Here is a 141,883-nt window from a genome sequence, read left to right as displayed (position 1 = left end):
CCATTCCAGTGGAGTAGATTCAGTTAGCTTTGATTCATCGGAGGTTTTGGTTGCTGCTGGAGCAGCTAGTGGTACCGTTAAGCTTTGGGATTTGCTGGAGGCTAAGAGTAAGCTTTCGAATAGACTACTGTCCAATTTATTAACATAGTTAAACAACCATGGGAAACCATTGACTTTCCTCTATTAATCTGTTTGACTTTTTCATATCTCCTATAGTCATACGCACCCTCACTGGTCACCGCTCCAATTGCATATCCTTGGACTTTCATCCTTTTGGAGAGTTCTTTGCATCTGGTTCCCTGGACACAAATCTCAAAATATGGGATATCAGAAGGAAGGGGTGTATACACACTTACAAGGGTCATACTCGCGGAGTTAACGCGATTAGGTTTACTCCCGACGGGCGGTGGGTTGTTTCTGGTGGAGAGGACAACACTGTGAAGGTCAATATCTTTCATTTCATTTTAAACCCTTAATACTTCCACCCTTCTCTTTGTAGTTGATCTAGCATAGAACTCAAACATCTTGTTTCTTCTTTTATCATGTTAATATTTAAATAATACTATCATGTTATTGCTGTCTTGTTTTGCTTTCTGTTTTTGAAACTGAAGTTATCAACACATGCATCAATTAAATGGTTTCTATGTGTGAAGACGATCATTATCTATTTTCAAATTAATTACTTTTACTAAATTTTATTTCCATTTTTGATCTTTTTTTGTGACATTCTAATATTAAAGCCTTAAGAGTTTTTGTGCTGCAATACTGCACTTTGTACAAAATTTAGCTCATTCACTCTAATTATTTTCTGGTTCTACAATGCAGCTATGGGATTTAACTGCTGGAAAGCTTTTGCATGATTTTAAATGTCATGAAGGCCAAGTTCAATCCATCGATTTCCATCCGCATGAGTTTTTGCTGGCAACAGGTGTCTTTGCATTGTTACATTTGCTAAACTTTTGTGGTCATAACTCATAAGATTTCTTCAATGTCTTGATATTCTCATATGCTATAATGGATGGAACAAGTGCAAAGACTGCCCCTTTAAGCCCTCTAGAATCTAGACTCCAGAGAATGAAAAACCCGATTACTAAGAATGTAGCAATATTGATAGTCCAACCTGCAACTGATTCTATGATTCTATCAAGTTTATGTATCATTTTCTTGTTTCTGTTGTGAGCTTTATGTGCAATATTTCAGGTGAACCATCATTAGCATTTTGTTTAGGATAAGCAAAATTAATGGAGTGAAAACTAATATAAGTATCTCATAGAAAGTTACTCCCTCCGTCACACTCAAGATGTCAATATTTTTGAGTGGCGCGGGATTTTAGAATGTTAAACGTTATATGTAAATAGTCATTGATATACTCGTCTATAGTTTTTGCAAGTCATTGTGGTTTCATAATGTTTCTTGCTGTGATTCTTCAGAATGTTATGGTAATGCATTATGCATGTTTGGGTAGTGGTAGTGGATCTCCTGTATACTTTCATCTACCCCCAGTGTCCTCCGAGAGAATGATCATATTTGATTAATTTTTATTGTCAGTATCTAACTGAAGAAAGAAACAAATGATATAGAACTGAGAATCTAGAAATAAAAAGAGGACACATGTATTCAGATGGCATTAGGATTTGCATATTGCAAAATGTTTTATTTGCTGTACACAATGCTGGGATAGCTCCTAAGCACAATCCAATTGTTTAGTTAGCTGGTTTGTGCATCCTTTTTCTTTGAGAAACATAAAATTTTATTTAAATTAAAGTAAAAAGTGGATATCCATTTGTAATACATTGCTGTCAAGCAACTAATCTAAGAAAACAACCATGAGAAGACTCAGTCCTTGTAACTTTGAAGTACTGAAACCTTCCAAGTGGATGTAAACAAAGGTATAGGAAGGGTAGGAATGTTCAGGGAATTTTTTTTAGGAAGAAATGATGAGTAAAGACACCGGATGAATCTCATATACACTTCTTGCATTGTAAAGAAAAAAGAACATCCCAAGAAATGGTAGGATTACAAGAGGAAATAACAAGGGGAGATGCTAAAGAGGCAATAGCTTTGTGATGCCTAGAAGAGGTGTGGTAAAATGATGGAACCAAGTAGCAATTACATTATTATAGACACATACATCTTCCCAAAAGACTGCACTTGAAGTCCACTTCTTGGTTTGACCTTAATCCTTGATGGAATCATGGATGAACTCTGGGTACACATTTCCACAGGTTTATTAAGGTGATTATAAGGCAAGATTACTGTCACTCTTATAAATTACGTTTCACGCCACTACATTGAAACTTTAAAGTATTTATAGTGGTTTGCATTAGGGTTCGATTTGTGGTTCTGGCCTTCTGCATTCCTAACCAGAATGTACTCTAATATTTATTGAATGAAAAAAGTTGGAATTTGTTTTATTGCTTTACTTTTTAGTTGTATTATGCTATGGCAGTCTGTGCACTTAGAGTGGTCGAGCTTTTCTTAGTTTTGATCAACATCTGCATTTTCTTATCTATATTTCGCCATACATGCTGCAATCGTACATGGTTAACTAAACTTTTTACTCTTGAGTTTTTCCATTGAATATCTTTATGGTTACTAAACTCTGGCAGGCTCAGCTGACAAAACTGTAAAATTCTGGGACCTTGAAACTTTTGAGCTGATTGGATCAACTGCACCTGAGGTTTTTGAATTTACAATCACCGTTTCATCTCTCAATTTTTCTTTGCAGCTTATCTACTGACTACTTATCTTCCCTATCTTTTGCTCTGTAACTTAGACCAGACATTATTATTCTTGATTGAGCTTTGAGTTATTATTGTTTAATTGTTCAAATCTAGACCTCCGGAGTACGCTGTATGACCTTCAATCCTGATGGGAGAACACTGCTTTGCGGCTTGCATGAGAATTTGAAAGTAAGATCTTGATGTTTTACTTATTTCCAAGGTGTATTATGCTTCTGTCTGGCGCATCTAATATTTTTTTGTTCATTTTCTTTTCTTTCTTGGTTGTAGGTTTTCTCATGGGAACCAATAAGAAGTCATGATACTGTAGATGTGGGGTGGTCTAAATTATCAGACATGAATGTCCATGAAGGAAAGCTTCTAGGATGTTCTTATAACCAGAGTTGTGTTGGAGTTTGGGTTGTAGACATTTCGGTATGAGTAACAAAGTCATAGTTTATATTATTCATTAAACCTTATCTTGTTTGATGGCCAAACTCCTGAGTGTTACTCTCTCTTGTGATGATGCCAGCGGACTGAATCATATGCAATTGGCAAAACTGCTCGAATAACTGGTGATACTGATGCAAAATCGAATTCTAGTGGTTCATCAGAGGATAATGTGAAGGCCAATTTGGGCAGGCTTTCTATTCCAAATAATGCTGATCCTGTGAAGGAAACCAGATCTCTCACGAGGCTCTCTGTCCCGCAGAATTCAGATAAGGATTCTAAATCAAGTGCATGTAAGCCATATATTGTGATCTGTAAACCCCCCCCCCCAAAAAAAAATAAAAATAAAAAAATAAAAAAATTTGTTTTGAGTTAACTAGATTTTTTTACCGACTGATTGAAGCTACTCTGAGCACTCCTCAAAAGTCAAATATCAGTGTTGTTCCAAAGACAATGCAGATCAATGCACCAGCAGTTTCCAGTGCAACAAATCCAAGGCGGCAAGCTGCAAAGCCCCAATCAGTAGCGAATATCTTATTCAACAGATCTGATGTAATGCCTGTGATTGTGCCAAGAAATAATCCTAGAGCTGAGCAAGTTACAGAATTTAGAAAAGAAGATGATCCAGTTAAGGCTGTACCTTTACATTTACAGTCCAAAACTTCTGATGTTCGTAAAATTATGAACACCAGAGATGTTTTGGAGAGAACAAATGTTCCTACTCAGTCTGATAATGAGCCCTCAAAGTCTATGGATTCGAATGCCACGGATAAAACTTTTAGTACATCAGTTAAGAACTCAATAAGTGGACTTGTTGCAGACAGAAAAGCCAGAGATGATAAACCTATGATTTCAAGAAGAGTTGATACAAATGCTGCTATTGATACCTTCGCGAGATATGAACACGAAAGTTGTATGTGTTTCTTTCTCATTTTGTTTCTTATCATTTTGATTGTTTTCTACATTCTTGTCTTATTGTACCTTTTCTGGAGTAGCATGTCCTCCTGTAGCTAGGATTTTAGTGAACTCTATGTGGAAGTTTAGTGAGATGAGAATAAGTTTTAAGACTAGATTTACGTAGAAGCAAGTCAGCAACACTGGTAGAGTGGTTCACATATTATAAGAATTATATTGATTCCTTGGATAAAATGAATTATGGTGAAGGAGGCCTATTTTGGTGGGTTTATAGATGTTCCACATGCAGTAGCTAAATTATGTATTTCTGAAACTGTTGGATAAGAATCTGCTATCATTTGCAAAATCTAAAACCTCTTAAGCATTTTGCGTAATCTGACACACAGCTCTAGTTTGAGAGGCTATGTTTTTAACTGCAGTAATGTCTCAAATTGAAGCTGATCTATAATTGTAGCTGAAGAAAAACCATTTTAATCAGTCCAGTGCTTTTATGTCAACTTTTAGCGCAGTAATTAAGATTCAGTGGTTGAAAATAAGAAATGGATCTGATTTGCCTTTATGGTATACGTTGAAGAAACTTCTTCAAGGAGTCTGTGCCTTCCTAATGTTCTTGGCTACAAATGATATAGCTTTTTGATTACAGATGAATTTCGAGGAAATAATACGAATGCGGAGGCATCTCATGTAGAAGGTCAAAGAGGAGGTATAACTACGTTACTACAGTATGTAGTGTGTGCTTTACTAACAGCTTGATAATACTTATATATCAAGGTTCTGCAGCATTATGAACACTAACTCATTACCCTATGTAAAACTAGGTAGAACACATCTGATTCTCTCTAACTGGGAACAGAAAGGAAGAAATTCTTACCGCCCTGGTCCTGCTTCTGGAAATATCTCTGGGAGATTAAATGCTGTAAGTACACTCACTTTTCCTGTGGATCTTTGGCACCCATATGGTTTTTTTTTTCAAAAATTTGTTTATAACCAAGAACACTTATTCTCTTTATATGATCTGGATCTTGATAGGAGGCAGAAGCTGTGTTTTGCTTTGTTGCTTTCTTTATAAGAATTGGGAGCTAATTGACATTCAGACATTTTTGCTGATCAGTTTCCCAATTACCTAAATATATTGATATTCTGCTAATTTAAACTGGTTTTGGTCCCACACGTTAATATTACCATGTTGTCAATGTTTAATTTCACAGCTTGTAATCTCGGTCTCCTGAAACTGTGATCACCATCTATTTTATGGTACCTTAGTTTTTGCAGAAGCACTGAGTCACTGACCTGAAGTCTCACTTTTCATGCTTGACATGTACAATCTGGGGCTATGCGTAACATTTTTAACCATAAAAACTCTTGAAAGAACTTCCTTAGTCTATCTAGGTTCAGCTCTTGATGGCTTTGTACAGACTTCTGTAGTTCACTCTCTTAATATACTCCCTCCGTCCTTAAAAAATAGACAAACTTGTAAATGACACGAGTTTTTATGTCCAATTGGTAAAGTAAGAGAGAGATGAGAAAAAGTAAGAGAGAGAGAGGGAAAAGGTAGTGGAAGTAGTGTTAGTGGATTGGGGGGTCCACATTATTACTGGTGTGTAATTGGTTTAAAACTTACCATATTTAGACTTGATCTAATTTTGGGGGACGGCCCAAAATGGTAAAGCTAGTCTGTTTTTTGAGGACGGAGGGAGTATTACATAAGCAGCTTGAGATGCTTACTTATCAAGAGTTTCTGTAATAGACTGTGACATTTACATCTTCCATGACAGAGAAGTTATCCTTCACCTGATGAAAACGAGTCGGTCTCTGCCAGCGATGAAGATACTATTGCTGATTTAATAGAACGACATGATCAGTTTGTTGGCTCAATGAGGTCTCGATTAGGAAAACTGCAGGTATTTTGTTGCATTATTATCTTACTGTTAATTTTAGGCCTCATAATACTGCTGCATTTCCTAATTGTTTCAAGTAGAGAGTTCCCATATTTTTTTATTAGTGTTATATGACTATGGAATATAATATGCTTGTTCATAATATATGATCAGACGCAATCTGTGAGGCTGTTAAGCTGTCACATTATACTAAACCTCATAGAACCATATATAAAGAAATGGTAATTTTTAGTCCTCTAGAAGCACACGTGATATCTCAGTGGTTAGCACATTGATTACTTCCTGATTTTTCTGCAAAAGAGTACCTTGCATGGCTTCTAGCAACTTAGGTCACTCATTATGCACTATTTCAGCTCAAGGCTTAAACTTTTTTGAATCATCTGCTTGAGATAACCTCCCATAGACTGTGCCACTGTTTATAGTAATGCATATATACTACCTTGTCTTGTTGAGATTATTGTAGATTAGCAGTGCAAGTTCTATATAATTGTTAATTATGCTTGGTTTTCTTCATCCCAGGTTGTCCTTAACTACTGGCAGAGACATGATATTAGAGGGGCTCTTAGTGCAATAAGCAAAATGGGTGACCAAAGTGTGAGTATACTTCCATCTATGATTGTGGGATGAATAATGCGACTTTTTGGCTGTTATGCAATTGGCAGATTACTCATATTTTTTCTCTTTCTAATCCCTCTCCTTGTGTTGCAGGTGCTTGCTGATGTCATGAGCCTTTTGGCAGAAAAAACTGATGCTGTTACATTAGATATTTGTTCATGTCTTTTGCCACTCCTGACGGCACTCGTGGAAAGTGATATGGACAGGTGAGCAAATCCACATTAACTTTTAGCACTCTGACATCATCTTAATCTTCTTCTTCTCTAATGCTCTGACTTTGAAGTAATATACCTCAAAGAGTATCAGTAACTGAGTTCTGTTGTTTGTTGAAATGACAGAAAATAATTAAATAAAGTAATACTCTTTCCATCCCATAAAAATAGCACATCTTGAAACAGCAAGGGTTCTTATACACAATTGGTAAAGTAAAAGAGAGGAGAAAAAGGTAGCGGAAGTAGTGTTAGTGGATTGTGGGTCGACATTAGTAATAGAGTTTAGTTGTTTAAAACTTTTGAAACTCAAGATTAATTATTTGAGCAATTAGAAGATCATAATATTTCTCTTTATTTATATTATGATTTTATTGATTTAATTTTGGAGTGATTTCTTCTTTCTCATTTACCACCTCTACCTTACCTCACGGCTTATACTAATCGAAGCTCACTTTTATGTGAAATTCAGAAGTGTAGTGTGCTTAATGTATTTTATCCTTAGCCAAACCACATTATGTCATTTTGTTCTTCTGTCCCTTCATTTATTTGTATAAATAAGAAAATTATTTATTTATTTATTATGATATGTCCATCTGACTAGCAGAAAAAATACTAACCTATGGCTTAAAAACTTTATTCCGTACTGTTAATAAGAGATAAATTTCTAGGCTCTGTTACACTTGGGCTACAAGGTTATGATGACATTTCTTGAAAATTTTATCTTGATACAGTTGTTCTTGTGAATAAGAACATAGACTCCTGCGAGTGGTCTTGTTAAAACTGACAACTTTTAATCCTGTAGGCATCAAGATATTGCGTTGGATATGCTCATAAAATTGGTGAGAGCATTTGGTTCCGTGATTTACTCTTCACTGTCGGCGCATGCATCTGTTGGTGTAGACATCGAGGCAGAGCAAAGGTCTGGGTGTTTCTTCTTCACAACTCCCTTTAACTTATTCTTGCAAATTACTGTTCCATTGCTACTATTATTTGCATAAATAATTGTGATTATTATCTTAAAACTATCTTACGGTTGCTTTATTTGGCTTAAGGATTGAGCGCTGCAATCTCTGCTATGTGGAACTTGAGAAATTAAAATGTTCCCTTCCTGCTCTTTCAAGGTATTTTTACTTAAAATACGGCTTCCAGTTGGTGCAATATCCCAATTTCTATGTTTTGTTTTGCAGAAGAGGAGGCAATATCGCCAAGTCAGCACAGGAACTGAATCTGGCGCTGCAGGAAATTTCTTGAGTGTCTAATGTTCGCAACATATGAGCACTATACTGACAGGTGCAGACGGTATTGCTTCATGAGGACTGCAGATTCTGGATCCGTGGAAGTGCCGTCATTTGGTATGCTTGAAAGATGAAAATGCTGGCAACTCGTGTAAATTCGTGCTCAGTGGGATTACTGACCCGATTCTTTATCTTAACTTAAAGTTAGGCAATGGACAACCCTTGTGGCTGCCACTCAAAACAATTAGTGGCTGAAGCCGCCTCAGCAGTGGAAGCAGATGCGTTCTTACTGCTTTGCTTTGTTGTCTTAACCCAAATGTCAACTTGGTATTCTCAAGTGAAGTTGATGAATTGATTGTAGTTTAGAGAGATTTGTACAAACGTGATTCCTTCCTAAGGTAGTATGGTTCTTTGTTATGGAATGAGGTATGCTCCAGTTGAAGGGCACATACCAAGTTTTCTTTTTATGATGTAAGAGTGTTTTGTGACATCTAGTTTGGCGGTTACCACTGAGAAAGATCTGCTGTTTCCCCGAGCAATAACCTTTACCAATCTTCTATATATATAGTGCTTTATTGGCCTATATTTTGTTTTGTTTTGTTCTGTTCTGTTTTGCCTCAGCAGCTCAGGTGTGTAACATTGCTGTGTATCCCTTAAATATACGAAGAGATGTTATATGAATTTCATGGGTTGTTTTTCTCATCTGCTGTGTTTTTTTAACAAAGCAGAGGATCGGATCCCTTCCCGTGACCTTGGTTCAGAAAATAAATGTAGTTCAACATTCATACTAATTAAGTTCACATTTTCTTGTACGATGTTGTGTGTTTGAGTTAGGATTTGTTGTTTTCTTATATCCTAAGATTAATAAACTAGGTGAACAAAGTAAATATAGTGATCCAACATGCCAAATGAATTACTGGTTTCAACAAATGTTTCTGGAAAGCCCTTATTCAAAGCGCCTCACACACAAATGGCATACGTTATTTAAGATATCCATCCCTCAAGATATGGGCTTGAGTATGAACATCTTGCATGCATGAGAATCCACTGTTGCTGTCAACACATCCACAAATCTTTGCTTCAATGTCTTGTGCTGCCACAGGTCTCTTGCCATCACAGTGGTGCCTGGAGGGATACCGATGTCGTCCCAACGAGCAATCATCTCCCTATGCTGCTGTGGCCCCCGGTTCAGCAGCACCACCGCCACTCTGTACCCCGAAAGAGGCCCTGCCCACACCTATCAAACAAACAAATTTTACGAGCTTCCAAACACGCGTCTCGTTGCTGTATGTAAACAAGAATGTACCTCTAGATCTCCCTCCATTCTGACCTTCTTCCCTTGAACACCTAGCTTATCTGCAAACAATGGTACCATTCACATAAACTTGCCCAACAGAGAGTTGAGAACTAAGGTTAATGAATTATATTTACCTTGGTTTACGCCTATCACTTCCTTGTTTGCTATAATTTCCATTGTTTCTTTCGTCACGTTTCTCACATCACAACCAACAAGAAGCGGTGCCTAGGAATGATAGAGCAAGCATGAGACATCGGTATGGATAATATGGCCACGGAGAAAAAACTTATCTCTGGTTGAGAAAAAATACCTTGGAAATAGCCCATAGACTGAAATGGATTATGTACTCATCTTTGGTCATTCCTCCATTGCCAACCTCAAGCATGTCAGGATCTGTAGACAAGAAAGCCATTTCCATGTAAACATAATCTGTTGGTTGTGTATAGTGTATGTATGTACTAACCGTTCCAGCCACCCGGTCTGGCATATTCTGCATAGACCTCGTTCTGGTCTGCTCGAGAGATCATGCTGTAGGAGAATCAGAATATGTAAAGAACAGGCTAAGAAATGCAAAATATCAGAGAATCAAACAGACAATCATACCTATCCCAGTTATCAGCAATGTCGTTTGTGGTTCTCCAACTGTTTCCCATGCTTGCACCCCACAAGGCCGGGTGCATATCTCCCCTAGTTCAATAATAGGAGACTCTTAAGCTTTGCAAGGAAGCAGAACTGATATGATAGAAGAGATATAAGAAATGTACCATTCACACAGCGAGAAAAAGATAGGGCGGCCAGCGTTCATGAGAGCTCTTGTCATGACTGGATATCTACACAAGGACAACCAACAACATTCAGCAAGGAAGCAAAAGCACGCAAAAGATGACATATGCTATGTATGAAGTGCTTTTGTTACCTGACTGTTGGCTTTGATCCGTCATTGTTACAGTTATCATACTTTAGATAATCTATTCCCTGCAGGATATAGGAAATATAATCACATACATTTCTGTATACACAAGAAAGCTCAAAGAGCTCAACGTTCCACAGAAACCGCCTTAACAAACAACCAAATCGTGTTGTTTACCCATGAAGCAAAGGTTTTGGCATCATGCTCCTCATGCCCAAGTGAACCAGGCATTTTCTTGCTACAGGTGAAATAACTGCAGGAAATTGCATTTGCATCAGATCCACTTATATAACAACACACACACACACACACACAAATCATATTAACAAAATTGAAATTACCCAGCATCAGAGTATATCCCCAACTTAAGTCCCTTGCTATGGACGTAGTCGGCCAAAGCCTTAATACCCGAAGGAAATGTGGAATTTTTAGGCACTAGGCTACCCTGAAACACAATTCCCATTAAGTAACCAAGATAGCCACAGATCAGTAGAAAACACTGTATAAGTTGTGCACCTTTTCGTCTCGAGAGATTTCAGCCCAGCAATCATCTGAAGACACAGGTGTTACACAAAGTTTCTGAATCAGATAATTGAGCAGCAAAGAAAATGAGCCGTGAGAATATGAAACTCTGAACCTTAAAACCTACCGATGTTAACGAATTTATATCCGAGCTTTGCTAGGCCAGTCGAGACAAGAGCATCAGCTAATAGATAAACATAGAAGGTTACATTCCCTTAGTGTTAGAACAACGAAAAACAGCATGGAAGAACTATAAATCAAGAATCGCATACCGGTTTCTCTAATCATTTTCTCATCAATAAAACAGCCAAAATGGTTCCAACTATTCCATCTGACAAAGATAAACAAATTTATAGGCTAGTGCATGCAATGCTATTGCTATAACAGTTGAACATAATGCTTAACATTGTAGCTAGCTTACCCCATAGGGGGAGTAGCAGCGAGTCCATTAGCGAGGAGATTGCGTCTATCAGCACGAACGGTAAGAGTGATGGTTAGCAGAAGCAGCAAGCTTATCCACCATGCCTTAAGTGGAAGTGATGCCTCCATAGCTGAATCTTCCTACTGTTGTTTAACACACACTACACACACTCACACTAACACTAACACTGCAAGCTGTATAGATGCTGTGCTGACTATATAACTGAAACAATGCCATATGATACAAAACAACCTTTGACAATACCAAGAGAAATACAATACCATTTTCAAAAATTAAACAATAATTTATTCGTCTCTATCTCTTTGAGTTAGGCCCACCTTCTTCTTCATCACTCCTTTTTTGGAAAATTTGCTTTCATTAATTAAGTCAGTGTTCAAAACTTAAGTATTGTGATGATATTTTCAAAATTATTTAGCATATTAGTCAATTCATACAAGGTTACTAATCAAGGGAATTGAATTATTACTTTATTTTGGTATAATTTGGCTATCAATTAAACAGTAGTAATTCACAAAGATATCAAAAGTAAAGCCATGTCATTTATTGCATACTATTATTCTCTGTACATAGAATATTATACAATTCTTTTAAAGCTCCAAAATAAAATTTGATACACTTTTAAAAGCTAAATCTGTTGAATCACTAGATTAATTTCCTTTGCATAATAAAGTACTACCTTTTTTTTATAATGATACTTTTTCTTATAGTATTATTAAACTATGGGCACGAGGAAACCTCGTTTACTCTATACTTATTTAATTTTTTCAAAGTCGCTATATTCTTCGATATTGACAATAAACACAGTGCATTGATTTTTCAAAAAGACGAAAGAAGAAAAGTGATATTAAAATTGTCCAATGGAAAATATTTGTCTTCATTTTGAATTGTTGTTGGCAAAACATCTTTGATTGTTTGTCCCCATTTATTTGTATGGTCCATTTCACTTTAAACTAATGCTAACATCGACAAATTATTTGCCTTTTCTTTTGTCCACTCTATATATTCCATCACCGCCATATGGCTCTAGGAATCATTATCCAAATAATTTTATTTTTGAGTATTAATTTATCATAGTAATTATATACTATCTTCTTTTTTTTAATTGTTGAGAAGTAATTATGTTGTTAATTATATGCTGGGCTAATATTTCTTATCGACCAACACACATCTCACATTGCATTATTTTTAGATATTTTGTCGTAGGGAGGTGATCAATTGCTAATTAAGGTGTAACTACATTTATGGTACTTTTTAACTATTCATCACAATTTTACACCCAAAATGCCCCCATGGCATGAAGGACATTTTGGGACTTTCATATCTAAGTACTGGATTTGATATTTTGTTTGAGTACCTAAAATGATATTATTCACTTCACTTTTTCAATCACTTTTAGGATGTAAAATATTAAAATAAAAAATAATATGAAATTCTTAAAATATATTAATTATAAAAATTAATATATTTATAATTAGACATTAAATTATAATATAATTAGACGTTAAATATAATTATAATATATTAATTATAATATTTTTTACATATATTTATAATTAGGCGTCCAATATTAACGTCGCATATCATTAAATTATAAATGGTATGGTAGGGCTATTTATAAAAATTAAATTAAATTTTTATAGTCAATATATTTAAGAATTTCATACTATTTTTTGTTTTAATTTTTTATTTTCTAAAAGTGTTTGAAAAAGTGAATAATATCATTTTAGGTACTCAAACTATAAGAAAATATCATATTCAGAAAAAGAGATAAAGAAAATATCAAATCTAGTCCATAAATATGAAAGTCCAAAAATGTTTTTCATGCCTTGGGGGCATTTTGGGCGTAAAATTATGATGAATAGTAAAAAAATATCATAAATGTGGTTACACCTTAGTTCAGGGACTACCCATGGTATTTTTAAAGTTTATGTATCATTTGCGTACAAAACGCATAGTTCAACTCTTATTATTATATTATTATCTTGTAATGTTGTGCATGTGTCATACTATTATTTTTTAACGTTTTCTTACAGTTTGATGCAGCTAAGTAGCTCTCTGTTGAATATTTTTGTCTAAAGTTTGAAAGTTCAAAATCACTAATATTTTAAGGACAAAAAAAATGACGGAATCAAATACAAATAATTATAAGAGTAGTGATAAATGTACATAAATTCTACGTACATAATTGGATTTTTTTGGTATTTCACAATTAAAACCGGTTCTTAGTTTTAATTATTTTTAAATTAATTAGTATAATACATATTTATCCTTTAAGAATAGATATACTAGAATATATTTGGTATAGCAGTATGATGATTTTTCTCTAATTATACGCTCTCTCTCTCCCTCTCCCTCTCCATTTCTTCCGGATTTGAACTTGTGGTAGTTCATCTCTCATCTCTCTCTTCCACATTTTTTCATGTTTGCATATTATCAACTCCTTTTCAGTCACCCACTCTATTCAATTTGTTCATTGCCAATCTCTCTCTTCTCATATCCTTTATCTTCTTCTTTTCTTTAGTTATAAAATTATCCCTTGCAATATATACACCATAAACTGAATTTAGTATTCATAGACTACATATTTTTATTGAATAACATTAAAGTATATCAATGAGATGAATGAATAGTAACTAATGGCTTTTATGAGATATTATAAACTGTCTTGTGATTTTTGCCTTTCAAATTGCATCTAATTAGGATAGTAGTTGTTTCATTATTATTTATTAATTACTAAGAAATATTTATTTTTTGTGTTTAACATGATTGTGTATAATTATTATTGAAAATGTGGCATCAAAATTGATACGTACAAACTAAGAATTTGCAGGAAATTTATTTGATTATATAATTCCATTTATTTAGAATTATTATTTTAAAATTTTCATTATCTTTAAATTTCAAATTTGGATATTCTACAATTTTTGAAAAAATCTATTGCCAAAAGTGAAAATTAGAAAATCTCAAAATATATAAAAAATTCTAATAGTTTTAAATATATTTATATTATATTTATACATATAATCAGGCACTAACTCAAGTAATTTCTATTGGTCGTAACAGCTAAAATTTACATACACTATAGATAACACTAAAAGTCAAATACATTTATTAAAATAAAATAATAAATATGAACATTCATATATATTGATAATACTTTAGTTACATAAAATCAAGTACGTTTTTCCTAAGTAAAATAAGAAATTTTAACACAAGAAAATAAGACTTTTTAATTAACGAAAACTATTATTCATGCGCTATTAAAAATAAATTTTTTATTTTAAATAGAATATTTACATCTAATCAAATTCTATAAATTAAGTCTTATTGTCCTATTTTATCTTTAAAAAAATTTATTTAATTTTTAAAATATAAAGTTTTTTATGAATCGTGAAAAATGACGGTGGCGATTCATCGAACACTTTGATGCAGACTAAAGATTTACATATTGCCTTAAAATTATAATCAAATCTCGAAATTAAATCTTTTCTTTACAAAAAAATAAAGATAAACATTACATCAAACACATGAAATTTGAAAAAAAATGTCTATGCTTTGGCAGGTTTTGAACCCACATCTCTCCTTTGATGATATAGGTAGAGATACACCAGACTAATCATTTGATCTGGTTGGAGCTTGATCTGCATATATTATGACGTTAATTTCAGCAGTATTAATTGGTCGGAGGTATATCTGCATATATTATGACTTTATATTTAGGATACAATTGTACAATCTAGCTCACAACAAACAATAGATTAAAATTGATAAAAAAAATATCACATGACAAATTGGAATCCACTAGAATTTAATACTCCATTTAAGTAGCTTTGAATCATGTTTAATATATTCACTTTTATTTTTCAATTAATAATTTAATAATATTTAAGTAAATAAGAAATATATAAATATGATTGAGATGAAAAAAATAAGAATTTCATACATTTTGTTTGATACGACTTTGCATAACAATTGTCATAAATATCAATTAATCTATATCTTGTAGTTAATATAATTAATTAATAAACTATATATTAGCACAACAATGAACCAAACCTCTACAAAAGCCTTCCAATCACATGGGAAATACTTGGATTATCCATCATTATCAAATACAATTAAATTTACGTTGCCACATGTAAATTGTAATGATATCCTGCATCCAAAAATCCATTTCCAAAGCATAATATCGATCTTAGTTATGAAATCGGGAACACAAATAACTAACATCTTCTTTTTTTGAAATTTGGGATTAATGATCTTTCAAAATTTGAGATTTAATTTGTTGACATTTCGAAATATGGAATCAAGGCATGCGAATTTTTCAGGATAAGGAATTTTCAAGTTTTCCTCTTCTTTTTTTTTCTTCTTTTTTCTTATTATTTTTCTCAGAACATTTATAAATTGACCAAACTATCCCCATAATATTATGGGAAATATACTATATACCTTTTCTTTTATGAGATCTAAATGTTTTCTTTTTTGGGTTATATACTATATACCTTTTGTAATTTTATTTATATTTTATATGTTCTATTTATTTCAAAAAATTTAATCATAACAAGAAAATAGATTAAATCATTATCATTGAAATTTTTATATATAATTTTAGATGAATGATATTTATCTACAACTGAATTCATGTTTATATACAGACTAGATTTGTAGTTCACTTTATACTTAAACATATATTTAATCAATTATATGTTTAAATATCTTATTCTTATTGTTTGATATTTTTAATATATTTGACTGTCAATGTTATTTATATTATAATTAAATTCTAGTTGTCACAACCAATAGACACTAATGCTAGTTGAATATTAATATATTATTTCATAAAAATATATTAAATTTATAAATATTTAATTTGTCACAACCAATAGACACTAATGCTAGTTGAATATTAATATATTATTTCATAAAAATATATTAAATTTATAAATATTTAATTTCGCCCCTTAGAAGAATCAACTAATATTAGTAGATATACATATTAGTAACGTTGACGTCGACACACCTTAATGAAATTCAATGTAAATGTAAAGAAATGAATCAAACAATCAATTTATAAAATAAAGAGTACAATTTTACAGATTTTTTTTAATTTTTTGACACATTTACCTATATTAATGTCCACGAATATTATTTGATAAATTATTATATTTTTTTTATCAAGATAACAAAAAGTTGTAAACTATAATGATTAAAATTAAAAATAAGTTAATTAGTGGTGTACGAGCAAAACAATCAATTTATATGAATATAAAAGTAACCATTAATATATGCATATAAGAGCATCCCCATCCGTGATATTGCCAACGAGCACGGATGTTGGCCCGGACCCACTTTTACTCCCTGCTTTTAGGCAAGAGCACAACACTCACATCCGTGCTCTTCCGCAAGGACAAACTCAAGGGTTCCACCATTCTATTATTCAATTTAAATAAAAACATTTCCACAAAATTAAAATGCATTAAAAATATCCGGAATACTATTACAAATTACAAAAAAATTAAAAATTACATAATTAAAATCATAAAAATTAAAAAGTACATAATTAAAATTCTAAAAATTAAAAATTACATAATTAAATTCATAAAATTAAAAAACCACTACTCGTGGCCGAATTTCGCCCAAATGTGTTTGATTAGGTCTTCTTGTAGCTCAATGTGGGCTCGGGTATCGCGCATTGTGTTCCTTGTTTCGATCCTCTCGCCACCGTCGTATGCACACCTCAGCGTGGGGGAGACCTCGCGGTTGAGCTTTCGGCTTCATCCTCGTCGTAAAAGCTACCCGCCATCGGTCCTTCGTCAGCTATAATCATGTTGTGCAAGATAATACACTTGTACATGATGTCGGCGATATTTTTCACGTACCACAGCCGAGACAGGGCCTTCACAATGTTGAATCTGGCTTGAAGGACCCCAAAAGCTCTTTCGACGTCTTTCCGAGCAGACTCTTGACACTGCGCAAAAAGAACCCGTCTCGGGTCTTGCGGGTTGCTGAGCGTCTTCACAAAAGTCAACCACCTTGGATAGATACCATCGGCGAGATAGTAACTCATGTGGTATGCATTTCCGTTGACGGTGAAGTCGATCGCCGGTGCTATACCATTCAAAACATCATAGAAGAGTGGTGAAGAATAGAGTATGTTCAAGTCGTTGTTGGATCCGGCAATGCCAAAATATGCATGTCAAATCCATAGGCGGTAGTCGGCGACCGCTTCAAGGATAAGTGTTGGGCCGCCGCCTTTGTGGCCGCTTAAGTGTTGCCCCCTACAAGCATTCGGGCAATTCTTCCACCTCCAATGCATGTAGTCAATGCTGCCAAGCATACCGGGAAAACCATGGACTATTTCGTAAAGACGAAGCAACCGTTGGCAATCATCGGTGGTGGGTGCCCGAAGGAATTCCTCATCGAAAGCTGAACGAACGCTGTCACAAAATTTTTTAAGGCAAAGGATTCCAGTTGACTCACCGACATGCAAATACTCGTCGAAGAGGTCAGCCGTTTGCCCAGTAGCAAGTTGTCGGATGATACATGTACACTTCTGCAATGCCGGGAGACTTTGCTGACCGGTTGCGTCTGTACTTGTTTCAAAGTATTCAACACTGGCGGATAATGTGTTGACATGCTAAAACGACGCTGAAAACGAGCGTTTTGACATGCGAAAACGACGCCGAAAGTAATCTTTCGGAAACCGCGGCTAGTCGAAAAAATAGTCGGCAGCGAGCCTTTCTATGGCTCCCTCCCGGTCACGATGGATATAGCGGCGAGTTGATCTAGTTGGTCGAGGAGGAGGGGCGGGAGTATTAGCGGCGACATAGGCTTCATAGGCGGCACGATGTTGTTCATAGTATTCTTGTTCTTCGCGCGCCGCTTCCGCAATGAGATTGGTGAAATCTATTTGAGAGGGTTTGAGTGAGAGAGGAAGATATAGATAAGTTGTATGAAAAAATATGAATGAGAGATGAATGGGAGATTATTTGATGTGAAAAATGGATGATGAATGCGTGTATTTATAGATGGTTTTGGGAATTAAAAAATTTAAAAATAAATAAAAAAAATTCCAGAAAAACGGTAAAAAAACGGCCATATTTTTGGGAATCTGAAAATATTTTTTAAAATTTTTGATATTATTTTTCTATTTTTAAAAAACAAAAAAAATGAATTTTCAACGGAAATGCCGTTGGCCAATCAGAACGCGTCAGATCAGCTGCTCGCTGGCACGGAAGTGCTCTTAGCAAAGAGCAGCGCCGCGCCAGCGGCAAGTGTGCAGCTGCGAGCAGGCGGTGCCGCGCCGCTGGCACGGACGGACGGACGGACGAGCCGCTGCTCACCGCTGCGGATGCTCTAAAACATCAATTGTGCATAAAAAGGAATTATGAATAATAATTTTCTACAATATCAAAAAAGTTTATATACATCCAATTTTCGATATATATTTGCATATCTTAAGATAGGGAGATGATCAAAGTACAACTAATATTAAGTGTATAATTAAAGAAAAAATCTCAACAATTAGATCAAAATGATCTAGTTCACTATATGAGCGATTTAGTTCACTATAAGAGTGATTTAGTTCACTACAGGAAGGAGTGAACCAAAACACCATTATAGGGAAGTATTTACTTCGTGAATGATTTAGTTCACTGTAAAGTCGTTTTGGTTCACTCCTTTCTATAGTGAACTAAATTACTCTTATAGTGAACTAAATCGCTCTTATAGTGAACTAAATTCGTGTTCTCTAGTTATGCATTTAAGTAGTGGTTTCTTTGGATCACTACTCTCTTAAGATAATATTCAAATTGTACATATAATTTGTTAATTATTATATTTGTATATGAATACGTAGCAATAGGAATACTATTTTATAATTTTGAATATCATATCTACTGAAATTTGAAATTTGTGGCAAAAGAGAACAAATATTGCGCCAATGTATGTACTATTAGTAGAAGTATTTAGATATGGGAGTTTAATCGATGAAGTAGAACTGTAGACTGTAGGAGTAGTAGATTGGAAATATAATTTGATGAGATGGATGGAATAGGAGTAGAAGATTTGGTGAATTAATTTGAGAGATTGATTTAATCGATGGAGTGGGAGTATTAGATTTGGAGATTTAATTTGGAATATCAAGATTAATGTTTTTTTAGAATTTAAAATATAATAATTAAGGAGTAATTTTGTAAGTAAATAATATAGTTAATAATAAAACCGATTTAAATAAAATCGGTCCGGTCTAATTAAAAAGTCAAGGGCATTATGTATGTAGAATTTATGTAAGTTTATCTTTTCCCTAATTATAAAATGTTGTTTGTGAAAGAAAAGAAGTTTGGAACTGATTTGTTGATTTAACCAAGCGAAGATAGGTTAAGACAAACTGGGCTTGCTTTGTGGGCTGGGCTCATCATCTCTGAATCAAGCCACTGGTCATGGTTTGGGCTGTTGGTGGGGGTTCATAGCACCAATCGATTTTCCTATGTTCAACATTTTGTAATTTATTTTTTACTTTTATAAAAAATGAATATAAATTTGAAGAGAAATTATATTTCCAGATGACACGTGGAATTATAATTTGTGTGGTGTGCCTTTCTTATCTTAATAAAATTAAATAAGATTGTGGTCACCGACAAGGTTCCTTAATAGAAATATTTTCGTTAAACATAATTATGATTACGAAATTTTAATATCTTTATCCACTATATATGATTGATTTTTCTTCTACATTCTTTTCTTCTATTTTAAATTCAGTTTGCACTGCCCTTAATAAACGAATAAAATTAATGATCCTAACAGGCGGCCAATGTTCAACTATATAAAAATGTAATGCACAAATTGAATGAACTATTGAAGAAAATCAAGAAACACGACCGAAATAGGTCTATTAATTAGAAAATTAAATGAGTGAAGTCAGTGAACTACAAAAAAAAGGTCACGAGCCTTGATGGGGCTTGGACATTTTTTGTATCTCTTTAATATAAAATTCATTAGAGATTTAATTTCTGGATAAAGATATAATCATATTGGATCGGAGACACTTTTTCATTATTTTTTACAATTTTTTTAACCTTTTATTAAGAATTGTTGTAGTACATTTATATTATTTACTTTTATCTCATCTCACAGCTTTATTTATGATTCTCACCTCTTTTTCATTTTTTAAAATCGTCTCTCTCATCATTTTTATTACATCCATTTATTTCTTTTGTCGTAGTTTACAAAATTTTATGTACGTGGATAAACATGTATAATTGATAAGACAAAAGAAACCCAAATAAAATAATGGATACATTGGATAAATGATGAAAGAGAGATGATATTGAAAAATGCTGAAGAGAGAATAAACATAAATAAAGCGTGATGAGAGGGAAATAAATAATGTAAATGTATTAAAATATACAGCCCATAAGTTAAGAGAGGCAAAAAAGTCCAAAAATAGTGAAAAAAATACTTCAAGTATGATTATGTATTTATCCAAAGATCTTTGATAGTACTGTAATATTTATGAGATATAAAACATATGTAAACTTCATTGTCTATGAAACTTTATAGTAACTCACTAAAATTAAGTTAAAGGAAGTACGAAAGGACAAGTTGATATAAAACTCGTTTACAATCTCATAAATCCAATCAACGAGATGACTACATTATCTAAATCTTAAAAGCTTTCGAGAAAAACTAAAGGTACTCACTTGATCTGTATATTAGAATAAAGACCTTTGCATAATAATATTATTAATCATTACCGGTATGTATAGTTACTAATTAAAATGGAGGGAAACAAGTCACACCTTTAGAGCATCCACGGTGTAACGGGCAAAAACCCCATAGAGGTATGGGTGCTACTCAGTGGCGGACGCAGAATTTTGACGTTGGGGGGTCCAACACTAAGATATTTTTTAAAATGTCGGTGTTGCCAAAAGCTTCGACATTATAAAGATGCGAAAAAGGTGAATAATGAGATAAAAATAATTAATGATATGGAAACTAGAAAATTTTATGCAATTATTATTATTATTATTATTATTATTATTAATTATGAATAATTTTTTAAATAAGTTAGTCATAAAGGACTAGTACAGAACATAAACTTTTTTGTGCCTAATAGCTGTAAGAAATATAAAAAGCAATACAAAAAATAGCAACAAAACAAATAAAAATATAAAAAGTGCTCAAAGGGAATCAAACTCAGGTATGGAAACTGCTAAGCCTGGTGATTTGCCACTTGAGCTAATGAGTGAATTTTAGTTAAGTGACTATATGTAGTATAAATAGTGAAATTGTTGGGGGTTCCATGGGACCCCCAAGTCCCTTAGTAGGTCCGCCTCTGGTGCTACTCACCATACACCTAGGTGGGGATTGGGGTGGTTAAGTAATTTTTTTTATTCAACTTCAAAACTCAATAAATACAAGTATAGTTAATATCATTCTTTAATGATTTCTCAAAAAATTTATCTCACTAGAAAAATGGATCCAATCCCGGACGAAAATGCACCAATATTGTTTTGCAGCATTGACGAACTTCTTCAATTTTTAATTTTTTAGAATTTCTAATAATTAATTTTTTAGAATTTGTAAATTTTCAATTTCTAGAATTTGAAATTTTTTGGGGGGTTTTAATGAATTAATTCACGTTCGATATTATTCCTTCACAATTTTGCAACTAAAACAATGAATAGTGTAAATTAATGTGAGAAGCATGGGGAAATGCATGAAAATATAGCATTTCTTTGATAAAATTGTGGTCTGGCGTAGAAAAGATGAGAATAAAGACGTGGCAAGGGGTAGAGGTGTGGCGGGAGGCCGCCCGTTGTGGATACTCTTAGAGCACCGGTAGCAATGCCACTGCTTGGCATTTGCCGCAGCTAGGGAGAGTGTCGCCGGCTCTTCAGTCGAAAAAACACCGCAACTCTTGCCAGTGTTGCACTTGAATTCCTCGGCCAATTAGAGCCTAGGTGCGACACACACGCTAGACGTGCGACATATTGAGATTTTTCCTAATTTTCAATTTCTTTTATTTCAAATACGAAATCACAAATAATCAAGCACCTGCAATAGCCGATACATAGGCACGTGGCTTGCTAAGTTTGAATCTGCTCTATGTAGCAGGCTAAGTTTGAATCTGTTCCTAAATTTAAGAGTCTTCGTTGATGGTAGGTTGTCATTTTAGTATAACCCTTTATTTATATGGTATTATATTTTTAAATATACTTGTTGTTGGCTAGTAGTATAAAAAATTATTTATGTATTAAATTAAAATAATAGTAGTTCAAACGACTCTTTCTTTTTTATTAGTTTTCTTATCATATAGGAGTAAATTATTTGAATTTTAAAGAATACAACAATGCGTTTCAGTAATATACTTATAATTTTTAATTATGAATTTTAGTTTAATTTAAATACAAGTTGACATCCGTATGAGAGAGTATATGATGTGTAGAGTCTCATTATAGACCTAAGTTATACACCAAATTAAACCAGCCTTTTAGCAAAAAAACATAACCTTGCTACCTCATTCATATAACTAATTTCAATCGAAATGTGCGTTTAAACTTCTGCATTTTTTAAATATCTATTTCGTTTGTCTCATAAAAAAATGTTGATTCAAAAGAACAAAAATAGTCAAACTACAAAAATAAAAATAACAAGTTTCAGATACGTTCCTTCTTCTAGTTCACCTAACATAACTATAGAAGAAAAAAAAAACCTTTTCTTTTTCTTTTTGATTTGGATCCATATACACACATGCTAGGGACTAGCCATCTTCTTCAATCAATCCGCTGGATCTCCTGCATTCACATCCAAAGTTAGCATTACTTTTCAACTAAAAAACAAGGAGTAGAAGAATGAGGTTTTACATAAAGACTTCTTTTTATTTTATAGAAGAGTTAAAGAATTTTTATAACTTTTAAGTTTATGTAATGCTTGCCCATATAACTACTCCATTCGTCGACCAATAAATTTCCCATTTTGTTATTTTCATTCATCCACCAATAAACTTTTCATCTACTTTTTATAATGGATCTCACATTTTACTAATTTTAATTCACTCACATTTTATTATAAAACTAATGTAAATAAAAGTAGTACTCACCTTCCACTAACATTTTCAACCAACTTTCTACTACAAAACTCCCCATGTATTGGTGGACGGAGAGAGTATTAAATTCATTAAAAACGCAATGCATTCTATAGTACTACCTTCGTCTCCCAATATGTTTCCCATTTTGACCCGACACGAGTTTTTAAAAATGCAATGAGCAGTGGTTCGAAAAAGTTAGTGGAATATAGATCCTACTTTTATGCATTAATATTATAAAATGTGAGTAATTGACTTAGTAAGATGTAAGGTCCACTAAAAAATAGTAACAATAAATTGAGACAATTAATCAGGAATGGACTAAAATGAAAAATTGACTCTCGCAACGAGGGAGTATGAAGTTTAAAAAAATACCCTACAAGCTCTTCAACAATAGCATCACCATAAAATATGTAAAACTAACAATTTCATAATTCCTAATCTCTACAAATTAGGGGAGGCACATTTTGATGTAATAAAATAGGAGATGAAATGTGACTGTATAATTATTTGACCAAAAATATATAGAAAGCAAAAGTACCTGTAAAACGATGAATGGATTATTCAGTGAAAACTCCCCTCTCCAAAAGGTTGTGTTTGTTTTCGGTGATGATCCATCCCACTTTGTTGCTGTTCTCTCACACTTCTCACAATCTCTCCAACTCCAAGAAAATCCCTGGTGAGCCTCCCCGCTTGCTCCAAGCTGCTCAATCCATTGCTGTTCCCTCCATGGAACCCTCTGTACTCCGCCCCCGGGCCCACTCCCGCCGCCGCGATGGAGTTCATCAACTCCTGCATATGGTTTCCTCCTCCATTGTAGATGCTTCCATCCCCGAAGCTCTTCAGCAGCGACGAAGACGCGCCAGCGTTGTTGCTGGTGTTGGAGCCCATCTGGGCCGCCTTCTGGAGGAGTGCCGTCGCCGACATCTGAGCTCCTCCGCTGGGGCTTTGCATGCCGTGCGAGGTGCTGTACAGCGATGGGATCGCAATGCTCATGAGGTTACCTGCTCAGTCGACATTTAAGAAATTGATGCTTAATTAGACAGAATAAATTAGACTAGTGAAAAGATGATAAAGTACGAGATGGTAATTGCTTATTATACTCCCTCATCTCATAAATTTTGTAATATTTTGAACGGGCACGAGTTTTAAGAAATGAAAAATGGGTTGAAAAAGTTAGTAGAATATGAGTCATCCTTTTAAAGTACTCTAGTTTTATAATAAAACGTGAGTAGAATGAGTAAGTTGAATGTGAGGTCCATTATCAAAATGGTAAAAAGTGAAATGTAACAAATTTTGTGGGATAGACGGAAATGAAAATATGTGACAAAATTTTCAAGGACTGAGCGAGTACTATTTTGCTTAAAAAAGGAAATGATCCAATTTAGATGGGACGTCCTAAAAAAGAATACGAGTTTTCGTCATATAGGGTTCAATTAACTCTTGTTTATACCTGATGAGAAGAGGGTTGAGTCTTCTCCGGAAGTGGAGTGGTGGGGGCCACCGTCCATGTTGGAGGCGGCGTTGTTGTTGGTGTTCCCGGGGAAGAAGCTGAGGTTGAAGAGGCCGGTGGAGGAGTTGGGGGAGGTGTTGTTCATGTGGAGCTGAGGAAGGAGCATGAGGCCTTGCATTGATGATTTGTTGGGAAACATGGAAGGTTGATTTTGATGATCGGGTTCGTGATTTGGGTGCACGAATGAGGGCCGGGGCGAAGGGCGGAACCCTCCCGGACTGACTAGGGTTTCGTATCGGGGGCTGGGCCTGCCTAGTCTGAGTATGTCATGACTTGAGAGGGCTCCTTGGCTCATCTGATCTTGTTGGGAGAGCCCTAGGAGGTGGCTCCCGATGCTGGGCGGGTTCAGGTTCCGTGCACTCTCCTGAGCCAGCGCGTCGCAGAAGGCTCGGTGAGTGATGAAACTGTCGCGCCTGCAACATGTATATAAATAAGTTATGGTTTATTTTATACTTCTCAATATCAATTGTGTTATAACGATCAAGTCGTATTTGTATAGGATATAGTAATGAATGTTGTGTTATTTGTATAAAATTGCAATACATGTAGAAATTGGAAGAGAATTAGGTGGTTATGGAAATGGGGTTAGGCAAAACAATAAAAATATGGATTATTTTGTTGTGTAATCGTGAGCAAAGGAATCTTGCCGAACAAAAATAATAATAGTTGGTAGATATATTTGAAGGAGGGAATGCACTAGCTAATTTGGAGAAAAAAGACAAGGGCATATGTATAGATAATTGAAAATATTTTTTTTTTGTTTAAAATTAACTCATATATAAGGGAGGAAATTACAAATAAACTCCTATACTGTAGATAGGAGCAAATTATAACTAATTTCAAGAGGGCTCGAACTCGGCACCTCATGCAATAATGTCTAAGCTCCTTGCCGCTAGGACAAAGGCTCTGGACAATTGAAAATGTTAGGTGGAAGAATTCCTGCAATTTTAGAATCATCATCATTGCATCAAATCACAAAAATGAACAATTTTGCAAACACTTGATCAACTGCATTCATCAAGAATATGGCAAAACCCCTTTTTCACATGTCAACTAATACAATGAACCTATAATTATGTAAGAGTTAGATATAAATAAAGCAATCACATAGCTTACCACCATGAATAAGAAAAATTTAATTGGTAAAGTTTTGAAATGAAAACAGTCCCCCAACATGGAGAACATGGATAGGCAGTGTTGTTCAAATAATTGAGAGGTAATAGGTGGGAAAGGGTGTTGGACACTCAAAAAACATTATCATGAAAATGGATACCTGCAACAAGTACAGAGGTAATAACATCTATCCAACCCACAAGAGAACAAACCTGGTATCTTAAAAACATTTTCAAGGCTTCCACGTGAACTCCAAGTGGTAAAATTACCAAATCATCTTGGGTAAATTCACTAATTCTTTCCGTGTTAAGAAATGCGGTCGCTCAAGTTAGGATCATCAATTTGTCGATGTGGGACAAGAAAGAGTCTCATTACCACAAGCAATGTGTGGGCCGGAATAATCATCAGACTCTTACACTTAAAACAAAGAAACTCATTACTGACTCAGGCCCACTCTAATACCATGTTAAAATTGGACCCCTCATTCCTAAAAAAGGCCTTATAAGGGGCATTTTTAGAGGAGGTCATATCACCAATTTGTCGGATAAGAAGGGTTTCAGCAATAGTTTTAGGACGGATGTTCCAAACATAGAGAGAGAAAGAGGTGAGAGGGTTTTGAAAAAAAAACCTCTTAGGTCATGGCGTTTTCCAGAGAGAATTCACGTGGAGCCATTTTTTCGACAGGCAAAGCTCCAAAGAGTAAAACGAAATATTAGAGAAAAACAAAGCAAAATTCCAAAACTAATAAAAAAAGGAATCCGAGTGCTTGTATCTCTGTGTTTGTGTTCAATAGAGAGAGAGAGAGAGAGAAAGAGAAGCATTTTTAGTAACTGTGCATCAAAAAAAAAAAAAATCTAAGAACTAAATCTGAAATAAATAGAAAAGGAACCTTGAGAAAAGGGTGCCGCAGTCGCATCGATACTCTCTTGTGCCGCAGGTTTTGGAATGAGCTTTCCAATCGGAATTCACAGCGTATTTCTTCGAGCATTTCTCGCACTTATACCTTTTCTCACCGTGCTTCCTTAAGTAGTGCTTTTTGATTCCGGTGAAGTCCCCGAGCGCGCGGGACGGGTCGTGGTGCACGCAGCTCGGCTCGGGGCAGAGATACACCTTCCGCTTCACCTCCTTGGTGCTCTTCTGCCGCAGCTTCCACGGCAGATTGTGGCCGCGCCGATGCAGCTGTAGATTCTGCTCCCTCTGGAAGCCCTTGTTGCACACTTCGCACACGAACCGGTTCGTCGCCATCAGCGTCTTCGGCGACAGCGCGATTACTTCCGCATCCGGATCTGTCGTCGCGGATTATAAATACAATTATTTTCAATTTTTTTAATTCATGCAGATTTAGAAAGGGGGTTTGGTACTTGCTTGGATTTCCGGCCTGATTCCGCCGCCTCTTGTTTGCCGGCGGCTGCGCAGAAGGAGGAAGCTGCTGCTCGCTTTCGTCTCTTAATGAAAGGAAAGCTGATGATGAAGAAGAAGCTGCCATGCTTTCGATTTTCAGGGTTTAATTTGTTTCCAATCTCGGAATCCGAGATTTATCAGAGATGAATTGAAGAGATAATAGCTACAAAAATCAAGAAATCAACATATAAAATTGAAGCTAAGAGAGTTGTGAAATGGTTTTTCCCCTAAATTTGTCATTTGAGAGGAATTCCCTTGCTTTCAGTGAAAATATGAGGATTTCGAAAAAGATGCTACTCAGAGTCTTCTATCATATCCACACCTCTCTCTCCTAGGGCAGCTGTGAAATGGAAAAACAATTGAATTCAAAATATAATACTTAATAATAATAATAATAATAATAATTATAAAATATGCATGCAGAATTATATACACATGTAAAAAAACATCTAAATACATGTATGTGTACACATACATAGAGAGAGAAGGTGAGCCCACGTCCCATATAGTGTGTTCGTATATTTTAGTCATCACTTGAAGACAAACATACCTTCGTCAGCTAGTCTTTGGCAGTCATAGTAAAAAATATTTATAAATAATTAAATAAAACATGAAGTTAGTCAAGGTTGTCCATATCCAGATAAAATTCGTCCAAACACTATAAATTTTCTTGCAACATTTTTAACAGTAAACATGGAGCCCTGTTGGCTAAAGATGAGGCAGCTTCTGTTTATTTAATTTTCTTTTAACTGCAAATATAGACCAATAAAACGAAATATATACATGTATTTGTGAATATATTGTAGATGGGGGGTGGTCACATCAGGGAATGAAAGATGTAAATTGTATATATCCACTTGATTATTAGAAGTAAACATCATTCCCTTAAATCAATTGCATCGATCCCCTAATAATTCATGTACAATATACTTTATTGTACACTATATGAGATTTAGCTAGTGTGTACTTAAATATATTGATAATCAAATATAAATACCTAATGTTGCAAAGACTGAAGGAATATTTTATTTCTGCATTTCGTCGGAGGAATTCTACAGTAATTAAGTTTGTTTATAATATAAATGGCGAGTCATTATATATACTAGAGTGGTTGAGATATGATAAAGTGATGTGTCCTTTTTTTCTTATGTTATCCAAAATTTTATTATAAAATTATTTTGTTATACATCATAATATAACTATCATCCCAATAACAGAATCATTAATTAATTATAGTGTCCCATATAATAAGATTTCAAATAGGGCAGAATTTGAATGTAGAAGTCTCTAAAAATATGGGTTTTGAAAATTTCCATCCAAAGTAGTTAATTGATTTATAGATCCATATTTCATTCTCTTTTGATTGGAATTTATAAAAACTCTTGAATGAGCAAACGTCAAATAAAATTTATTGCACCTTACTTGAATAGAAAAGCAGAAGAAAAAAGTAAAATGTTGGTATATTAAAGTGGTGATATATAGTTGGTAGAGAAAGAAAAAAAAGGTTGGATCGGTTACGGCTAGTTTTGTCGGAAAGAGCAACCAACTTTTGAAGAGAGGTGCATTTAGTGGCAAAGAAACATGACATCGTCCCTTAAAGACTTCCTTTTTCTTCTTATACTAAACGAAATCGACCATCTCCATTTTCAACTCTTCAACTAATTCATAACACTACTAGAAAATTGACTTTTTATGGCACTTCAAAATGCCACCAGAATTATATTAACATTACACTTTATCTATAATGGCACTTGAAACAAGTGTCAGCCCCAACACATGTAGTAATAGTTCATGTGTAAGTAAAGATCAATCATTGCTACACTTAAAAAATGTAATGAAGAATCACATCTAATGGCACTAGAAATTGCCACAACATGTTCTATTAGACTACACCACTATACTTGACGTAAATTTAAGGAATAACCCCCATAAATATATATTATTACAATTTCATCCTGCATTTTAAATAATTTACAATCTAGTCTACAAATTTCTATAATTTATCTTTACATCCTTAAAATATTAATAAATTATATTTTAATCCTTCAAATACTTGAAATTATACTTGACGTATATATCTAGTATATATATAATATTCTAGTTTCACTTCCATCATATATTCATATTAAACTATAATTATTCATCCAACAAAATTTCATAAACAACAAATTCCAATAAAACGCCATATTTAAATAACATAAGGTCAAAGTATCTAGTGCCAAAATGTAATGTATTTTCAATCTACATGCTAAACAATATTAAAAGTGTTGTTCATCTTCTACAAAAAATACACAAAAGATACTAGAACTAGTAAAATCCTATCTATCCAGAAGTGCATTGCTTGTTTCTTCAGATATGTTAGGCTCTTAAATCTGTCGAAAGAGCAAAAGTTCTCTGCGACACCACCTGAAACATTTGATTTTAAAAATCTGGAGTTATACATAAACAACAATTATATATATGTAATATGTACCAGAAGAATTAAAAAAAAACTGTAAGAAACAAACTGTCAAAGAATGAAATATAACCAAATGGGAAAAAAACACACATGTTAGAAAATAGAGGCACAAAACTTTGTAACTGTAATTGTGGTCCCAATTCTAGAATATCCTGTTTTTTAGATAATGTCAAAGTATGTAAGGCTCTAAGCAAGATACATCAATGTTATAGGAAGATAAAACTTAGCACAATCAACATCCCTCTAAACTATATGGTGTATAAAAATGCGTATTAGAGATATATGATAAGAAACTATATCTACTAGGGAATCTAAAATGATTTACATCCACAAAGCCATATATATAACATGAGAAGAAAAGTAAAGGTCAAAATAATCCCTAATACAAGTAGCATAATAAAATGCATATACCAAATTAATCATACAAATACTATAATTTATTTAAACTTTCCAAGTACCTGTGGTCCAAGAAGAGAATGTATCAATATTCAATGGTTCACTAAAAGAAATATGCATTCCTGTTGATCAAAATAAGTGCAAGTATAAGAGATAATACTATACTTATATTTCAAGGCCGCAGAGGACTGATTCAGCATGGGGATTATTACAGTCTATAGCAAAGCCTCAAAATAGGAAGAAAGGAGAAAAAAGACAGACAAAAGATGATGTAAATACTAATGAAAGAGAATCCGTTCAAGTCTACACACAAAAATAATTCAGCAGGTAAGAAATAAAAATTGTTCAAAAACGTTTTGCAGTGATTATTAGAATTCAATTAGTGATTAGATGAATTTGATTAAAAAGAAAATAGATTAGTATTACATATCTGTTAATACTGAATTCAAGAGTAGATTAAACCGACCATATATTTCACCCAAAATAAACCTAAACCACTATCAATGAAGTTCCCATGATGCACCCACAATTGTCAAAAATTGTATTCCAAACATAAATAAGCATTATTCTTCCCAGAACAGGGGCTACATATATTAACCAATTTCAATTAATTTCAAGCATTATTTCACCTTCTCAAAGTAATTTCAACGAGAAACCCTACAATCCAACAATGAAAACAGATATTACTCTTGCAAGAATGTCTCCATCAAGATTCAGCAAAGAACACTTACCTTATAATCGAATTAGAAATTTCCAATGTTAGAGAAATGACCTTCAGCTGTTGGTTTTAGTTTCGAATTATCTTTGGTCACCGGAGAATGAGTTATTCTTTTCGCTTGGGAATTGTAGAAGAAATCGTAAATGGGAGTTGTGGAAAGAGTGGACGGTTTTGATATTTGAGATTTAGCGCTATGATTTGGAAGGATTTGGCGCTTGATTTTCAGAGAATGAAGAACGGGGAGGATCCCCTATGTGCTTCAACTAATACTCCGTAATATTTAATACGAGTGATAAATATATACTCTAATTAAATATAAGTGAAATCATCAATCATATAAATAATTAACTACGAAAGAAAAAATTTAAGGATGACATATTTTTGAGTTAATTCTTTATTCCAAGAATGATAGTTTTAATTAGAGTATTATTTCAAACTCAATGATCCCCAACTTAATGTTAATGAATTGAAATCATCAATTGTATAAAATAATTAAGTACAAAGGTATACAGTAAATGATATATTGTTGAAAATTATTAATGCACTAGTTAATTAAAAATATAAAAACAAGAATGATATATTGAAAAAAGGAAAAGGAAATATGTGCGTTTTGTATCACATCATTTTGTGCTATGTTTTGAAGCACGGTAGGGGATCCTTCCCCGAATGAAGAATGATAAATACAAGCGCTTATTTTCAGAGAATGAAGAATGATAAATACACGTATATTAGTATATAATATCAATAAAATATGTATATGTAGTACAATAAAATAGAACTAATATCAACATCCATCTAAATTGTTAACAATGAGTATCATTTATTTGCATATTATTTTAAGACATTGATGATTATCAAGTTTTAAAAATAGTTATTTTTATGACTTTCTTAATTAATTTTTCGTAAGAATATTTATGAAAATTATAGGTAATTGCTTAAAATAGAGCTATAAGTAAAAAATAATTATTGTAATTTAAGTCAAATTCAACATGAGTTTGAGCTTTGAAAGTTAGATAATTAATTTTTGGAACTTTCCAAAATATTAATTTCTTTAATTGAAAGTGTAAGTAAACAAACATTATTATGGCATTTATTTGAAAACGTAGCATTAGTATTTGATAGCAGTGCAGCAACATACTAGTCTAATGACAAGTGATTTATATTGGCATCTTTAAGAAAGTGCCACTAATTTAATGTAGTGAAAGGCCATATTTTTAGTAGTGTAATCACTACACTAGACTAGACGTACACAATATATATATATATAGAGGGATGTATTCATTTCCTTTTCCTATATTTCCTCCTTTTTTCCTTCTTAATATCAGCCATTAGATTAGAGAAATGGACGGTCAAGATCAACATAGGGTAATTAATCCCGTGTTGCATTATTTGTCCTATTTTGTGCATTATGAGGGTACAATAGTAATCTAATAATGGCTGGAAACCGCTACGAATAATGCACCACATGGTCACGAGTAATGCATATAATTGCCTATATAATGCACAATATGTGAACTGCAATGCATACGAACAAGATGTGCTGTGTTATGATGTTTGACACACGTTTCTTGTTTCCCCTAAGGGTTTAATAAGCTTAGGGGCTAGGGTATAGTACGTAGACATGTATGTAATCTTCACATGGTAACGAGTAATGGATATAATTGACTATATAATGCACAATTTGTGAACTGCAATGCATACGAACAAGATGTGCTGTGTTATGATGTTTGACACACGTTTCTTGTTTCCCCTAAGGCTTTAATAAGCTTAGGGGCTAGGGTATAGTACGTACTCATTAATAACAAATTATAAAACGATACGAATAATTCACCAAATTGTCACGAGTAATGGATGTTATTAACTATATAATGCACAATATGTGAACTGCAATGCATACGAATAAGATGTATCATGTTATGATATTTGACACACGTTTCTTGTTTCCCCTAAGGGTTTAATAAGCTTAGGGGCTAAGGTATAGTATGTAGACATTACTAAATGCACGTATGTAATCTTCAATCCGTTGATTAACCCATATACACAATACCTCTAATAATGCATAATATACTGAAATAATGACAATTAACAGCTACATAATGCACTACCTAAACCAAATAATGCACATACGTATATTCCAATAACAACAATTTGTTAGTAATGTCTACGTACTATACCCTAGCCCCTAAGCTTATTAAACCCTTAGGGGAAACAAGAAACGTGTGTCAAACATCATAACATGGTACATCTTATTCGTATGCATTGCAGTTCACATATTGTGCATTATATAGTTAATAACATCCATTACTCGTGACAATTTGGTGAATTATTCGTATCGTTTTATAATTTGTTATTAATGCGTACGTACTATACCCTAGCCCCTAAGCTTATTAAACCCTTAGGGGAAACAAGAAACGTGTGTCAAACATCATAACACAGCACATCTTGTTCGTATGCATTGCAGTTCACAAATTGTGCATTATATAGTCAATTATATCCATTACTCGTTACCATGTGAAGATTACATACATGTCTACGTACTATACCCTAGCCCCTAAGCTTATTAAACCCTTAGGGGAAACAAGAAACGTGTGTCCAAACATCATAACATGGTACATCTTATTCGTATGCATTGCAGTTCACATATTGTGCATTATATAGTCAATTATATGCATTACTCGTGACCATGTGGTGCATTATTCGCAGATACCAAAATGTGGCAGTTACTTTTCCGTCAAATGTCAATAATAACCCTGTAATGCATACAACCACCTTCTATAATGCAATACGGAACCAGTTTTATAGAATCAATCTGATCCGTTGATGCCTTAGATCTAACGCGTAATATTAAGAAGGAAAAATGATCTAAGATGTGAAAAGGAGAATAACGCTCCCATATATATATATATATATATATATATATATATATTAGTATATGCGTCATGTGTGTGACAAGATATTTTCATATACAAGAAAATTAATGTACTACTAATCTAATTACTATTGTTTAAACTATATATATGGACATGGGAATTTTAATTTAATTAATATAATAATAACAATAATAATGATATTAAGAATAAGTCTCGAATGGTATTTAATTGTATAAGATAAGATAAGATAAATTTGAGTAATTAAGAACTACAGTTGCATTCAACTAATTAATTAAAATTGTGTGTTCCGGGTCACTAAAATTTTATTCTGTTTTTATAAAATTTGTATAATATTATAATTGAGTATAGTTATGGATATTCATTTAAATAAAAGTACCTATATAAAAGCAGAATCCAAGGACTATATACTCATATTAGTTCAGTTAAATTAATATTTTGGGGACTGGTGCGAAAACCTATGACGTTGGAGCAGTTCTAATTCTCTATTGCTTTATACTGTGACGTCTTATATTTCATTTATAGAAAATTGACGTAACATCTATTTGTAATTTTAATTCGAATACTATTCGTTGAAATATATGTGGGAATTGGGTTTTCATAGATAATTTCTACCTCTGTACAACAAAATTCACTAGGAGAATGAAAATAAATTGACATTTCATGAAAATGATCACTATTCACTACACATATTTGTCTCCAAAGCAATAGCATAATTCAAATTTATATGCTATTATAAGCACATATAATTATGTGGAAAAAAAATTGCGGCAGTCAATCAATTCCTTTATGTATTGCTAGGATTATGTTAATTAAATAATTACTTGTATCATTTTAGCATCTTTGTATATCTGATAAGAACTAGTTTAGCTCCCATTTATCATTGTTACCAATAAAAATATATGGGTCTACATGGACCGGAAAATGTATCATATACAAAAGTTGATTTGTTTCTTTATCTACTCCAAATTAAATACAACAATCAACTACTATTTCTTTTTAGAAAAATCACTAATTGCAAGATCATTTATATGAATGGCTATTCACAAATTTTTAATCAAAAAATAAAAAAGGTAGATGATAAAACTCATCTTTAGATCAATTTCACTATAAATTAAATTCCAGTTACTGAGATATGTGATTATTGAAATAACCCTGATTTATGTTCTTTTTAAGGTCGGGTTTTTCATATTCCCGCAAACCCTAATTTATGTTTCTTAGAATTTTTTGTAAGGTCAATTTTATACTCCAAATTTGTTATAAATCTTGAAACAAACTAAATTTGTTATAGACTGAATTCAAACTCTTGGCATGGATAACAACAATGAAGTTGAATTTGCTGATTGGTGGAATTAATATCCAGGTAAATTTGAACTCGAAAGAAAGGCCAGCGCAATACATTACTGTCATATTGAATGGCCAAAGTAATACTTTACTGTCACATTTATTTGAGTTTGCAATATATCTCAATGAGGAAATGAAAAGAAAAAGACCATACTGTCTGTAATTGGAAGACTTTTTTTCTCTTTTATTTTGTGGTAGCTAGTTTCTAATTAAGGACGATTGATTTATAGTACTCCAAATGACAAAATGAAAGGTCAGAAGTTTTATATTGCGAAAATTATTACAGGAAGCTTGGGAATGTCTCATCAAAGGGACATTTTTTACCAAGAAAAAAGTGAGCAATTATTTATGTAAGTTCCTGACATTAGTGTTTAACGTTTTTTTGTCTTATTTTATATACAAAATTAAAAAAATGTTAATGCAATTTTTTAATACAAAATTTATAAAAATCCAAGTTCAATTTGTTATTTTATTCATTTATTTGAAGTTATAGAGAAAAAGAGCAAATTCTAGATTTTTATGAACTTTGTGAGATTAAAATTTTTAATAATATTTTTAATGTATTAGAATCAAACTAACTACATAAAACAATATAAACAACATTAAACATGCATTGAACGAGGACGATGCTCACATAAGATTTATAGCATATCATTTCTCATGACATGATATGTTCATATGAATCTATCTATACAAATATGCAAGAAAATAAATTCAACATGTTTTAATATGTTTGCAGTTTGACAAGATAGATAGCTCAAAACTCATTTATTTTTTAGTTATATGAACAAGAGAGCTGATATTTAGTCGAGCCGCACTGCAGACTTGAACGTGTTCAAACAAACCGATCCATCCATTTTATCATGAATTTCTTTTTTTCAATTTTTATTAAAACCAATAAATAGTTAGTTTGAGAAGTGTCATTTTTCATTCAGAATACACCGTTGCTTTTATTTTAAATTTATAAAAGTCATTTTTTTAATAAAATAATTTTTCATAAAGTAAATTTTATACTCCCTCCATCCCCAAAGAATATGCACTTTGAGTTCGGCACGGGTTTTAATGCAAAATTGGAAAAGTAAGAGAAAGGTAGAGAGAAAAAGTAATTAAAGTATTGTTAGTAGAGAATGAATCTCGCCTCATTAGAGTGAAAAGAGTTTTCAAAATTGGAAAGTGCATTTTATTGTGGGACGGACTAAAAAGAAAATATTGTATATTCTTGTGGGACGGAGAGAGTAATATATATGAACAATAACTATTTTTGGAGCTAATGGTGAGGAAATAACCTATGCTAAGTTTTTGTCACTTTAGCTAGATATTGTGAGTGCGTTGGAAAATACAATTTTAGTCATTGACGACAATAATGTTGTATGAGGAATTAAGTGAAATTATGTACGGGTTTATTTGGTGATAATGAAAATAATCATAATAGCATATTGGATCACTAAAATAAAGGACCCACTGTGGTTGGTGGCAGGGCCTCAATTTCATGCATTCTTTACATATCATATTCAATTAATTCATTAAGAATAATGCTATGCAACCAGCCATGATATGGCAGCCACACAATGACATTTTTGTAAATAATTATAAAAGTTAATGCAATAAATTAATAGTAATAGTTAATACTAAGATAATTTTACTTAATTACCCTTTTCTCAATTTTTTACTCCAAATTTCAATATCAACTGAGACTCGTACATAACACAACTTATGCTATGAATATAAATTATTATACTAAATGATCATTATATTTTTGTGTACAATTGAACTATAAAATATAATTTTTCACATTATGTCATATTGTAATTTTGCCTTCTTATTTCACCGACCCTTTAACAGAATTTGAATCCGAAAAATATATTGGAGATTCAATTTTAAAAATAGATATTCGGTTGATATCATATTGTAGTTTTAAATTTCTTTTGTTTACATTACAATAAAGATTCATTGCTTTGAAGGAGTCTATAGTATCATACTTTATACTACTAATATTTATAAATGTAATACCCCGTACATAGTAACCACTTATTTGGTATAGTTTATTTATTTTTAATAATATTTTTTAAACAAAAATTTATATATTTGTTTTGGTTTTTGTGTTTAAGAATTTGATTTCCAAATGTCTTAAAAGTTGTCCAGCATAGAGTGAGAGTGCGCACTAGCAAAAAGGTACTTATATAAGGTACAATTGCTTATGTTTTGGCCTATTTATCTCCACCATAAACTTTATATTTTAATTAAGAATAATACTATGTTTTTCTATATATACTTTTAATATTGAAAATATCTACCTAAAAATAATTGTACAGTTTAATGTTTACACTATTTTATTTATAAGTTATTTAAATGTTAATGTTAAGTATAGTAGTATACTTTAAATATTTATAGAATATCATGAAGATATTTATATTCTGATTTCAAAAGTAATTTATACATATTAAACAATTAAAATAATAATATATACTAGAAAACAAATAACTGTAAAAAAAGAAAACATAAAAGAAACGTATTTATATACTGACTTGAAAAGTAACTATACATACTAAGCAATTAAAATAATAAATAGAAGTATAAAAAAAATAGAAGAAGAAAGCAAACATAAAAGAAACGAAAAGGATTTACATGTAGTATTCAAAGTTCAAATTTTCCAAGATATTAAATGACTTAGTCTGTTATTTGTGCACAAGGGTATACTAGTCTCAGAAATATTGATACTTTTAAGATGAACTAATTTCAAGTAAATTAGCATTTTATGTACTATTTTTTACTATTTTTTTAGTTTTATGGCCAGCCACAGTATGGTCATTTAGCATCACTCATTAATTAATTATTCAAAATTAAATTGTCCCCTTCCAAAATTAAATAAGCAAAAAAACCAGCTACCTCACTCACCAAATTATAGTTTTATGACTTTATCCGGCATGTGCAAAATTGGAATTAAAAAAATAATTTAATCTTTTATCATAGATAATTCACTACCAGTACAACTATTTGCACCTTTGATTTACTATTTCGAGATAATTTATCATCTTTTTTACAACAACGTTTATTATTTTGGCTGTTGGTTTTATGGGATTACAAGATAAACACTAGCAGGGTGTAATACAACCCAAAAGAAGGAACAATGAAAAATAAACTGAAATGAAATTAGAAAGAAGAAATCGAAACAATAAACCATAAAATAGTGTAAGCCGAGTCGAGGAGTCCTCTTTCCGCAAGACGAGATACGCTCCAGTAGTGTTCTCGGATTGGCGTGTCATCCCCAAAGATAAAACGACTTCGTCTCTGATGAAGCAACACCGCTATCAGCAGAGCTCTGGCAAACTGGATGAAGGAGATGGCATAGCTTCGACAGAAGAACAATGCAAGAGAGGGAGAGAGCTTATGCTTTGTATGCTTGTGAATTGTTGCGTAGAATGCAAGAGTATGCATGCCTATTTATAGGCCAAGTCCAATGCATGTGGAGGAGTCAAATCACCCATTAAGGCTAACTGTAACGGTCGGCGGTTACAAACGTTACAAGCTCAATCATGGAGCATGAACCTGGACGGATGTACCTGGACATCTCTCACGTAGTTGTTCATTCCAGAGATGTATCTGGACAACCCGATCAATGTGCACGCATTCTACGAAGCTTTCTCCGTATGCTAAATTGACACCTTGTTTTATCTATGTGCCTAAAATTAATTAATTAATTTCATATCTCCATATATCGTGACATACTTTAATATATTATTTCTCACTCACCGAGAATCGGTTTAGAGAAAGTGAATATACCACAATCATCTACTCGGAGCGTAGATCGATTATAAATTATTTAATTTATTCAAAATTAAATATTCCGTCACTTGAACAATCCGTCAAATTGCATTGACCGGACCACGATTCCAACATTGGCTTTGTATATTCTACCTTAGATTTGATTTTATTACTAGTACTTTTTTTATTAAGATTATCATAAATGATTTTATTCTTATAAGAATATCCCAAATGGGCAGGGGGAACTAGGGGAAATTTTGACATTAGATAGTGCTATTCTTTCTTAAACTAATATCTCTATATTTTTTGGTATAGCAAGTTGAAATGGTGTGGAGCCCCACTGCCTCCAAACTAGAAACCAAGAAAATGTGCCGTAACATGTTGAAGCACACCTGATATTGTGTATGCTGCAGAGAGAGTGACTGTGTGTTGGGCAATTAGTGGGATAAAATCTTAAGCAAGAAAATTTAATATTTTCACATTCAAAAAGTTGAATTAAGAAGCAGATGGAGCAATTATTTTGTGTCTATTATTGAAATTCGGAGAAGATTTATAATTGCATGTGACAAGTTTTGATTTGTGATTTGTGAATTATTGCCGAAAAGAAATTCCAGAGAATTAACATTGGATTCCACAATGCATCCAATAATCTTCCAAGTGCCTTGCCTCCTAAAGTGTACGTACTTTTTCGATATATTCTTAGTATCAAGCAATTAACTAGCTAAGCTAGGATATACTTACTCAATCCACAAAAATAGTTTAAAGAGTACTTACTACCATTTGATTTTTAGTTTTAGCTTCTTGCACGTTTTATACGACGTTGTATAAAATTGAGTGAAAAAAAATGAAGTAAAAAATATTAAAATTGTGGTGAATATTAGGATAATTTGGTCAATTCGTAAATATTGTTAAAGAAATAATAAGAAAACAAAGAGTAAATAGATAAAAATTCGAAAATCCCTTATTCTAAAAAATTCGCATGTCACGATCTCATATTTCAAAATATCATCGTATTTAACCTGAAATTCTGAAACGCTACGAATTTAATCATTTTTTCTGAAATCTCTCCACTGAGCATGCTATTAGAGACAAATTAATTAGTACTTCCTTCGTCCCACTCAAGATATCCACATTCCTTTTTAAGTTTATCCCACTTAAGATATCCATTTTCTATATTTAGAAATAAATCCCTTTTTCATCTCTCCTCATTAAAATATTCAACTATTTTTTTTTCTTTAGTTATTTCACCTAACAACTCCTCCTAAAATCCCGTATCACTCAAGAATGTGGACATCTTGAGTGAGACTGTGGGAGTAATATAATAAACAAATTAAGAGCATAAAAGCATGTTGATTAATGTAATAATTTTGATAACTCGTCAACTAGTGTATAAAAAATGTCATCACAGTGATATGAGTATGTCAACTTATGTCTTTGTGTTATGTTGATATTGGGGTGCACTATGGTGAAAATGACAACCTAAGCAAGCAATCTGCAATACATAGACAAGCAACTTGACATATGGTTCAAGCAATCTGGGATACGAAATCAGAGCACCATGCTGACACCACAGTTAAAATGACAACTTAGGCAAACAATCTGTAAGCAAGCATCTTGGCACATGGTTCAAACAATCTGTGATACTCCCTCTGTCCCCAAAGAATATGCACTTTGTGTTCGGTACGGTTTTAATGCAAAATTGGGAAAGTAAGAGAGAGGTAGAGAAAAAAAGTAATTAAAGTATTGTTAGTGGAAAATGTGCCCTATCTTATTAGAGTGAAAAGAGTTTCGAAAATTGGAAAGTGCATATTCTTGTGGTACGGATTAAAAAGGAAAGAGTGCATATTCTTGTGGGACGGAAGGAGTACGCAATCAGAGATAATCAAGCAATCTGCTATACATAGGCAAGCAAACATGCCACTGAAGGGGTTAGCAGCGGAAGCATACATAAATCAATTACTTAATAATTCTGATCTATTTAGCAGATTATTTAGACAAATTCTATTCGCACAATTATCTCATGTATCATGCTCATAACTTGAATTAAATCATGCTTTAGCGTAATTGAAACATAAAACATGCTTTCTACGGATTAACCATTTTACATTGGGGATTCTCCAAAGAATCGAAGATAGCTAGCGCCTTCTCCACGTGATGATGTTAAGTACTAGACCACAGATCTTCTGACTGGTTCCCAGATTGTATGCTAATATTAGTGTGGGCTGATCTCACCAGAATACTGGGACTTAAATAAAGAAGACATAAATCATTTCTCACGGAGGAGAGAAAATCGACCCCTATGTGTATAGGGAGGGGGACGAAAATTTTGGAGAAAAATAAGTCTACTTTTTGTCTCATTTATTCTCCTATTTATATTAAGTCACATATTGGGCCCAGTCAGGGATCTAAGGAAGGTTTTGGACTTTCTGTCTCATTTATTCTCCTATTTATATTAAGTCACATATTGAGCCCAGTCAGGGATCTAAGGAAGGTTTTGGATATGGTCTCCCCCAATTAGCTCTTTACTAATTAAACTGAACCAACAATTTAATACAAGCTTATATTGGAATATTACGAGCAGTCACTACAGAAGTAATATTGCACTGCCCATCCAAATCCGAAATTATAAGTAATCCGGGTTTCCATTTGTTTGTCGTTCATTTCCCGCGCTTAAGATAGAAATGTTCATTAATTAATTAGTGTCTGCTATGAAATTAATAAATTAACACATTATTACTTTCAAGAGTGGACTTAGCAAGAAACGCTTATTTATTATTCATAGAGTAATCAAACTCCAACTAGCTAGGTTCCGAATAATAAAGCCTTATTTCGAGCTCCTCTTGAGGACGTTATCAAATGAGACTCACCTCGCGCACGATTCAATATAATAGCAATCCTAGCACCGCTAGATATTAATCACCACTACCCAATATACTAGGATTATTGGGTTGCGAAAAACCCGCACTATTTGGTAAGTCAAGGTAGTCTATAATCAATACCATGCTCAATGCTAACGTACATTGATTAAGAAATAAATAATTTATCAAGACATCGTCTTTCAGTAGATAGCATAAAGACTTGTCTTGCTGTTAGATTAAATTCAGTGCTCTACCACACCAATGTCATCTTATTTCAGCAAGGCTTAAAAATATACGGACTGACATTGCAACCTTTCACGATAGGTAGTCTAGGCCTATCTGGGTTGTGAAATTCTTATTTTTCTTTGTTCAGAACTGACTGTGTTGCCTTAAAGTGGATGACGCTCACAACCGGTCTACTAAAACAAAGACTTAGACTTTGTTAAGTTACTTGTACATTTAAACATGCAATAAACATCCATTAAATGTAAAACATAACAACACTTTGGTTAGGTTGTTGTCATCTAGACACTTTGGCTCCGCGGATTTTAGACACCATATGGCTTTGATCCGGAGCATGACAGCTCAGCGGCATGTTCGATTCTCACACATCTATAGAGAAGGAAACCGGGCTGCTGATTTTCTGGCAGGTAGGGGGGTCCAGACTCCTACCCTTACATATTTTGATCCAATCTCTGCGCCTCGGTACCTGAAGGCGTTAGTTCGGATGGACCAGCTGAGATATCCTAACTTCCGCTTCCGACGTAGAGATGTGGGTTGATCTAGCTCTTCTGGTGGTTGGCTTTGGTCTTTTTTCGTTTCCCCCTTTAGTGTTTTTAGTCCTTTTTTCCCACTTGATAGAATGGAGGATCCCGGCTTGTGGGACCTCTACTCTGCTTCTTCATGTTCTTGTTTAGATCTTAGTCACTTTTGGGCTAAGATCATGTTTTTGGAACATTACATTTTGATTTTATTTACGGGTTGGGGGTCTGCCTAAACCCCCCGTCCACAAAGGGCGGTTTTATTATAAAAAAAAATGTAAAACATAACAACATTATGACAAAAAAATAATCTATTTCATCCATTGGAAAATAAATAAAAAGTTTTACAATATTCAATCACTCGAAAGGTGATTTCTAGTATACAAACTTTAACAGCCACATGGCTGACTAAGGTTGAATCTGCTCCTAAATCTATGGGTCCTCATTGGTGGTAGGTTGTCATTTTAATTTGAGTTGTCATTTTAGTATAACTCTAGTTGTATATTTATATAATTATATACAAATGACTCATATCATTGTCAATGGCGAAGCCAGAAGTTTTACGATGGGGTGCCCAAATTAATGTTAATAGTTATAATATTTTTTCGATGTTCATGGCGTCAAAAGCTCGATTATTTGATATTTTAAATTTTTACGTAAGTATAATGGATGGAAACTAATTTTTTATAATGTTTAAATATCTCCATAAAAAATATTAACGAAACTTAAATTATAACAAATAGAATAAAATAATTATATCTTTAAATTTTTCTGATTATGAGTATAATGATGGAAGAAAGCAATTACGAAACAAAGAATTAAAATGAATATAAGTATTGGTGTAAATGAGAACAAATAGAAATTATGTTCCAAAATATAGAAAGCAAAGAAATATAAAGTATCCATATTATACTGCATAAATAGAAAAAAAAGTTGTATGGATAGAAAGAAGAGAAAAAAAAAGTTATAAACCGCCATTAGAGGGAATCAAACTCTAGAAATTTACGTAGGAGACTGAGTTTCGTACCAACCGCGCCATTGAATTCACATATGCTCTTTAGTTTACGTATGATATATATAGGTAATTGTAAAACTGATAGGGGGACCAGGGCCCCCCGTCCCAACGTGGCTTCGTCACTGATTATTGTGTTGACATTTTTTATACTGCATTAACTAGTTATCAAAATTATCATAGTATTAAACTAGTTAAAATATTGTTAAAAGGATATGATAAGGTTGTTACTAGTTAATTGGTTTTTTTTTTATTTTTCTTTAAAATAGTGTTAAATGGATATGATAAGGTTGTTACTAGTTAATTGGGTTTTTTTTTTTTTAAGAAAAAAATAAAAACCTAATTTGCAATTAGTTAAAATTTTGCATTCTATTTTGATGGTAAATTTTTCAGTCAATTAAAATTTTGTAATCCCTCGTCTCTGGGTATGGAGCAACCTTTGGGTCAGCTGTCCTACTCATCGAGGTGCCTATAAATTAGTGCAAGGAATAGTCACTGGTCTGCCGGTGGACATCCTTGGTCATTACCAAAAAAAAAATTTGTACTCCCTCCGACCCACTTTAGCAATCCCGGTTTATCATTTTTGAGTGTGCCACTTTAGGAGTCCCGGTTGGAATATTCCATAAATGGTAATTGGCCTCACATTCCATTAACATTTTTCCAATCATATTTTGTCACGACCGCATTTTCTAAGGATAGAAAACACGGTTGATCGCGACTAGGGGAGGATTAAAGAAGCGGGGAAAGAAATAAGGGGAAAATAAAATCAAGCATTGGTTGCGATACATGACTAACCAAGTGCTGATACATAGAAGAAAAGATACTCGATCGTGAAAACTCGAGTAATTGTTTGTAAAGAAATTTTAAAATATCAGAGTTTTGAACAACATAGACTTGAGTCTTTTAAGATGCACAACGGAAGCAAATGAACACGGTTCCATGTATGAAGACATGAACCTCCGAGAGTCAAAATCTGACTGAATTAAATGTCTTGTCTCAATAGCACTTCCTCCACCACTACGCTGCTCAACCTGCACATTTAGAAATATATGCAGGGCTGAGTACAAAAGTACTCAGTGAACACATTGCCGAAAATTACACATATACATTTGAAAATATTGTCAAGCCATCATCACAGTAACACTCGGGGATTTATTGAAAAGGCCCGAGCTTACTAAAAATATTCACATTGGACTGCAGTCCCTTTTTCCTGTACTTAGCCATATCTGATCACATTGTGCCGTCGAGATGGTGTTCTCGCACGGTCACCTTCTCTGCCCAACATGTCAGAGGTATTCTTGTGCCGGGAAGGTGGCCACCTTCCTCGGTCACCTGCTCTGCCCAACATGCAGAGGGAGCTTGTGTACACTAGTCCGAGCGGGGACACCACCCTCACTGGGACCCGAATTCGATTCACATATATCATCATTCATAATTCACTTGGCCGTAGCCAACAGATAGGCATCATACACAAAACATTTATGGCATGACAACATCATTAAAATCACGAACATGTGTTCTTGTTTTCATAAAATACGATTTGTATTTTAGTATAAGAAAGCTCACCTTGTTCGCTTAAAACTCTTTAACTTGAATTTTCCTGACTCCACCCTTGACTCACGGAGATAGACTTTTGAAAACAAACAACGTACTAATAAGACTCGATAAATTCACATACTTATAGGAATGCATGCCCTACTTTATTTCTTTTATTATTTGTTCACCGTTAGAAAATTTTAGAAACTTGCATATTAATTACGTCGGGAAATTTAATTAATAGCACTTATTTATTATTATTATTATTGTAGTTATTATTATTATTATTATTATTATTATTATTAGGCTCATACTAATTGAAATTTAAATTTGGGCTCTTCTCAAATTATTTTAGCCTACTATAATTTCCATAACAAAGCCCACTCTCCCTTTACCAAAATAAATACAAGAACCAAAACCTAGTTAAATTAAAGGCCCAACATCTAAAAAGGGATCAGCCCATTTCATTAATTAATTTAGTCCATATACTCCCCTTCCATCACACGTATCATTACTCTCTCTCACCTAATCACTATTCACCTTCTTCTCCCCTAATTGTACACAAAATTTTCCCTCAAATGATATCATTTTCGCAATTGAGCCAATAGTCCCTTTCAATTTCAGCCCACAAGATGAGTAAATTTCAGAATCGGGCCTCCATTCATTTATTTACTGCAGCCTCAAACTTATTTGAGGAAGGCTTTGGGCTCGGATTTTATCCTTTGACTGCCTAAGCCCAACCAACTAAAGATGCAGTCCAATAGCAAATAATAATAAAACAATAAAATATATGTACATACTTCCAAATCATTTTCCTCCTCATTTCTCCGTAACCTAAAATGAGAGAAACTCCCCCCTCTCACTTGCCCCACCGCCGCCGCCGCCATCCTCAGCGCCGCCGTCCGGGTCGCCGCCTACGTCAGCGACCTCCCCCCCTCCATCCGTCTCTCCTCTCTCTCTTTCTCTCTTCCTCTTCTCACGTTCAAATCAGCCCGCAGCGGATCCGCCTCTGTCGCACAGAGCCGCAGCCGCTGCTGCTGGACGCCGACGCCGCCGCTGCTCTCCGCACGCTGCTGTACCGTTGAGAAGCGCCGCTGCTCCGTCGCCCGTCACCACTACCGTCACCTCGCCATTCTCCGATAGGTAAAGCTTAGATTTTTAACTCCCCCCCTTATTCTAATTCTATAAAGATTTAACCTTTGATTTGTTTTTTTTAAAGCTTTGTTGTTTCAAACTTGTAGATTTGTAAAGGGGTGAAATCCGTGATGGATTTGGGGTGTGGGGCTGCCACGACGGTGTGCCGAAACTCAGTATCCGGAATTCCGGCAGATTCGTGTTCTTGAGATAAGTTGTTATCTTGGGCTTACTATAGTTGTAGAACTTGAGTTCTCTATTTTATGAATTCTATGAATTCTATGAATTTGAACAATTGTCCTGCTACTAAAAGACTTGATAGACTTGATGGTGAAACATGATATTAAACTTGTTGTGTATTCTTGATTTCTGATTTGGGCAGATTTTAATTTCTCTTTAGATATGCATATGCTTGTACGTATGTGCAAGAAAAGAAAGGTTTGGGATTTACCTTGGAATAAAGGTGTGGTTGGATTGTAGTGTTTGAGTGTGCAATCTCCCCCCCTCGGAACTCCTCTACCCTTTGTGGGTTGGGGTGTGCAAAATTAAGATTTATGAGGGTGATGTGTGTGAGTGATGATTTGCAGATATACATGTACATATACATAAAAAGATGCAAGTGGAGCTTATCTTAAAAAAAATTATGCAAGTGGCGTGTCTTGCATTCTTATGTGGCATTCTTTCTTGCTAAGATTCATTAATACAACATTCATTATTCTGACATCTCATTTAATGCACCAAAATCCTTTCATGATCGAAACTTATCTACTCCTTTTCTTTATGTTTAATTTGCTTTATTATATATATATATTTTATTTATTGTTTAATTTGGTGTAGGAAATAACCCGGTTCAAGCTCGTGGCTGCCCGCGCTAAAGTACCCGATTTGCTTAGAATGTAGGATGTAATAAATGTTGCTGGATGTATCGGACATTAAAATTGGATTTTGGGATCTTATTTAAATTTATTATATTCATAAAGCTGTAATATTTTTATGTGTTCTATTTATTTGCCTAACGTCAAAACAAACAACATCGCCAATCTATCGTAGTTCGGATATAATCACATAAAAGTTACTTATATAGATAATTGAGCTAATAATATAGTTTTTTTAATAATATAGTCTTAGCGGGTCGTTACATTCTACCCCTCTTAAAAGAAATTTTGTCCCGAAATTTAGGAAGTATTTAGACAAAAAGCTCGGGACATTTCTCCTTCATTTTCTCTTCTAGCTCCCATGTTGCTTCTTCTTGTCCGTGGTTTTTCCACAAAACCTTCACTGTAGCAATCGACTTGTTTCGAAGCTGCTGCACCTTTCGATCTAGTATTTCTACCGGCTTTTCTTTGTAACTCAGGTTAGGCTCTAGAGCGATTTCTTCGTGACGAATCACATGTTTTGGGTCGAACACGTACCTTCGAAGTTGGGAGACGTGGAATACGTTGTGTACGTTCCCAAAGTTAGGTGGTAATGCCAAGCGATATGCTACTGGGCCCACTTCCTTCAGAATTTCATAGGGTCCAATGAATCGTGGTTTTAGCTTACCCTTGAGTCCGAATCTGGTTATTCCTTTGGAAGGGGATACTTTCGAAAAGACCTTCTCTCCGATGTTAAATTTCAATTCTATTCGACGTTCGTCGGCGTAGGAGCGTTTTCTGCAGTGGTCAATGTCTTGCCTCTCATGAGGGTCTCACGCGAGGAAATATAGAGTTGATCTAACCGTTTTTAACTTTGATAGGAACTGAATTTGAGATTCCAAGAGAAATATTCGAATCGTTCTTGCTTTGTGTAGGCTCCAAGGTAGCCAAGAAAATAAAATGATTATAATTATTTCAATTACGTGAGTGTTTGGTTCACCACAAACTTTCACCAGTAGCTTGCAACCAAGGTTTTTATGAAATGCAAAAACTAGGCTCAATTAGGCTCATTATGCTCCCCCCAGAAAAGAAAAGATACAACTTCAAAGGGCTTGAGCTATACCCATAGACCTTGGAAATTTTATTGTGGGAAGAGCTTGCCAGATGGAATAAATTGCAATAGTGAGGGTATGATGGATAGAATGTAGATGTCAATAATAGGTTGCCAATAATGTAATCAAAATGAACAGTGAAGTAGAAAAGTTTCAAGTATCCCCAGACCTGAGATGGTTGGTTACAAATGGATTTGAAAAGAATAGGAAAAACAAACAATTGCAATTTGCTCAACAACACTGTGATAGAAGATCATATCAACGGAATTTTTTTTTTTTTTAGAGTTTATAAGTAGTTTAGGGAAACTTAACTAATAAAGAGGGTAACAAGAGGAAACTAACCAAGGGAGAAACAATGTGCCATCTTTAACATGGAGCTTGCAGAAAAGCTCAAATCAAGAGACAACAGTCATATTTGAATTCAAAAGATGAGAGTACTCGTGTAAAACAAAGAGTTTGGCAATAAGTATGTCTGAAAACACAAATTGTCAAATTAAAAGGTTTAAGGTCTCACCAAATGACTGCTCCAATATAGTAAGACTGAAAATGATTAGGCTCAAGTGGATTTGAGAGAAAGAAGAATAACAAGGAACTACCCTTTTGGGTCAACTACATCGTGATACTATATCACGTTAATGAATTCACAAAGTTTATAATCAAATCACGGAAATTAATTAGTAGAGAAGACAATCAGAGCAAACTAGTTCAGGAAGAGAGCAAATTACTTTAGACTTTGAGTTGCTAAAGAGCTCAAAGCATGATGAAATAAATTTAGTGGAATTAAGAAGAGGTGACTATTCTTTATAAATTAATGAGTGTCGGCAAGCACATTTGAAAACACTAAAGGTCTACTAATGATCCTTGAAGAATATATTATCATTGAAGAGACAATAGTTTAGGGAAACATGTTCATTCTGAATGCTATAAATAAAGCAGCTCCTAGTATAAGAGTTTGATGGCAAGAATTCAGAGAGTCAAAATATTGCTTTTATACATAATGAGTAAAGAAGGATCGTAGTCACTGGAGGTTATCAGAAAACATAGTGAACAAGCTCAAAACTGAAAGTGATTCACAACCTTGACATGGAAGAGGGAAAGTAATGGCACATTACCTTGCAAAAGGGGTCATTTAAGTTCTTAATTCAACAAAAGTATTTTGATCAAGGGAAATGCGAGAAAATGAAATTCATGGGAATCCAAGTAAGCGTTGCTGATGAATCTTCCTGGTTAACTACGATGGTGATACTCCGCTGTTTAACTCTTTATAGAGGATGGTAAACGAGTTATGAGAAACTTTGATCACAAGCTATTTTCACTTTACGATCACGTCAGATGACCATATGTGGGGATTACGACTCTTTGGTACTCTTGGTTCGTCATAACGCTCATCCTCGTAACACTTCGTTTCTGCTTACCTATATTGTAGAGCTAGGTTCTTTGTTTACATTATAATCATATTCTCTTGTTATGTATGTGTACATCGCTTAGTTGGATCAAATGTATGATCCTTTGGAGTGATTGGATTGTCAAGAAAGACAATGGCTAACCCAGATTATTCATGTCATTGGGACGTAGAAAATGGCATCCAACTTCTATCATCTTTCCAGAAACATCGTTTTGTTCTATGTTAGATTGCTTTTATCGAAGTTTCTTTCTTATCGCGCTCTTTTCTTTTCGTCGCTCAGGAAAGCGAGAAATGTTCATACTGTACTTCTAAGTTTGAGTTCATATTGTGTTCTAGAAGGAACGCATAACTAAGTATTCTAAGTTCTTGGAAATTTCGATTTCCCCATACTAGCAACATGATTTAATGACTAACTCAAAAAGATATATCATTTCACCAACTCAAAAAAAACATCATTTCAACAATTGGTACCAGACTCATATACTTTATACTTTCATATTTCAGTACCTTTTTTCCATTCAGGAAAGTCACTTCTTTTATTTATACATTCACAGTCTTTAGCCAAGAAAAGACATACTAACTCTTTCTTTAAGCACGCTACCAAATCAAGAAACATCAACTCTTTCTTTAAACTTGGTATTTTCATCTGTTCACTCAAATTAACTGCATGAGTTATTTCTCCATTTCAAACTTTCAAACATCTTGACTTTCTTTTGAAAAAGAACAAGTTACCTTTTTCCTCGTTGAGTGCGATTGGTGGGAGTGCTAAGAGCATTTTCATCGATTAGACAGTCTAGTGGAACAAGACTAGACCAAAGATTTTCAAAGAAGACTCTCGGGTTCAGAGCGAGAAAGAATGCTCTGATACCACTCTGTCACGACCGCATTTTCTAAGGATAGAAAACACGGTTGATCGCGACTAGGGGAGGATTAAAGAAGCGGGGAAAGAAATAAGGGGAAAATAAAATCAAGCATTGGTTGCGATACATGACTAACCAAGTGCTGATACATAGAAGAAAAGATACTCGATCGTGAAAACTCGAGTAATTGTTTGTAAAGAAATTTTAAAATATCAAAGTTTTGAACAACATAGACTTGAGTCTTTTAAGATGCACAACGGAAGCAAATGAACGCGGTTCCATGTATGAAGACATGAACCTCCGAGAGTCAAAATCTGACTGAATTAAATGTCTTGTCTCAATAGCACTTCCTCCACCACTACGCTGCTCAACCTGCACATTTAGAAATATATGCAGGGCTGAGTACAAAAGTACTCAGTGAACACATTGCCGAAAATTACACATATACATTTGAAAATATTGTCAAGCCATCATCACAGTAACACTCGGGGATTTATTGAAAAGGCCCGAGCTTACTAAAAATATTCACATTGGACTGCAGTCCCTTTTTCCTGTACTTAGCCATATCTGATCACATTGTGCCGTCGAGATGGTGTTCTCGCACGGTCACCTTCTCTGCCCAACATGTCAGAGGTATTCTTGTGCCGGGAAGGTGGCCACCTTCCTCGGTCACCTGCTCTGCCCAACATGCAGAGGGAGCTTGTGTACACTAGTCCGAGCGGGGACACCACCCTCACTGGGACCCGAATTCGATTCACATATATCATCATTCATAATTCACTTGGCCGTAGCCAACAGATAGGCATCATACACAAAACATTTATGGCATAACAACATCATTAAAATCACGAACATGTGTTCTTGTTTTCATAAAATACGATTTGTATTTTAGTATAAGATAGCTCACCTTGTTCGCTTAAAACTCTTTAACTTGAATTTTCCTGACTCCACCCTTGACTCACGGAGATAGACTTTTGAAAACAAACAACGTACTAATAAGACTCGATAAATTCACATACTTATAGGAATGCATGCCCTACTTTATTTCTTTTATTATTTGTTCACCGTTAGAAAATTTTAGAAACTTGCATATTAATTACGTCGGGAAATTTAATTAATAGCACTTATTTATTATTATTATTATTATTGTAGTTATTATTATTATTATTATTATTATTATTATTAGGCTCATACTAATTGAAATTTAAATTTGGGCTCTTCTCAAATTATTTTAGCCTACTATAATTTCCATAACAAAGCCCACTCTCCCTTTACCAAAATAAATACAAGAACCAAAACCTAGTTAAATTAAAGGCCCAACATCTAAAAAGGGATCAGCCCATTTCATTAATTAATTTAGTCCATATACTCCCATTCCATCACACGTATCATTACTCTCTCTCACCTAATCACTATTCACCTTCTTCTCCCCTAATTGTACACAAAATTTTCCCTCAAATGATATCATTTTCGCAATTGGGCCAATAGTCCCTTTCAATTTCAGCCCACAAGATGAGTAAATTTCAGAATCGGGCCTCCATTCATTTATTTACTGCAGCCTCAAACTTATTTGAGGAAGGCTTTGGGCTCGGATTTTATCCTTTGACTGCCTAAGCCCAACCAACTAAAGATGCAGTCCAATAGCAAATAATAATAAAACAATAAAATATATGTACATACTTCCAAATCATTTTCCTCCTCATTTCTCCGTAACCTAAAATGAGAGAAACTCCCCCCTCTCACTTGCCCCACCGCCGCCGCCGCCATCCTCAGCGCCGCCGTCCGGGTCGCCGCCTACGTCAGCGACCTCCCCCCCTCCATCCGTCTCTCCTCTCTCTCTTTCTCTCTTCCTCTTCTCACGTTCAAATCAGCCGCCGCAGCGGATCCGCCTCTGTCGCACAGAGCCGCAGCCGCTGCTGCTGGACGCCGACGCCGCCGCTGCTCTCCGCACGCTGCTGTACCGTTGAGAAGCGCCGCTGCTCCGTCGCCCGTCACCACTACCGTCACCTCGCCATTCTCCGATAGGTAAAGCTTAGATTTTTAACTCCCCCCTTATTCTAATTCTATAAAGATTTAACCTTTGATTTGTTTTTTTTAAAGCTTTGTTGTTTCAAACTTGTAGATTTGTAAAGGGGTGAAATCCGTGATGGATTTGGGGTGTGGGGCTGCCACGACGGTGTGCCGAAACTCAGTATCCGGAATTCCGGCAGATTCGTGTTCTTGAGATAAGTTGTTATCTTGGGCTTACTATAGTTGTAGAACTTGAGTTCTCTATTTTATGAATTCTATGAATTCTATGAATTTGAACAATTGTCCTGCTACTAAAAGACTTGATAGACTTGATGGTGAAACATGATATTAAACTTGCTGTGTATTCTTGATTTCTGATTTGGGCAGATTTTAATTTCTCTTTAGATATGCATATGCTTGTACGTATGTGCAAGAAAAGAAAGGTTTGGGATTTACCTTGGAATAAAGGTGTGGTTGGATTGTAGTGTTTGAGTGTGCAATCTCCCCCCCTCGGAACTCCTCTACCCTTTGTGGGTTGGGGTGTGCAAAATTAAGATTTATGAGGGTGATGTGTGTGAGTGATGATTTGCAGATATACATGTACATATACATAAAAAGATGCAAGTGGAGCTTATCTTAAAAAAAATTATGCAAGTGGCGTGTCTTGCATTCTTATGTGGCATTCTTTCTTGCTAAGATTCATTAATACAACATTCATTATTCTGACATCTCATTTAATGCACCAAAATCCTTTCATGATCGAAACTTATCTACTCCTTTTCTTTATGTTTAATTTGCTTTATTATATATATATATTTTATTTATTGTTTAATTTGGTGTAGGAAATAACCCGGTTCAAGCTCGTGGCTGCCCGCGCTAAAGTACCCGATTTGCTTAGAATGTAGGATGTAATAAATGTTGCTGGATGTATCGGACATTAAAATTGGATTTTGGGATCTTATTTAAATTTATTATATTCATAAAGCTGTAATATTTTTATGTGTTCTATTTATTTGCCTAACGTCAAAACAAACAACATCGCCAATCTATCGTAGTTCGGATATAATCACATAAAAGTTACTTATATAGATAATTGAGCTAATAATATAGTTTTTTTAATAATATAGTCTTAGCGGGTCGTTACATTCTACCCCTCTTAAAAGAAATTTTGTCCCGAAATTTAGGAAGTATTTAGACAAAAAGCTCGGGACATTTCTCCTTCATTTTCTCTTCTAGCTCCCATGTTGCTTCTTCTTGTCCGTGGTTTTTCCACAAAACCTTCACTGTAGCAATCGACTTGTTTCGAAGCTGCTGCACCTTTCGATCTAGTATTTCTACCGGCTTTTCTTTGTAACTCAGGTTAGGCTCTAGAGCGATTTCTTCGTGACGAATCACATGTTTTGGGTCGAACACGTACCTTCGAAGTTGGGAGACGTGGAATACGTTGTGTACGTTCCCAAAGTTGGGTGGTAATGCCAAGCGATATGCTACTGGGCCCACTTCCTTCAGAATTTCATAGGGTCCAATGAATCGTGGTTTTAGCTTACCCTTGAGTCCGAATCTGGTTATTCCTTTGGAAGGGGATACTTTCGAAAAGACCTTCTCTCCGATGTTAAATTTCAATTCTATTCGACGTTCGTCGGCGTAGGAGCGTTTTCTGCAGTGGTCAATGTCTTGCCTCTCATGAGGGTCTCACGCGAGGAAATATAGAGTTGATCTAACCGTTTTTAACTTTGATAGGAACTGAATTTGAGATTCCAAGAGAAATATTCGAATCGTTCTTGCTTTGTGTAGGCTCCAAGGTAGCCAAGAAAATAAAATGATTATCATTATTTCAATTACGTGAGTGTTTGGTTCACCACAAACTTTCACCAGTAGCTTGCAACCAAGGTTTTTATGAAATGCAAAAACTAGGCTCAATTAGGCTCATTATGCTCCCCCAGAAAAGAAAAGATACAACTTCAAAGGGCTTGAGCTATACCCATAGACCTTGGAAATTTTATTGTGGGAAGAGCTTGCCAGATGGAATAAATTGCAATAGTGAGGGTATGATGGATAGAATGTAGATGTCAATAATAGGTTGCCAATAATGTAATCAAAATGAACAGTGAAGTAGAAAAGTTTCAAGTATCCCCAGACCTGAGATGGTTGGTTACAAATGGATTTGAAAAGAATAGGAAAAACAAACAATTGCAATTTGCTCAACAACACTGTGATAGAAGATCATATCAACGGAATTTTTTTTTTTTTAGAGTTTATAAGTAGTTTAGGGAAACTTAACTAATAAAGAGGGTAACAAGAGGAAACTAACCAAGGGAGAAACAATGTGCCATCTTTAACATGGAGCTTGCAGAAAAGCTCAAATCAAGAGACAACAGTCATATTTGAATTCAAAAGATGAGAGTACTCGTGTAAAACAAAGAGTTTGGCAATAAGTATGTCTGAAAACACAAATTGTCAAATTAAAAGGTTTAAGGTCTCACCAAATGACTGCTCCAATATAGTAAGACTGAAAATGATTGGGCTCAAGTGGATTTGAGAGAAAGAAGAATAACAAGGAACTACCCTTTTGGGTCAACTACATCGTGATACTATATCACGTTAATGAATTCACAAAGTTTATAATCAAATCACGGAAATTAATTAGTAGAGAAGACAATCAGAGCAAACTAGTTCAGGAAGAGAGCAAATTACTTTAGACTTTGAGTTGCTAAAGAGCTCAAAGCATGATGAAATAAATTTAGTGGAATTAAGAAGAGGTGACTATTCTTTATAAATTAATGAGTGTCGGCAAGCACATTTGAAAACACTAAAGGTCTACTAATGATCTTTGAAGAATATATTATCATTGAAGAGACAATAGTTTAGGGAAACATGTTCATTCTGAATGCTATAAATAAAGCAGCTCCTAGTATAAGAGTTTGATGGCAAGAATTCAGAGAGTCAAAATATTGCTTTTATACATAATGAGTAAAGAAGGATCGTAGTCACTGGAGGTTATCAGAAAACATAGTGAACAAGCTCAAAACTGAAAGTGATTCACAACCTTGACATGGAAGAGGGAAAGTAATGGCACATTACCTTGCAAAAGGGGTCATTTAAGTTCTTAATTCAACAAAAGTATTTTGATCAAGGGAAATGCGAGAAAATGAAATTCATGGGAATCCAAGTAAGCGTTGCTGATGAATCTTCCTGGTTAACTACGATGGTGATACTCCGCTGTTTAACTCTTTATAGAGGATGGTAAACGAGTTATGAGAAACTTTGATCACAAGCTATTTTCACTTTACGATCACGTCAGATGACCATATGTGGGGATTACGACTCTTTGGTACTCTTGGTTCGTCATAACGCTCATCCTCGTAACACTTCGTTTCTGCTTACCTATATTGTAGAGCTAGGTTCTTTGTTTACATTATAATCATATTCTCTTGTTATGTATGTGTACATCGCTTAGTTGGATCAAATGTATGATCCTTTGGAGTGATTGGATTGTCAAGAAAGACAATGGCTAACCCAGATTATTCATGTCATTGGGACGTAGAAAATGGCATCCAACTTCTATCATCTTTCCAGAAACATCGTTTTGTTCTATGTTAGATTGCTTTTATCGAAGTTTCTTTCTTATCGCGCTCTTTTCTTTTCGTCGCTCAGGAAAGCGAGAAATGTTCATACTGTACTTCTAAGTTTGAGTTCATATTGTGTTCTAGAAGGAACGCATAACTAAGTATTCTAAGTTCTTGGAAATTTCGATTTCCCCATACTAGCAACATGATTTAATGACTAACTCAAAAAGATATATCATTTCACCAACTCAAAAAAAACATCATTTCAACAATTGGTACCAGACTCATATACTTTATACTTTCATATTTCAGTACCTTTTTTCCATTCAGGAAAGTCACTTCTTTTATTTATACATTCACAGTCTTTAGCCAAGAAAAGACATACTAACTCTTTCTTTAAGCACGCTACCAAATCAAGAAACATCAACTCTTTCTTTAAACTTGGTATTTTCATCTGTTCACTCAAATTAACTGCATGAGTTATTTCTCCATTTCAAACTTTCAAACATCTTGACTTTCTTTTGAAAAAGAACAAGTTACCTTTTTCCTCGTTGAGTGCGATTGGTGGGAGTGCTAAGAGCATTTTCATCGATTAGACAGTCTAGTGGAATAAGACTAGACCAAAGATTTTCAAAGAAGACTCTCGGGTTCAGAGCGAGAAAGAATGCTCTGATACCACTCTGTCACGACCGCATTTTCTAAGGATAGAAAACACGGTTGATCGCGACTAGGGGAGGATTAAAGAAGCGGGGAAAGAAATAAGGGGAAAATAAAATCAAGCATTGGTTGCGATACATGACTAACCAAGTGCTGATACATAGAAGAAAATATACTCGATCGTGAAAACTCGAGTAATTGTTTGTAAAGAAATTTTAAAATATCAAAGTTTTGAACAACATAGACTTGAGTCTTTTAAGATGCACAACGGAAGCAAATGAACGCGGTTCCATGTATGAAGACATGAACCTCCGAGAGTCAAAATCTGACTGAATTAAATGTCTTGTCTCAATAGCACTTCCTCCACCACTACGCTGCTCAACCTGCACATTTAGAAATATATGCAGGGCTGAGTACAAAAGTACTCAGTGAACACATTGCCGAAAATTACACATATACATTTGAAAATATTGTCAAGCCATCATCACAGTAACACTCGGGGATTTATTGAAAAGGCCCGAGCTTACTAAAAATATTCACATTGGACTGCAGTCCCTTTTTCCTGTACTTAGCCATATCTGATCACATTGTGCCGTCGAGATGGTGTTCTCGCACGGTCACCTTCTCTGCCCAACATGTCAGAGGTATTCTTGTGCCGGGAAGGTGGCCACCTTCCTCGGTCACCTGCACTGCCCAACATGCAGAGGGAGCTTGTGTACACTAGTCCGAGCGGGGACACCACCCTCACTGGGACCCGAATTCGATTCACATATATCATCATTCATAATTCACTTGGCCGTAGCCAACAGATAGGCATCATACACAAAACATTTATGGCATGACAACATCATTAAAATCACGAACATGTGTTCTTGTTTTCATAAAATACGATTTGTATTTTAGTATAAGAAAGCTCACCTTGTTCGCTTAAAACTCTTTAACTTGAATTTTCCTGACTCCACCCTTGACTCACGGAGATAGACTTTTGAAAACAAACAACGTACTAATAAGACTCGATAAATTCACATACTTATAGGAATGCATGCCCTACTTTATTTCTTTTATTATTTGTTCACCGTTAGAAAATTTTAGAAACTTGCATATTAATTACGTCGGGAAATTTAATTAATAGCACTTATTTATTATTATTATTATTTTAATTATTATTATTATTATTATTATTATTAGGCTCATACTAATTGAAATTTAAATTTGGGCTCTTCTCAAATTATTTTAGCCTACTATAATTTCCATAACAAAGCCCACTCTCCCTTTACCAAAATAAATACAAGAACCAAAACCTAGTTAAATTAAAGGCCCAACATCTAAAAAGGGATCAGCCCATTTCATTAATTAATTTAGTCCATATACTCCCCTTCCATCACACGTATCATTACTCTCTCTCACCTAATCACTATTCACCTTCTTCTCCCCCAATTGTACACAAAATTTTCCCTCAAATGATATCATTTTCGCAATTGGGCCAATAGTCCCTTTCAATTTCAGCCCACAAGATGAGTAAATTTCAGAATCGCTCCATTCATTTATTTACTGCAGCCTCAAACTTATTTGAGGAAGGCTTTGGGCTCGGATTTTATCCTTTGACTGCCTAAGCCCAACCAACTAAAGATGCAGTCCAATAGCAAATAATAATAAAACAATAAAATATATGTACATACTTCCAAATCATTTTCCTCCTCATTTCTCCGTAACCTAAAATGAGAGAAACTTCCCCCTCTCACTTGCCCCACCGCCGCCGCCGCCGTCCGGGTCGCCGCCTACGTCAGCGACCTCCCCCCTCCATCCGTCTCTCCTCTCTCTCTTTCTCTCTTCCTCTTCTCACGTTCAAATCAGCCGCCGCAGCGGATCCGCCTCTGTCGCACAGAGCCGCAGCCGCTGCTGCTGGACGCCGACGCCGCCGACGCCGCCGCTGCTCTCCGCACGCTGCTGTACCGTTGAGAAGCGCCGCTGCTCCGTCGCCCGTCACCACTACCGTCACCTCGCCATTCTCCGATAGGTAAAGCTTAGATTTTTAACTCCCCCCCCTTATTCTAATTCTATAAAGATTTAACCTTTGATTTGTTTTTTTTAAAGCTTTGTTGTTTCAAACTTGTAGATTTGTAAAGGGGTGAAATCCGTGATGGATTTGGGGTGTGGGGCTGCCACGACGGTGTGCCGAAACTCAGTATCCGGAATTCCGGCAGATTCGTGTTCTTGAGATAAGTTGTTATCTTGGGCTTACTATAGTTGTAGAACTTGAGTTCTCTATTTTATGAATTCTATGAATTCTATGAATTTGAACAATTGTCCTGCTACTAAAAGACTTGATAGACTTGATGGTGAAACATGATATTAAACTTGCTGTGTATTCTTGATTTCTGATTTGGGCAGATTTTAATTTCTCTTTAGATATGCATATGCTTGTACGTATGTGCAAGAAAAGAAAGGTTTGGGATTTACCTTGGAATAAAGGTGTGGTTGGATTGTAGTGTTTGAGTGTGCAATCTCCCCCCCTCGGAACTCCTCTACCCTTTGTGGGTTGGGGTGTGCAAAATTAAGATTTATGAGGGTGATGTGTGTGAGTGATGATTTGCAGATATACATGTACATATACATAAAAAGATGCAAGTGGAGCTTATCTTAAAAAAAATTATGCAAGTGGCGTGTCTTGCATTCTTATGTGGCATTTTTTCTTGCTAAGATTCATTAATACAACATTCATTATTCTGACATCTCATTTAATGCACCAAAATCCTTTCATGATCGAAACTTATCTACTCCTTTTCTTTATGTTTAATTTGCTTTTATTATATATATATTTTTTATTTATTGTTTAATTTGGTGTAGGAAATAACCCGGTTCAAGCTCGTGGCTGCCCGCGCTAAAGTACCCGATTTGCTTAGAATGTAGGATGTAATAAATGTTGCTGGATGTATCGGACATTAAAATTGGATTTTGGGATCTTATTTAAATTTATTATATTCATAAAGCTGTAATATTTTTATGTGTTCTATTTATTTGCCTAACGTCAAAACAAACAACATCGCCAATCTATCGTAGTTCGGATATAATCACATAAAAGTTACTTATATAGATAATTGAGCTAATAATATAGTTTTTTTAATAATATAGTCTTAGCGGGTCGTTACACATTTGATTATAAAACTATATAAAAGTAGGATCAACATTCCATTATCTTTTTTTACCAAATTTTCTTTAGATTTCTTAAAACACGTGCCTAACTCACATGAGACTCATAAAATTGGACGGAGGGAGTAAATCTTATCTTGATGACATGTCATAACTAATTACTCCATCCGTCCACGAAAAATAGGACACATTGTGAATGACACCGGTTTTAATGTGAAATTGGTAAAGTAAGAGAGAAGAGAAAAAAATAAGAGAGAAATAGTGTTAGTGGAATGTGGGGTCCATATTATTAGTAAGAAAGAAGGGAAAAAAGTAAGAGAGAATGAGAAAATGTAAGAGAGAAGTAGTGTTAGTGGAATATGAGGTTCATATTATTAGTAAGAGAGAGAGAGAAAAAAAAAGTAAGAGAGAAGTTGTTAAAAACTTTCATTTTTTAAATGTGTTCTATTTTTTGTGGACATCCAAAAATGGCAAATGTGCTCTATTTTTCAAGGACGGATGGAGTATGTTATTATATACTCCATCCGTCCCAACTCACATGATTGATTTCTTTTTAGCCGTTGTTTTGAGAAAATGATAATAAATAGTTAGAGTGGAGAAAAAGTAAAGTAAGAGAGAGAATAATACTCCCTCCGTCCCCAAAGAGTATGCACTTTGAGTTCGGCACGGGTTTTAATGCAAAATTGGTAAAGTGAAAGAGAGGTAGAGAGAAAAAGTAATTAAAGTATTGTTAGTGAAGAATGAATATCACCTCATTAGAGGGAAAAGAGTTTCCAAAATTGAAAAAATGCATATTCCTGTGGGACGGACTAAAAAGAAAGAGTGTATATTCTTGTGGGACGGAGGGAGTATAGAAAAGAGTCGTATCTACATTATTCTCTAACTTAATTTACTTTCTCTCTACTTTAACGACTCCCTACGTACCCAAAGAGTATGCACTATTTCCTTTTTCATCCGTCCCCAAAGAGTATACACTTTCAATTTTAGAAACGTTTTTTTCTCTAATGAGGTGAGACTCATTCTCCACTAACAATACTTAAAAAACTTTCTCTATCTATCTCTCTCTTACTTTACCAATAATGCATTAAAACCCGTGCCGAACCCAAAATGCATATTCTTTGGGGACGGAGAGAGTATTTATTATCATTTTCCCCTAACACGTGCCGAAAAGCAGTCAGTATATAAACTTACTAATATTAATATAAATATTTATATTTATACCTTCATTTACAAGATCAAATTTGAAAATAAAAGGATATCTTTAATAAAAAAAATCAAATTGCTAAATACCGTCAACAATAAGCTCCTAAAAAACTGTGACGAGTCGATCACCCAACGTTATTTATTGTATAATTTAAAAATTATTTTCATTTATTCAATCATGAAAATCTAATTGTTCGATTAAATTGAAAATCAATTAAAATCTCCATTTGTCCAATTTTTATCGAAAATCAGTTGAATTCTCAATTAAATTAAGGAACAATCGATACCCAGTTGTATTATACATAATGATAGTATTATGGGACAGAATAAAATGACTTTTAAGATATATGAAAATAATTTGTAATTTCAATTAATCATAGGTAATACAGATATTGCTGAAAAGATAAATGCACGAATTTTCACAACATTAAAACAGAAAACGGAAGTTGTGCAATCAATATAGAGAAATGTATGGAGCTGAAGCTGATGAAACCTACACATTACCATCTGCAGAAAACCAGTTTGCATATTTTTACACAGGTTTTGCGAAGTGGCAGAATACAGAGATCGAATTTCATGATGCATTCTTTGATTTGTACATTTTCGCACAGAACACATAAGACCACCAGATTGAAGAAGCTGAGAGCTGCTAGAAGCCAAAAGAAGTAGTCGAGATGGCAGATATTCAAGTTGTCCGGTATCCACCCGGGCTGCCCTCCTTGCGTCGTCAGAGACGTGACAACAGTGAGGATGAAGGAGCTCAAATAGTTTCCCAGCGCAGTCGTGAGGAGCGACAGGGCCGTGCACAGGCTGCGCATGGCATCTGGTGATTGGTCGTAGAAGAACTCCGGCTGCCCGATGAACGTGAAAACTTCAGCAGCCCCGAGCAGGAATACTGCGGTATCTGCCAGAAGATGCTCATTGGGGCAGCAGCTGCTGTGTCTACCACATATGACAGACGAAAGATCTCTACGATAGCAGCAGCTGACATGCATAGAATCGAGAGGAATAGGCCGACTCCCATCCTTTGCAGCTCCGTGAACCCTCTGTCTTTGCCGGTGAACATTTTGGCAACTGGGACAAGGACCCTGTCGTACATTGGGACCCAGAAGATAACACTGATGACATCAAATGTCGACAGGGAAGCTGCTGGGATCGTGAAGGAACCGATGGCTGTGTCCATCACCATGCCTTGCTCCACAAACATTGTCGACATTTGAGCATAGACAGCAGCAAAGACTATTCCGGTGGCCCAGATGGGAAACATGCATATCAAGATCTTCAGTTCTTCGACTTGTGTTACTGTGCAGAGACTCCAAGCATTGGAATAATCTCCACGTTCGTTTTCAGCTTCCGAAATTACAGCAGCTTTGTCAAGGCACCTTCAGAAGAAAGGTGCATTATCAGATATACCAAAAGCAATGTTTCACAGTTTTATTTATTAGAAGAGAATGTAGTCATCATATGTTGGAGAAACAAAACCATTGAAGCTTCAAGCAAAGTAAATAGTGACAATGGTCTAACTACAGTTTTGGGCAACAACTGGCATGCTATGGATATGCTTCAATGTGTGTATAGTGTATACAGAAAGGCATATAGGAGAAAGATCATCAAAGCCAAACAATGGTAAAGTAAATTTGGCTATTTCATTTGCTTCATAATTTCGAATGAATACTGTATGCAAAATAGGGGAATATTATAGTAAAGAATTAGCAGTAAGGCAGAAAACTGTAAGCAGAATTATAAGTTCTAATCATCAAAACAAAGTTAATTAATTATGTAAAGAGAAGAGAATTTACTTTAGTTCATCAGTATGCAGCAATTTCCGGCTTCCTTGAATTGCAGAGCTTTTATCAGGTAACTCATATAGAAGGTTACTATCATCAGGACCTGACACATTCTTGTAATAGGGCTTCCTCCTGGTCTCTGGAACCTATAGAGACTGGTGCCCGAGAAGAAACTTGCTAGAGCAAATCTCATAAACAAAGCAGGGATGCCAAAACCAAGGGGCCCCACCCAGCATTATCTTGAATCCAGACAATCAAACTACTTGATACCAAGGCACCAATGTTGATGGAAAAATAGAACCAACTGAAAACAGAACCCTTTTTAACACTCTCTACAGGATCTGTATCATCAAAGTGGTCTGCCCCAAAAGATGAAACACAAGGTTTGATTCCTCCTGTTCCAACTGACGCAGAACAAGCCGGGACTCCAGATTCTTAATAGATATCGTTTTATTATTAGTTATTTTTGCTATCTTATTTCCATAGTTATTTTGCTATCTTATTTCCATAGTTATCTTTTGTTAGTATTTATTTTATTTGTTTCCTTTTGCTGTTAGGAATAGTCATTTTATTTGTTTCCTTTTGATGTTAGGAATAGTTATTTGTTTCCTTTAGTTGTTAGGGTTCTTATATGTCTATATAAGGACGTCTATTGCTGTAAAGGGACAGATCAGATTTTATAAAGTTTATTCTTGGATCCTTCGATCCCTTGCCCTGCGCTACTCTGTGTCACGAGCGCTACAAGATATAGCCAAAAGAAAAATACTGCATATTGAGCAGTGGAGGCAGAAGGGCATACGGAGTCAACACATTCAGGAGGCTTGAAATATGGTATAGTTGCAGATGCTGTCAACGTGCACATTCCCTTCATAAGAGAAGTTCAGAACAGATTAATAAGAACAACTAAGAAGCAAGAGTTGTATGCAGAGAAAATAGAAGTTGCAAAAAACTTCAATATAAAGTTAATATAAGGGCTGGCATATCGATACACTGATGCTGGATAATGAAAACATCTAAGCTCATTAAAAATGTAGCACATGGTTAATGCAAGAAACAAAAAAGAATATCATAGTTTACCACTCCAAAAACAGCTAAAACTGCTTTAATCTGCCTATTTGCAGCAGATTCAGGAAATAACACACATTTTTTTATGCTTCGAATTAAATCCTTGGTAGGCAACCAGATCAGCACCTCTATTTGCTCCAGAGGATGACACAATACTTAAAAGTTGAATGCTGATCAACTATACAGACAGCTAAAACAAGCCTATATAGTTAAAACATAATGAAACGGGCAATTCTTCACCACTCAAAACATTCTAAATTCCATTATATAGCTGCATCATAATAATTTACAGGAAAAAAAAATCTGGAAATCACTTGATTGCTTGCCCACAGTTGCTAGACAAAAAATTTACAGTGCTAGAAACCTTGTTATTACTTACATTTACCAGTTCAACAAAAGGTCAGACTAATTTGAAATTGCAAAAGATTTGAAATACAAGTTTGCTTGAACTAGCGGGAGATCAAGTGTTGCCAAACAGCTAAATGTTCTAAGGGACAAAAAGTGGTCAAAGGCACCAAAATATTTTTAAAAATGAGGATACTGTGATGTCTTTCATGTTTTTGACTGGTTGGGATAAATCAATTTCAAGATGCTGCAAGAATAATTCAACTTTCTATCTTTGTTTAGTAAGAGAGTACAGAGAGATTAGAGAACTATTTGCAAAAGCAGGGGCATAGTTCCAATTTTATAGGAGAAAGATGAACGAAAAAACTCTCCTGGTTATTGGTTACAACATTCAAACTTAGATACTGACGAAAAAGAGTGCAGCCGAAACAGGTCAACGATGATTAGCACATTAAGCCAATAAATGCAGTAGTAGAAAAAAATAATGTAGATAATGGTTAATAGAAGTTAGGAGATCACAATGAAGTAAAGAGTGGAAAAGGCAGCAATTGTCCAATATCTTCCCCAGTAAGCATCGGCCAAGACTACCCGACTAAGGGGAGTTAGATAGCAGGTGCCTTGCCATGTTGTAGCTGCTGACACATTCCCTTGGTGTAAATTTTTTGTGAGATAACTAACAAGATTAGTGGCAATCCCATAGTATGCTAAACGCTCACAGCATTCAGTCCCTGCCATACATTACAAATTTACATATAAAAGATTTGAACTGAGTAGAAAACTAACAACTATCTAATTAATACAGCACTTAAAATACCTAGAATGAAAGGACATGCCCTCCAATTTCCAGTTTTGCTCTTCAGAACAGGGTTCCCCTTGAAGTCAACTGAACCATTGCCAGTATATAGCCCATCACTTCCGCTCTACATAAACACAGAAAAATTACAGTTTCCAGTCAATTAGACAACTTCAAGTTATATATGAGAATTCACTTTTCAGGAGTTAGAACTTAGAATTCAGTATGCTCTCTTTAAACGAAAGGCATTCACAAAATTTTACATCAGCCTAGCATCAGGATTAAGTCTCATGATTCCAATCTTGATAACAATTAACAAGTCAAACAAGTAAGATCAATATTTCAAATCAATTGAGGGATGATCATATCACAGTTTTGGGGTTAAACCGGAAAAGAAGTAACTAAAGAGTACCTATCAATTCATGGAGAAAGATATGACAAAACCATCAGAAGCAGTTGCCAAGCCAACTACCCAAACATATTAAGAATTTAAGATTGATCACTTGATTATACAAAGTTTAAATAAATAGTAACAGTAAATCGACAAAACCCACTTCCCAGAACAAAAATACACACCACCTCACTTGATTGCCCCAAAACAGGAGGAAACTTAGAAATAAAAAAGAAATAATTTTTTTTTCTTTTTCCTTGTGAAGACTGGTGCTAGAATGGATCCTTGGGTCTGTTCTGCTAAGCCGGAGTAAGTATGCCGATATTCGGAGTATTCCCATGAGTTTGTGTGTTCTGAGTGTGAGATCAGTGAGTTTGGTGAGGATCTGTGCGTTGAGTTGGTCGTGGTGTGCGGTAGTCGGTGAAACATAGGGTTTCTGGCTCTGGGTATTTGGCGGTGCTCATCTTGTGACGATTGGTTGAGATTGGGGAGGTCATTGGCCCGGTGTAGTTGTTCTTGTGACCTGAGCCACATTCCTATCTATGTTTTCCTTTAGTCTCTCGTTTAGTTTTAGATCCTTCGGGATTTGTCTTGTTTCACTAACGTTAAGGGCTCGTTTGATATATTAGTAGGGCTGGCAATTTTCGACACGACACGATAATCTGATACGAATCCGCACGAAATTATTGGGTTGGGGTCAAGTCTTATTAGATCCATGTCCTTATCGGGTTGACCCATTAAGAACCCGATAATTTCGGGTTGGGTTCGGGTCGGATACGGGTAACCCATTAAGAAATAATATTATTATTTTTATTATTATTTAAAAATATATATATTACTTTAATGTTTTAATTTCTTATAAATTAGGTTTAAATAGTATAAAACGAATTTTAATTATGTAAATTAGGTTAAAAATTAAGGTTTAATCGTGTAATATTAGATTTTAATCGTGTAATATCAGATTCGGGTTGTTATCGTGTCGTGTCAACCCATATTATATCGTGTCGATAACGGGTTCGTGTCGGGTGCGGGTCGTGTTCGGATTTGAAGGTAGCAGGTCGGGTTCGTGTTCGGATTTACAGTTTCCTTAACAGGTCGGGTTCAGGTTAGGCCTTATTGGGTTGGGTCATTATCAGGTTGACCCGATAACGACCCAATCCGCACGACTTGCCAGCCCTATATATTAGTGATGGCAAGATAGGGCCCAAATATTGATATGTATCTACAAATTTCAGGTGTTTGATAACAAAGATTATAATTATAGTGGGCCTTGTTTTTTTGCAAAAGCCCAACTAGGCCAACAAATTTTGAAAGCAAAATACACTGATATACACTACAGCATTTTGTTAAATAGCACTGTAGCTTCGAGAAGCGTACATAGTTTCAAAAAAATATCCCTTTCATACCTATCTTGCTCTCTCATTTTGTGATACATTCCTGACGAAATCCATCAAAATTACTTCATGGAATGGTAAGAATTCAGGGTGAGACCGACGAAGTTGGAGCAAACCATTCTGGGCATCGTTTTTTGTTTCCTAGAGTGACGGAGTGTATGAGGTTTTTGTGGGGATGTTAATTGGAACAGATTTTTGCCTTGTAGGTGTTTGAAGAATTGCTTCTTAGTGGTTTAATCTTGCAAACGAAGGGTTTGATTACACTCCTCATCAAGTATTAGGAAGAAGTTTGGCTCATTGTTGATAGGTATGATTATCATCTTAACAACACCTAAACCCTTAAATTTCTGTGCTTAGATTCCCACAAAAATTAATTTACTTCCGTAAAGAACATGTTTTTCTATTGAAAATTTGAGAGGGAAAAAACGTGTGGGAAATGAAATTAGAGAAGGGAAAATTTCTCCTGCAAACATGAGTTAGAGAGGGGAAATTGTGTATCAAACATGAGTTAATGAAATATCTTGGGCCTTCATGCTAGGCCCAATAACTTGAAGATATATATCTAACCTATGCATAACCCAACCAACATATCAAACAAGCCCTCCGTCCCACCTCAAGTGATCAACTTTTACTCCCTCCGTCCCACCTCAAGTGATCAACAAAACTATTACTCCCTCCGTCCCACCTCAAGTGATCAACTTTTCATTTTGGGTTGTCCCATCTCTAGTGATTGATTTCTTTTTTTAGCTAAAAACAAAACTTCAACAATCTCTTACTTTATTCTCTCTTCTTATTTTATTCTTTCTTTATCTCTCTTACTTTTTCCTCTATCATACTTTACTCTCTCCACTTTAACTCAATACATATCATTTTCTTAATTCTCGTGCCGAAAAGAAATCCATCACATGAGATGGGACGGAGGGAGTATGTTTTTTGAGTGACAGTAACTAACACCTACAACAATAAGCGCCTGAGAGGAATGCCCCCACACAGCAAAGATGTTGTTGGGATAACTGCAGCGGAAGACACGGAAAACAAAAAGGTCCTTACGGATCTATTTAGGTGATTACGTATTCGATTTCAATTTCATGCAATTTCATCGAGCATGCCTTTAAGTGGAGTCGACCTTCTAAAGGCGGCATCTATGATGGTCTTCCAACAAGACATCGAGCAGGCCTTTAAGTATGACAATACTTTACCGAAGGTTCGGAATATCGGTAGGTGGGCGGGTGGCATCGAGTCTAGCATGGACTCCAATTCGAAACAGATGAAGAATATGGCAAATGGCCTATACACTTCAAGTGGTGCGGTGGCCTATCTGAGCCTGGCTACGAGTAGGTCACTAGCTAGTTCGCGGGAGTCGATTCAGGGGGCTCGATATCCGGTGGGTGACGTCATTCGGTTGGTGAGAAGGCGGCTAGAGCTAGAGGAAGGGGAGGAGGTAAACCAAGCCAGTTGATCCCCTTTAGAGCGGCATATGACTAATAGGACTGTGGTTCGCCGCCACAACGGTCGACGCTTCCCGTATAACGATATTCCAATTTCGAGCATATTACCAAGGAATTGAGCATCTGAGAGTTCAATTGGGACTTCCTCTGATGCTGCCTCGCCGTTTGCGCAACAACAACAAACTTCCATAGTCGCCGAAGGAGTAATTGCTTTAGGATTTTTATTATGTATTTTTTAATTTTTAGGATTTAAATTATGTATTTATTAATTATACAATTATTTTAGAGTGGCTACAACTAATTATCACAAAATTATTCATCTAGGATCAAGTTATGAGATTCAATCTCATTAACTAAACAAAATACATTTAGAGTGATGCTAAATGGTCATAATATGGATGACCATAAAATTAAAAAAAATAGTAAAAAATAGTACAATGAATGCTAGTTTACTTGAAATTAGTCCATCTTAAAAGTATCAATATTTCTGAGACTGATATACCCTTGTGCACAAATAACAAACTAAGTCATTAAATATCTTGGAAAAATTGAACTTTGAATACTCCATGTAAATCCTTTTCGTTTCTTTTATGTTTGCTTTCTTTTTCTATTTTTTTTACTTTTATTTATTATTTTATATGTTATTATTTTAATTGCTTAGTATGTATACTTACTTTTCAAATCAGAGTAAAATACGTTTCTTTTATGTTTGCTTTATTATTATAATTGTTTAATATATATAAATTACTTTAATTTGAAATCAGAATATAAATATCTTCGTGATATTAAAATTCTATAAATGTTTGAACTATAATATATTTAACATTAACATTTAAATAACCTATAATAAAATAGATGTAAACATTAAACTATACAATTATTTTTAGGAAGATATTTTCAATATTAAAAGTATATGTAGAAAAACATAATATCAGTCTTAATGAAAATATAAAATTGATGGTGGAGATAGATAGGCCAAAACATAAGTAATTGGACTTTATATACTCCCTTCGTCCCATTAGAAATGAAACATTTGCTTTTCGGCACGAGATTTTATGTAGTGTTGTTTGTTAGTTAATGAGGAAAGAATAAAGTAAAAGAGATTAAAAAGTAGAGATGATTTTGTTTTCATTTAAAGAATGTTTCATTTTTAATTGATAACTCAAAAAGGAAAACGTTTCAATTTTAATAGGACATAAGGAGTACTTTTTTGCTAGTGCACACTCTCGCTCTATGCTGGACAACTTTTAATTAAGACATTTGGAAATCAAATTCTTAAACACAAAAACCAAAACAAATACTATAAATTTTTATTTAAAAAGATATTTTTAAAATTAAGTAAACTATACCAAATAAATTGTTATTTAAATGTACGAGGTATTACATTTATAAATATTAGTATAAAGTATGATACTATAGACCCCTTCAAAGCAATGAATCTTTATTGTAGTATAAACAAAATTAATTAAAACTACAATATCATATCAATCGAATTTTTATTTTTTAAATTGAATCTCTAATATATTTTTCGGATTCAAATTCATTTAAAGGGTTGGTGAAAAAAAAATCAACCGATAGCTGGAATCGGCCAAATAAGAAGGCATAATTACAATAGTATGACATAATGTAAAAAAGAATATATTTTACAAACATATCTACGTGGAGTACAACCTATTGAGACACAATATGATATTTTAGAGTTCAATTGTACATAAAAATATAATGATCATTTATAATAATTTATAGCATTTGTGTTATGTACGAGTCTTGATGTTGATTCAATTGGGGATTTTCAATATTTTTTTTTCAATTGTTCTTGAATTTAATAGTAGCAAATTTGATTAATATCAAATTTGTTTAAATAAATAAAAATTTATAAATGCTAAATTATTAAATAATAATATTATCAATTTGCATACTGATTAGTATATACACCACTATATCATATAATATAGTATAAGTAACCCTTAGTATATTAATCCATGAAAAATATTATAGTATATACTCCATCCGTCCCACTAGAAATGAAACGTTTTCCTTTTTGGGTTTTCCTATTAAAAATGAAACATTTCCTAAAATGGAAACAACATCATCTCAACTTTTTATTCTCTCTTACTGTACTCTCTCCTCATTAACTCACAAAACAACCCTACATAAAATTTTGTGCCAAAAAGCAAACGTTTCATTGCAGCAAGATCTGCCCCTCCGTTGCCAACTGCGCTACGCCCCTGCGGGCGAAAAAAAAAAGCAAACGTTTCATATTTATTGGGATAGGGGAATATATATATATACACATATAACAATAGATAATATTAAAATATGATATTGTATTAATATTAAAAACTAAGTATAATATAGTGTTATAACTTAATTCATACATTATCTTATAATTCAATAAAAATATTAAAAAAGAAATAAGTTAAGGCTAAACTAGAGATGAAACCAAATTTAAATTGTACACCAATCTCCAACTCCACCCATCACCAGACGCTTTTCCCCATAAATCATACTCCATTTAAGGATTTAATATTAATTTTATTGGTGAATGGTTATTTTGTAAAAATGCACATTAAATAGAGTTATTGGATTTCTCTTATATATATGGACCAAAGTACCCAACCATAATATGACTGCATAAACTTACCCATACATTTAATTCTAAGATATAATTTTATAAATCAAATAAACCCAAAAAATATAAATAATTGACTAATAACTATAAGAGCCAAGGTTGCTAATAACCTTACTAACTTAAAACTTAAAAATATGATTACATCAACATGAATATCAAAAGTAAAAATCAAACTAACTAGAACTTCTTTCTAGTTTACCTAAATAGTAAAATACTTCCTCCATCCTATAAAATAGGGATATTTGAAGAAATATTAGAATTAATGAATAATTTATTAAAATTTAATATTGAGCCTTAATAATATAAGTTGTAAATAAATTGCTATATATAGATAATAAGTTAAGAAAACTTTTTATAAATGAAATGAGTTATTATTATGGGACATATACAAAATAATTTGATGGAAGGAGAGACTAAATAAATTTACAAAAATAAGGAAACAAACAGATGTCCCTCGTGAGTCGTGACCCACCGGTTTGAAAGGTAGGTAGGGTTTCAACGGCAACAGGCTCGGAGTGAGCTTCGGAACCCACGCACAATCTCAGAGACAAGATTTTGTCTGGATAGCCGTTAACTTTTCCCTCCTTTTTCAACTGATCTGTGTAGTTAGGGTTTTAAGCTGCTGCTGGCGATGGGGGGCAGAGTTCCCGTCGAGCACTACGATTTGTCATCCGCCGCCGCCGCCGCCGCCGCCGCGAACTCCTACATCGGCACCTCATTGCACGACCCCAGCTCAGGCGATGATGTCGCCGACCACGCCGCCGATGATGTCACCGACGATAACGACGACCGTTCCTCCACTGTCGTGAGTGTTAGTACCAAGCTAGAGTTTTTCTTCTTCTTTATAATTTAGGTCGTGGTGTTGTGATTGTGAATGCCATACTTGATTTCGTGGAAAGCGATAGATGATTTGATTCCGGATGCAATTTCAACTGTTTTCCTTTCAGATGATTTAATTTTTGAATTTCATCTGGGAGTAATTAATGTACGTTGTGAAAATTTGAGTTTGGTGCTGCGTTATTGTTGTAGGGGACATGTTAATTAAGATATTGAAAGGATTATGTCTCTCCTTCTGCCTGAAAATGTAATAGATCATGTTTCATATTTGTATCTTCTTTAAGTTATAATCTCATTACTGTTGTCCCTTTATTGATTGTGATACCCGTATCCGACAACTAAGTTGTATTGTATGAATAAGGGGTCGTGCTCTTTTGCTACTAGGCCCACTACCAAGACAATTCCCTGTTTCTTCCTGGTCCTTTCTCTGTCGATTTTTATTTGCAAACGTTGGAGCTTCTTCAACAGCTAAAAACACATGTGCTTCTTTGCATGAACAATTTTGTTGCAACTGTGTTCATATATGTATATCAAATTACCGGCTTTCTTTTCCTCAAGTGGCACCAAAAAGTTTTTCTGCTCATTTTGTTGATCACAATAACAAATTGACCATGATGTCTCTGCTTGAATTTGTCTCCATGTGAAGGTTTGCCACTTCAGGCTGTCATATGACCCTACAATTTTACCATTTTTTGTTGTTTGAATGTAGGACTGCATGCGCGAGCCTTACCAAAGCTCTTTGCCTCTTCACAACATGGGTGTGGAGGACGAAAGGAGTAGTCTAGAAAATGGGTCTTCATGCGGCCCCTACTCAAATTTGACAATTGATGGTGACATTTTTGTTCCATATAATAGCTGAGCATTTGAAGCAGTTTCGGATTATTAAATGTCAATCTAACACTGGTATCCTTTTACCAGACGTGTCACCAATTGAAACAGCTAGGGCAAGGTTTATGGACATTGTTGTGAATTATTTTATTGATCCACATGTTATTGAGATGTCAGATTATGACACTGATTACATGATGCAACAATCCTCACAAGAAAGCAAGAGGAAGTCCAAAGAGATTCGATATGAAGGCGATGCGAACTATGCCTTGCCATTAATGTATATTGCTAATCTGTATGAAACGCTAGTCAATGAAGTTAACACAAGATTATCTTCAATGAGTGGCATCCAAGAGAAGACCATTGGTGTAGCCCTTGAAGCTGCTGGTGGATTGTATAGAAAGCTTGCAAAGAAATTTCCTAGAAAAGGTTTGTTTTATTTTACCCCATGCGTTAGAATAAACAGAACACTGAAGTTGCCTTCTGGAAATTTCAAAAGGTGCTAGTTAATGTCACAAAATTCACTTCCATGTTGCATAGTGTCTTGGCTTCTCTAAAACCCTTATTTGTTGCACACATGTACTGGTATATAGATGTTTCTTTTTCAGATTTCAATTTGAATAGGTTTTTTCCTTCTGGAAAGATGATTTTTTTAATATGTGAATTAGGAGAACTCTATACAGCATCTGTGTTTGAGACGGAGTAATTGATCTATCGTGCCTGTCGCTCTTTCTACACGGTGTATTTATATTTTCTCAAAGATTATCCTTTGTCTCTTTGGAGATGGAGAACTATATAGTTACTAGTCTTGGAAACTGTCTCATGTTGATATTCTACTTGTAGGTACTTGTATATTTAAGAGAAGGGAGCTAGCAACTTCATTTGAAACAAGATCGAAGTTTCCTGAATTGGTGATACAGGAGGAAAAGCGTGTTCGTTTTGTGGTGGTCAATGGTTTAGCTATCGTTGAAAAACCAACCAAAATTGGTATTGATGATGCTGAGTGGTATGTTATGAGTTCCTAGTCCTGCCCTTCGTAAACTAGTTCTTGTAAATTTTGAAGGCCCATATATGCTTTTAGATCTTGATGAATGTGGTTTATTTCATTTGCCCCTATGCTATTCTCTATCCATAGAAATGAGGTGTATTCAATCCATATAGCTCTCTCACACTTGACTAGGTAATATTCTTTCAAAGATCAAGTTGATTAGTCAGTACTCTGAACACGTAGGCATTTTTGGGATCTTGGGTAATTAACATTTGTCACCTCTGCAGGAGTTAACCCATAGAATGGGGGAACAATACGAAGACTATTGGCATAAATTATGAGTATCAGATTTGAAAATTTTGTCCTTGTTAAGCTAATTTATCTCTGTACTTATGTGCATGCCAATATCTGACACCCTTGTTAGGATAAGGGGCTTGCAATAAAATCATCAGGAAATCGGTATATAACTATCAGTCTTGTTGGGGTTTTCATTCCTTAGGGGCTAGATATTAATCTTCTTGGGCTTTTTTAACCTGCTCTTATTCATCTTCTTGGGTTTTTTTAACCTCCTCTTATTCATCTTCTTGGCATCAGTTTGCATGAATTTTTTCCAGGAATATTCAGAATGTTTCAAATTGATTTATTCTGCAGCTCATCCTGTTATCTCAATTGTAAATGTTGTACCTAATATTCTGTATGCTTTGAGTATGGCGACAATCGCTCTTGACCATCTACTACACAATATCTCAAATAGGTTTAAGAGGCTGACTGGACGGAATGACGTTGCTGTTTTTGCCAGAGACTACAAATTTTATGCTCCAAGGCACAAGTATAGGCGTGGTGTGTCAAATTCTAACTCCAATCTGCCTTGTTTGCCAGTAAGCTATAGGGAATACTTTGAGTCGAAATGTTGGTTCTTGACCCCACCATTTTAATGATTTTATCATATTAAAACTCCAAACATACTTTTCAGGCATTCCATAGTCCTGAAAATTCTTCTTCAATGGCGACTTCTCATGGCTATCGAGCAAACGAAGTGAGATATTCTTTCTATTGTAAATTGTGGTACATTAATTTTTCATGTGACTAGAGTTTGATTTATGTTATAGTTGTCTTGTTAGTGCTTCATATGATACTTCTTCTAGCTAGAGGGTGATTAGAAAGCTTGAGAGTAAAAGTAACGTGTTGAAATCAATTATCATGGAATGAATATGTATTGTTTATTTCCATACACATCTACGGTCTAATTAAAGCTTTAGAAGAGGTTGAACCAGCCTATTCCAATAAAGCCTTTGATTGTAAAATCACACGAGGAACAGAAAAGTCTCTATCTGATAACCAATGATGAATTATATGTTAACGATCTTTGATTTGAAATTTTTTTGTAGTGTATGGCATGCCATACAGAGGATTTTCTGTTAGTCTCTTAAAATCACAGGAGGAACTGAAAAGCATCTATTGAGTATTGACTAATACTATCATTCAAAGGATCTAACTGTTTTATCCTAAAATTATGCTTTCACAAAATGAAATGTGCAAATAAGAAATTTTCTTTGTGGTTGTACAATTTATATGTCTTGTATTCTCATGTTGTTCAGAAACAACTTGGCTTGATTTTGTTTGTTTGTTTGTTTGTTTGTTTTATTTTCTTCCCTGTTTTCTGTTCCTTGTTTTCTTGCTGCAATATGCGCTTACCATTAAAGTGCAGAAGCTTGTCAAAGGTATAATGGCTCACAGGAGTAAATTCTCTTGTGTTTATTTGGAAAGAGAAACACATACTCCCTCAATCCGCAAAAAATAGTCCCATTTGTGGAAGACACATGTTTAAATGCCTAATTGGTAAATTAGGAGAGAGAAAAAAGTTAGTAAAATAGGGGAAAGAGAGAGAAAAAAAAGTGGTGAGTAAGTTTCCACAAATAGAAATGAGATTAATTTTTGGTGGACGAACCAAAATTAAAAAAAATGGAGAATTTTTTGTGGACAAATGAGTACTATTAGATTGTTGATTCTAATTCAAATTGGCATTACTGTGCATTCCCCACGTTCATAGGTGTGTCCATTAACCAAGATACCCATTAACCTATTTTAAAGTAGAATTGTTATCTTCTGGGTTGAATATGAGCAGACTATATCTGTCTTTTGGTTGGATTTTAATGTCAATTAGCAGAAGACTTTGTCAATGTTTTTATCTTCATAGATGATATAATTTCATTTTGTTCATTAAGGCAAGGATTACTTTTGGCTGACAAAATATGCAAATACTTGAACATCAGGCTCAGTTTCATCCTATACACCAGGGCCATAACAATTCCATCAATCACAGTTCACATTCGACTCACTATATGCTCGGCCAGCAGTGTATTCCCCAACCTCAGTTGCCTGAAATGATTCACAACCAGCAGCCCTCGTCAACCCTCAACCATATAGCGTCTCTACAGTCTCTTGGTCATGTTGGAGGGCGTCTGCATGTTTTGGTGGGTTTGGTTCTTACTTCAACTTTTTCTCCACTTTCCACCTAATATTGAAGTTTATAGTGACTACGTAGCTACGTGTCACTATGGTTTATCAGTATTTAACAGAGTATGTATTTGTCTAATGTGTTCTCTTGTTGCTACTAATTAAGTTCTTATACAATTCTCTTAAACTGAACTGAACCATAGATCCTAAATTCTTGCCTATTCTCAGCACTGACAAAATTGTGATTGTGAGAAAGGTTTATGCTGATATAAGATGAATGTTACTTGATGTTGCAACTGATTCTTTTTTTTCGTTGTGGTTTCAGCCAACAAGCCCGGCAAAGTTCTGTGACGAATGTGGAGTTCCTTATCTTCGGGAGACCTCGAAGTTCTGCTCAGAATGTGGTACCAAGAGGTTAGGGACTTGAAATACCCAGTCAAAGTGTGTAAATTCATTTATTCATTCCCGCCTTCTTCTGATTCCAACTCCAAATTGTTGTGTAATCTATCTTCAAGCAAGAAAATTTTAAAAAATTGGGGGTTACCCTTAACATTGGAATTTGGATCCCATTAGCATTTATAAGAAGAATAATATTTGCTCAAGTGACTTTCTTATATATAATCATACTGGACTTTTGGATCCGTGTCTTTTAAATTCCAGAGAATTGATGAGAAGAAATAGCCTGACTAAAATCTAATATAGCAAGACCATACAAAATATTAGTACTATTCAAACATTAAAACTGGATCGGACAGGCTTCATCTTTAATCAGGAACATGACTTATAATCTAAACTAAATATAAAGAAAATCATGGATGTTGAATCCCACAAAGTTAGACTACTGTACATAATTTTCCTTATAATTTAATTAACATACATTGTTATCATTTTATTTAATAAAATCTGCACTCCAATTATCACTAAGTGGACAGATCAATTGTAGTATAGATAAAAAGCAGGGGCGGATCTAAATACTTGAGGAGGGGGCAAAAATATAGTATATAAACAAAATTTTAAGATATTGAGAAGGGCATTTAAAGAAGAAATTCAAATAAATTTATAAATTAGAAGAAAAATAGCACGGATAAAAATATTAGAGGGGCATTTGCCCCACCGTTCCTCCATGTAGCTCCGTCCATGATAAAAGGTAAGGACGACTGGACGAGTATCGTGTCCACCAAGGATTATGCTTGTCTCTAAGTTCTGCAACTTGGAGACGCCGTTTGATGTGTTTTGACAACCTTTTACATCTTGATTCTATGCATAACTTTGGCACTTCGAAATTGAAATCAAGTGCTTACCAACTCGGATTGCAGGGTTTTACGCCATATCTCATGTGAATATAGGAGTATTTTATTTTTCTTAGGAGGGGTAGTATTTTGAATTTGTTAATAGAGCCATACTCCACAACAATTTTGTTCAAAAGTCAAATCGGGTCATAAACTGTGTTGTCCCTGAACATGAGAAGATATCAATGTATGTCCTAGACTTTGAATATATAAGAGTACTAACTATGCAATATGCCATTCATTTGGACGATCTAAACACAAAACTCTTACAAATTCAGTGCAATTGCTTTATAAATTGATTCAATGCGAAAATTCTCACAATAAAATTTTTTTGAACATTGATTAAATAAAAAATTAAGATTAGAGAAGTAGTAAATCATTTCGAAGTAAGAAACAAATCCCCAAACATTATGCATCACCATCATCGAAAAATAAGTAAACATGGAACACAAGCGGGTGCGCGGTTTATTACAAATTGATGTACCATGAGTAAACCAAAGTTATAAATTGTACAACAGGGAAGAGTTCTGATAAAACTCACACCACATTCTGGCACTGTCAATACTTCCAGCTTCTTCCTGTATGACATGTAAGAGTTGATGAGTATGTGTATATAAATAAGCAAGTGAAACACAGTTAACGCGAAGATGCTAGAATTATAGCTTGTGTTAATTTTGGAGTCCATAAGTATGCAAGAAATATATGAAAACATGTGAATCGTTGTAGCAATATGTGGGAAGAAGATAACATAAAACAAGCAAGCATTCTTGCCAACACGAGAAGCTTAGACTCCAAACAAGCTTTTTATAATAAATATGGACATGTAAAAATCTCAAAATTCTTAAGAATATGGAAATTGGTAGAGGGAATGTACTTGCAGACAAAATACCAGAAAGAAATGCTCCTAACTTGCTTCATGACCAGAATTTTATCGCTGTGGTTTTGACCTTTATTAAACTTTGGTTATTGATGGGGAAGAGAACAATGAATCCATGACATGGAAATGCTTGTTTCCCTTTAGGAGAAAGGACACTTTCAAATGGTTGTTTGTGTTTCACCTAATGAGAGGAAAGTAAGTTCAAGTAATTGTTCGGCTCAGTTATTGCAACACTATTTCCCTACAGACTTTTGTACACTGCTCTATAATCTATGCTTTACAATAACTTGGCCAGGTCAACATGGATAGCCAATGGGTCTGAGGATTCGAGGAGGTAAAATTCAGTTGTACTGGAGTCTAGGTAATGTTGTTCCTTCAAGCTCATGTATATTTGGAGAAAAAACATGTAAATATTCATCAAGAGACAGACAAAACATGTTCCTTCTAGCATACGTAAGTATCTAGTACTACCCTATATGAAATTCAAAAACATCACCCACAATGGATGCTAGTTTTGTGTTAAAACTGCAAAAGGCGTTACTGGCAACAGGTACATAGCCCTAAAACAAATTACAGGCTGCACATATACATCACTATGTGGGAATGAACTCATGCAATGATCCAGGGCATTTCATACTGAAGAGGTTTTTACTATCTAAGTATCTATATATCTTACAGGTTTAAGCATAATTGCAGGTTTTCATGTGGCTAGGGCACTAGGCTCTTCAAGGGCATGTTAACAAGAAAATGGATAGGGAGATTGTAACCTACTTGACAATGAAGGCTGAGAAATGCTCTGGATTAGGTTTGGAAAACTGCTCAATAATGAAACCAGTGAATTTATGGGTAATTTACAAGATATTTAGGGACTTGAAACCTTTTACTTTATACTCCTAGCAATTTTTAGCATGAAACAGAAGAAGGGTTAGCGTTTGGTCTAATTGTGTTTGTGACTAGGGAGAGACCTCAATAAAAATATACTCAAGACACTCCATTTTGCAAAATATCTTTCATGTGTCTCCTGCTCTAATGTGGATTTGTCGATAACCACTACCAAATGTATCTTACTGAACATTTTTCCCTAGGAAATTATTTGGCATAAACCCCTTTTGAGGAATTTGAATAGGTGGTCACTCAAGAATCATGGTTTGGCGCTCTCAGCTCATTTTATTCAACAGATAGACACGTACAACATTGTTCTTTCACCTCAATTCCCTCACCATTAGTAACCCGCAATACTATAAGAGCATCTCCAATAACCGGCGTCACCACCGCGACGCCGATTTTTCGCCGACGCCGGTTTGACGCCGAACCATTGGAATCGGCGTCGGCGAAATCGGCGTCAAAATCGGCGTCGCCATGCCGATTCCCGCGCTGACGCCGGTTCCGACGCCGATCCTCACGGGCGCCATTGTGCGTCCCGGATCGGCGCCAAACCGGCGTCGGATTTAATTTTTTTTTTTTTTTCGAAAACACTATATATACGCGCGTTGAACCTCATTTTCATTCGCACCACTTGTTTTAACGAGTATTCTCTCTACCTTACTTTCTGTTCAAGATCAATTTAAGAAATGAGTAATGCCGGTGGTAGTGGTGGGGATGCGGATGAGTACGAGCGTATGATGAACGAAAAGCTAGATGCCTATACGAGCCGTGAGGTTGATCGATGGATGCAGAGTTATATGCAGCCGGCGGCACCTCGCCCACGACCAGTTGTCCACCGTCGACAAGTGGTGCATCGTGATCATGAAGCTGCACATCAGCGCCTGTTCACAGATTACTTCGCAGAGGAGCCGCGTTTTGACGCCAACCATTTCAGGCGTCGTTTTAGGATGAGGCGGGACTTATTTATGCGTATTGTTAACGCATTGGAGCAGCGATATCTGTATTTCCGCTTCAGGCACGATGCGGCTGGCAGACCCGGCCACACCCCTATTCAAAAGTGCACTGCGGCAATCAGGCAGTTGGCCTACGGCACCGCGGCAGACATGTGGGACGAATACCTCCACATCGGTGAGATGACTGCCATCGAATGTATGAAGTATTTCTGCCAGGGCGTGATCGAAGTATTCGGTGATCAGTATCTCCGAAAGCCTACCCCCGAAGATTGCCGGAATCTGCTGCGGATGCACGGGGATCAGCACGGGTTCCCGGGAATGCTAGGCAGCATAGATTGTATGCATTGGGAATGGAAGAACTGTCCCGCTGGCTGGAAGGGGTTTTACACGACCGGCTACAAGGGAAAAAATCCCACGATGATCCTCGAGGCCGTGGCTGATTACCGGTTGTGGATTTGGCATGCGTATTTTGGGATAGCCGGTTCGAACAACGACCTAAACGTCCTCAACTCGTCGCCCCTTTTCAACGAGCAGTGCCAGGGCGTCGGTCCGGCCATCAGTTTTGTCGCCAACGGCAACCAGCATGATATGGGCTACTACTTGGCGGATGGGATATACCCTAGGTGGCCCGTCTTTGTGAAGACGATCCGGTGCGCATCAGATCCGAAGAAGGCCTACTTTGCGACGCGGCAGGAGTCGGCGCGAAAGGACGTGGAGCGCGCATTTGGTGTGCTTCAAGCTCGATGGGCTGCAGTTAAGGGACCAACGCGTTTGTGGCATGTCGACTGCATTGCTGATATAATGTACGCCTGTATTATCATGCACAACATGATCGTCGAAGATGAAGGTGTACAACTGACTGATTGGGCCACCGACGATAATGAAGCAGGTCCAAGCCACGGCGTCACCACCGCCAACGTACGAGGTGGGGTACCGCACGATGAAGAAGCCCTCCTCCAAGCACATGCCGACATGCGTCAGACGGAGGCTCATATTCAACTGCAAAAGGATTTAGTTGAAGAGTTGTGGGCGCGGAGGATTGCAAGGCGTTAGTTTTTATGCAAATTTATGTAATTTTTTAAATGTAATTTTTTTAATTATTGTACTTTTTTTTTTAAATTAATGTACTTTTTAAATTTTAATATTATTATTCGAATTTTCCGTATTTGTCTCGTAAATTAAATTCCGTATGTTGATACGAGTGTAAATTAAATTATATAATTGTTATTAGTGATGTGGATAGGTAGTGTGAAGGCTATGTGAGGGCTATTTGATGTCCAGTTGATGTGGCAAGCTGATGTGGCAGGAGAATTGTAGTGCTGATGATGTGGCAGTGTGAAGGCTATTTGAGGGCTATTTGACGTCCTAACCTATTGGAGATGCTCTAAGGTTCATTAGTTTTTCCACAGGCGACTTCAATGTAAATTCAAAAGCTAGTTCTTTTTAAGTCTTCTCTCCCCTAAACAGAGCATAGTACATGGGTATAAATATTGAGAGATGTATGTTACGTTAGATTTTCTTCGAATAAAGGATCGATGCAGAGAACAACAGAAAATGCATATGCTTCAGAGTTTCCGATTGAGTTAAAGAACGCATAAAAAGGAAGAGGCCACAAAAATCACGAAATCAAAGAAGGAACAAACAAGTAACCAGCTAAGATCATTGACCATCAGCCTGATTCCGAATTAATTGCAATAAAAATCTCAATTAAAAGAAGAGCATCATTCAGAAATTCAAACGCATTCCGACCGCCATTTCTATCATTCTACCGAGAGAACACAAAAAGTTACCCATACATAAAGTTAGCGCGAGAAAACTGACCTCAAAATGATTATTGATCATGGTCAAAATGTCGAATCAAGCATTGGCGGTTTTGGGGAGGAGCGGAATGGGCTGCGACTTCAGCTGGGCCTCGCGCTCGCGGATCTTCTGCATCTGGAGCATCCGCTCCATGACGAGCTCGTACTCACACTTCTCGTAGGTGTGGCGCTCTGAGCTGCACTTCCATGGCAGGTAGAGCTCTGCCTGGCGGCACTTGTTGAGGGGGATGAGCAGATGGGCGCACTGGTCTCTGTAAGCCAGCGGGACTTTCGCCTCCACCATCTCTTCCTGCGTCGCTATCATCTTCTTCGATGAGCCCGGAGCCTCCATTGAAGGAATCGGATGGTGAATTCGTAGTTTGGGGTATGGGGTTCGTTTAATTTTGGGGAAAAAATCGATTTTGATCAAGTTAGGGTTAGTGTTGGGGAAGTAGAAGTTAATTATTTTTTCTGTCTTTTTTCTTTCTTTTTCCTCCGGTTGTTATTTTGCAATTCATGTTATCATGTCAACAAGTCAACAACCAATTCAATAAGATCAACTTGATAATAACCAATTCAATAAAGTCTAATTCTAATTCAATATACACCCAACAAAAATTCGTTAATAATATAATATAATACGAGTTGATATGACATGATAACAAGATATTATACAACTAAAACACGATTATACACAATCAAAGTTGATTTTAACCTAATTTACACATCAAACCTTGATTTACATGACTTAAATCTTATTTACATGGAGAATAAAATTAAAATACTAATTTTTATTAAAAAAAAGTTACTTTGCCCATAAATTTGAATAATGAGTCTTACTTCATTAGAAAGGAAAAAAACTTTCATAAAATAAAAGGTTTCTAATTTAAGGATGAACCAAAATGAAAATAGTTCTTATTTTTAAATAACAGATCTTATTTATAACTTGATATGGGCATTGAGGACTGCAAGAGTATTCAATTCTGGAATCATCGATGGGTCCCAATATTAAGTGGCTCGTTGTCTGAATCCGTTATTCAGCTTATCCAAGAGCATTTGCATTACAAGTAGTAGACTTTTTTGTTGAAAACTCGGCTTGGAATTGATCTAAATTTGAACATTTAGTGCCTAAAGAGGTTGTTGAGATCATAGGTGCTATTATGCCACCAAAGAAGTCACATGGAGATGATGTTTCGTTCGGGGTCCATCGGCATGTGGAGTATTTTCTATTCAATCAACATATGATGGCTGAGGAAAGACCAAAGCCTAATGGTTTTCCTGCCTTGAAGAACAGCTTGGAGCTGGTATGGTCCTCAATGAATAAAAATATTTTTTTGAATATTTTTTTGGTTGTTACTTAATAATGTTGCGATGGTTAATGAGGAGAGAGCTCGACGTCAATTATCTACATCAGCGTCATGTAGTATGTGTGGTCATGACTCAGAGAGTGGACTACATATGCTACGTGATTGTCTTGTTGCGAAACAGACATGGGAAGGCTTGCTAAGATATGGTGAGATTGATGATCTTTTATACCAATCTAAATCTGGCAGAATGGATTGTTTAAAATTTAAGCTTTAAGCAATTGTTGGGTAGTGGTATTAGGTGGTGCACATTGTTTGGCGATGGATGTTGGCAAATCTGGAAGAACAAATGCGACTTCATTTTTAAAAGAGACAAGTTGAGTCCAACAAGTGTTATGGCACGGATTACGACTATGGTATGGATTGTGGAAGAAGCTAAATCATTAGAAGGTATAGGAGTTGGAGTGAATAGAATGCCAATCATGGTACATTAGTGCCCCCTTCACTTGATACTATTAAATTAAGGGTCTGTTTGGTTTTTCTGATAGGTCAAGTTAAGGGTTTTAATCTTTACAATACAGGTGTTTGGTCTGTCGTTTACCGATTATGACAAGCCCGTTAACGGGCTCAAGCCCAAGTAAGAAATGTTGTTATTCGCGTTTAGTGTATTTTGATGGGCGCACCCCGATAGTGTCTGTTCCACATCCAACAATTAAATAATATTTTCAGTAATTACCTATTTTCCCTCATATCGGCATTCCAAAATTTCACATTCATTCCACAAGTTTCAAATTTAGGAAATCCTCTCTCTACGTTCATCCTTCAAAATACTCATCTATGTCTACATTCTTCCGACAGCGGCGGTGAGACGGTCGAAATCTAGCACCCATTTGTCGACGGTAATTTCCTATCACAACCACGAATACACGCCGCCTGGTATTTGTCTGTGTGTGTCTGTCTTAATTTAGGTTTCTTGCATAGGGTTTCCTGATTTTGGATCTAGTTGATGGTTTTTCATGTGTTCTTCCCTTCAACTTCATCGGTATTGTTCTTCTGCTTGATTGATTTTGGTTCTAGTTGATGGTATTAATTTAAGTCGTCCTTTGTTTTTTCCAATTGTATTGTTCCTTTTGATTTTTTCTTGAAAAATAAATGCTTTTACTTTCTGGATCACTCATGAATACAGACCAAACGAGGATTACTGGGGTTCAAATAAATTATAAATTAACAAATCGTTGAGGTTTAGGATGTAACTCCAAAATCAAGTCGTAGCTAATTAATTGTTTCATTTGCTTGTTTGGCCAGTCATGATGTGTTTAACCTTCTGTATAACAGCAACAATTCATGTTGTATTGCTGATGTTAGGTCAATTTCTATTATATAATAACTGAGTTCAAGTTTGAGCTTATCATTGTAGTTACAATTACTTATTCAGATTCATGTTTGTAGATGCCTGCAATACAGTTCACAGAGCAATCGGTAGTGAGCTTGTTAGAAGACATACTCCGGACATACTTTATATCGAGGGTATGTATATTGTACCTCATAGTCAGCCGTTTAGCCAAATCCAAGAAAAAGAAAATGTCTCAATTTGTGCTTCCATATAGCATACTTAAGAGGTTACCAATACAGCTAAATCGTATGGATCGTTTAGTAGGTTTAACTGATACTGATTACCTTGTGAACCTACGGATGGACCGAAATGCCTTTGGGAAACTGTGTGTGATGTTTCGGGAGCTAGGCTACTTGCGAGATAAACGATTTTTTTGCATCGAAGAACAAGTTGCAATCTTTTTGGGAGTTTTAGCACATCATAAGAAAAAACAGACTTTGTGGATTTGATTTCTTGAGATCTGGCCATACGGAGTCTGGTTATGTCCACAAAGTTCTCAGAGCTGTAATCAAGATGCATTCATGATTCTTGGCGAAGCCGGAGCCTATTACTGATAATTGTGTCGACTACAGATGGAAATGGTTCAAGGTACGTTTTAATCGTTTTTATGAAGCAACTTTCCACCAATATATTCAAAATTTTTTCCCTAAAGGACTAGATAACTATCTACAGGGTTGTTTGGGAGCCATCGATGGTACATACATTAATGTCCTGGTGTCAAATGCGGACAAACCACGTTACCGGACACGCAAGGGTCAAATCTCGACAAACACACTAGCAGCCTGTGATCGACACATGCGTTTCACATATGTTCTGCCTGGTTGGGAGAGGTCTGCTGCCAATGCCCGCGTTCTACGTGATGCTGTTAATCGTCTACACAGATTGAGAGTACCGCTTGGTATGGCTGTCTGTATGGCAGTTCGTATTTTATTTCATTACATCCCAATTTTTGTTTTGCTTACATACTTAACCGAATGATGCCCACAAGAAACTACTACCTCTGCGATAACGGCTATGCAAACAGTCCCCCGGATTCCTAACCCCATACAGAGGTGTTCGTTACCACTTGAAGGAGTGGGGGTTGGATGCACAGAAACCTCAAAATCCTATAGAGCTATTCAATATGCGGCACACAAAGGCTCGCAATGTTATAGAACACGCATTCGCAGTCCTTAAAATGCGTTGGGGCATACTGCATAGTGCATCCTATTACCCTATCAAGATCCGAATAAGGTTGATAATGGCTTGTTTCATATTATATAACTATATCCGTTCTCTGATGACGGTGGACCATTGGATGACCTTCTCAATGGATGGGATGATAGTAATGACATTGGTGAGGACTCTCATGCCACTGAATTTGTTGACATGGTTGAGGCAACAACCGAGTGGAGCATGACAAGAGATGCAATGGCACAAGCAATGTGGAATCGTGTAAGTCAAATTTTGTTTATATACTTTTTGCTTACAGTACATAATGAACGACTAATTGTTAGTGTAATCCAGATGAACAACAAGGCGGTGTGAGGGTTTGCTCATGGTTGGCAAGGAGAGTGATGTGATAGGCAACTTCTATCAATGTCTTGCAAAATTTTGTCAATGTTATGAAAATTGTGTTAAGTCATTTGTTTGTGTTTGACGTGGATGACTTCTGGATTATCATAGTTCCAAAACTATTTTTTTAGCTTATGATGTATTTTGTGTACTAGTAGTATTTTTTGTGTTAATTCCCCTCTATTTCTATATGTCTTTTTCTTTTTCTCTCTACATGCAATATTCATTCATCTGATTCTAAAACCAACGACTCATGTAATAAACAAGGCTTATTATAAGGAGCATCCACAATTGTAATGTTACTTTTTCAACATATTTTTATTCAAATATGAGCAGCTTCCTATGTGTGAACTTGAGACCATATACCAAATCTTGAGATTAAAATATGGAATGGCCAGGATTGATGTTATGTGGCAATCGAATTTGTTCAATGGTGAAATATTAATATGTAACTGTGTTGAATTTGTATTTATGCGAATGACTCATGTCATGTCGTCATGAGATCCATTGGAGTATTACAATATGATGGAGTAAGATTATCCACTATAAGGCGGACGTCCCCAATAGCCTCGCCCCCTTTTTTGTCCACAGCCCCAGTTTTTTTGTTCGCGCCAAAAAAAAAAGGTTTCCGCCACTATAAGCGGACACTTCCAATAGCCCCGAAATTTTATAATCAATTTTCATTTTAATTACACAAAATTCGAAACTGTTTCTTTCTCTCTTCTTCCTTCTCCAATCTCCCTCTAAACCCTAAAAATGTCGAAAATAAAAAAAAATTCGCAGGGGGTGGCCGGCGCGTCCTTGCACAAAACACGTCGAAGCCTCTTCCGCCCCGGAAATTTTGTCCGCCTCGGGGCGGACGTCCTCCCTACTATAATCCGGCGGAGCGGCGGCGGGAAGAGGGCGGTCGGCGCGCCGCCCCTATAGTGGATACCCCAAGCTTAATAATAAAATGGATAAAAAAACAGCAAAAGGAAATAAGTGGAGAAATAAAAAGAAATGAAAAGTATAAGAAAAAAAATGATTGAAAAAAGATTAGGTCCAAAATATAATTAAAAAATGCTAAAGCAATTCATGTAATAAATTGGATTTATAAATTTAAATATAAGGAGAAAAACTACATATTGTTTTCCACTATATAAAATTAGGATATTATATAATTACGTGATGAGCCTCTAAATAAGTTATTCAAATAGTTGTTGCATATAATAGGATTCAATATGAAATGTCATAGCTATGAGAAACAGATATAAAATAGAAGGGAATTCAGTCATAAACACAAAACAACTAAGCACATGCGATAGAAATAAGAAATAAAGAAAAGAGGGGAATCAGTTAGCACAAAACAGCGTGGGATGAAGCACAACACCGCTTGCTGTGTTAAGGATCACAACAGAACTTCTGCCTCCACGATACAATGGCACATCTAACGCTCGACACCTGTATCATCACTAGAAGTATCGCCATCGCGACGAAGCTGCATTGCTAGGTCCTCTACGGCTGCAAAATAACCACCTCTATTTTAAAATTTGACTTATTTATAACCGAATCATTCAACTAATAATAGTCAGAAACTTTGAATACATGTGAGGTCTCGCATCGGCATCCACCCTTGATCATTGAATCGCAATACTTGGAAAACGCCGTCACCATTGTAAAGGAAAACAAGAAAATCATTTGGTTCTATACGTGCGCCACGAACGAACTCCGACCATCCCCCATCAAAGCACCAAGTCACATACCGTGACTTGGTCAAATGAACGGACCATTGCAGTCCATTGACAAGCTCCAACGTGCATGAGTCCGGAGTCCTGTGCCCGTGTCGCGAGACCCACTTGCGAGGAATGTCCTATAACAAGAGTTGGCAGTATCCAGATTCATTCACGCTTAACAAAAAAAAACAATTTTAGATCTCAAAAAACACACAAGGAACTCTCTGTCATGGTAGACGGAGTAGTGCTTGCTGAACGCAGGTATGACGTGCCTGCGAGAATGGAACTAGAGTTAAATCGAAAACAATTCATATGGATGCGCGCGCGCACACGCAAAGACTCACGCGGGAACATAATGGGAAGACATGGCAGTAAGGAGGAGGTGAAAGAGTATTTCGAAATGATGTCATTCCAATGAATTGTGGCAATAGCAAGTATAAAAAGGCACTCAAATCCTTTGTTGTATCAAATATGAAGGAAGATGACAAAGGAAATACATTCACGTGAATAGATAAGATTGACAATCCAATTGCAAGCTAAAGCTTACACAATATCATCTCCAACCACCTAATTTTTATTCCCATCCGCATGTTATGCAAATCAGACACCTACCTAGTTTTGCCAATTGTTTTGACATCACGTGAGGCTACAGGGTTAGGTTTGGCAGACTATGAAATGAAATAAGAAAGAAATCATAAATTCGTATTTAGTTTTTTCACTACAAATATCTGATTTCATGGTACGCAAACTCGTCCACAATTCCAAAATAATCAACTTCTACAACATGTCGAAAAGAATCTCAGGTCAAGAATTGCTGACTGTCATCATACGGCTGAAGAATGACTTCAAGGTGGATGGTAACGTGTTGCCAATTCACTTCTTCCAAAAAGCAACGAGCGAGATAGCGGAGGAATTGGGTGTGCGTTTCTCGTGGTCGGAGTTATACGAGAGGTTCCAATCGTTCGAGCAACACTTCATACTCTTCGATGATGTGGTGAACACTACAGGAGTTTCTTGGAATGTCGATTTTAACACTATGGCAGCTGCCACTCCAGTCCGGGAGTCGATATTGAAGTTATTGTTTTGGTATGGTTCTAAGTTGTTGTTATTATTAATTGTTGTTAATATTATACGTTTACTTCCTAGAAAAATGCATTGGCCGGTGCTTACTACTATAATGGAGAGCCGGAGTTTTCCAAGCTAGCCATTCTGTTCAAGAATACACCTATTAAGACAGAGCCTGTTTCTGCGACGAAGACTCAAGTAATATTGATTTGAGACTCTACTTATTCACCAGATGGTGGCACTCGTGGTCTCGGCACACGCACGCACAAAGGCACATAAAGTAACATCCGGTGAAGGGAGTGACTCTTTCTGTTCACAAGTCATAATCGGTCCACGTCGTAAACTCTTCTGTGAAGATGGGGAAAGTGAGCCGCAACGGCAAAACGATGCTTCGGTGCCTGACGGGGTGCTCAAACGGAGGCTCGAAATGGCTCCTCCTCCCAGACCAAAAAATCATAAGGCTTCGCCGCATGGTAGCTCATGAGGTCTTCAAGCCCGACGACTTGGTGGGGTAGGTATGGGCAGTAGCCCGACGTCTGAAGCTTTTAATGATGCCAGTTATTTGGCCGTTTATTACTAAACTTGTACTGAAGATTAACTCTTTCCCGATATGGTTGTGAAGCTGTTAAGGATGAAGTTCCTTAACGGTAGAAGTTCGCGTCGAACGTCGCGGGAGCTTTGCCCCTCGATCAATCCGGCGTCGAATTCTAGGGTTTGTGCGTTGCGCACCTTTGGAAGAAGAAGATGAGTGAGAGAAAGTATTTTATTTCTTGAATGATTGAGAATAATAGAATGACTCCTATTTATAAGACTAACCCTAACTTACTAAACAAGAAAATAAAGATCCTAATAATATATGAGAAATATATGCTAAATCAATACTAAACTAAATAAAAGATATGTGGGGATATTCCTAGTGATATGTCTCGTATCAACTCCCCCATGGTTAAAATCCACCTTGTCCTCAAGGTGGGAACCAAGAAGCAACGACGAGCGACGATAACAGAGCCATCCTCTCCTGGATCAAAAACATAAGATCGTTGTTTTGTATGCCAATAATCGACTATCGTGTGACAACGTATCTGAATTATTATGCTCTTTCCAATAATTGCTTCAGACCTCTTCCCATCACGCTCAAAACTTTGGTAGATATTCCCTCCTGGATCGAATATACAAGACTGTCCAATCCAATTATACACTTCATTCGGCTCCATATATACTTCATTTGGCTCCATAGATTCCCCAAGGATATCAACATCAAGTAATGCTTTAGTTCTTTTCCCCTCTTCCCCCAAAACCAATGACTCATTCTCATCAACTCGGTCTCGATCCTTGTTTTCACCATTAACTTCAATCCTATCATTCCCCTCGCCAAGGTGCTCAAACTCCATTGAATCAACCGATTCAATTGGAACCGAAGTGTGATCATTGTAATCCAGATTTAGGTTGCACGGCGGAGGGATCCCGGCTGGTAGAGGCGCTTCATCTTCAAACAAGTTGTTGGGTATTGTGGCAGGGGATGCAGCGTCGGGCTTGGTTCGGCGATGTAGCAGGGCTGGTGGCTGGTGGCCTAGAATGGCGGTTGTGCGGCGGTGTACAACGTGGCCGCGTCGGGTGGATCAGGTTTGGGCCGGAGCGGAGAGTGCGTTGTTGCTACCTTGCGCTCATGCTCAACCAATCGGGTCTCGAGTCGGGCGAGCCAAGCGTGGATATACTCCAACGTTGTTGTGTTGAATTCAGTTGCAAGCCTTCGGATGCTTGCGATTTCTCCGGCCATGAACGAAGATTGACTTCGGCCATGAGTTCGAGGATGAAAGCACCAATTGTTTAGAGATGATTTCTCTTAACAAGTTTTCGGCGTCGCAAAGGCGATCGACAAAGGGATAAATGGTAGTCGCGGGAGCTTTTCCCGTCGATCAATCCGGCGTCGAATTCTAGGGTTTGTGCGTTGCGCACGTTTGGAAGAAGTAGATGAGTGAGAGAAAGTATTTTATTTCTTGAACGATCGAGAATAACAAGAAAATAAAGATCCTAATAATATATGAGAAATATATGCTAAATCAATACTAAACTAAATAAAATATACGTGAGGATAATCCTAGGAATATGCTCGTATCAGAAACTATTATGCATGCTTGTACTTTTGTTGTCATTTCGAGGAACCATCCATGAGAGTTTCAATGTTCCATGGAAGTTATATGTTATGGTATGAATATTGAATTTTTAATATGATGTTTAAAATCTTCCAAATTGAGCTCCCGACATTATTTTCATAAATTAAATATTAAGCAAATAGTATGAAAATTGAATAAAAAAAGGCTTTGCAAATGTCATTAAAGAAATGAATAATATATATGTCCAGTTGCACAAAATTTAGATATGAATTTTTAGAATTGAATTGAATTGAATTGAAGCCAATCACAATATTAAGGAATGATTTTTTCAAAGAATAAATTAACAGCACAAATTGGGATGTCAATTAATACCCCAAAATAGATATATATGGAATATACTTCTCCAAATGAATTGCAAATTGTGTAGGATGAAGTTGATATAATAATTAAAGATAATAGTTAAATACACACATTAGCTATTTCCTATTGAGTGGATCATATTTTGTCTAACTCTTATTGTAAAAGTCCCGATTCTTTCTACATAGGAAACAACAATTTGCTCTTGAACGAGATACTAGAAGAATGAAGAAAAAATTTGTTAAAAGACAATTGCACATTATTATAAGGCAATTTATAATTTTGTGCATCAATATGTAAAATCTCGACTTGTGGGACCTCTATTTGGCTTTTTCATATTCTTGTTTAGATCCTAGTTACTTTTAGGCTAAGATCATGTTGTTAGAACATTTTATTTTGATTCTATTTAAGGGTTGGAGGTCTGCCTAAACCTCCCGCCCACAAAAGGCGTTTTTGTTGGAAAAAAAACCGTAAACAACAAAGTCATTTCATAATAATATTGTCCCACTCCATTTTTGCATAAGATTCATTTTACCACATCAATTTGTGGGGCAGATCCTGTGTAAAACCACTCCGACCTGTTGTGAACAGATCAAAAGCACTACATCAAAAACAACAAAGTAATTTCATAATAATATTGCCCCAATCCACCTAAAATAACCTAGTGGCGTATACAAGGCCGCCATAAAAAACTAAATTAGAAGAACCAAAGTCAGAAACACCATAGGTATAGGTAGTACTAAATCAGTCTGAGAAGTGCTAAATGAAAAATAGAAATCAAGCAATACATGTTACAATTTGCTTGACAAAAGGTGCTAATACTAGGCTATCATGGATTGGGCAAAGGAACAACATCAATTGTGGTCGAAATGCTCAAGTGCGTGAAGGACATAATCCTCCCGATACTTCAAATTGAATGTTAAACAAGACGATTAAGCTAAATATCACCAGATCTTATCTATCAGGTCAAGCAAATCAACAATAACAGAAAATTCCATGCAGATCCAAAAGTACTTACTTAGATTTAAACATTAAAGAGGAAATCTACACTGGATCCATTAGATTCAACACCAACAAAACTCAGATCCATAACCTCCAACTCCCGATTCAACTCCGAATCAAGCCAACAACCAACAAATCCACTCAGATCTCTCCGATCTCAACTTCAAACGAACATTCAATTGCGAAAAGCATCCAGATCAGTAAAGTAAGCACAGAACATCACAAATCAGAGTGAAAGCGAGAAATGGAACTAGATTAACCATAAAAACATCGAAGTTAGTCACAAAACAGTCGCCGAACTTCCGGCAAGGAAGTCGGCGAGAGAAAGTACGTGCGGAAAAAGTAAATGATAGTTTCTTCGCCCTTATCAGGACGGTGTTACACTTCCAACTAAGCAAACACACCACGTTACACTACCCCGAATCGACCATGAAACCAAATGCGTGAGCTAAGTGAGTGAAGATGAAGAGTGACCCGAAAACGGCTAAGGAATTTTCTAACTAAAAAGAGAGCTTGCGACTTTTTCTTTAATATTTTTTCCTCGTATTTATAGGCATGGCTCCAATCTCTAGGGCAACGGTCTTTGCGATTTGACGTTTGTGCCCCTAAGGATTTCACTCATTTTCTTCACTCTTTTTGCTCATTTTTCCTCTGCCCTGGTAATTGATACACGTTCCTAGGTCCTACAGATAATTTACGCATCTGGACTTACAATTACACGTTAGAATTTAGATCCAAAACAGATGCATGAACGAGCCTTATCAGGGAGAAATCCCTACTGATGTTGAGGGAGAAATCCGTGTGGATATGCGTACGGTTGAAAATAAGGAAGAGATCGTCGGTAAGGACGATGGTGAGAATGTTGAGAGCGAAGGTTTGAAAGAGATTGTGGATTTAAAGGATGGACCGGATGGTGAGGAAACACCGGTCGATAAGAGAATGACGAGGAGGAACACCCGCCGGAGCAGGCAGGTGGATGAATTAGTGGCGGTTACAAGGCCAAGGAAGTTGCAGTTCGGCGCCTCGGAGGGCGAGGTAGAAACAGGGGAGGACACCCCTGAGGCCCAGGAGACTCAAGAGAAGGAAGATAAGGTATCTGCTGAGGCCGTGGAGAAGCGCTTTGCTGCTGAGCATAAGCGCAAAGGAAAGCAAGAGGCTAAGCCCCTGACTAAGAAGCACATGCAGGCTTCCTCCACCGTGGAGATCAATGAACCCACCTCAGAGCCCATCTGTGTGCCGTTTGCCAAGCCATTAGAGGATCCCAATGAGGACATCAAGGAAGAGGATGAAGCGGATGCTAACCCACCTGAGGAGTCCATCTACGAGATTACAGAAGTGCTGGTGACAAGGAAGCTATTAGAGGCCATGGCCCATTTCGACGATCCCAAGAAGGCTCTAACATACGAGAAGCGAGGGGCGAAAGAGAAATTAGCCAAGTCGGGAAAGTGCTACCACCCCGAGTCACTCCAAGAGATTGAGTCAGAGGAGGAATTCATCTCCTATATCAGCGCCATCGGGTTTGAATGGTTGCTGGGCATATGCGCAACGAAGGTATCGATTGCTTTGGCCAAGGAGTTCTTCACGTCATATAAGTTTAAGTCCACCATGGACCCAGACACCGACTCAATCACCTTTCGCCTTTTTAATGAGGAGATAACAATGAGCATCCGGGAATGGTCGTTGCGAATGGGGTTGTTTACCCTGGAGGAGGATGAAGAAGGTATCTGGAATGAGAGGGCAATCGAACCCTCGAGGAAAACCTCTGGTTTTGACACTCAGAAAGCCTGGGAGCTCATCACCCACAAGCGTGGTGGGAACTTCAGGACAAGCCTCTCAAAGGGTGTCTACATCACCAACCACCTCCTCCGCTTCGCCCAGGTCTTTATCAGATACAACCTCATGGGTCAGGTAAGCTCCATCGTCACTACACCAGAACACTACTTCACATGGTGTATGCTGAAGGGTGTGAAAGTCCACCTCGGATACTGGCTGGCCCAAGCTTGCCACCTGATGACTACCAACACATCCCGCCACCTCTACACTTGTCACCTCTTTGGCGCCTACCTCCAGAGGAATGTAATTATGAAGATAGCGAAATCAGTCCCTACTCTTGGAATATGCGATCCTCCAGAGCAGTTCAACCTCGACTTTTTCTTCAACAAGGGTCTTTTGCACATGGTGGATAGAGAGGTCTTCTTTTATGAAGTGGGAAAGACCGAGGCGATTGTGAAAATAGAAGGCGGTGGAGTGACAAATGTTGCGACGGTGGAATGGCGAAAGGAGATGGGGGATGTTAGGAATGAGATCGGAGAAATCAGGAGCGGAATGGGCACGATAACATCTGTCGTACTGGGACTGAAGGAATCGCTGGAGACGCATACAGAGAAGATGACTAATGCCCTTACCCTGATGATGCGGATGGTTGCCTCAGTCGAACAGAGGAATTCGCAGGCCCAGTAGCTCATTCCTCCTGGGTCCAGTGGTGAGATCAAACCCTCAGCCCTAGGAAAACCCTCCAGTAAGCAAGCGCCGGTTAATCCTACTCCTACCCCATCTAAGAAGAGGAAGGAGATGACCACCAAGCCCACAACAACCATGTCAGTGAAGAAACCATACCAAATCCAGCAATGGATGAAGCAGAGGAACCTACACCATCGGTTCCTAAGAAAGTGAAGATCGCCCGCCCGAAGCAAGTGTCCCAGAATCTTGGCTCCCAAGGGAGCCAGAAACAGAACTAAACCCAGTGACCAAGTAATTTTACATTTGAGTTTTTAATTTTCTTTTCTTTTGTTGAGTGTCTATGTCTGCATGTTTTCTCTGTTTTAAGCATGTTGTCGTGTCTGTGTATATGTGTTTTGTGTGCAACAGAATTAAACCCCAGTGACCAAGTAATTTTACATTTGAGTTTTTATTTTTCTTTTCTTTTATTGAGTGTCTATGTCTGCATGTTTTCTCTGTTTTAAGCATGTTGTCGTGTCTGTGTATATGTGTTTTGTGTGCTTCTCCCACTTAGCCCAATCTTTGGTCTAAGTGTGAGAAGTTTATGTTAATATAGCATGTGTTGGTATTTGTTATTTTCTGCGTATGTTTTCTCCTACTTAGTCGATTGCTTGGCGTAAGTGTGAGAAGATCGTCATGTATATATGCTCTGTTGGTTTTATTATTTTGTGTCCTCTCCCACTTAGCCCAATTCTCGGTCTAAGTATGAGAAGATTATGTTACCTGTGTTTAAGTTGGTCTCTGTTGTTCGTGTGTTCATCAATTGCCCTGTTTCCACTTCATTATGACTGCTTGGGGACAATCATGAGTGAAGTGGGAGGGGGAGAGCAGTTAGTGCAGTTAGTGTCGAGCATGTAAATATTTTGCCAGGTCTAGGAGTCAGTAGAGGGTTAGGATCTGTGTTTATGCATAACTGGTAAAAGAAAAAGCAAGAGCCCCTTAGGGAGAGTGATTGAAGAGAGAATACATGTCGATTTGTGAAACCATTTTCCTTAATAAATAGAAGTCAGTTTGTATGAAGTAAGAACGATAGAAAAGCCTTAATTTAAACCAACTGTGAAGCCCTCTTAAAGGTGAGTTAAAAGCATAAGGGTAGAACACTTTCCACTTAATAAAAAAAACAGAGAGGCTGCCATTGATGCTTAGAGGGAAATGACATAGGGGAGTAAGGACTAAAGGCAAATAGGAGAAACCAGTTGAGCTTAATTCTTTCGAATTACTGGACCTGCCTCATTGTAAGGGCACACCCTAGTTGACCAAAGTGTGCTTATACAGAATTGTTCTTTCCTTGGCACCTTAGTCTTCATATCATGTGAACAAAGGGGCAGAGTGGGGGTAACTCACCATTTGGGGTAGGAAATAGGTTGTGAAACAAGGGAAATATAAAGTAAAAATTAGTTAGAAAATGGACAGGAAAAATCTGCAACCTGACCCAAGAAAAAGTTTTTAGGGAAAAGAAAATGGGCAGGAAATTCTGTAACCTGACCCAAGAAAAAGTTAGAAAGAAAAGAAAAATGGGCAGGAAAGTTGTAGCCTGGCCCAAGAAAAAAAATTTAGGAAAATTTCAGGGGATGAAAAATTTTATAACCTGACCCGGTAGATGAAAGGGATAGAGGAATAAGGCCTAATTGGCCAAGGAACATCTCCAAATTTTGGGAAGTTAGAATTGTATATAGGGAGGTTGTTTCCAAATTTTGTCCCTAAGTTCACATGTCCGCAGTGTGTTTTTACTTATACTTCTTGAACTTAGGACCCTTAGGATTCTCACCTATACATGCTACAATCCCCTGGCCCCATTATAGCCTAAGTAAAGACCTTAAGGAGCTTTTTATGTGTCAATATAACTGAAGGCATCAGTGGTATGGCAAAATGATGAGTGAATGATCCTAACATCCCTGGTGAGGAATGAGTGATCGAGTGAATCCAACAGAAGGTAAGAACTAAGGCTATCTTGACGAACTGACAACCTGACCAAATAGAAGAAGAGGGGGGGGGAATCTGAGGCTGTAGATGCTTGGATTGACCTTAATCTTGTGGGGACGGCTGCTAGAGAATAATATCAGTTTATGCATTTACGTGTCGATGTGTTTTTATATTTTTGTTTTTTTCTTTGTCTTGTTGTTTTCTGTATGTCTGTTTGTGTCTGTTTTCTTTATCCAAGTCTTTTTGCATCTAGGTCTAGGAGTTTAAGTCTTTTCTTTTTCTGTAGAGTCGGTCAAATGATAGCCATGCATTGAAATTTGCCTTATTTCTTTTATTCTATCTTTCATACTTGAGGACAAGTATGGTTTAAGTGTGAGCAGTTTGATAAGGCTCATTTCATGCATTGGTTATGTGGTTAAATTCTATAAATTCAGTGAACTAATAAGTGTTTGTAAGTTCAGGTGCGTGTAAAATCTGTCGAACCCAGGAAGGGCATACAAATTACCAGGGGCAGAGGAAAAGGAAGTGAAAAACGCCAGCAATTTACCAGACCGAGGAAATGAAAAGAAACTCTAGCAGAATACAAAAAATGGAGCAAGGAGCAAGTATAAGGATCAAGGGAAAAAAAGACAAATTATGAAGAAGGAGTGCCCTAGGGATCCGTGCCTATATAAAGGGACGACCCCTTTTGAAGAAGAGAGCCTCTTTTATCACTTTTTATCTTTCACTCTTAGTCTCCTTAGTTTCATTTTCTAGTCTTAGCTCACTTCACACGCTCTTGGCACCAATGGGAGATTTTGGGCAAGTTTGGCGATAGTTAGTCTCTGTGGTGTAACACCGTCCTCACGAGGGCGAAGATAAATTCTGTTTTTATTTTCTGTCGTTTATTCTCACCGTGAACTTCCTTGCCGGGAGCTCGGCCACTGCTTTTGTGTTTGAACCTTATTTCTGTGGTTATGGCAGTTTCTATTTTCTGTTTTACTTTGGTTTCTGATGTTTGATATTGGTTTTACTGATTTTGGATGCTTTTCGCAATTGACTGTTTAATTGGAGTTGAGGTTGGTTGAATCTGAGTTTGTTTGTTGAGGAATTGTTTGAATCGGAGTGGATGGATATGGATCTGAATGTTGTTGAGTTTGGATCGGTTGGATCTAGAGTAGATTGTGGTTTCAAGTGATGAATCTGATACGTACTTTTTGGATATGCATGGCTATGTCTGTTGCTTTTGATTTACTTGACCTAGTAGTTTAGATCTGATAGTTTTCTGCTTAATCATAATGTTTGATGTTCGATCTGAGTTTGCTCTGCTTGTGATGCTCTGTTTTGTTCATGTTCATGTTTATTTACTGAAGAAGATGAAGATCGTTGGTAGTTAGATCCAGATCCGTTGTTTGTTTGCTTTTGCAGCTTTATATGTCACAGTAGCTAAATCGGGAATCTGTTCCACTGCTTTTTCTTGCTTTGTTGTCTCACCGTTTTAGAAAACTTTTTTACTTGACCCAGTAGTTTGATAAACCCTCTGCAGTTAATTTCAAGTCTCAAATCGTGCATGCGTTCGTGTTCTTATTGTTTCTTAGGTCTAGTAGTTAGTTAGTACTCGAGTGCTTTTAATTCTCGTGACCCAGTAGTTTAAAATTCTTGACCCACTTGTTGCGTGGTAGCAGCCAAACCCTCCCAAAACCCTCCAAATTCATGCTAACTCATCTGTCCTCGTGGGATCGATCATTTACTTCCCTATACTAGCCAATAGTGTAGTGGGTTGAGGTTTTGAAGCGGGAAAAGTGTGTGTCCAACGACTGAATTTTGTAGGTTCCACGATCTCCTAGACCTTGTGATCTAGCGAATCCTCTGGATCTAGGGGTTTGTGATATATCAATAGTGCATTACACGCTCATTTAGAAACATCAATTGCACACGCTCATTTCTTAGTGACTTCAGAGTTGTATGATTTTTTCCAGGCAGTTATCTTGGACACAATGTGGGGATTCGCTTTGATATCGGAGTTGGGACAATGCCTCTTAGAGCTTCCTCAAGCTTACCAAGGTATCCAGCCCGGAAACCGTTGTCGGATTTCCACCCATGTGTTGAGAGATCCTTCAGCGAGACAACAAGTATATCCTCCTCTCGATCAGACCAACTAAGCCTAGTTCTATAAGTCTTGCGTCTCCGAGAGTGACCAAGGAATGCATTCACTGCAAAGAAATATCCACAACCAAAAATCAGACCCACATTCTATGCACACCTTACACCGAAGGACTATGGCATCGATGCAGGCATTTATCGCCAAACACAATAGACCAGTCATACACACAACCAAGTTTTTCCATATGAGTACTGAACAAATGCAAAGGGTATAATACTGAAGGCAAACCAGCAAATCCCCACTTATAATACACACAAGTTTTTGACGATTGATACCAGGAAATCAGCAAATGCAAAGGGTATAATACACACAACGGTAGGGTATAATACTGAAGGCAAACCAGCAAATGCAAAGGGTATAATACACACAACCTAGTTTTTCCTCCCACTTATAATAAATTAATACCAGCAAATCCCCAAAAATGGCAAACTGAAGGCACCAAATTTAAGAATGGCAAAAATGGCAAAGCATCTAGCAAAAGAATAAACACACGTTTACTAATAACTCGACACTCATACCTTGGTTCTCAGATGGACCAAAGTCAGCACTAATCTCCGCCATGTCGCTAAAAAGAAACCATTTGGTAAAATGTGAGACAAGGTACAGAAAAAATGCAGGAACAAGAGTGCGATAGAATACTTTAAAGCCGACGAGACTTACCCGAACAACATACGGTGGTGTATGTAGATGCAAATGAATACCCAACAAGACAGTGAGGCGGCACCAGAAGGGAGAAGAGAATGAGCGCACAAATTTATTTGTGATTTATGGTTTCAATTTGACATTATTGTAATTAATTGGTAAAGTGAGGATATGAATGTCCTATTAAATACTAAATGAAGGTGTAATATGGAATTCCAAACACTCAATAATAAAAACATCCTTATATAAAAAGTCAGAACAAACACACACACTCAATGTATGACACAAAGAAAAGGGCGACGCTTACCTTATCTAAGTTGCCTTTATTGGAACACTAACAAACAAACCAAACGAACCCTAAATACAGATGCTTCTCTCAAAGGGAGCTTGAGTAGTGGTTTTAGGGGAGGACTTTTCCGCGATGCTACAGGAAGTTGGAAAGGTGAGTTTGTTACCAACTTGGAGTTTGTTCTATTTTGACTGCTGAAATTTGGTGTATGTATTATGGGTTATAGCTAGCTAAGACTTTGGACTTTATAAATTTGGAGGTAGAAAGTTATAGATTTGTTGGAGTTTTTATGATTATGGGGGTGCCTCGAGGTATCCATTGTTGTCGGGCAATTGTGTACATGATGCATGAATTATTGAAGGATTTTGATCCAATGGTGGTACAACACGTGTATAGAGAAGAGAACCTTGTTGCTGACTTTATGTCTCATTACGCTTATAGCTTTCATAGGGGGTGCATGTGTTGGAAACAGTCCCAATTTGAGATTTATAGTTGGCTGTTACATGATAGAATAAGTGTTTCTTATAATCAATAGTTTTGGTTTGATATCAAGGTTGTTTGCGTTAATTACCAAAAAAGAAAATAAAATAATTTTTGAGCAAACTATCCTAACTCAACAATCATCATTATGCAATCCGAATTATTGGGTTCTTAACCGATCCATCCTATTGGAACACGAACTAAATAAGGCTTGTTTCATTGTTTTCATGCATACTCATCTTAGAGTTTTCGTATGCTACAAATTTTTTTAATCTCTAAATGAATCAATACAATGTCATAAGTATATGATTGTGAATTGGCCTAAGATAGTTAATGCCAAAAAAAAATTGGTGTCGAATTTAAGTTCACGCATCTTCAGATCTCTATTCATTTGCCAATAACTTTATAGGAGTAGTATTTTATAAATTGTACTTCAAATATTAAACTACATTTGATAAGTTAAATGTGACATACTCAATATTGAATGTCGGTTGTTCGCCACTTTGAGGTGTAGCGGACATGGTAAATCACTCTATCCAACCAAATTTGTGCAATGTGAATTTAATCATAGCTACATATGTGATGAGAAGTAGTATTTTTTACTACAATTAATATTGGGGCAAAGCATATTTTTTACGCCGCTTTTGTATCGGTATCAACAAGGATTGGGCTTCTATAGCCAACTCCAACAAGATAGGATCAAAGAAATTTATGCACATAATAATTTTTAGTTTTTAAATTTTTTTTGGTATTTAAATTTTTGTAATTTTCTATATTATTTTTGTGTAGTGTCAATTTCAATTAATATAGTTTTTCAAATTTCTAATTTGATTATTTTACCATTTATTTTAATTTTTAGATGTGCTTAGTTATGATTCCAAAATAAATGACTACACCGTGGATCCATTAGGCATATGAATTGTTCAATAGAAATCTTTAATTCGTGAACTACTCTCTTCGTCTGCTAATAAATGTTTTGATTTTGACAGGTGCAGATTTTAAATAATTGTTAAACGTAATAAAAGGAAGTGGAAAAACAATTAGTGGAAAGTGAGTCATGCTTTTATACATTGATTTTATAATAAAATGTGCATGAAATGAGTTAGTGTAATGTGAGGTCTATTTTTTTCAAAAAGAATAAAAATGAAATGTTTAATAGCGGATAGTTTAATATACTGTATTTGAAGATATGAAATTTAAATTTTTATACAGTATTATTCTTTTTGTAATTTCAGTTTCAGTTAATATAGTTTTTCAAATTTCAAATTTAATTTCTTTTACCATTTTGTTTTAATTTTTAGATATTTTTATTTATCAAATATAGCTGAAATGAAACTGAAATTAATGACTACACCGTGAATCTATTAGGCATATGAATTGATCGGTACAAAATCTTTAATTCACAGCGTGGACTAATAGTCCACCAATAAATATTCCAATTTCACCTATGCGAATTTTATTAATTGTTTAACTCTATAAACATGGATAAAATGGAAAATGAGTTATATTTTTATATATTAATTTTATAATAAAATATAAATGGAATGAATTAGTATAATGTTTGATCTATTTGCCACAAAAATTAGAAATGAAATAAGACATTTATTAGTGAATGAAACAAAAAAGATAAAACGAGACATTTAATATGAAGTGAGTATATTAGAGCATCTGTAACGCAGAGGGCCGGGCCGCAAATCGCGAGTCCCGGCCCGTCCCATGCGTTACACGGAGGCGAGTCACGGCCCAGGCCGGTCCCGGGGCCGCGTTCCCGGCCTGGTGAGCGTCCCGCGTCCCGGCCTGGGACGGCGTTGCAGCTTCGGGCCTTGACGGAAGGGCTGCAATTTTTGCCAAAAATTGGAAGAGAAGAAGAGGGAGGAAGAGGAAGAAGAGGGAGGGGGAGAGGAAGAAGAGGGAGGAAGATGAAGAAGAGGGGCGGCGACGTGCTGCAGATTTGCAATTATTGTTCTGAATTTTTACATTTTGGAAGAGGAAGAAGAGGGATGGGGAGAGGAAGAAGGAGGAAGAAGAAGGAGAGGGGCGGTGCTGCCTACTCCCCAAATTTTTATTTTATTTTAATTTTTTTTAATATTCTAATTTTTTTATATTTTTTAGGTTATAAATTATTGTGTTTGTATTAAAAATGAAATTCTCGTGTTATAAATGAAATTTTCCGTGTTATATATTTCCGGTGTTTTTTATTTTACGTGTAAAATAGGTTGGAGTTGTGAATAGTGTCATTTATTAGTTGCGGCCCGAGTTGCGGCATGCAGGGTTACAGCAGTTGTGGCCTGGGCCGCAACTGTAGAGGAATGATGACGTGGAGGGGACTTGGGGCCGAAAATGGGGACGGGGTTATTGATGCCTTAGTGGAGTATACTGCATTTGAAGATACTTTGTTTTAAAATAAAATAAAATAAAATAAAATAAAATAATAGGTACCAAAAACAGAATATAGGCAAACTTGATGTGGCAAAAGAGAAACATAAATTCCGGCGGCACTTTTCCCACTTCCCAGTTTTCTGTCTTCTCTCTCTTTCCGGAATCACCACAAAGCAGAGAAAGCAAAATGAAGAGAGAGAGAGAATTGGTCGAACTCTCCGACGACGAATGGACTCCCCACTCCGAATCCTTCAAACCCTCGCGCGTCCTCAAGCCCAATCCCCCTTCTCCAAACCCTCCTCCCCCCATCGAATCCTTCGCTTTCTCCAAAGCCACTTCCAATTCCCATGAAATCCTCCTACTCGACACCTCTTCCTCCGATGGCGCCGACCCCGGGAACGGCGACGACCTTGAGGATTTGGAGGACGACGACGCTGAGCTCGAGGTCACTAAGAGAGCTTCCACGAGCACTCGGGGGAGCAGGTTCGTGATCGACGACGACGACGAGGAAGACGACGATGGCGCCGCCGCGGATGACGAGGACGGCGATTATAGCGACCCGGAGGTGTGGATGGAGGAGGAGGAGCAGGAAGATGATGTTGTTAAGAAGGCTTTACGAAAATGTGGGGAGATTTCGGCTGAATTGAAGCAGGAATTGTACGGAACAAGCGCGGTCGCATGTGATCAGTACTCGGAGGTGGAATTGGGGTCTGCTGCTGCTGCTAGGATTGTCACTCAGGTACTGCTGATGATGACGATTCTCTGTTTTTGCGATATTATGTATTGAGGTTCAATTAATTTTGTAGCATTCCTGTTATTTCTGTTTTGGTTTCTATTATTCGAACAATTTTACTGCAATTCTGATTGAGTGTGCGATATTTCGAATTTTTGAATGCAGGATGACGTGAATGACGCATGCGGAGCTGGGGATGATTTCCAGCCTACACTAAAGCCGTACCAGCTAATTGGAGTCAATTTTCTTATGCTTTTGTATAGGAAGAAAATTGGTGGAGGTATAATTCTGTTTCAAAGTAAATTATTTACTACTGAACAAATGAGTGTTTAATAATGCTCTAGTTCATGAAAAACATTCATGCGACAAACAAAAGTTGTCCACATTTTCTTCTTAGCAATTTTCTATGATATATTCCACAAATAACATATGTGAGTTGGTATTGTTGGGGGAAGAAGACTGTATTTGTTTATTGTCTAAATAGCTATGGCTTGGTATGTGATTGCTCCTTTGTCTCAAGTTGTACACTTAGCGAAATTTATAATTCACCATTGTTCCCTAGATGCTTCTGATGCACACTACTTCTCTGGACTTATGATGATGCTAATGTTAACTACGAGTATAAGTGCAAAGTTAGGAGTGCTCAGTTTTGCTTTTGGTACCAACAGACTTGTCATCTATTCTAACAAAATTCTGGCATGCAGCTATCTTGGCAGATGAGATGGGTCTTGGAAAGACTGTTCAGGTAATTTTGTTACATTTCTTTCCTGCCTAATCATTTTGTAATCATTATCGAAATTCTCAAATCGCTGTAATCTCAAAGGAAAATATTGTATTTCAGGCCATAACGTATCTGACTCTGTTAAAGTATCTGGAAGATGATCCGGGGCCCCATTTAATTGTATGTCCCGCTTCTCTCTTGGAAAATTGGGAAAGGGAGCTTAAGAAGTGGTGTCCATCATTTACTGTGCTTCAGTATCATGGTTCTGCACGGTCAGCTTATTCAAGAGAATTAAATTCTCTCGGAAAGGCTGGACGGCCACCGCCATTTGATGTTTTTCTTGTGTGCTATTCGCTTTTTGAACGCCACAGGTTTGTATTCTAGAGGTTTATTTATTACTATTTCTTTGTAAAATTGACTGCCAGTTGAGTTTCTGTCCCCTTTGCAAATCTGAAAGTCATTTTTCAGTTTGCAGCAGAAAGAAGACCGCAAAATTCTGAGACATTGGAAGTGGAGTTGTGTTCTAATGGATGAAGCTCATGCACTAAAGGATAAGAATAGTTTCAGGTGGAAAAATTTGATGTCAGTTGCAAGAAATTCAAGGCAGCGTTTGATGCTTACAGGCACACCACTGCAGAATGATTTGCATGTATGTTCCTTTGAACCTATTCTGGATGCTAAATTATTATATATTTTGGTTAACCATGTCTTGATATTATCATGAAGTCTTCTGAAGATGTTACAATTTAGGCCAACATATTCAATAGTAGTGACTTGACAATCTGAGAACTTTCTATTTTCAATTGTTTCAGATAAATATGCTGACAGCATGAAGTAACATTTTAGAATAGATTTCCTTCTTGATTCACGTTATCAGATTGTTCTGAAGTATACGGTCCTGCCTATCTAATAAGCTTTGATAAGCTTGTTAGCATAGTTCACAGTTTTAGCAACTTTATTCATTCAGATTTATTTGTTTTATGGCAAAAATATGCACAGGAGAATTTTGAAAGCCATTCTTGAATTAATTAAGATGATTCATAATAACTAACACAACTTGAAGAAACTGTTCGAGTTCCAACTTGGAAACCTTTCTACAACTACCTTGTATGTATTGTGGGGTTAGGGTTCTGAATTGAGTTGCCTTTCACTCCTGTACCCCTGTCTTCAGATACCCTCCTCACCACAAGGAATTGAAAAAAGTCTGGAGTTTTTCTATGAACAAAGTCTGTAATTGTGATATGTCTGAAGGTAACTGATTGTATATCATGCCTGTGAAACCTCCTGCTACAGTTTTAATTGCTTAGGGCATGTTCGCTTTGTCGGGATCCTAAACTCAAGAAATGAAATCTGAATAGAATTCAATACTCTTCATTGTAGAAATTAAAACTTTGATTCTTGTTTGCCATTCCTGAAATGATTTTTTCCCACCTCAGCAAACTGTACTGTAAACCCACATGTGTGATGATTTTATCTTCAATGGTCTAAAAGGCCCTACATTTTTTCCCAAATTAACACTATTCTGAAAAAGAAGGGGTATAGTAGAAATTTGGCTTTTATTTCTTGGTCCATTCTCCCGTAAAGAATTGAAAACCAACGATTTTCGCAAGTAATGAATTACGCTCATTTCGAGTGAATAGTGCGGGCCGGCACTCATTCCTCGGGCTGTGCATAATTTGTTCAATGAAAGGCAAACACTATGTTTTATCCAGATTTAGGGTCGTTTCTTGCCATTTATGGGACGATGAAAATGCCCTTAGAATGATTGGTAATTATTTGATAGTCCCATACTAGGTATTTACTCTTAACTTGCACTGTAGTGAATATCGTTGGCTTTGGAGTCCCTTTCTTAAGTTGATGATTTTTCATTTGCAGGAGCTGTGGTCGTTGTTGGAGTTTATAATGCCAGGCCTTTTTGAAACTGGGGATGTTGACTTGAAAAAGTTGTTGAATGCAGAAGACAGAGATCTAATTTGTAGAATGAAGTCCATTCTTGGACCATTTATCCTAAGACGATTAAAATCAGATGTAATGCAACAGCTAGTTCCGAAGACGCAGAAGGTACTGGCTGCATCTCTTCTCCTCATGTGGTTTCATTGTTTTTATGAATTCTTATTGCTTTCACTACATCAGAATTGGCTAATAACTTTATCCGTTCGTATGTGAAATCTGAATCGGATTGATCTATAATTATAGATTGAATACGTTTGCATGGGAAAAGAACAAGAAGATGCTTATAAAGAAGCAATTGAGAATTATCGTGCGATATCTCAAGCTCGTTTTCTGAAGTCATCTGAAACTAGCTTAAGTAATGTGGCCAAAATACTCCCTCGGCGACAAATTTCTAATTACTTTCTGGAATTCCGAAAGGTACTTCAGTTGTATGCTCTTCATTTAATATCCTGAAGTTATTTAATTCGCTAGTGTATCAGTTTCTTAAAATGTTTAATTCCAGATAGCAAATCATCCATTATTAGTGAGACGCGCCTACACAGATGATGATGTTCTTCGTATTGCTAAAATGATGCATCCAAAAGGCGTGTTTGGCTTTGAATGTACGTTAGAGCGCGTGGTCGAGGAGCTTAAGAGCTACAATGACTTCTCTATTCATCGGGTAATTGAGTTTATAATTTGAACATTACCGGAAATATTAGCACCTAGATTGCTTTATAAGGATTACTAGTTTGCTTTATGCACTCTTAAAAATTGTAAGCTTTCTAAAAGGGAGACTTTATGAATTTCTTGGATGTTGTCCTGTTGTAGGTCTGACCTTTTGTTCCTTGAGCCTGGTCTTCATCATCTAGCAATGACAAAACTTTCATTGCTAAATGATTTATATCATTTCCCTTGTTTTCTTTACGAATTAGGCCAGATCGTTTATTTGACTGGCATGAATTCTCCTTCAGAAGAGAAGACCCAATCCTACATCTTACCATTCTCTGTTATCTCCAATTGTTTTTATTGTTATCATGAATCAATTATTTAATTAGTAAGAGTTGCCCTATGACTCGTGGTACTCAAATTCAGCTTAACTTCCTTAATGCAGCTCCTACTTTTCTATGGTGATACTGACTTGAAAGGAACTCTCTCTGATGAACACGCTATGGTTTCTGCAAAATGTCGAGTATGTTCTGTCCTCTGTTTTTATGTATTGATGTTTATAAGCTGAATGTTGGAGTAGGAGATGATCTGTTCTTTTATTTGCTATAATGACCATAACTGGATCTGCTTGTGGCATAGGCATTGGGTGAACTTCTCCCTAAATTAAATCGTGCTGGGAGTCGCGTCCTTATTTTTAGCCAATGGACGTCGATGCTTGATATATTGGAGTGGACTTTGGATGTGATTGGTGTGACCTACAGGCGCCTTGATGGAAGGTAAGTTTAGCTTTGTGTTCTTTGCAGACTATGGATGTGATTGGTGTGACAAGTGCATGTTAACACGCATAAGACCAGTGGCTGAATTTAATAATACACTCACATTATTGACACTGGCAAGTTCTAGAGGTGTAAAAACAGTCCCAATGTCCCAGCTTGAAACCTTTCAGAGACTAGTGCCTTGAGTTGACTTTTCGATTTTTCAATCACTATAGTTCAACTGCAAATGCTGGCTAAAGACCCAACCCCCACCCCTCCACCCCAAGAGGCTTCTAGGGTTATAGTAAAAAGTAATTACATTTCCTTGTCAAATCATTTGCAGAGGTACCATCAACCCAGTTCTTGGCCGAGGTTGTATAAATCTTACCTGTTTGGAAATTGGCTTTCTGTAACATCAGTTCCGAATTTCCAATCACTTTTAAGAAGTTAAGTAATCTTCTGCTAGACCATCTGGTGACAATGTGAAAACTATGCCATGAAAATATGAGAATGGGAGGAGTACAAATCTGTGTCCGAAGATTCTAACCCAACTAAAGATTCTCTTAAGTGAGTATACAATGACTAAGAGAGTGTCAGTTGCTTGTAGTTGAATTTAGTTTTCTTTGCCTTGACAAAAAAATCTGCAGAACTAAACTACTCAAGCGTATTAGTTTGGTGCAAATGAGGATCTGTAAGGAGTCTGAAAAGTTGTAGTACTTATTAAAGACTTCTACAATTTGGCTGGCTAAACACTATGATCAATGTTATCTCCAGTAAATTCCTAAAGTAAGCCATCCAAAATCTGGGTAAATTGGAAGGTGATATGTCAAAATTTGAGTCATAGGGTTATTCTGGTTGGCGTTTCACTTATGATTATGGCTTTCATTAAGAATACAATCATGACTGAGGATGACCTTGGTCCTAGAGTATAGGTTAAGCCAGATAGTTGTAACTTTTAAAAAAAATTTGTTTATAACCTTATCTCCCTCTAATCCCTCGATATTTGTATATCTATTGTACAATTTGAATTTCCATGTAATGCAGTTTAAGCTCCAATCCATACAATCAAGGCTATGTTTCAAGTATAGTATATGCGTCGAAATAGATAAATACGTAACTAGTTGTAAAATATCATTATTCTCGGGCTTCCATATTTATGTTTTATATTGTTGTCAGTACACAGGTGAAAGAGAGACAGACAATTGTGGATACCTTCAACAAGGACACTTCAATATTTGCATGTTTGTTGTCCACAAGGGCCGGAGGACAGGGATTGAACTTGATCGGTGCTGATACCGTTATAATCCATGACATGGATTTTAATCCCCAGATTGATCGTCAAGCAGAAGACCGATGTCATCGCATTGGCCAAACAAAGCCAGTCACAATATACCGGTAAAGGTTCTTTTCTCTTTATTTTTTCATTTTCTTTTATCATCCAGTAGATGGGATCTTTGATGCTTTTAAGTAGAATTTATGTCATCATTGACTGAATCATGCATTAGACTAGATGATAAGTAGTTCGCTAGACCCTAATAAACTAAGAAAGAGGACACTTAAGTGATGCATTTGCTCTGTCTCAAGTATTGAAATTTGAAAGATATACCCTCAAAAAGGAAAAATAAGTATCAAAGGATAACCATGTTAACTCGTTTTCCTGAAATATAATTTGACTGATATATATTTGTATTTTGTGGTAACATGAAAATTGATCCAAGTTCACAGAAATTGGTATATTAACTCTAGGAGATTTCTAATTTCTATGACCAAGCATTAGAATGATGCAAAGAAGTTATAATGTTACTTGTGCTGCAGGAAATAGGATGCAAGTGGTTTTTTTTTGCTTGTTATAGAGTCTGAATGTAGAATCCTGCATTCTTCCCTCTTAAATTGATTTCTTGTGAGACATTTGAATTCACTCGTTTGTTTGAATTATGAAGGCTTGTGACGAAGGGCACGGTGGATGAGAACGTTTATGAGATTGCAAAGAGGAAACTAACACTGGATGCAGCTGTCCTTGAATCTGGAGTGGTAGAAGATGAAGGCGAGATGCCTGATAAGACTATGGCAGAGATATTATCTTCCTTATTGTTGCACTAACTTCGGTCCCAGCGCATGCAGCAGAATCACATTGGCTTTTCTTTTTTTCGGTGTACACTATTTCTTGTGACTTCAGCTATTGAACACATCAACATAATTTAAACGCTTAGAAACCAAAAATATTATAAATTGACATCTTTTAAAGTTGTTTCGTAAGGATGAATTGGTCGAAATTTTCTATTCTCTGCATAGCCTTGGAAATCAAATTTGGGCACTAATTGTTGGATATCCATTTTTTGTTTTACGTGTAAATTACATGTTGCAGAAGTTCAACATATTGCTAATCCATTTTGAGCATACACCTAATGGGAGTTTGTTATTTATCCTATGATTAATCATCTAGGATTAAGTTATGGAATTGATTTAGTTGGGTAGGGGTGACAATGATTTATTATCATATGCTTTATTATAAGATATAATCTTCCAAATCGAACAATCTCATATGTATAATTGCATATGCTTTATTTTTTATAATAAGGATTTCTACAATACAAAACAAGCAAATTATCTTACATTATGGAATTGGTTTGTGAATTTATCTATATAATCCTCAATGGTAAGCATCCCTTATATTTATGTATAAACTTGAAATGGCTGCTCTAATGCGACGCATCTATTCTTATTTTTGCACTTTATGTATTCCAAAGCAAGACTAAAAAAATCGCCTATATGCGTGTCGTCATTATTATATAGGAGTAGTAATGAACAAAAAAAAGTAATGAAAACATAATTTAATGAAATTTTCATCCCATTCACTCTTGGATATCTCTTGAACCAGCAGGAAATAGTAGTATATATACATGCACCTACTCACTTCATTCCGTCTAATAGTACTACTATTCTCCCTTCGCCAAATAACGAGAAGGAATATCAATAATAACAAGACTCCTTTCAAGAAACGAATCCACAAATCTCCGTCTACAGCAGAACTCCCCGTGATATATGCACACATTTACAAAATACTATCCGAGACGACGTAGGAATTGAGATGATCAGATAGATCAACTCAGTTACCTTAGGACATAGAAACATGGGTTCTGCATCCAAACATATTCCAAGAGCTCTTACACTGAGGCAGACTAAACGTGTTTCTGTGTAAATCAGAGGCATGGAAGTGGATCCTCACAAAAGGTTGGTGTGCGACTTATGTCTACCACTCAGATGAAGGCCACAGTTCAACCATCTTCATTTGGATCCAGTTGATTTTCGCTGACGAGCAAACCTTCCTCCCATAACTCTTCAGCCCTGCTGATTGCGAATATTGTAAATCAGAAAGTTTTATCATAAAGACAAAAGCAGGAATTAATGGCAATTTTACTTGATGCATGTAGATGACTTTATCTACATAAAAACATTGACCTAATAAGAAGAAAATAGAATGCTAGGCAATACACTGGTCGCTGAGCCGGACCAGAATCAAAGCGAAATGTTCCCAAGAAAACAAAATGGCTCTTAATGATATTAGGAGGCTGCCTAGCTTTATCATTCAAAAGTCATTGATCTTTCCTTAAATCATACAGTTGGTACGATTGTAATAATCCTCACAGAAAAGTTGGATATCCAAGTTGGTCCTTAAGAATAGAAACTAGAAAATTTAAGATTAAGATTCAAGCATATTCAATACAGTTCTTGAAGCAAAACATTTAATGTAAAAGGGCTCTCCAATTAAATGTTCATGTTTTTTCATGGCAATAGCAGAACTTCTAGCACACTTGTCTTGAACAATGTATCTAGAAATTATGAAATCTCAATACAGGAAAATTATTATGGGCTTGCATGGATCTAAACTAGAGGAACAATCTGCAACTAAAACCATATATCGGCAACCGTAAACGAGCAAGAAAATCTAAACACAAGTACACATGTTTGGGCCTTCAAGTTCTAAGACTTGAATTTAAACCAAGAGATATCTCGAATATACGACGAAATAATCCACTTGTGACAATCACAAAGAAGAGGTGAAAATAATATACTATATATAAAAGAAACATTAAAAACTTGAACCTTGTCCCATCGACATTGATACGAAGAAAGTGGCCATGTCGCCATCCCTCTTTGAAGTGGCCGAAAAAAACATCACCAAATTTTGAGTAAAAACGGCCTTCTCCATCTGCTTTTCCCTTCCAGAAGTTAACAAACCACCTGTCCCCAGTATGGAAGTAAATCCATCCCTATATAAGAGAATACAAATGAAGAGAGCAATTTTAGGAACTATTAATTGGAGCTGTGAGTTTAGTTCAACTAAAATACTTTACAAGAAATAAGATTAAATAATAGTTCTAGAAGCAAAAACTTTTTTTCTGTGGTACCAAAAGCATCAAATAACTCAGTTTGGTTTCACTGTTATATCTTCATGTGATGTTACATTTCGTGTCACTTCATCAGTTCATATTATTTATACATTCATTGATGTCACCTAATACAGTCTGATATTTAATACATATGGTGGGAGATGTAATCCAAAAGTGCACCAGGAAATCCAGGGCCCAAAGAATTCATCCTTCAAACTGCTTTTATGCTTCTATGTCAAGGGAAATTGATTTTACTCATCCAAACCATAACACTTCCTTTGAGGAGAACAGTAACATTTTTTGAGTGTTCCATACAAACTATTCAAAAGGAGAAAACAGAAACAAACCCCCCAAAAAAACCCATAGTTTGGGTGAAAACAAATCAATGCCCTTGATTAAAACAACTGGAAGAAAAAGTACCTTGCCATGCATGACATCATCCCTCCATGATCCCTGGAAAACATCCCCATTGTTGAAATAGAATGTTCCGAGACCTGATCTCTTTCCATAGCGCCACATACCATCATAGATGCTTCCGTCACCAAGAAATAGGCATCCCTAAGAGACACAACAGGCATGGCATCATTTTTTAAGATGAACTAAATGATTGGGTTCTGCAAGCTTCTCAAATGAGCACAATTACCTTTCCTTCAGGAAGTCCTCCTTGTGAGCGACCTTTGTATTTTCCTCCACGATATCTCATCTCAACCACACGACTCCACTTCTTTTGTGAGTCTCTCTCTGATTCCTTCACTCGACAAACACTCACAATCAATTGCAATTTTAACGCCAAAACATTTACTATGAGAAACATAATCTATCCAAGGGTTCATATGTATGTGTGTGTGGATGCAAATAAATTTTCCTACATAATATTCATTCAACATCACGAATCAGAGAATATATATAAATATAAGGGGAATGTGAAAGCATTTAGGAACCAAAATTGTCATCCAGTTCAAAGTTGTATTTGCTGATAGGAGATCACATATCCTTTCGCTCATGTAAGAATGCATTTTGGTCCATTTTTATATCTGTGTTTAAGATAACACCACATCAAGAAGAATGGTTCCAGAACTGAGAGAAAAATGTGTTTATGAGAATGAGACCACTATCAGCCACAGTGTGCACTTCTACTATAGAGATATTACTCCAGATTATGTTCTGAAAAAAATTTACTAAAAAAAAAACCTATCCTCCACCAAGTTTAAAGCGGAGTGCGGCAAGATTTACTTGATAAGTTATTTATCAAATGAAACAATACGTAAACTACAGGCAAAACTAAAACTGGTTACAAGTATAAGACAGCTATGAACAACAATTCACTAACTATACTGATATGCTATTTGTTACCTTTTTTTTGTATAAAAACCATCATACTTGCAAATACAAAAATAGTTGGATAAAAATACAAATTACTGCCAATTTAAAATAAAATGCTCCCGATATCCTATGTACCACGCTAACAAGGGAGCAGCATTATGTGACGAAAATTAATATATTTATGCCATATATTAAGCCTTTCTTAAATTGTGACCATCAAACTTCCGGCCAAAGTTGAGTTCACAAGTGTATTTTGCCTATGGAGGAAAAAATATGTCGAGTTCATAAGAGTGGACTGTTTAGAAAGGAACTGGAGAATGTCTAGTAGCTTTCTGACAGAGTCAAGGATATCACGTTGAGGAAATAGCCAAAATTGTGAAAATTAATGAATAAGGTGTGGACAGTTACTGGAAGAAAGAACCCAAAAGAAACTAAGACAAATTCAGTCAGGTATTATACCTGCCAACAATTCTGGTGAATCTTAATGTCAGGTATTGATCCCTATCTGCTATTTATACTTAAACAAGAATATAATCTATTCTTCAACTAAGCTAATCAAATATTAATATTTATAAATTAATCAATAAACCAATTTGATGAATCTTCTTTCCCATACTTGGAACACATCCAAAAGGAAAGAATTCATTCATATGACTCTTGTTTATTTTGGGGTAGAACAGTAGTCCTTTGTCAATCAAGGTAACGCGCACCTGGGGAAATTTCTACTTAATAAGATTAATGAATGAGCATTTCATGCAAATCTTCAAGCAAAAAAAGTCGATAATACAAGGTATTACTGAAAACAGATGAGACAATACGCTAATTTATGTGCCCCCTCCATTAATGTTTGGATGCAATAAGCACAGTGGGAAACCATCCATTAATGTTTGCATGCTTAGACAGGGGAAAAAATGAATTTACCAACATGGATGCAGCACGGACAGAAAGCCCCCCCTGCCTTTTAGAATTAACGATGTTATTTCCCTTGCTGGATATAGAAGCATTGTTGTTGAAATCGGCATCAGTCAATCCAGACCAAGACACTATTGGTACAGGTTTCTCATCATCATCAATTCTCCATGCTGCTCCCCGTTTAGTGGTTGAGGAGACAGGAGACTCTTCCAACTTCTCTAAATTTTTTACACCCACAGGCAATCTGTAGATGCTGACACTGTCAAGCAGTCCAGCTTCATCTGTAAAATTGGTTTCGTATTTGGATTCAGTTGAATGACCTGGCCCCATATTTCCTCTAGTAAACAGTTCCCTCTTGAACACGTAGTTTCCTGTAACAGAGATTTATTTACTAGAACAATGATCATCAACATAAGAAAAACAAGATAATCCTACTCGTTATCAGCTGAATATTCAGAAAAGGGTGACCAGAAGACATTGCGGTTTTACCTTCAGAAATTAACTCATATGGCATGGAACTGAAACTGGTATGCAATAGTTCCACCTCTTTTTCTCCAGAACCATGGTCACTCCTACAGAAGAAGAATATGTAAATGCAAAGATATACAATCATGTGCACTTACATTAAAATTGATAACTACATGAACGAACCTGGAAGAACGGAATTCTTCCCCCTCATCATCCGATGGACTTAGGGTTTTCCCAGAGATAGACCCAGTGTCATCAGAAGTACTATCTAAAGAATTTGTCTCAAACGTATCTTTAAGACCAGGAAGATTTATCCCATTAGAGACGTGCGGACTCTCGGATAAGATGACTTTCTCAAGATTGTTCAGTTGCTGATGTTGCTTCTTAAAGATATTGAAAATGGAAGGGAAATGCTGACCCAGGCTAGACAATATGCCACTTCTTGGAGCAGGAGCCAACTGCTTTCTAGTGTATCTGTTAACACATTGGACACAACAAAAATACAGAACTAGAAGCTAAACAAAGTTGCCTGAGCAAAGAGAAAATAGATGGTTGCAGCTAACAAAAATCAGCACTTAATTGATAAAGAGCTCTGGTAACACAATTGAAAACAAGTTGGCAAGAAGAGCTTAGAGTTATGAATTATTAAACCCCTTAAACTTATCGTGTCTGCAATAAGAAGAGAGACTAAATTCAATGCTTTTATGTTGGCAATATTAAAAAACCTCCAAATAAAATCCTAAAAGCACATCTCTTATCAAGCATGTCGGAACATGCGAAAGCAGCTTCAAACAAGTTATAGTGAAGCATTGAAGAAACTTGGTGTCCCTTCTTTCTATCCAACAAAATTCCACGCCACATTCAAGCTTTCCAACATTACATCCTTAAATAATTAAAAAAAAACAAATAACCCTACAGGTAGACATGCCCACGGTTCGTAAACCGGCGGTTCCGAACCTTCGAGAAATGTGGAACCGGAACCGAACCGAACCGAACCATGAGGCTATTTCACGGTTCCGGTTTCGGTTCGAAAACCGGCGGTTCCGGTTCCGAACCGCCGGTTTTCCAGCGATTTTTTACGGTTCCGAACCGCCGGTTACCGGCGGTTTTTCGCGGTTCCGGATAGATTTCACGGTTTTTCGACGGTTTTTCACGGTTCCGGTTTGGAACCGTCCAGAACCGGCGGTTCCGGCACGGTTCAAGAAAAAAGTCACGGTTCCGTTCGGAACCGGAACCAGCGGTTACGGTTCAGCAGTTAACCGCCGGAACCGAAAACCTTGGGCATCTCTACCTACAGGGGAGCACTAGGGTGCATCCTTAATTAGAGTGACAACGTATTTCCAACCCTGTGCTGCCGCATGGCACATAAAATGCAACATTGTAAGCACTACCATGCAATATACCTTTGTTGAAGTTGTAGATGGATTTCTGCATATTGCATTTTAGTTATAGGCGGGTTGCATTTTATATTGTTGAGTTTTGCATTGTAGACAATTTTATAAACATAAATTGTCTACAATGCAAAATAAACTATATATAAATGCAAATCGTCTATATATATGATGCAAATTAAACCGTCTTTGTCTGCAATGCAAAACTCAACAATATAAAATGCAATATGCCTATAACTACCATGCAATCTGCCGAAATCCATCTACAGCTTCTACAAATGTATATTGCATTGTAGTGTTTACAATATTGCTTGTTACGTGTCATGTGGCAGCACGAGGTTAGAAGTACGTTGTAACTTTAAAGTTAGTTATTTTTTAAGCACATTCCTAACCCTACATCCTTAAATAATAAAACAGTGAGAATTGATGCAGATTCAAGCCTACTGTCATACTGTGTATAGTTACAACTAGAAAAATTGGTTTACAAGGAACCTTACCCAAACACAATAATGGCAGTTGCAATTTTGTTATCCTCCAGATACGGCTCATGGACAATCGATACAACTATTTCTCCATTGCATTTTGTAATTGAACGAACAGAATGCAAAATATTATTTGTCTCACTGCATTCCACAGCACCTGAACTTGCAATGATACATAAAACTACACCATCAAGATCCTGCCATATGAATAGTGCAAGGAAGCCTGAGTGGACATTGAACAGGTGAAAACCCAATCGAATGAATAAAGAGCCTAAAAAAATTAAGTGAAATGCAGTTGGGGAACTAACGAATGAAAAGTGATTAAGAATACTGAGAAAAACATCACGTGACAGCAACAATAACAGCTCATGCAATATAAACTAAAGAATAAATAAGTCAAACCTTTATGTCAACTCCCAGGAAAGGGCAGTCATTTATAGCTTTCAAAAGTGAAGTCTTGACGTTGTAACCAGCCCCAAATCCAATTCTCGCTTCTTTGTAACTTGCGAAAACCTGCAGATGATTAACTTTGATGTTAGGTGGATTAAAAGGAAAAATGACGCAAAAGAGATGAGCATCTATGAATATTTGACATTAGAAAAAAAAGGATCCAATTTACTGAAGGTATTCATGAATTGAAATAAGGAAATCTCTTCAGGAAATTATTGGAGCATGTAACTTCAAATGAATGTTCCATATTTGGCATATTAGAAACTAAAAGACCAACCAAATAAGCATGTAAAGAAAGCTTACTTCTCGAAACTCAGGAAGTTGAATTTCTCTGATTGAATCATCTTTTGCATTCAGAAACTTCGTGTGCTTCTCCTGTTAATGACAATGCAAAGGTGATTAATTACCTTAAAACTACACAGTATAAAATAACAAAGAAGTAATACCAACTGAAAACTTAATTTAACTTAAAACCAGAATGAAGGAGAAAGAATTTGCTTACAGATAATAAAATGGAAATGGTGTTTATTGCCATCAAAACAGCACTATTAGTGGTCCTCAAAGCCTCATCCAGAGTTACCATATCATTTTCGAGAAGCATATCAGTATCAAGAACTGCAGCCATCATTTTTACAAGAAACAGTAAATTTTGATTCATCAAATTAAAAAGTTATAGTGGGCCCTGAGGAACAATAAATCATACTACAAGTACTCCAACAACTAAACATGTCTTAAAAGAGGAAGGTTTTGCATTTTTAAGGTGCTGAAACCCACCAAACAACCATAAACCTAAAACTAACAGCCCCCACACCTCAAGTGAGTGTGAGTCCTCTGCCATCATACATCAACATTAATCTTATAGTTCATAGTCACATTCTATACCAACAAATATACGTGTATAAATATATAGGGATTGTTTATCAGACAGCACCCCTAAAATACAAAATTTGAAGTTCGAACTATTGTAGAATGGTGAATTTGTTGTGAAAATTGATGATATCATATTAATTGTATTGAGTCCCTGAGCTCAAACCCATGAACACAAAGGTTAATAAGGTATTTTGATCAGATATAATATGCTGGGAACAAGACATTTTAACAAGAACGAAGGCTTGAAAGGCATTTAGTTCTAGGAACACCACAATGGCCAAGAAAACAATTTACTCACCAATACAGAAATGTGCCTGCTTTTGGAGTTTGTCAGACAAATCCTTGACCTACAGATGGTATAAATAACCATCAGTTGTTTTCAAAGCTTCAAAATTAAGACATGGTATATACCAGAACTCCCAAGATCAACATGGGTGGACTTTTTATACATCTTAGCTTCCATTTTAATTTCAGATTTCAGGTATCAGACTGTAGTGATATATTGATCTCTTTAATGTTGCATCATAGACCAAAAAAGGAAAATTGATCACCTCATCTTGGCGCCTTTTCCCTTCAAAACCAAATGGCTTTATTATTATGCCTATGACAAACCCATTTCCACTCTTGACATTGCTAAGAACCTCAAGTGCTGTACAATGATCTGAACCATAAGCAGCACTAGCAACCTAAGCAAAAATAAATCACAGTTAAATATGGAAATGTATTAACAATGAAACTTCAATGTGGAAAGAAGAATTCTCTTAAACCATAACATGATATCTTTCCTGATTTTATTTGAGTTCTAGACTCTTTCATAATGAATCTACTCACTTGACTTCAGAAAATCACCTTATATGTTTTTACAAATAGCAAGCAGCCGTGGGTGGTCTACAAATGCAGGAAGTGGTTTGTCGTGGATTATTGATTGTTCATATAATCAATTTTTTATTTCATTAGTCATTATTGAGTCAGGCCTGTACGTCCATTGTCCATGGGCTTTATAAGGATAGGTTTGTTTCATTATCTATAGCATCTGAATAGTTAGTATTGTTGTCTTAGGATTTCTGGAGTTTCCTAATACCTATGCCATCGTAAGTTCTTACAAATTATTACACCACATGCATGCAGAGCACCATCAATGGTTCTCAGAGAAATTTATCAACTTGCAATCGATTACCAAAAAAGAAGAAATTGGGTAGACATGAAAGCAGAATTGTGAGAGGGAAAGTAAGTACAAACAAGTATCACAGCTTTAGAAGATGAATGCCAAGCCAAGAAGTCTTCCACAGTTCTTGGAGTGCTATCTGCAAAGCCACAAAGAGGCTGAAAAAGGCGCAAAAGAAAAATGCAGAGATCACAAAATAAAAGATATTGGTTTGCTATGGTCAGCAGAAAGAATATTACCATTTAGTTTAGCATAAAATAAGAATTATTTGTGTTAATATATACTACCATGCAAATTTTATGCCAGCAACCATCATTGAAGGGCGAAGGCAGGGAAATTCTTACTCATCTATATATTGTATATCAGTCTCATACATAACTATATATGCTCTAAGCTTTGACTGGTAGATGACCCACCAAAATCAAAAGCACCTTAAATTATTAGAATTCTGAGTTCATAATTTCTGGATGTAAACTTATGATCTAGGATGAAGAAAGAAACATTTAACTACATATGCGAGAAGGGCAACCGAGTTTAATTGTTTGACCTCTGCTTGTGAACCTTTGTTGCAGTTGCACCTGCTCCGAGTTCTGACCAAGAACATTCCTGCCAGTTTACAAAGTAAGGTTAAGATGAAATCTGTATATAGCAAGACCTCGGTAATTTAGCACTCCTAGAACCAGTTAATATCTACTGAGAATTAACTAATTCATTTTAGTAGTAGTAATTAGTAAACTGGTAATCCCTGAGGACAAAGTTAGGACAATACATAATTCCCACATTATCGAGGTTATTTTATATATCAAGTGCAAAGGTTCAAATTGTATGGATTGAAGATAATAATCAAACTGATTCGGCCAGTTCAACTTAAGTAATAAATGGACTATCTGGGTAACTCCTAGTCCTATGGATGAAAAACACAATAAATAAATAAATAAACAGCTCATCAAAGGAGTCAACAGTCAAGTAACGTCATTTCACATGATTTAAAGATTTTTTTACAAGAACAAAATAGCAATAAGATTTTTGGGAGCTAGTATGTAGCTAAAACATTGTTCTCGGGTTTTATATTCAATAATCGCTCTCAATATAAACTTTTTCAGAATGACCATGACTATAGTAACATATCATGCACGACATACACTGGTACTCTCGCCCATAAAGCTTTACACATGAAGTATTATTATCAACTAATGGGTGAGTATATATAAATTGTTTATAAGTATACCAATTTCTAGAAACAAAGTCTATCCTCAATCAAGCAATTAGAAATCACAGCCAGCCAAAATAGCAATTAAAATAACTGTAGAACTAGAGATAAATAGAACAGTGCATTCATTTACAGTGATAAGGTAGACAAGACAGGGGAACAACATGGTCCATTTCAGAGAAATAGACAAAGCTCATTACTTGGCCACCAATTCTAAATCTCAGTGGTTGAAGCCATGTATCTAATACTACTAATTATACTATCATCCCGAAAACCTCATAACAACAAATAACTTTAACCACAGCTATTAGAGTCTATCCAGCAGATCAACGAAACACACGCTATAACATTTCCCACATTTTACCCTGTGAAAAGCATGATATATAAGTTCAAGCCTCCACTCTTTTACAGCTCATTATCCTTCACCAGTTTATTTCAACAAGCCATAAAGTAATCCCCATCGGCTCAGTAAGGTAGTAGCAGTAGTATTCTAGACAACAGTCCTCCCCAATGCACATTTCAATCATCAAGAACACAGTTTAAGCAATCAAATTCAACCTAGGTTTCTAATTCTAAGCTTCAATCCAGCCATATTGCACATTGCACGCTCCATTGCAATCAAATTCAACCTAGGTTTCTAATTCTGAAGCTTCAATTCATTACACAATTTCACAATCTAATAAACCATACAACCAAGACATGTAACAATTCCCTAACAACATAAGAAGTTCAGCAGAGTACATATACCAGAATCTCAAAACAGGGGACAGGAAAGGGGAGGCCGAACAGAATTCCAGCAGCGCATCTTTCCGGCTGCCCACCATTATCACTTCCACGGACTCGCCGCATTCCTCCGGCATGTCATCGCCGACATTGTTACGCCCGCTGCTACTTTCATAGCTAGCTGCGACGCAATTGCAGCTTAATTTCCCTTTGATGGGATTTGAGCGGCATCCGATAAACAGTTTAGAGCGGCTTTGAAGGAGGGGTGTTTGTGGGAAGGATGAGAGGCGTGAGAAGGAATGAGGTGCAGTGGTATTGGGGTAGAAAAGGCTCATCGGCAATAGGCGGAAATGTTATACGGCGGAGGCGGAGGCGGGATGGGTGGACGAGGAAGTGCTCCGACTTGATTTAACGAATTAATTATTTTCAATAGATAGGCTTTATATTAAAATAATAGGCATAAAAATGAGTAAATTCTCAAACCATAAATATTAGTAGGGGTGGGTAGGTACGATATACCTTACCGAAACCACCATACCGTATACCTTACCGTAAATTCGGTATGCGAAAAAATCATACCTTTATCTTACCAAAATTTTCGGTATACCGAACTTCGGTATATCTTATTTTCAGTATGGAGAATTTTCATACTGATATCATACCTCATTTTCGGTATGTCGTACCAAAGTTCGGTATACCATACTTTTGCGGTATACCTTACTTTCAATATCAATAAAAATGGAATATTTGAGTTTTTAGAATACTATTTATATTTTATAGTAATTTAAATAATATACGGGGTATTAAATACTAGTATATTTTATTCGTATTATATTATATTTCACAATAAATTTTATAATTTTAAAATATATAAAATACTTTATATATTATTATATTCATATTTTACGGTATATACCCTAAATTACGGTATATACCGAATTTCGGTATGCCGCGGTATATAAAAATCCATACATTTACCTTACCGAAATATTTCAGTAAGGTATCATACCGTACCGAAAATCACGGTATACTGAAAATTCGGTATTTTCGGTATTTTTTTGATACGATAAGGCCGGTATTTTGACATTTCGGTAATTTTCCCCAGCCCTAAATATTACTGCCAAAAAATATCCAATGTACATCAGTTTTGGATTTAAAATATTCTTAATTTCGAGTAAAACTCTGTATTTTCTTTTGGAACGTTATTTTGTTATGGTGTATAGGGACGTGTAATTTGGTGTATCAGCAAATAAGAATTTCATATTGGAGCTAACACATTCAAACTCATCGTTGGACCTAAGATTTTTTACTATGTTTTAAAATTGCGTATTGATAATAGAAATGATTGAATTTTGAAAATACTTAATTTTGTTTTTTGAAAATATACAAATACAATGTGTGTAAACATTAAAATCATAGATAAACAAAAGGGAATAGTGAAAACCTTATTCCCCAGCAACATAATAGGTGCAAGACCCTAAGACCATGTTTATCGGTCTCTTTGACCGACCGCCACCTCATTTACAAGTTAAAAATATAAATAGAAATGAAATGGGTGGTCCTTCTCTTTCATAAACCGAGGCCACTTCCACACCCACTTCCAACTGTTAGTCTCCTTCTCATTTTATTTTTAAAAAAATTATTATATTAAAAATTATAAAAATTAGATCAAAATTCATAATTTCGTCTTCTATAAATATAGACCATATTTGCTACTCCCTCCGTCCCACAATAATTGTCACTTTTATTGTAGGCACGAGTTTTAAGAAATGTAAAGAAAAATTGGTTGAAATGTTAGTGGAATGTGAGACCCATTTTTTTATATTGTTTTATAATAAAATGTGAGTAAAGTGAGTTAGTGGAATGTGGGATCTATTTATCATTTATGGTAAAAATGAAGTGTGATAATTATTGTGGGACGAAGGGAGTATAATTTTGCACATCTTTTCTCCTCTTATAATCATTATTCGTTGATATAATTTTATATTTTTGAATTTCCTTTATTGCTAACTATCGATCTCTTTGATTTAATTTCATGTTACTATTGGGCAATAATAAATATATCATGTACGTAATAATATTATTATCAAACAAAAACTAAAAATAAATATATAATGGTGTGGTTGAGTATTCATTGATAAATCATGAAAAAAACATTGTTGGGTTAAATGAATATTGATGACGTGGAAGATGATGTAGATGAAATAAAAATTAATTAACTATTGGAAAAAGGATGGCTGGGTTAGGTTGGGTTGAGCGATTGCTGATAAACATGTCTAAATATGTGAATGGACTGAATAGAAAGATGATTCAGCCTGAATGTTAGAGCATGCGCAACAGTGGATGGACACGTTCGTCCGTCCGTGCCGCTGGCAAGAACGAGACCCGTCGCCGCTGCGCTCGCGCCGCTGGCACGGCGCTGCTCGCTGCATCGAGCACGTCCGTGCCAGCGAGCAGGCGACGTGCCGTTGCCTTTGAATTTTTTATTTATTAAAAAATCGGTATTTAATTTTAAAAATCGATAAAAAAAATATTTTCCAAATCCCAAAAATATGGCCTTTTTTTGCCCATTTTTCTAAATATTTTTGATTGATTTTATTTTATTTTTCCCCAAAATCATCTATAAATACACACATTCATCATCCATTTATCACTTCAAATCATGTCTCATTCATCTCTCATGCATAATTCTCATACAAACTATCTACACCTTCACCTCTCACTCAAAACCTCAAATGGTCGACTTTCGTGAAGACGCTCAGCAACCCGCGCGATCCGAGACGGGTTCTTTTTTGCGCAGCGTTAAGAGTCCGCGCGGAAAGACGTCGAAAGAGCCTTCGGGGTCCTTCAAGACCGATTCAACATTGTGAAGGCCCCGGCTCGGTTGTGGTACGTGAATAATATCGCCGACATCATGTTCACGTGTATTATCTTACACAACATGATTATAGCCGACGAAGGACCGAGGGCGGCTAGCTTCTACGACGAGGATGAAGCTGGAAGCTCAACCGCGAGGTCTCCCCCACGCCGAGGTGTGCATACGACGGTGGGCCAGAGGATCGAGACAAGGCACACAATGCGCGATACCCGAACCCACATTGAGCTACAAGAAGACCTAATCAAACACATGTGGGCGAAATTCGGCAACGAGTAGTGGTTTTTTTAATTTTTAGGATTTTAATTATGTAATTTTTAATTTTTAGGATTTTATTTATGTCTTTTTAAATTTATTTGTAATTTGTAATGTTATTTCGATTTTTTAATGAATTTTCATATGAAAATGTTTTTGTTTAATTGAATTTTAAATTGAATTGTGCTCGTCCTTGCGGAAGAGCACAGTTGTGGGTGTTGTGCTCTTGCCAGAGAGCAGACAGAAAAAGTGGGGTCGGGCCTACAACCGTGCTCGCTGGCGAGAGCACAGTTGTGGATGCTCTTATAGACTTAGGATTGTACGTGGCTTCTGCAAGAACATAACTACATAAGTATTTTATAAGTTTAGGAATAAAATTCTTAAATAACAACTAGAAGGATGTCACAACCGGCAATGCTATAACAACGTTTCCATGTACATGGTTAAGTGAGCCAATATCGCGCTCATTTGTTCAGCTATCTCATCTACATATCTACATAGTAGTATACTAGTCTAACGTCAAAGCCAAAGCCAAAGCTAGGGGTGAGCATAAAAACCAGAAACCGAATATCCGAACCGAACCAAACCGAAATTTTGAAATTCGGTTCGGTTATTTCGGTTTTTCGGTTCGGTTCGGTTTTGAAAATACAAAAATTTCGGTTTTTCGGTTCGGTTCGGTTCGGGCGAAGAAAAAAACCGGAAAACCGAATAACCGAATTTTATATATATTCTATTAATTTAATATATTATATTATATATAATATATAGTATATTATTTTAATAAATTCTACTATATTATATATATTATATGTATTATTAATTTTATATTATATATAAATATTCTATTAGTATATATAAAATAAAATAAATTACACACATATATATATTAATATTATATTTAGTTTTTCGGGTTTTTCGGTTTTGTTCGGGTTTTTCGGTTTTTTAAGTTCGGTTTTCGGTTTTTCGGTTTCGGTTTTTCGGGTTCGGTTCGGTTTGGATTTTGAACTAAATTCGGTTTTTCGGTTTTGACAAAAAACCGAACCGAAACCCGAATGCACACACCTAGCCAAAGCCATAGTAGTATGGCTGATTCACTTGAGGGCAGTGTTTTGAAAACCAGACCAGACCAGCCGGTCGGACAACTTCGACCGGAAATCTCCAACCGGTTGAACCGGTTTTCAATATTTTCACCAAACCGGCCGGTCGGACAACTTCGACCGGGAATCTCCAACCGGTTCAACCGGTTTTCAGTATTTTCACCAAAATTTGAGGCCAATGGGATTCGAACCATAGACCTCTTATGTATAAGTCCAACTCCATTACCACTCCACCACTTCAATTGTTGTAATATAACTATAACTTTAGTTATTCTTATAATCAATGAATAAATTTCATTCATTCTATGATTAAATATTACTTGTATAAATTGATTAATTAGTTATAATTAATTGTAAATAAAATATGTTATTATATATTTATTATTTAATAAACTTTAATAGTAATTTATTACACTAAATTTGAATATTGTCATATATATATATATATATATATTTAATTAAATATAAGTTTTAATATATTAGGTGCATATTTATATGATTATATTTATATTTCACTAAAATTTAATTATACTTATCCACAGTTAAGTTTAATAATATTTTATTATTCACTAAATTATATATTTATATATATGAATTTGATCAAAACTACATTTAATTATATAATAAATTTGATGTATTTATATATTATATATTTAATTATATTTGCTACAGTAAAATGGTCCGACCAGTTGAACCGTGAACCAATAGCTTCGTCGGTTCGTTTGCCGGTCCGATTTTTAAAACATTGTTTGAGGGAGTCGAGCCATACTTAAGAATTTCTCGATAGATTCCGTCAAAATGATCATCAAGGTCGTAGATTATTCGTGCTTGCTCTGGTTTCTTCTTTGAATTTGTTTAATACTTACTCGCAATAATCGCATGGACATGGTTTTCACATATCAATATTAACCCATATGTTTTGGAGTCCAATCCAATATATTTCTCTAAGGTGAGGTTGTCTTGATAGAGCTCATTGGCTTTGGCCTCCAAATTATACTTATGTACTAGATCGGTGTTGTTGTCGAAAATGGTGTTCAAATTGGTGTTGTTGTCGAAAATGGTGTTCAAATTGTCTCGCATAGCTTTTGTAGTTGAATATTGTGCAAAATGATAACGATATATATATCATATGCTTTGCACTAATCAATAAAAAGCGTGAGGTCTAACATTTTCCATTCGGAAAATTCTGGATCGTCAAGGAAATGTCAACTTTGAGAAAAATCAATCTCAGTCTTAATCCTCCTTGATTCATGTTATTAACTGTTATTGAACGTACTAAAATGTCAAAATGACTTCACTACTATAGAACGAGAAAAATATACAAGGAAATGTTATAATTAATCTGTCTAAATCCTCCTCGTCATTTTGCATATTATTAGAATTTATAGATGCCTAACAACCAAAAGTAGAAACTCGAGATCTTCTGAGAAATAAAGCCCACAATCCAATGGAGGAATATTAACATTGTCTAGGGAATCGAATAACTGGGTGGGCCGGATATTTTATCTTTGTGTCCAATAGATTTTCATTTTTCCCAAAAAAAACAAATTAAATAATTGAAGACGATTGTGAATTTGAAATACATACCAATAAATCTTAACGTTTAAATATAGACGGATAGACCCACCGAAATTATGTAAAAATAGTTTAAATGGATCTAAAATTACGAAATGTGTCGCACAACAAGTATCAAATTGCGGAGAAAATTATCCATCTTATTTAAAAACAATACAAAAACTTGTGGGATAGTATCTCAACTCTTGTAAAATACTCGTATTCATGCTTAGATCCTAGTCTATAGTTTTGCTAATAGTTAGTGGCATTTGAATAAAAGTATAAATATATGGTTATGAGGCATTAGATTTCATCTTCTAACAAAAAATAAAGTAGAATAGGATATTGTTTTCCCAATTTTGATCAAATTATTACAACAAGCTTTGCATGGTCCAAGCACACATGCCTTAAAGAAGTTCGACCAAGGCTATGATGATATATATTGACCAAATACTTCAAAATCTACAATTTACAACCACTCAAAATAAAACTATCTTGAAATAAAAGGAAAAATGAAAAGCAAGAGATTGGCGTGATCCCACCACTGAAGAAAAAGTCACCAAAATAATAAATAAAAAAAAAGGAAGAAGAAGAAGAAAAAAAAAGAGAAAAATCACATTTGAATTGAGTATATCGCCATGCAGTCACGACTCTCTCACACAACACAAACACACATACATGGAAAAATGTTACTACTATGAACTTTGAAACATTATGAGTTTAGAATGTGTGACCTCAAAAATTGAAAATTTCATCTTATATGAGATTTGAATCCAAGATCATGAATCCATTCAACAAAGTGATAAATTTACTATAGATTTTTATAATCCAATAACCAAAAATAGTTATTAGTATAAAATTATGTTTTATTAGAAGCAATTCCTCTCTATATATTTATATTAAGTATGATACATGTATTAGAAGATGAGTTTTGAAAATCCCCTTTTTTGTCCATGCTATAGAACATGCTATGATAACCAAAGCAATTATTTAGTTCCCCACTTTAACCCCACCAATCCTTTCTCCCCACATAAAAATTTACAGAAATATGAGAAAGTGAAGCTTATATTTTCCGAATCCCAAGAAACATATCCGTCTTTTTCACCGCCTCTCGTTGGCCGTTGACGCATTTGGATTTGGTTTATAGCAAAAGCTATGAGCAGGAAGCTAAGGACTTCCCACGGACTAGCACTAGAGAATCTTAAAAACACTTTTTGCCACATTAGTAGGACTTTCCACCCAACTGTCACATCACTAGGATATCCCATTGCATAATAGCGGACAAGCACTAGGACATTCCGACGGACAAGTACATTAATAAAAATTCACAAATACGCAATTACGGAATTAAATTTTCGACACGAATACGGACGAAGAAAATGTAATAATAATTTTATTAAATAAAAAAATTAAAATCATACAATGCAACAAATTAAAAACAACAATTTAAACAAAGTACATGTTAGTAGTATGCTTTGAATCTTTATAGTTTGTCGCTGGCCGTGGTGCAAATGAAATGAAGTGCTCTCGTCCGTCGACCACTCACAATAGCGGACGAGCGGGCGGACGAGAGAAGACGGACGTCCGCGTTACCCGGCGGACAACCTCTCGTCCGTCTGGCTCGTCCGTCGAGCGCTCGACGGTCGCAATAGGGGACGAGCGCGACAGACGAGCGGCTCGCCGGTCGCTCGTCCGCCGGCTCGTCCACTACTGTGGATGCTCTAATAACATTAGAGTACTGTCAATGGTGACCTATCTCCAAAGCCCATCTTAAAGTCTATCTCCATTTTTTCCTGCCACATCAGCAAATCCATCTCAGAGCCTATCTCCCTGCAATAAGAGCCTATTCCAGAGTCCATCTCAGAGCCCATCTTATTTCCACATCAGCACTATTTTTATATTTTACTTTTAATTGTTAGTCTTAAATAAAATATAAAATAGCAAGAAAAAAAATTAAAAACAACTCAATAAAAAATAAATTTCATTAAAAAGAAAATATCCTACATTTATAAAAAATACAAAAAAAATAAAAATATTGATAAAACCATTAAAAATATTGTGACTAGAGAGAAGTAAAATGTAGAGTGAGATAAAATAAAAGGGATTAAATGGTAATAATTGGTGGGGAATGGAATATATATAGAATATAAAAAATGAATAAAAAAAAGAGAATCGGCCTAGCCGATACATCAACTGAGGCGTGGAGGTCGAAAAGAGTGGCCATCGGCTCCCCTCCATAATGGGAGCCGATGGGGGGGCTGATCGATTGGCCCTTGCGATCGACCCCCATTGCTACTGCTCTTACATCTACAATATTCACATGTCATCAATACCTTGCGAATGAGATCGAACCTGCCAAGCAAATTAATAAATCATTAGTATAATTTCAATGCTAATGATATATTAATTGCATGTTAATTATTAAAAATCACCAAATCGATCAATTAAAACGATGGTCCTATATTATGGAGTACTTATACATTAATTGTTCTTTTCTAAATGTTTTATGTACATATTATCTCGTTTATATGATGACAATTAATAATTGTATATGAGTATAGCTTAAATGAGATTATGAGAATGACCTCTTTTAAGTCGTACTCTTTAGAATGAAAATGACCTCTTTTAGTATATTACTAGTACTTATTAATTCTATAACTATAGCAACTATAAATTTAACTAAAGATCTGCAATAAATATATGCATGGATGAGTGAATTACATTGAATTGGGACGACGATCAGAATAAAATGGTATAAATGGTTTAGGACGAACACGAGCAAATCTCCATTTCTGATATGTTGGTAATAAAGATACTCCCACTTAATTAGAAAATGATATGAGTCATATAAACACATTGTATGTCAAGCATCACTGCAAAGTCTTAACTGTAGTCTGTGGTAGAAAATGACTTCCCTTGATGCATGACATAAACTTATGTCATCAAGATTGTTTATTTTAGAATAATATGAAGTTCATCTCTTAATAAAATTAGTAAATTACTATATTTCCAATATATGCATACCCACCCACAATTTTCTTTTCGAAAAACCTAGCATATAAAGTTCGGACTAGCATGTAATATTACACTTAAAAAGATAAATTGACAAAGAAATAAGACGGTCGAATATTCTGTAATAATTTTTAAAATCTGAAAATTAAATTTGAAAGATGAAAATTTTACCATGACCTAATAGGTGTATAGGATGAGGTGCGTTAAAATGCTAACTTTTTTAAAATTGCTAACTCATCAATATAGTGTATTAAAAATGTCAACACGATCACGTATTTTTGTTGACATCTTAATAAATTGTGTTGACTTTTAAATATCAATGTCAACATAATGTATTAAAATATCAACTCAAGTTTATGTTGACATTTCAGTATTATCGTGTTAACATTTTTAATAAATTGCATTGATGAGTTAGCAAGTTAGCAATTTAAGAAAAGTTAGCAAATGATCACACCCCTAAGATTATATATGTTTTATGTCTGGAGAAATATATGATGATGTAGCAACCAGTTTTAAATATGGAAGTGTTATAACTATGCTATAACTCACTTCTTTAGGATGACGTACATGTTTATGTAGTTGGTGAAATATTTAATTCGGCAGTACATCATCACATACTTTGCTAAAAATAAGGCAGATGAGATAATTGCGGAATTTTCATACCGTATTTCATAATTTAATTTTTTTCTAAATTTCGAAAAATATAAAATTGACTAAAGTTAGATCATATTTCATGAGTTATTCAGCAGTTTGTCCAATTTAAAAATAAGTGAAACATTTCAACAAGATACAGTATAAAAGTAGAGTCGAGTCCATAGCTTTCAGCAGCAGTTTATAATAAGGTCAGAGTTTCTTCCACAGCTTGGGATTTCCACAACATTGGAGTTTTCAACGCAGACATGTCTAGTTGTATGTTCTTCTTCATCCACCCCTCCTCACTTTTCCCCTTTTCCCTTCTTTCTTCTTCCTCTCTTTTACCTTTAATTATATACTAGTACCACATTTAATTACTTTTCTTAATTTCTCTCTTTTCTCTTTCTCTTTGCAAACAATTCTATAAACACACTCACACACAGTCTCTCTCTACACGTACGCATGCGCCTGATGAACTCCGATTTGATCGCAGATATGGAAAGAACCCTACAATTCGAGCAATACGATCAATCGTCATTTATCAATGATGATTGCGATCATTTCTCCACCGGATATCTCCAAGATGTGCTCTTTGAATTCAGCTCCAAGCGAAGAAGGATCATGGTATCTCTCTCTCGATGTGTAAAATTTCAAGATTTTGATATAACACAGCGTCAACCATTTTGAAATTTTTTGTTGCAGTTATTTTGTCACCCGTAAACATTTTCTAACAGTCATAGTTTGAAGTTTGTGCAATATTTAGAGTTTGCATTTGATTATCGATTACTGTTCATCCCTGTGAATACATATACATACAGGAGAATTGCTGGACGTCGAATCTGATCGAAAATTTCAACAGCACACTCACTCAAACGACCGAATGCGACACCGTTTCAGGTAATTGATCTCTTCTGATTAGTTTTCAAATTATTGTTTAATCACAAATTCAATTTTGTTACTAAAAATAGAATGTGTAACAGAATTGAAAACGCCCGAGGAGACAGCAGTTTCGGAAACATATGATTCATCATCAGTGTCTTCTCACAAAGAATCACCTGAGAAAGGAAGTCTATATTGCATAGACCCCAGTTTTTATGCTTCTGGTAACTTCTTTTCTTTCTCTATCTATAGAAGTTAAGAATCAATTTTAGTAATTTTGTTGGAGTTAGATTTCTTTCCTTAATTAGAATCCTGCTTTGTCCCTCCCTGCCTGCACTTGTCTTTTCCTCGCTAGGCAATAGAGAGATATTTCCTTTTTCTTTAGACTTTGATTCATAAAGAAAGACTGTACGTCATAAATCTTTGATGGACAAATTCTTTAAAATAATTTCACTCGTTATAAATATATTCCTTTTTCAGTTTAAAGTCAAGCTATACTTCAAGTTGGCCAAATTAAATTAGTCTTTACTTCGTATTCAAAATAAATAGTGTTACTTTTAATTAATCGATCAGAGTAAATGCTAATTAAATTGTATCAGGTGGTAGCGGCGATAAAAGAAAAAAGAGGGTGGTAGCAAAAGTGGTGTACCCTTTTGCTCTAGTGAAGCCGGGGGGATTTGAAGGGGACATGACACTAAACGACATCAACGAGAGAATCCTAATGACCCCCACGCGGCCAGTACGACACCCTGTAGGAGACTTTGCTTGTCGGCCGCTAGTCTCGCCAGATGGACCAGGTCTGTCCGGCAAGGCTGTGGTGGCCTTCACAAAAATTCATACACAAGGGAGAGGCACAATTACTATAATTCGGACAAGAGATTGAAGAGAGCAATACATTAATTTCTTGTACAATTTTTCATGCAAGATTTGGATATGGTGAGGATCCTATGCACTTGTTCGTTTAAAAGATCGCAATGGGAAAGATACAATCCAAAATAGAGACTAGAAAATCGAGTACTTTATATTCAAATATGTGTATACATATTTATGCATATATTGCAAGCATGTAATGTAGTTACTATATTAATTAGTTGTTTTTATGCAATCTGAAATGTTAGACTTAAATTAAAGTTAAGTGATCGTCAGAGCAAGGAATCGTGTTTTTTTTTTCGTTTAATAGTAGTACTATTAAATTTATGCCTTTTGGTGGATTAATATGCCATGAACTACTAATGTACACACAATTATACCATTTCTACATACAACATTCTTCGAATTAATAATTTAAAGATTTAACAAAGTAAATAGCGCACAATTAAGCATGTCATTGTGGAAAGACAGAAGCTCATTTATGTCAAACATTCAATAAGAAATTAGTCAGTACTAACAGTATATGCAAGCACTGTATACGTATATATAGTCACATCCTCAATAGTCATATTGGGTAAAACTGATGCAATTATTTATTATATGTACGAATTCCAAATAATTGCACTTGTTCACCTAAGTTGAATTAATCAAATTGAATTAAAAATGGTAAAAGTCAGAGTAGTTAGTGTGTCGTTTTGTTCGTAGGGTCAATTTGTTCAACTTTGGCATTCTTAAAGTCCTAACTAATTTTACCATCACATCAAAAAATAAACTTAACATATCTTCTAAAATTCTCTATATCATTTGTAAAGAAAATCCCTAATTTATAAATTGCTGATTTTAATGCAAATTTTTTTTACAAATAATTATCATTTTTAAGTGCAATCGACAAAGACAGTAGATGGATTCATCAATAGAATCGTGATTTTTATTATTTGAGATGTGATTCTAAGGAAAGAACTAAAAAAACTTATCATGTGTTCTGAAAAGAATACAAAGGTGAAAAAGGGATGTATTTTCTTTGCAAAGTGAGGCTGACTAGCTAGCTAAAAGAATTTCAAGATTTACATTAGATGATCATTAGGTTAATGCTTTAATTAATAATTAGGTGGTTGCCGTCAATTTCTCTTGGAAAGTAGAATTAGTGAGGAACAGCTGTTAGGTTTATTTTAAATTTTCTCAAATGTTTGACACAAAATCTCAATTATATTGGGAGGGGAAGGTGGAAGGTATGAAAATCTAAATGACGTTTCTGTGGCAGCCCACATGTTTTTTTTTGAACTTGTATTATTAACAAATCAATGGATTGTGTCAGTTCATAATTCCACATGAAGTTGATATTACTAATTACCATGATTTCGTTATTTATAAATGTTTATTTTATCATGGACTTGTTTATAGATTTTCACGTAACTATTGGGGTGGAATTGTTATTAGTATTAAGAATTAAGGATTTAGTTATTAATCTAGTTTGTACGTGGGAAATGATATGCTTTATGTTACCATTATCTCCGTTTACGCACCTTTAACATTATTTATTCTATTTTATATATTCAGTTTATTATTTATATATTAAAAAAAATTATTATTACCATTTTTTATTTTAAAAAATTCATAATAATCAAAATTCAATTAGTTAGTATTTACTAAAATTATAGAGAAAATGAACAAATTAAATTTTGATTTTTATAAATATTACTCCCTTCGTCTCACAATAAGAGTCACATTTTGCCATTTTTATCTGTCCCACAATAAGAGTTACATTTCATTTTTACCATAAATGATAAGTATGTCTCACATTCTACTAACTCACTTATTCACATTCTATTATACTAAAATCAATATAAAAGAGTGGATCAATATTCCATTAACTTTTCCAACCCACTATTATTTATATTTCTTGAAATCTGTGTCCACATCAAATGTGGCTTATATTGTGAGATGGAGAGAGTATAATTTAAAATATTAATAATATATTTAATATATTAAAATTAAATTAGATATATAGAATAAAATAAACAATAAATATGCATCAAACAAGAATGATCGTCATGTAACTTTTTGTCCCTTGTGAACGTTGATGAGTTTTGTTACTTAAAATCTAAAAACACCTAATTAACTTGCCACAAAAGAATGATTATATAGTTAGTGCTTTTTACAATAATTGCGAATAAATGTTGTTATACTGTACTATATTTTCATTCAATTTTTCATTTAATTATATATTATTATGTGTCACCCTCGATTTAGTTTTCATCTGTCGTTTTATTTATTTTTGATAAATTTTTCTATTAATGCGATAAACCCATTTTCTACAAATATGTATGCAAATATGCAATAATCTTTTTTCAATAGTAAACGCTGATGACGCTAAAAACACGCCGAAAATATTTTGTATCGGAATGCCTTACATGATTTTGCTTTTGCAAATATTGTGAAATCACAATATGCATATTGATGTTTTTTTTGTCATCAAGGATTATCATTTTTCCTTTGATGTTGTGGTTTTTGATCTACAAGTTTTGTAGAAGACATTTGCCTGAATATAACATAACATCAGAGTGGCATCAAACTTACACCGATCAGATATTTGAATTTAGACATAAAGAAAATAACAAGAGGTTTGAAAATAGATTTACAAGACTGCTGAAAATAGATTTGAAATACAGCACGATGAAAGACAATTTTTGAGTCAAAATGCCATAGGCATTCACTATAAATATATTGCCCAAGCATAAATTGTAAAGTCAGGAGAAAAATTCTGTACTCAGGAGTATCATGGTGACAATCCTTATGAAGTATATTATTTTAAATTAAAAATAATAAAAAATTGTATTCTTACTAAATAAGTTAAGATATAGAATATCTTATATTACCAATTATTAAAAATCTATAATGTGTAATTTTATGAATAATAGTTATAAAGGGAGCTTATTTACAAAATAAAATAGAAAAAGTAAAATACTGAAATAAAAACATTAAATACACTACATAAACACAAAAACAAAAAAAAGAGAAAAAATGCCTATTTCAAAAAACATTATTTTTATACTAATAAAGAATAAATTGGGAAATTATTTTATAAACATTTCAACGGCAAGTAGAAGTAGCGCACAAATTCAAAATTTGAAACATCCGTTTCCATAAAATCGCGACGCCACCATTTCAAATTCCGATCCAATGGCCACCGACGGCAGCCGCGACTTCCTCACCTCTGCATCCAAAACGCCTTCAGCCGAGAAGTCGGCTTCTAGGAAACACAAGCAACAGCATCAGGCTATGGACACTTCCAACAAACGGAGATTTGAGGCCTACAACCGCCTTCAGGCCGCCGCCGTCGCCTTCGGAGAGAAGCTCCCGATCCCCGAAATCGTAGCGCTGGGAGGCCAGTCCGACGGCAAGAGCTCACTGCTTGAAGCGCTCCTAGGGTTCCGATTCAATGTGCGTGAAGTCGAAATGGGCACTCGGCGCCCTCTCATTTTACAGATGATTCACGACTCCAATGCGCTTGAGCCTCGCTGCCGATTTCAGGTCCCTAACGTTCCTCCTATTTCTTCGTAGTTTTACTATCCGTGGTGAATTTGCTGTACACAAAGTTCTAATAATTTGATTGAGTTATTTCCAAATTCGAATTGAATCAACGATTTCCTTTGTATTTAGAATACGATGCTTCAACACGTTGATATGATATTTAACCCTATGTTCAAATGTTCTGGATTCAAGTGTTTATAACTCCGACCACTATTGTGAACATTTTAGGGAATGGTTGAATCAGTAAATTAGTTACTCTTGGATTTGAGTTAGCATCATATGGATAAGCCGTTCATGAACGTTTCTGGCGATTAATCAGATTTGACTTAAGTGCGCACTTGAAAATATTTAAATGAATAAAACAAACCCTTGCTTGTTTTGAGTGAGTAGTAATCTGGTTAGTGGAGCAGGATGAGGATTCTGAAGAATATGGGAACGAAATGGTATCATCTACAGCGATTGCAGATACCATAAAATCTCGTACTGAAGCACTTTTGAGGGAGACCAAAACTGCAGTTTCAGCTAAGCCCATTGTTATGAGAGTGGAATATGCACATTGTCCTAACCTTACCATTATAGATACTCCAGGTTTTATTCTCAAGGTACACAAGGAAACTTGAATATTTTTATGAAAGGTTTCTTTGTTTATGTTCGCAACTTATTTCCTGATGTTGTATAACAGGCAAAGAAGGGTGAACCAGAGAGTACACCAGATGATATTTTGTCGATGGTCAAATCCTTGGCTAGTCCACCTCATCGTATTATTTTATTTCTTCAACAGAGTAGTGTTGAATGGTGTTCATCTTTGTGGTTGGACTCAATACGTGAGCTAGATCCAACCTTCAAGCGCACATTTGTTGTTGTCTCCAAATTTGATAACCGACTCAAGGTATGTTATGTATTTTGTAGGATTAGTTTTAGAGAAGAAAAAGGAATAAATAGTTTTAGAGTGCGCTTCTATGTCTTGAGTTAGTCAAGTTTTCTTCATCCTTTACTTCTTTGTTGCAAATATAGTGGAAAACTTGAGAAAGATGAGTAAAACTTTGAATTTGCAGGAGTTCAGTGACCGTTGGGAAGTGGACAGCTATTTAAGTGCGGGCGGATACCTTGGAGAGAACACTCGACCCTTTTTTGTTGCTCTTCCAAAGGATAAAAGTATAGTGTCAAATGACGAGTTTCGTAGGAAAATATCTCAGGTAGATACAGAAGTGATACACCATTTACGTGATGCAGTCAAAGGTGGATTTGATGAAGAAAAGTATAGATCCCACATAGGGTTTGGCTGTCTTAGGGATTATTTAGAATCTGAACTACAGAAGAGGTATAAGGAGGCTGCCCCTTCTACATTGGCCTTATTAGAACAACGTTGTAGTGAGGTAACCGCTGAGTTGACTAGAATGGAGGTCAAAATACAGGGAACTTCTGATGTCGCGCACCTTCGCAGATCTGCTATGTTGCATACTGCATCTCTGAGCAACCATCTGGTGTATATTCTAACTTAATATAAGAATATTTCAGTTTTGCAAATTGAGCCTCATTGCTATGATGTTGATTTGTTTGTAAAGATTGTGATTGTATTTACTGTAATCCTTGAAGGAATCACTTCTTGATGGAGCAGCTGATCCAGCACCAGAACAATGGGGGAAAACAACAGAAGAAGAAAAACTTGAGAGTGGCATAGGTGGTTGGCCTGGTGTTAGCACAGATACAAAGCCTCCCAATTCAACTCTTCGTCTTTATGGTGGTGCTGCATTTGAAAGAGTAATCCATGAGTTTCGCATGGCCACCTATTCTATGGAATGTCCAGTGGTGTCAAGAGAGAAGGTGCATATCATCAATGCAAAATAGTTTTTAGTAAAATATTTATGTTAAGAATTCCTTCCCTGGTTATTTGGCAGGTGGCAAATATCTTACTTGCACATGCTGGCCGGAATGGGAGTAGAGGAGTTTCAGAGGCAGCTGCAGAGATTGCTCGTACTGCAGCTAAGTTGTGGCTTGCTCCTCTTCTGGACACAGCATGTGACCGCCTTGCTTTTGTCTTGTGCAATCTTTTTGATATTGCCATTGAGAGAAACCGCCATCATCACACAGGATGTAAGTTTAGAACCACAAAATTTTATCAGTTCATAGTTTCTTAATGACAAATTTATTCTATGGTCGCTCTATGGAGTTCAATACGTACATGTTTATCACCTTGCAATACACAATTGTTGATTGTGGCTATTAGATAGTATGATCAAGGATATAGTGTCCCCCAACATATTAGTTATGCTTAGTTAAAAACTACTCCCTTCGTCCCTAATAATTTGTCACTATTTGATCCGGCGGGTTTTAAGAAATGCAATAAAAAGTGGGTTGAAAAAGTTAGTGGCATGTGAGTCCTGCTTTTATATATTAGTTTTATAATAAAATGTGAGTGAGAATGAGTTAGTAGAATGTAGGGTCTACTACAAAAAATAGTAAAAGTGAAAGGTGACAAATTTTTAGGATGGATGAAAATGGAAATAAGTGACAAATTTTCAGGGATAGAGGGAGTAGCATCTTCCAGCTCTCCATCATTGATAATACCCCTAAACCTTTGTTTTATAGTTTAGACTTCTAAAATTATTTACTTTTTTAAAAAGTTGCATGTTTTAATATGATCCTTTTTCCTCCCTATTCTGTAATTCATATGCCCCTTTCTCCTCTTAGGAAACAAGAGCAAAGATCTAGTTTTAGCTGATTACAAATTACATGACTTACTCTTTTCATTTGCCTTAATTTTGTTAAGATGGTCAGCAAGCTGGAGACATGGACGGGTTTGTTGGTTTCCTTGCTGCTTTGAGACACTCTTACTACAGCTTTGTAAAGGATCTTGCCAAGCAATGCAAACAAGTAGTTCGGCACCATCTGGATTCAGTCACAAGTCCATACTCTCTAATTTGCTACGAGAGTGACATCTCTGGGAGTTTCAGTTCCAGTGTAAACTCTATTTACCGTGGAAATAAAGTCCAAACTAGCTCATTTGCTTTTGATCTGTCAGATGGAGGGCATATAGCTCGTCGGGAAATCATTGACCAGCCAGAAAACATCCCCCCAGGAAAAGATGAAACAACTCCAGGAAAAATGATTGAATCTAGAGAAGTCCTAAAAGAATGTCAGATGACTGTGCCTGAGACCCCATCACCTGATCAACCATGTGATGGAAACTACGTGGTAAAGAAAGAACCCAGTAATTGTGTTGAAGTTGGAGCTAGGAAACGGCAAGCTAGAATTGCAGGCAATAACAAGAATTTGGCTCACTTCAGAACCCAAAATGGTGGTGTCCTGTTTTCTGGTGGAGCAGGTTCAGGATCAGTATACACAGAGATATGTTCATGTGCTGCTCAACATTTTGCCGGAATTCGTGAAGTTCTGGTTGAGAGGGGTGTTGCATCAAGTTTAAACTCAGGATTCCTCACACCTTGGTAACATAACTCTTTCACTATATTTATAAAGTGCCTGATGTTTTTTGCTGATAGCATTTCACTTTTTCGATTCAAAATGCTAGCTTTTGTTCACATTTGTCTTGATTGACATAAGCTCTTTGCTCTAATGCAGCCGCGAGAGGCTTATGGTTGTGCTCGGATTGGATTTGTTTGCTGTTACTGATGTGAAATTCATGGACATGTTCGTTGCACCTGAAGTTATTGATATACTTCAGAACGAAAAGCAATCACTTCAAAAGCGCCAGAAAACACTGCATTCCTGCTTGAACGAGTTCAAGAACGTTGCCAGATCACTGTGACAGAAAAACTTCTCAAACTCTCCCCACAGAGAAATCTTAGTTTGCTAAAGGTATGTAATTTGATAGAAGTCACTTGATGCTGTCCAAACTTTTGAGTTCACAACTGGTGAAATCATCATATGCAACAGAGGAGGTCCGACCTTTCTGTTTTGAAACAGATGGATGACATTGTTAGTCTACTGGTTTCATCTCACTTTTAACTAAATAAACATATTAAAATAGCTATTTTGATATATTGTATTGTAATAAATAATGTGCATGAATGTGACACGTCTGGGATAGTTGGAATTACAAATTCCATAGACGGCTCCCCAACCGCAAAACGCGTCTCCTCATTCCAACACCATTCCCATTTCCAATTCAGAAACTAAAAAAAGGCAAACCAAATCAAACACTTACCTAAAAATATTAAAATAAAAAAAAAAAAAAAAGAAAAGGCAGAGCAGCGGAAAATGAGGCTATGGAAGCGAGCCTCGGACGCCCTCAAGGACCAGAGCAGCCTCTGGCAGGCGAGCCTCTCCCGCAGCCACCCGGACATCGAGAAGGCCGTCATCCGCGCCACGTCCCACCACCCCACCTCCTCCCGCCGCAACATCGACCGCGTCCGCCACTGGCTCCGCCTGTCCCCCTCCAACCTCTCCCCCATCCTCCGCTCCCTCGCCTCCCGCATCTCGAAAACCCGCAGCTGGCCCGTGGCCCTTAAAGGCCTCCTCCTCACCCACGCCCTCCTCAACTCCCCCTCCCCCTCCTCCATCGGCCGCCTCCCCTTCGACCTCTCCTCCTTCCGCGCCCCCGACGACGTCTCCTCCCCCTTCGACCCCTTCGTCCGCGCCTACTACGCCTTCCTCGACCACAAATCCGCCACCGCGTTCCTCCTCCACCGCCGCGACGCATGCGACATGAATCAGGAGTTGCTCATGTTGCAGAGCCTCCAGGGGCTGATCGACCTCCTCGTCGCGATCAGGCCCGCGCCGGCCGCGGCCTTCGCTCCGCTCGTGCTGGACGTCATGGAAGGGGTGGTGGTGGAGTTGTACGAGGTGTACGGCAAGATATGCCGCGGCATCGCGACGGTGCTGCTGAACATCTACTCGGCGGGGAGGGCGGAGGCGGCGATGGCGCTGCGCGTGGTGCGGAACGCGACGCGGCAGGGGAACGAGCTGGCGGACTTCCTGGACGTGTGTAGGGAGATTCGGATCGCGAACGCGGCCGAGTTTCCGGTGATCGATCGGATCCCGGAGGAGGGGATAAGGGAACTGGAGGAGATCGTGGAGGGATTGAGGAAGGAGAAGGTGGAGATGAAGACGGTGGTCACACAGGAATGGGAGAGATTTGAGGAAGATTCTGTGGCGGTAAGCTGTGGTCAGCAGCAACATGAGAGTAGAATTGCAGAAGCGCCTGATTTGATTACCTTGTTTTAGATTGGCCCCCAATTCATTTGTCTATACTATGCTGCATGTATGTTCTCTGTTGGCAACAAATTACTAATTCATACTTTAAATATTCAATATTGATCTAACTTCTTTACTTAGATCTTTAAATCTACCTAAACCTCATATATATACGTTTTCCGTGTGGCTTTCTTCTCTTGGTATCGAACTGATTCTTCATGGCGATTATCTCACCGCTCCTCTTGTCTTAGGCGCGGTAATCGACGCCAAATGTGATTGGCGCCACTGAGACAATCGCGCCGATCGCCGTCCACTGTGGCGAGACACCGCCGATCTAGGCGCCGATCCCTTTCATTTTTAACCTCACTCCTCTCATACTCTTCTCTACAATTTCTTTTACTCTGTCTCTAGTTCTAATAATGAATTCCGGTGGAATTTCTCCGCAATTTCGGCGGAAACAACCAATACCCCATTACCACATACTTCGGCGGTCACCCATACCACGGCTTCCCTCCATATCACGGCAATGCCTATGTCGGGGCCAGTAGACCCTTAATTCCGCAGACAACCCAAAATTACAACCAGTGAAGCTACGGATGGGGGTACAATCCGCATTACGACGACTAAGTCTATCGACCAACGATGCTCGGTACTCCCCCCAGTTGTACCCCTCGGACGGATCCATAGCTATTTCGGTGACCGACCCGACCTTTGGCATGGACAAGTACGAGCTGTTTGACATACAACTATCTCCTCCGAAGGAGAATCCCACTCCCCAGCCGAAGGGAAAGGAGAAGGCGAGGGGGATGTGGAAGGAAAAAAGGAGTCCAGACGTCTGTGCTTGCGTCGAGTGAAAGAGGGATAAAAGAGTGAACTACTCTCCACAGGAGTCGATAGCTCTAGCGCAATGTTGGGTCGACATCTCTGAGGATCCGATTGTGTCCAACCAGCAGGTGAGGGGAGGGTTCTGGGGGCGTATCAGGGATATATACGAACATGTGAAGCCTGCAGGGCAAAGATCCAAACTCCCGACGAGCTCCGCAAGCATTGGGATCGCATGAAGCTCGAAAATGTTAGATGGCAGGATCTCCACCAAAACAACCTGAGGATGATTGATGTGAATCTGGTTAGCGCTAAACTAAGGGAAAGTGAGATGAAGAAGTAACAATGAGCCAAGCGTGTCAGATTT

At 36.0% G+C, this 141,883-nt stretch overlaps 12 protein-coding genes, 3 long non-coding RNA genes and 1 pseudogene across 26 annotated transcripts in view; 10 read left to right on the top strand and 6 right to left on the bottom strand.

The window, feature by feature from the left end:
* Nucleotides 1-8,630, top strand: part of LOC121754180 (katanin p80 WD40 repeat-containing subunit B1 homolog KTN80.4-like) — a 10,521-nt gene extending 1,891 nt beyond the window's left edge. For 2 of the 4 annotated variants that reach the window (XM_042149537.1, XM_042149535.1), the window contains exons 3-17: nt 1-107; nt 217-443; nt 826-928; nt 2,610-2,680; nt 2,838-2,912; nt 3,012-3,155; nt 3,253-3,463; nt 3,574-4,083; nt 4,729-4,788; nt 4,901-5,001; nt 5,861-5,986; nt 6,503-6,577; nt 6,692-6,804; nt 7,613-7,729; nt 7,863-8,630. The exon at nt 1-107 is cut by the window's left edge. In XM_042149537.1, coding sequence (XP_042005471.1) covers nt 1-107; nt 217-443; nt 826-928; nt 2,610-2,680; nt 2,838-2,912; nt 3,012-3,155; nt 3,253-3,463; nt 3,574-4,083; nt 4,729-4,788; nt 4,901-5,001; nt 5,861-5,986; nt 6,503-6,577; nt 6,692-6,804; nt 7,613-7,729; nt 7,863-8,061 — 2,239 coding nt within the window. In that variant the 3' untranslated portion in view covers nt 8,062-8,630. The remainder of the gene's footprint in view (nt 108-216; nt 444-825; nt 929-2,609; nt 2,681-2,837; nt 2,913-3,011; nt 3,156-3,252; nt 3,464-3,573; nt 4,084-4,728; nt 4,789-4,900; nt 5,002-5,860; nt 5,987-6,502; nt 6,578-6,691; nt 6,805-7,612; nt 7,730-7,862) is intronic. The other 2 variants (XM_042149538.1, XM_042149536.1) reach the window with 2 other exon arrangements.
* Nucleotides 8,631-8,934: 304 nt separating this feature from the next.
* LOC121754182 (alpha-galactosidase 1-like) lies at nt 8,935-11,465 on the bottom strand. The gene is made up of 14 exons (XM_042149539.1): nt 11,196-11,465; nt 11,047-11,105; nt 10,902-10,958; nt 10,769-10,803; nt 10,594-10,697; nt 10,430-10,505; nt 10,259-10,317; nt 10,107-10,172; nt 9,946-10,029; nt 9,806-9,870; nt 9,653-9,735; nt 9,477-9,567; nt 9,352-9,401; nt 8,935-9,282 (listed from the first exon to the last, which is right to left on the bottom strand). Exons 1-14 carry the CDS (start codon nt 11,321-11,323, stop codon nt 9,046-9,048), a joined length of 1,194 nt encoding a protein of 397 aa, XP_042005473.1. The 5' UTR covers nt 11,324-11,465; the 3' UTR covers nt 8,935-9,045.
* Nucleotides 11,466-22,767: 11,302 nt separating this feature from the next.
* On the bottom strand, nt 22,768-27,670 carry LOC121754916 (protein indeterminate-domain 5, chloroplastic-like). Its single transcript, XM_042150204.1, has 5 exons — nt 27,296-27,670; nt 26,820-27,216; nt 24,758-25,230; nt 23,846-24,308; nt 22,768-23,014 (listed from the first exon to the last, which is right to left on the bottom strand). Exons 1-4 carry the CDS (start codon nt 27,414-27,416, stop codon nt 23,869-23,871), a joined length of 1,431 nt encoding a protein of 476 aa, XP_042006138.1. The 5' UTR covers nt 27,417-27,670; the 3' UTR covers nt 22,768-23,014; nt 23,846-23,868.
* Nucleotides 27,671-45,983: 18,313 nt separating this feature from the next.
* On the top strand, nt 45,984-47,173 carry LOC121755063. Its single transcript, XR_006040618.1, has 2 exons — nt 45,984-46,207; nt 46,306-47,173. It is a non-coding gene; the product is annotated as an uncharacterized LOC121755063 (long non-coding RNA).
* A 4,998-nt stretch (nt 47,174-52,171) lies between these two features.
* Nucleotides 52,172-53,419, top strand: LOC121753764. Its single transcript, XR_006040495.1, has 2 exons — nt 52,172-52,454; nt 52,552-53,419. It is a non-coding gene; the product is annotated as an uncharacterized LOC121753764 (long non-coding RNA).
* A 4,953-nt stretch (nt 53,420-58,372) lies between these two features.
* On the top strand, nt 58,373-59,647 carry LOC121753765. Its single transcript, XR_006040496.1, has 2 exons — nt 58,373-58,679; nt 58,779-59,647. It is a non-coding gene; the product is annotated as an uncharacterized LOC121753765 (long non-coding RNA).
* A 1,795-nt stretch (nt 59,648-61,442) lies between these two features.
* Nucleotides 61,443-65,138, bottom strand: LOC121754215 (annotated as a pseudogene).
* A 1,634-nt stretch (nt 65,139-66,772) lies between these two features.
* Nucleotides 66,773-76,601, top strand: LOC121753935 (uncharacterized protein At2g02148-like). Of its 4 annotated transcripts, none has more exons than XM_042149233.1 (9): nt 66,773-66,867; nt 66,997-67,097; nt 72,417-72,537; nt 72,626-72,964; nt 73,379-73,541; nt 74,278-74,401; nt 74,497-74,559; nt 75,797-75,997; nt 76,306-76,601. In XM_042149233.1, exons 3-9 carry the CDS (start codon nt 72,423-72,425, stop codon nt 76,405-76,407), a joined length of 1,107 nt encoding a protein of 368 aa, XP_042005167.1. In that variant the 5' UTR covers nt 66,773-66,867; nt 66,997-67,097; nt 72,417-72,422; the 3' UTR covers nt 76,408-76,601. The 4 variants fall into 4 exon arrangements, with proteins under 4 accessions (XP_042005167.1, XP_042005165.1, XP_042005166.1 ...); XM_042149231.1 differs by lacking the exons at nt 66,773-66,867; nt 66,997-67,097 and adding exons at nt 71,279-71,353; nt 71,477-71,681; XM_042149232.1 differs by lacking the exons at nt 66,773-66,867; nt 66,997-67,097 and adding an exon at nt 71,314-71,675.
* Nucleotides 76,602-77,656: 1,055 nt separating this feature from the next.
* LOC121756559 (NADH dehydrogenase [ubiquinone] 1 beta subcomplex subunit 7-like) lies at nt 77,657-82,272 on the bottom strand. The gene is made up of 2 exons (XM_042152127.1): nt 81,806-82,272; nt 77,657-77,847 (listed from the first exon to the last, which is right to left on the bottom strand). Exon 1 carries the CDS (start codon nt 82,133-82,135, stop codon nt 81,842-81,844), a length of 294 nt encoding a protein of 97 aa, XP_042008061.1. The 5' UTR covers nt 82,136-82,272; the 3' UTR covers nt 77,657-77,847; nt 81,806-81,841.
* Nucleotides 82,273-87,262: 4,990 nt separating this feature from the next.
* Nucleotides 87,263-88,165, bottom strand: LOC121754961 (B3 domain-containing protein At5g57720-like). Of its 2 annotated transcripts, XM_042150244.1 has the most exons (4): nt 88,091-88,165; nt 87,961-88,018; nt 87,619-87,883; nt 87,263-87,534 (listed from the first exon to the last, which is right to left on the bottom strand). In XM_042150244.1, exons 1-4 carry the CDS (start codon nt 88,111-88,113, stop codon nt 87,461-87,463), a joined length of 420 nt encoding a protein of 139 aa, XP_042006178.1. In that variant the 5' UTR covers nt 88,114-88,165; the 3' UTR covers nt 87,263-87,460. The 2 variants fall into 2 exon arrangements, with proteins under 2 accessions (XP_042006178.1, XP_042006179.1); XM_042150245.1 differs by lacking the exon at nt 87,961-88,018 and having other exon boundaries at nt 88,091-88,164.
* Nucleotides 88,166-88,450: 285 nt separating this feature from the next.
* On the top strand, nt 88,451-97,317 carry LOC121754264. Of its 2 annotated transcripts, none has more exons than XR_006040568.1 (2): nt 88,451-88,832; nt 88,893-89,599. XR_006040568.1 is itself a non-coding variant. In XM_042149636.1 (2 exons), exons 1-2 carry the CDS (start codon nt 88,483-88,485, stop codon nt 97,175-97,177), a joined length of 360 nt encoding a protein of 119 aa, XP_042005570.1. In that variant the 5' UTR covers nt 88,451-88,482; the 3' UTR covers nt 97,178-97,317. The 2 variants fall into 2 exon arrangements, 1 of the variants encoding a protein (XP_042005570.1); XM_042149636.1 differs by lacking the exon at nt 88,893-89,599 and adding an exon at nt 97,168-97,317.
* A 5,409-nt stretch (nt 97,318-102,726) lies between these two features.
* LOC121756286 (protein CHROMATIN REMODELING 19) lies at nt 102,727-109,705 on the top strand. Of its 2 annotated transcripts, XM_042151788.1 has the most exons (12): nt 102,728-103,378; nt 103,538-103,652; nt 104,077-104,117; nt 104,214-104,464; nt 104,562-104,742; nt 105,969-106,154; nt 106,290-106,463; nt 106,549-106,707; nt 107,140-107,217; nt 107,334-107,470; nt 108,626-108,844; nt 109,390-109,705. In XM_042151788.1, exons 1-12 carry the CDS (start codon nt 102,827-102,829, stop codon nt 109,547-109,549), a joined length of 2,253 nt encoding a protein of 750 aa, XP_042007722.1. In that variant the 5' UTR covers nt 102,728-102,826; the 3' UTR covers nt 109,550-109,705. The 2 variants fall into 2 exon arrangements, with proteins under 2 accessions (XP_042007723.1, XP_042007722.1); XM_042151789.1 differs by lacking the exon at nt 109,390-109,705 and having other exon boundaries at nt 102,727-103,378; nt 108,633-108,768.
* A 574-nt stretch (nt 109,706-110,279) lies between these two features.
* LOC121756476 (protein ACCUMULATION AND REPLICATION OF CHLOROPLASTS 3-like) lies at nt 110,280-121,231 on the bottom strand. Of its 2 annotated transcripts, none has more exons than XM_042152032.1 (16): nt 120,859-121,231; nt 119,449-119,507; nt 118,976-119,040; nt 118,288-118,422; nt 118,035-118,083; nt 117,369-117,481; nt 117,170-117,241; nt 116,819-116,929; nt 116,432-116,613; nt 114,727-115,017; nt 114,565-114,647; nt 114,085-114,446; nt 112,484-112,588; nt 112,261-112,398; nt 111,554-111,720; nt 110,280-110,797 (listed from the first exon to the last, which is right to left on the bottom strand). In XM_042152032.1, the coding sequence occupies exons 1-16, from the start codon at nt 121,167-121,169 to the stop codon at nt 110,725-110,727; spliced, it is 2,316 nt and encodes a 771-aa protein (XP_042007966.1). In that variant the 5' UTR covers nt 121,170-121,231; the 3' UTR covers nt 110,280-110,724. The 2 variants fall into 2 exon arrangements, with proteins under 2 accessions (XP_042007966.1, XP_042007967.1); XM_042152033.1 differs by having other exon boundaries at nt 110,280-110,794.
* A 9,222-nt stretch (nt 121,232-130,453) lies between these two features.
* Nucleotides 130,454-132,274, top strand: LOC121754169. 2 transcript variants are annotated; one of them, XM_042149519.1, is made up of 5 exons: nt 130,454-130,536; nt 130,754-130,884; nt 131,079-131,157; nt 131,241-131,363; nt 131,739-132,274. In XM_042149519.1, the coding sequence occupies exons 1-5, from the start codon at nt 130,527-130,529 to the stop codon at nt 132,020-132,022; spliced, it is 627 nt and encodes a 208-aa protein (XP_042005453.1). In that variant the 5' UTR covers nt 130,454-130,526; the 3' UTR covers nt 132,023-132,274. The 2 variants fall into 2 exon arrangements, with proteins under 2 accessions (XP_042005453.1, XP_042005452.1); XM_042149518.1 differs by lacking the exon at nt 130,454-130,536 and having other exon boundaries at nt 130,613-130,884.
* A 2,836-nt stretch (nt 132,275-135,110) lies between these two features.
* LOC121754913 (dynamin-related protein 5A-like) lies at nt 135,111-139,539 on the top strand. Its single transcript, XM_042150202.1, has 8 exons — nt 135,111-135,540; nt 135,951-136,142; nt 136,223-136,429; nt 136,596-137,024; nt 137,137-137,364; nt 137,439-137,634; nt 138,311-138,986; nt 139,120-139,539. The coding sequence occupies exons 1-8, from the start codon at nt 135,190-135,192 to the stop codon at nt 139,304-139,306; spliced, it is 2,466 nt and encodes an 821-aa protein (XP_042006136.1). The 5' UTR covers nt 135,111-135,189; the 3' UTR covers nt 139,307-139,539.
* Nucleotides 139,540-139,758: 219 nt separating this feature from the next.
* Nucleotides 139,759-140,724, top strand: LOC121754356 (putative clathrin assembly protein At1g25240). Its single transcript, XM_042149733.1, has one exon. It carries the CDS (start codon nt 139,759-139,761, stop codon nt 140,722-140,724), a length of 966 nt encoding a protein of 321 aa, XP_042005667.1.
* The last annotated feature ends 1,159 nt before the right edge of the window (nt 140,725-141,883 follow it).

Source organism: Salvia splendens, chromosome 11 (assembly GCF_004379255.2).
Source record: "Salvia splendens isolate huo1 chromosome 11, SspV2, whole genome shotgun sequence".
Lineage (NCBI taxonomy): Eukaryota > Viridiplantae > Streptophyta > Magnoliopsida > Lamiales > Lamiaceae > Salvia > Salvia splendens.
Note: the sequence above shows the minus strand (reverse complement) of the source record. Positions and strands in the feature narration are given on the sequence as shown.

What these genes read in the sequence shown, in the direction of transcription:
- LOC121754961 (XM_042150244.1), bottom strand. Translation starts at nt 88,113, where the DNA reads ATGTCTTCCCATTATGTTCCCGC. An exon ending in ACCATGACAGAGAGTTCCTT is followed by an intron (nt 87,884 to 87,960) that starts GTGTGTTTTTTG and finishes CTCTTGTTATAG; the next exon opens with GACATTCCTCGCAAGTGGGT. An exon ending in GCCGATGCGAGACCTCACAT is followed by an intron (nt 87,535 to 87,618) that starts GTATTCAAAGTT and finishes GTTATTTTGCAG; the next exon opens with CCGTAGAGGACCTAGCAATG.
- LOC121756559 (XM_042152127.1), bottom strand. Translation starts at nt 82,135, where the DNA reads ATGGAGGCTCCGGGCTCATCGAAGAAGATGATAGCGACGCAGGAAGAG.
- LOC121754169 (XM_042149518.1), top strand. Translation starts at nt 130,723, where the DNA reads ATGCGCCTGATGAACTCCGATTTGATCGCAGATATGGAAAGAACCCTA. An exon ending in CCAAGCGAAGAAGGATCATG is followed by an intron (nt 130,885 to 131,078) that starts GTATCTCTCTCT and finishes ATATACATACAG; the next exon opens with GAGAATTGCTGGACGTCGAA. An exon ending in CGAATGCGACACCGTTTCAG is followed by an intron (nt 131,158 to 131,240) that starts GTAATTGATCTC and finishes AATGTGTAACAG; the next exon opens with AATTGAAAACGCCCGAGGAG.
- LOC121753935 (XM_042149231.1), top strand. Translation starts at nt 71,502, where the DNA reads ATGGGGGGCAGAGTTCCCGTCGAGCACTACGATTTGTCATCCGCCGCC. An exon ending in GTTCCTCCACTGTCGTGAGT is followed by an intron (nt 71,682 to 72,416) that starts GTTAGTACCAAG and finishes GTTTGAATGTAG; the next exon opens with GACTGCATGCGCGAGCCTTA. An exon ending in CTCAAATTTGACAATTGATG is followed by an intron (nt 72,538 to 72,625) that starts GTGACATTTTTG and finishes TCCTTTTACCAG; the next exon opens with ACGTGTCACCAATTGAAACA.
- LOC121756286 (XM_042151788.1), top strand. Translation starts at nt 102,827, where the DNA reads ATGAAGAGAGAGAGAGAATTGGTCGAACTCTCCGACGACGAATGGACT. An exon ending in TGGTTTCTGCAAAATGTCGA is followed by an intron (nt 107,218 to 107,333) that starts GTATGTTCTGTC and finishes CTTGTGGCATAG; the next exon opens with GCATTGGGTGAACTTCTCCC. An exon ending in AAGCCAGTCACAATATACCG is followed by an intron (nt 108,845 to 109,389) that starts GTAAAGGTTCTT and finishes TGAATTATGAAG; the next exon opens with GCTTGTGACGAAGGGCACGG.
- LOC121754916 (XM_042150204.1), bottom strand. Translation starts at nt 27,416, where the DNA reads ATGGCAGCTTCTTCTTCATCATCAGCTTTCCTTTCATTAAGAGACGAA. An exon ending in TGCGGCACCCTTTTCTCAAG is followed by an intron (nt 25,231 to 26,819) that starts GTTCCTTTTCTA and finishes TACATGTTGCAG; the next exon opens with GCGCGACAGTTTCATCACTC. An exon ending in CTCAACCCTCTTCTCATCAG is followed by an intron (nt 24,309 to 24,757) that starts GTATAAACAAGA and finishes TCGACTGAGCAG; the next exon opens with GTAACCTCATGAGCATTGCG.
- LOC121754913 (XM_042150202.1), top strand. Translation starts at nt 135,190, where the DNA reads ATGGCCACCGACGGCAGCCGCGACTTCCTCACCTCTGCATCCAAAACG. An exon ending in AGCCTCGCTGCCGATTTCAG is followed by an intron (nt 135,541 to 135,950) that starts GTCCCTAACGTT and finishes TTAGTGGAGCAG; the next exon opens with GATGAGGATTCTGAAGAATA. An exon ending in CCGCCATCATCACACAGGAT is followed by an intron (nt 137,635 to 138,310) that starts GTAAGTTTAGAA and finishes AATTTTGTTAAG; the next exon opens with ATGGTCAGCAAGCTGGAGAC.
- LOC121756476 (XM_042152032.1), bottom strand. Translation starts at nt 121,169, where the DNA reads ATGAGCCTTTTCTACCCCAATACCACTGCACCTCATTCCTTCTCACGC. An exon ending in GAAGAATTCCGTTCTTCCAG is followed by an intron (nt 114,648 to 114,726) that starts GTTCGTTCATGT and finishes CTTCTTCTGTAG; the next exon opens with GAGTGACCATGGTTCTGGAG. An exon ending in ATATGAGTTAATTTCTGAAG is followed by an intron (nt 114,447 to 114,564) that starts GTAAAACCGCAA and finishes TCTCTGTTACAG; the next exon opens with GAAACTACGTGTTCAAGAGG.
- LOC121754356 (XM_042149733.1), top strand. Translation starts at nt 139,759, where the DNA reads ATGAGGCTATGGAAGCGAGCCTCGGACGCCCTCAAGGACCAGAGCAGC.
- LOC121754182 (XM_042149539.1), bottom strand. Translation starts at nt 11,323, where the DNA reads ATGGAGGCATCACTTCCACTTAAGGCATGGTGGATAAGCTTGCTGCTT. An exon ending in ATATAAATTCGTTAACATCG is followed by an intron (nt 10,804 to 10,901) that starts GTAGGTTTTAAG and finishes CTGTGTCTTCAG; the next exon opens with ATGATTGCTGGGCTGAAATC. An exon ending in GGGATATACTCTGATGCTGG is followed by an intron (nt 10,506 to 10,593) that starts GTAATTTCAATT and finishes AATTTCCTGCAG; the next exon opens with TTATTTCACCTGTAGCAAGA.
- LOC121754264 (XM_042149636.1), top strand. Translation starts at nt 88,483, where the DNA reads ATGGTACGCAAACTCGTCCACAATTCCAAAATAATCAACTTCTACAAC.